The sequence below is a fragment of the Strix aluco genome, chromosome 4, assembly GCF_031877795.1.
Source record: "Strix aluco isolate bStrAlu1 chromosome 4, bStrAlu1.hap1, whole genome shotgun sequence".
Taxonomy (NCBI): Eukaryota; Metazoa; Chordata; class Aves; order Strigiformes; family Strigidae; genus Strix; species Strix aluco.
This window is the reverse complement of record NC_133934.1, coordinates 98,742,043-98,886,221: the sequence shown is the minus strand read 5'-3', so window position 1 is coordinate 98,886,221 and position 144,179 is coordinate 98,742,043. Positions and strand designations below refer to the sequence as shown.

The 144,179-nt window shown below is 38.2% G+C and overlaps 3 protein-coding genes across 4 annotated transcripts; all 3 read right to left on the bottom strand.

Moving 5' to 3' along the window:
* Nucleotides 1-21,106: 21,106 nt before the first annotated feature.
* GJD2 (gap junction protein delta 2) lies at nucleotides 21,107-28,005 on the bottom strand. 2 transcript variants are annotated; one of them, XM_074821546.1, is made up of 4 exons: nucleotides 27,209-28,005; nucleotides 26,337-26,647; nucleotides 24,334-24,375; nucleotides 21,107-21,191 (listed from the first exon to the last, which is right to left on the bottom strand). In XM_074821546.1, the coding sequence occupies exons 1-4, from the start codon at nucleotides 27,277-27,279 to the stop codon at nucleotides 21,187-21,189; spliced, it is 429 nt and encodes a 142-aa protein (XP_074677647.1). In that variant the 5' UTR covers nucleotides 27,280-28,005; the 3' UTR covers nucleotides 21,107-21,186. The 2 variants fall into 2 exon arrangements, with proteins under 2 accessions (XP_074677647.1, XP_074677646.1); XM_074821545.1 differs by lacking the exons at nucleotides 21,107-21,191; nucleotides 24,334-24,375 and having other exon boundaries at nucleotides 24,739-26,647.
* Nucleotides 28,006-47,599: 19,594 nt separating this feature from the next.
* Nucleotides 47,600-53,122, bottom strand: ACTC1 (actin alpha cardiac muscle 1). The gene is made up of 7 exons (XM_074824529.1): nucleotides 52,964-53,122; nucleotides 52,242-52,390; nucleotides 50,818-51,142; nucleotides 49,992-50,153; nucleotides 49,687-49,878; nucleotides 48,298-48,479; nucleotides 47,600-47,928 (listed from the first exon to the last, which is right to left on the bottom strand). Exons 2-7 carry the CDS (start codon nucleotides 52,368-52,370, stop codon nucleotides 47,785-47,787), a joined length of 1,134 nt encoding a protein of 377 aa, XP_074680630.1. The 5' UTR covers nucleotides 52,371-52,390; nucleotides 52,964-53,122; the 3' UTR covers nucleotides 47,600-47,784.
* Nucleotides 53,123-83,044: 29,922 nt separating this feature from the next.
* On the bottom strand, nucleotides 83,045-139,189 carry AQR (aquarius intron-binding spliceosomal factor). The gene is made up of 35 exons (XM_074824528.1): nucleotides 138,992-139,189; nucleotides 138,112-138,168; nucleotides 136,955-136,995; nucleotides 136,409-136,444; nucleotides 133,922-134,042; nucleotides 132,470-132,610; nucleotides 130,258-130,326; nucleotides 129,746-129,846; nucleotides 128,991-129,067; nucleotides 127,706-127,770; nucleotides 125,677-125,793; nucleotides 124,959-125,072; nucleotides 124,045-124,148; nucleotides 123,142-123,244; nucleotides 122,054-122,174; nucleotides 119,010-119,151; nucleotides 118,112-118,290; nucleotides 116,073-116,240; nucleotides 115,477-115,646; nucleotides 109,481-109,722; nucleotides 107,662-107,808; nucleotides 107,021-107,090; nucleotides 104,307-104,417; nucleotides 102,643-102,752; nucleotides 99,349-99,484; nucleotides 98,428-98,637; nucleotides 97,463-97,600; nucleotides 96,503-96,574; nucleotides 92,477-92,664; nucleotides 91,663-91,834; nucleotides 89,614-89,784; nucleotides 88,799-88,884; nucleotides 87,863-88,037; nucleotides 86,625-86,738; nucleotides 83,045-83,564 (listed from the first exon to the last, which is right to left on the bottom strand). Exons 1-35 carry the CDS (start codon nucleotides 139,073-139,075, stop codon nucleotides 83,316-83,318), a joined length of 4,401 nt encoding a protein of 1,466 aa, XP_074680629.1. The 5' UTR covers nucleotides 139,076-139,189; the 3' UTR covers nucleotides 83,045-83,315.
* Between the last annotated feature and the right edge of the window lie 4,990 nt (nucleotides 139,190-144,179).

Here is a 144,179-nt window from a genome sequence, read left to right as displayed (position 1 = left end):
AACAAAGCAGAAATAAATTATTATAGTCCATATAATTTACTGCAAACCAACTTAGATATTACATTCAGAGCTCTGTTTTTCCTATTGGTTGTCATAAATTTGAACTAAGAACAGATAGTCCTTAGTTCATCTATACTTCAGAATCACAGAATCATCTAGGTTGGAAAATACCTTGAAGATCATCCAGTCCAACCATTAACCTAACACTGACAGTTCCCAACTACACCATATCCCTCAGCGCTATGTCAACCCGACTCTTAAACACTTCCAGGGATGGGCACTCCACCACCTCCCTGGGCAGCCCATTCCAACACCTAACAACTTGTTCTGTAAAGGAATGCTTCCTAATATCCAGTCTGAACCTTCCCTGGTGCAGCTTGAGGCCATTACCTCTTGTCCTATCACTTGTTACTTGGTTCAAGAGACTCATCCCCAGTTCTCTGCAACCTCCTTTCTGGTAGCTGTAGAGGTCAATGAAGTCTCCCCTCAGCCTCCTCTTCTCCAGACTAAACAACCCCAGTTCCTCAGCTGCTCCTCGTACAACATGTGCTCCAGACCCTTCACCAGCTTCGTTGCCCTTCTTTGGACACGCTCAAGTGATTCAATGTCCTTTTTTGTAGTGAGGGGCCCAAAACTGAACACAGTCATCGAGGTGCAGCCTCACCAGTGCCAAGTACAGGGGTAAGATCACTTCCCTGTCCCTGCTGGCCACGCTATTGCTGATACAAGCCAGGATGCCATTGGCCTTCTTGGCCACCTGGGCACACTGCTGGCTCATGTTCAGCCGCCTGTCAATCAACACCCCCAGGTCCCTCTGACTGGCAGCTCTCCAGCCACTCCTCCCCAGGCCTGTAGCGCTGCTGGGGGTTGTTGTGGCCAAAGCGCAGAACCCGGCACTTGGCCTTATTGAAACTCCTACAGTTGGCCTTAGCCCATCGCTCCAGCCTGTCCAGATCTCTCTGCAGAGCCTCCCTACCCTCGAGCAGATCAACACTCCCACCCAACTTGGTGTCGTCTGCAAACTTACTGAGGGTGCACTCGATCCCCTCATCTAGACCATCAATGAAGATGTTAAACAGGAGTGGCCCCAAAACCGAGCCCTGGGGGACACCACTCATGACCGGCCACCAACTGGATTTAACTCCATTCACCACAATCCAGCCAGTTTTTTACCCAGCGAAGCATGTGCCCATTCAAGCCACAAGCAGCCAGTTTTGCCAGGAGAATGCTGTGGGAAACGGTGTCAAAGGCCTTACTGAAGTCAAGGTAAACAACATCCACAGCCTTTCCCTCATCCAATAAGCAGGTCGCCCTGTCATAGAAGGAGATCAGGTTTGTCAAGCAGAACAAGTTATGTCATGGATTTCATGTACACACAGGAATTCTAGAGATATTTCATGTCTCTTTATGAAGAAAATAAAAGATGTAAACTCATGAGATTTTGAATTCTAGCATATTATGTCCCATCTTTTTGCAAAAGGAGCACTCAGGCTTTTTTTAACTGCAGATCCAGGTTTCAACTCCCTCTCATTCTTCAGTTCCATATCATTTTGACTGTAGCCACACACAATTATTGTTTATGTTCACATACCAACAGAAATTATTGTGCTCCTCACTTTTTGAGCTGTTCTGCAGTGGGCAAGAAGTTTTCTTTTGAGCAGCAGGCAAGCTGTTTCATGAATAGATCCAGCATACTGCACATCCTTATGAGACTTTCTAGGTTTTACCCCACACGCTACATAAATTGCACACTCAACAGAGTTTGGCAAGCCAAAGACAAGCAGCATCTCTTTTTCCTTGATGATTCCTGGTGAGTGTAATGTGTATGAACAGCACTGAGGCCCCTATCCAATCTTAGCAAGTTTCCTTCACTTGTTAACGAGGTACTCAAATCCTACAGTACAATTCACTAGAGCTTGTCATTAATACCTTACTGTGAACTCAGGGAAGTTTCCACAGCACTCATTTGAATGCTTTTACAAGTAGAGGTTCTTACACTATTACCTGGTCCAGAGTGTGCATTGAAAAGCGTAGACAAGTGTTGAAAAGCACTGAAGGAAACAGAGGAAGTTCCTATGTAATACCTTTGATGAACACTGTACACACACTACTTGACAGGTCCTTAGATGATTTCATATTCAATCCTAGATGTAAATTAAATCTTTGTCATGAGTTCTCACCATTTAGAGGTTGTCATTTATTGTTAACGAAATGAGCTTGCATTCCCTCACTGTCATTATTTTCTCAGCAAAATATAATGTTACTGAGATTCTTTGCATGGCATTCATGTTCAGACATCAGATGTCTCTAGGCAGGTTACCTAGAGAAAGTATCACATTAAAAGATCAGAGTGATAAGTACTGGGAATAATTTCAGTGCAAATGTCAGATACAATAGTTCTTAAACTATCAGTTTGTGCTTTTAAAAATGCAGCAAGATACATATCCTACTGTTCCATTTTGGCTCTGACACTGCATAAGCAAGGTCATTTCAGGTGATCTATATTTAGAGAAAGATCTTAGTCTCTTGAATACTATACTGAAAAAAAAAACTGTATAATTGACTGCTACAGGGAGAGGATCCAGCTCATTATTTGAATTACACATCCATCTGTTTCAGTCAGAATGGTTTATAAAGAGGTTGCAAGCGCTAGTTGAAAATGTCAAATAGCACATAAGATAATTTTAAACTATAGAAAAGATTTAATACACTCTTGCTTTTGTGAATCAGCATTTTTTTAAAGGAGAAAGAAAAAAAAAAAAAAAGTGTATTGTGTAATCCAGGGGTTTTAAGAAGCTTATATCGTTCTCTTTTGGGCCCTGGACTATCCGTTATGCTGAGCCTGGATCTTATGTATTCCTTGCCCCTTTGCTTTCTGATTAATTTACTGTATTTATTTTGGCCTCTCATGTTATTTCTCAGTGTGAAATACTAAAATAGAAATATTAAACTACAACTAACACAGCAAATATATTAAAAATATGTAACTTTTGTTATTTCCTTCCTCTAAAATATTCTGGAAAGGAAGAATGAAAATATCTCTCTCTACAGACTCTTGTTGTATTTCATCAGCTTTCAATTTCCTCATGTTTTGGCTACTAAGAGATTAAGCAGATTTTGATTATGTGATTTTATGCAATCTGTTAATGTGGCTCACATGCAGAAACACCTATTTTCTGTCTTCTTTTCCTTGCTCTTTGTATTAGTTGCTCTGAACTGAGGCCCCCAGTGTGCCTGCTGCTGAGGTGAAATCCATTGTCCCTTGCCCCCAGTCATTCATGAAATCACAATTGGAAACTGATTTTCATGATCTGGAGTTTCTTATGATCTCAACAAGAATCATGAGTAGCAATTTATTTTCTGCTTTATTCTTTATTATGTACATATTCTCTTTCAAACCTCTGGAAGCCACTGATATCCTTAAGCTCTGGATCCCTATAAACAGCTTGCTTTTATGGCTTTTAGTCTAGATGCTAAATTCAGAATGCTGACAGATGTATTGCTTTGAAAATTTTCCATATGGTCTGGGAAAATACCTCAACTTCTTCTACACAGTTCTACACAGAAATATATAAATTCAAAATGTTTTAAGTTATTTGAACCTTCAATGTTTCAGATATTTGACTTCTGCTACTCTGAGAAGGAAACTCCTTTCACAGAAAATAATTTCTTCAGTTGTCAGTGTACTTCCTGTTTTCTCTGTGATCAGAGGAATGTCTTCAGTTGAAGTACTTCATAACTCCAGCTTTGGGTTGTTGTGGGAAAATAAATAGATTCATGGAGGTGCTATCAAGAAACTAATTCAGTGATTCAAGGTCTCCTTATTGATTTCAGGTACTAGCATGGAGAAAGAAGCAAAAGCCATTACCAAACAAGGCAAAATTTATTCTATGTTAAATAAGGTTTCTGAGAGATTTATAGATATTGAATTGCATATTCTGATATAGTTCAGTTGCCCACAGTTAAGGAAAAGATGGTCAGGAAAAGGAATTGGAAAATAGAGGAAAATTGCCACAAATCTACAAAGATCTGAGAGAAACAATACCTCCTTCAACAAAAGAACATGGTAAAGTGTGGAGAGAATGAAAATGTGTGTGTTTGCTCACACTAGAGTTCAAAATAAGTTCTTCAAGCTTCAGTATATGGCTTTTCTTCTTCCATATGAAGAATAACTTGAATAAAAGGGAAGTCGAGTTATTATTTTCAGTTGAGCTTTCAGGATTACAGGAGGAAAGTTGATAAACCCAGAAAAGTCCAGATACCCTTCCCATATCTACAATTCAAACAGAGCTATTCAATTGATAAAGTAATTCTTCGTATGTGAAACCATTAATTGTCAAGTGTTCTTCCAGTTCTGCTTTCACTATGATACTTGTGGTAGAATTTATCTTCCAATCCAACTCATTAGAAAGGGTGTCTTAAAATAGGTTGAGAGAGTACCTCTTCTTATAAGGACCACTAAACCCATACCTCTGCACTTGGCCTGGTTATTTTTATTACAAAGAAACAGAATTTCCCCAGACCTACATTAGTGTACTCTTATTTGGGGACTTTTTTGTGTCTTTTTGATAATGGATGAGGTGGGAATTTCCCAGTAAATATGCACTCATGTCATCAATTATTAACAATTCACAGATGCACCAGTTTATTTCTGTCCAGAATAATGGATCAAGATAACAATTAAGAATTTCTCTTTTTTTTAACTACAGAAGATGTGGAAAGCCTAACCAACCAAATATGCCTGTCACGCCTTCATTCTTTGACCTACTATGAGCACAGTAGCTCAATAATTAAGTATGGCATCCTTGTTGTTTATACTGAGATGAAGTGCAAGGATAGAGATTCTGTTGTCCTCAAAAACTAGGCCAGGAATTTCTTTTTTTTCCCCACTGCATTTCAGGCTTAGAATATTGCCAGGCTTAGAATATTGCTTCTGAGGGTCCAATTTAGATCATACCAAAAAAGCAGCTCACCTGGGTAGGCAAGCACCAGTCTCTCCCTGAGACAGAAGGAAGATATGAGGCTCCACAATGGAACACAGAAGAGTCAGACTGCCTCTCTGTGTCCCACTGGGCTGTTACTGACTATCAAGAAAGCAAAATGACTCAGTCTACTGACCAGCCCATGCCCTTTTTTTGTTAATTATTTACATAACTTGCTTGAATAAGTAATGTTTTAAACCAGAGCCTTTAAAATGGTTCACAGAGAACTAATGTACATGATTCAGCAAGCCAGCGTTCTGGCCCCCAAGTCCACCTGCCCCCAAGAAGCCCCCAAGAAACAGCAACGTTAGACCAACCATAAACTTTTTTCTCAGCAAAATGGCAGGTTTCCAGATTGTCAGTGTGCTACAGTTGACAATGCCTATTCTCCCAGCAGTGGTGAAAGACAGAAAATGCTCGTGTCACTCCCTCTGCTTTTACATTAAACTGAAATAAGACTGGAATTTAAATAACTGCACTCAGCAGAACTATGCTCCAGACTGAACAGCCTTGATTTTAACAATAAAAATGTCATAACTGCTACAGACTATTCTGTAGACTGGATTTGGAAGAATGTACAAAGACTGGAGGTGTTTGACTGAATTCCTGATATCCAATTTTACCTATTGAAATAAAGGAAAATGAAAGACTGCTGTTTCATTTAAAGTCTGAAAAAGGACAGTGGTTTTGAGTGCAACTTGTATTCCCATATTCATTATGTTCTGTACTGAACTAAACTATTGTGATTCATTTGTGAGTGGCACGTCATTTATTTATTGCAAATGTTGGATGGTCATTCTTAGAAACACAGATATTGTTATAATATCTGGAACAGGTGCTGTCAACAAAACTGCTCAAGAAGTGTCAGTCCCTGAGAAGGAAGAGGGAAAAACCTTCTGCAATATAGTTTTGTTTCTCATCAAATATAATTTCAAACACTGGTGATAGAGAAGTGAAAGTCAACTAGTCTGAGTAGTATTTAGGGTTCTGAGAAATGCATACCTAAATCTGAGATTGTTTTCAGGCTTTTGATTTTCAGATTGAACATAGGAAAAATGTTGTTGCAAAGCAGTAATTCCTGTAAATATAACATTGCTGAAAAAATTTACATTGAACAAAATTGACAGATGAAACACACTGTAGCCTTTAGTTCTTATTAAGCTTAATAAAACCAAATAAATATCCAAACTCAAAGACCACAGTTATGCAAAATATGTAACCATACTCTGTCTTTTAAGTGTTTGATTAACCTGAGATAGTTGATAGTCTGGTAATTTTCCTTCAGAATTTTCCCACGTTATTTTCAATGCCTGAAAACATTACATTATCTCAGCAAGTTTCATTAGAACACCCAAGACACTTTTATATGATAAAGGCAGCAGCTATCCTGGCTGAATATCTCTGCTAGGCCCTGTCAGGCTCTTCTGTGGGTATTCAAACTACAACACACCACCAGAGCACAAGCTATCTGAATGGTGGTTGGAATGCATGTTAAACACCAGTTGCAAGAGGACATTCCACTAGTTTCTCCAGGCTGATCAGCATGGCATCAGAACTACTACTGCCTTCTGTCCCTGAAGCCTTAGCTTCAGGCTCCTCAGCTGTTCACTTGAAAATGGGAGTCAGAGTCAAAATCAGCCCAGCGTGGATATCAGCCTGCTTACTCCTCTCATACTTCTGGCTACAGACTAATTAACCAGGCAATCCAATACACCGGCTCAGGTACAATAGAAGAAAAGTGTATTTTTCCTGTACTCTTTATTCAGAGGAAGTGTTTTACCCAATTTAACAGAAAAAAAGAAAATACATATTTCAGGCAACTGTTAGATATGAAAAATGTCAACTCACATGATCACATGATCATACCTTATTATATATGCCATAGAATTTGGATTTTCTAGGAACTTTAAAGCAGGTACTCAATATTCTGTGGAATTGACCAGTTTGGAAATAAAAGATTCACAGCACTCTGAAGTGCTCTGAGGAGACACTTGAGCTATCTTGAGGTTAAAGGTGAAGGCTACCTATGTTAAAAACCCTGAGTAGCCCAAGGATAAAGTTAGGCTTATAGTCACTACAGTATTCCCTATTACTACATTGTGCACTGTAAACATAACCTCCCCAGGAATCCAAACACAACTTTATGTATACATATGGTTCCATAAGATAACTCTATTGAGTTACTGATGCATATAGATTTATGCAAATCCTTTGTTGGACTGGAACAATGGTGTTGTACATGTCAACCCTACTGAAAAAGAAAAGATATCATAGGTTGTTGGACTTTTTCCCTGACAGCTCCCTTAGGAGATAGTACAAAAGTATTTATTATTTATATATAAACCAACATGTCAACACATTTTTAGATAACTCTCAGTGTACTTTTTTCTGTCTAGCAAAAGAAACCACAGAATAAATTATATATGACATTTTTAGCTATTCTAAGAATGTTGGTATTGCACAGCCAGCAATCTACAAATTAGATATAAAAAGCTGCATGGAAGTGATATTTTTTGGTATGCTGTTTCCTAACTATCTCATGCCACTATCTATATAAAATTCAGATTAGATCTACTCAACATAGCCTACTTTAATCTGGTAATATCTGTCCACTATGTGCACTTTCAGATGTCCTGAGGTGGTGTGCCAGATGTTAGGAAGGTTGTATTTTCCTTCAAAACCCACAGGTGTAGAGCAAACGCATTTTGCTGTGCATTCCATCTGGTACCCGTTTTTTACTAGAAAACAGAGTTCAATCATTAAATCCCATCCTGCAGTATTTAAATCAAATTAATTCATACAGGTATATGCATTTTTCTCCCTGTGGATTCTCCTGTCAGAATAATCTGGTTACTTTATGTGACAACAGATGAAGTCACTGGACCAGTTTCTACTCCAAGATACAACACATAACAACAGGAAGTCAATAGGTTTGTACAGGTGTAAATGTTCACAGAATAATCAGATATAAACAATAGCTACATTTAATATTATAATTATCTAATATACATGGTAAAGCATTGTCTTCTATTTTTCTATTTTTGTCCTCATATGATTAGATTAACAAATTATATTGATGTTAAGAATATGGATCAATATTCTTCACCTTTTTTCCTGCAATACAGGTCTAACAACATTTCTTCTCTGACACTAGTCAAAATTCAGACAAATGAAACTTTTATCTAGTGCTCTGGACAGTTTCCATAAACAAAGGTTTTTCCAAAGAAATTATTGTTAGAACTCTTGCTTCATAGCCTGCTCTATCTATTCTTTGCTGGTTTCTGCCCTCTTTTATTGCAGTTAATGATAGAACAGATATTTATATAACCAGGTTAGATTATCATCAAACAAGTTCCAAACAGCATTCATAGAAGTTTCTTGGTAAAGAGGATGATCTCCAGTCAGCTCAAGAAGTAAGATTTTCACAGGATTCTTTTCATGGTCTGGCCTTACATGTTCATGTCATAGAGCTGTTAATCTTTGTGAATTAGTTTGCAGCTTTCATCAGATTCTAGTTTCATATCATCCCATGGTTATTTTTTGAGCAAGACCACCTAATCTGGAAGGCTGGTAATGTTCTAATACCATTCATGTTTCTTCACAAGCAGACACAATTAGTTGTCAAAAAAAAAGTTTAAAAAATCAGTTTAATGAATGACTTGAACAGCAGTATTAAATGGCATGTACTGGTTGAGAGACCACAACAGAGGTAAGAGTAACACTGTAAACAAATAAGGATGATTACACAGACTAAATAGAATTAGAGTTAGCAAATATTACTAGAAGATATTCTGTCAGGACAACGGTCTGCCATGAATTTATATACTTGTGACACATAGACAAGCCAGAAACATTTGCTTCACAGATATAGAGTGGAAATGCAGCAGCACTAATCATACAGCTGTGCTTGTGTGCTACATCCACTATCAAGAAGGTGACAAAAAGTGGTAATTATTCGACACTGTCTTTGCTAAGTCTCAAACCATCGTAGCAAAGCTGGCCATTGAAACATAACTCATATCAGAGAATCATAGAAAGCAGGTTGGAAGGGACCTCAAGGTTCATCTGGTCCAAACTTTCTTGGTAAAAGCACAGTCTAAGCAAGATGGCCCAGCACCCTGTCCAGCTGAATCTTAAAAGTGTCCAATGTTGGGGAATCCACCACTTCCCTGGGGAGATTATTCCAATGACTGATTGTTATTGTGAAAAACTTGCCTGTTTTGTCCAATTGAATCTCCCCAGGAGTAACTTGCACCCGTTACCTCTCAACTTTCCCATGTGACTCCTTGTAAAAAGGGAGTCTCCATCTTCTTTGTAGCCAGCCTTCAAATACCGGAACATGGTGATAAGGTCTCCCCTAAGCCTTCTCTTCTGAAGGCTGAACAAACCCAGTTCTCTCAGCCTTTCCTCATATGACAGGCTTCCCAGTCCCTTGATTGTCTCTGTGGCCCTCCTCTGGACCTCTCCAGCCTGTCCACATCTTTTTTGTATAGTGGGGACCAAAACTGAACACAGGTGTGGCCTGACAAGTGCTGAGTAGAGTGGGATAACGACTTCTGTATCTCTGCTGGTGATGTCCTTGTTGATGCAACCCAGCACCCTGTCGGCTTTCTCTGTCGCAGCATCACACTGTTCACTCATATTGAGCTTGAAATTGAAATTAACCTTGCACCAAGGTGCCATTCAACAATCACTTTCAGTTAAGCGGAAGAATAAATAAGAACAGAAAAGGTACAAGGTTTACATTTTCAAAAGCAAATTGATAAGTTAAGCAAATTGGTCAATGGAATGACTTAGGCCGAAGAGGGTTTTTTACCAGTGGAAAAAGTCTGAAATTTCTTTCAAGCAGATTTGCAGAAAGTACCTGGAATTTGCATCCCAAACAAATAGAAAAAAACTTTTAAGGAAATATTCTGTATTCAGTTGAATGAATAGTCACTTTGAAAAATTAAAACTGATTTTTACACTTATTAAAAAATAAAAGTTGATTGCAGTTTTCACAATAAATCAGTACAAGTTCCTATGCACATACATTTTTTGTGGAAAAAAATGTAACAAGTTCAAGTTCAAGATTACAGTCCATTCCTCTCTAAAATGAAAACTTTATTCGGTGGTTAAAAAAAGTGGACCTGCAAAGATGGTAAATGGTAATCCACCCAAACAATTTTGCAGAAGCTAGAAGGCTGCAATTAGAGGAGTATCTCACTTTTCCCCCTGATATCAAACTCTCATCAGGTGTCACTGCACATGGAGAATATTTTTGGAATCCACAGTTCTTTCACCTTCAAGATTTTTGCATAATGAAATTCACTCCTATTCATCTGTTTTTGCTTAGGAGAGCTGATGAATTACACATTACTGTCTTATAAGCATCCTTGGATTGGATTTAAAGGATTAGAGCCAATTAATGAACTGAAACTTCTTCTCCAGGTTTTTAGATAGTGGTCAGACATGTAAACTGTCATACTTCTGACAGTTCTGGGTCCTAAATCGTAACACCTTCAACAGCACCAAGTGCTGGCTCCATGCAGAACTGCCATAGGAAATGTTACAAATTTCATCATGTGGGAAAAACATAAAAAGTTACATGCTTTTCATGGAATTTAACATATCCTTTCCCAACCCAAAGTTTCTGCTAACCTTCTGTGTGCTGATAGCAGGACTTCCAGGTGGCTGTCAGGCTTTGAACTGTGTGCAGTCCCTGACCTGAGTTGAGCTGACAGTCCTCCACTGTGGCTAACTCTACACAAGAAGCCACTCTCCCTTACCCTTTCACAGATGTACAGGCTTAATTCACTCTTAGATCTTGCTCTATTTTTCCAGGGTATTTGTACAGTCGTAAACAGCTCTGTAGGCATAAAGGGTGGAGCTCAAAATTGAAAGAACTGCCGCTATTTTGTTTCAGTTTACTCCTTCAGATGGAGGGTGGGGGAAGGATGTGTGAAATCTGTTTAACTACAGGCTTTTAACTTGAGTAAACTAATTCAGAGCAACAGTTTTTAATATAACAGTTTAACTTGATAAACAGCATTAGGGAAGCTGTTGGACTAATTAGTTAAAAATCTCAAACAGCTTTCAGCTGCTCAGAAAAGGGTACCAAGGGTAGTCTTTTGGTCATTGTGCTTCGTTACAAGGATGACAGATAGGAGAAGACTATGAATTACATTAACGTGATTTAGTAATGATTGATTTAGTAATGATGTGATTTAATAATGTAGCTGATGTATGAGCTACAAAGGTGAACAATAATGAACCTGGTAAAGTTGAGTTACTTATGTGACTAGATATGTGATATGCAATCTATGGGATATATCAGCTAACAAATTCAAATAGATGCTTGAATAGCTTCTTAATAATTAAGAACAAGGGTTCACCCAGCATTAAGAGCACAACACCAGAAATCCGAGTGAGATACTAACCTTTTAAGTTAGTTACTAGGCTTTTGGTTTTCCTGTTTTATTCTGGACTCTGACAAATAAAACTGACAATAAAACTCCTGTTTAACATCTTTATTGATGATCTAGATGAGGGGATCGAGTGCACCCTCAGTAAGTTTGCAGATGACACCAAGTTGGGTGGGAGTGTTGATCTGCTCGAGGGTAGGGAGGCTCTGCAGAGAGATCTGGACAGGCTGGAGCGATGGGTTAAGGCCAGCTGTAGGAGTTTCAGTAAGGCCAAATGCCGGGTGCTGCACTTCAGCCACAACAACCCCCAGCAGCGCTACAGGCTTGGGGAGGAGTGGCTGGAGAGCTGCCAGTCAGAGAGGGACCTGGGGGTGTTGATTGACAGGCGGCTGAACATGAGCCAGCAGTGTGCCCAGGTGGCCAAGAAGGCCAATGGTATCTTGGCTTGTATCAGCAATAGCGTGGCCAGCAGGGACAGGGAAGTGATCTTACCCCTGTACTTGGCACTGGTGAGGCTGCACCTCGATGACTGTGTTCAGTTTTGGGCCCCTCACTACAAAAAAGGACATTGAATCACTTGAGCGTGTCCAAAGAAGGGCAACGAAGCTGGTGAAGGGTCTGGAGCACATGTTGTACAAGGAGCAGCTGAGGGAACTGGGGTTGTTTAGTCTGGAGAAGAGGAGGCTGAGGGAAGAACTCATTGCCCTCTACAACTACCTGAAAGGAGGTTGCAGAGAACTGGGGATGAGTCTCTTGAACCAAGTAACAAGTGATAGGACAAGAGGTAATGGCCTCAAGCTGCACCAGGGAAGGTTCAGACTGGATATTAGGAAGCATTTCTTTACAGAACAAGTTGTTAGGTGTTGGAATGGGCTGCCCAGGGGGGTGGTGGAGTGCCCATCCCTGGAGGTGTTTAAGAGTCGGGTTGACATAGCTCTGAGGGATATGGTGTAGTTGGGAACTGTTAGTGTTAGGTTAATGGTTAGACTAGATGATCTTCAAGGTATTTTCCAACCTAGATGATTTTTGTGATTCTGTGACTCTGTAATTATTTTGCTGATGTTTAACTGTGTAAGTTATTTTTGCCAGTTTTTTTCTGGCAAAATTTTTTCTTCCACAGACTGCTACTTGTACATAAGATATCAAAAGATAGTCCATGAGAAAAGCTGTATTTAAAAAAACAAGTAACCACAGTACCATGCATTCAAGGAAGGAAGCAGAGAATAAGTCATACAGAAACAACTAAAATTTGCTACAATAAAGGAACACCCACATTTGAGCTAATTGTTATTTTAGTTTCCATTCAATATATTTTACATAAAACTTCAGTTGATACCTCTTGATTTATCACAGGCTTTTAATAAAAAAAAAAAAAAGGGCTTTGCTTCACCACTTCCCCTTTTATGATAGTGTAGATCCATCAAAATCTAAAGGTTCATAGAAAATCCAAGATCACAGAAGACACAGTCCCCAAATTCCCTGCAGTGGAGTAAAATGAAACCTGCGTTCATTTAAATCAAGGCCACTGAGCTTCAGGAGGATGACACTCAGCAGACATTAACTGTGTGGTGTGAGTTCCCTGACCCTGTGGCCATGCTCGTAACAGCATTTGAGCATACCTGTGCAACTGCAGCATGGAAATACTCCTCACAGAGAGCAAGTGACAGTAAGGAATGGAAGGAGGAGACGGCTTACAGAGATGTATACCTTTCCTCAGAGTATGGTCAGGTCAGTAGAGTAACTGTAAATAAAATAACTACTAAATTCAACACAAGTGGTTGCACGAAATAACCCTTACATAAAGGTGATTGCATGTTCTCTCACTAAGATATTCTGCTGTGCCATGGGGCTGAGCCACTCTTCTTAACAAGTGTTTCTGTCATTAGCTTTTAAAGTCACCTGGGCTAAGTCAAAATAAGCCCATGGCTAAGCAGCTGTTAAAGAACAGTCCACATGGAAGGGAAGGTCTAAGAGCCTGCACAATGAACAGGATCTTTCACATTGTTTCCTTTTGTAAGGATTGAAAGGACAGCTTAAACACAGAGTGAGTCAATACAACCTCAGATCTTCACAATACATGCAAACATTTTGACGCATATGTGAGTTTAATGGGGAACTAGCAAGCTGATCAAAAATGTGACCAGAATAAAAAAGACAGCTGTCATATTTATTTTGAAGTGTCATACAGTTCATATTGACATAAAGCTGTGACAATTGCATAACAGAATAAATTTAATCTGAATTATGTTTTTGACATTGCCTAGTTGTAAAAACAGTGCCAGACTTGTTTCTCACTTGACATGGTGAAAATATGAGTCTGCACAGAGTCTGCAAATCTCCATGGAGTTATTCCTTCTATATGCTGGAGAAAGGTGTCCCAACCACAACAGACAACTTATACTGCAAACATTTCTACACATTCTTTTTCATTCAGTTGTTTATGTCCTCATATTTGTTCTGTGCATGCTGCACTTATTGCACTGCCTTTGCAAGAGGGCAGGCAGTGAGCTGCTGTCTGATTCACAGTAAACTCAGACCTGCCATCTGTAATAAAACAGTGCAAAATTATTCAAGTAGACGATTGCTGGGATTCTAGCAGAACATTTATAAGAGGCATTTTATATGCTCTGAAATACTTTCTTCTGTACTTGTCAACAGCCATTGGGCTGAAAAATAGGGACTGAGTTACAAGTGTAAGGGCTGAGATACAGTCTATCATTTGAACTAACCCAAACAAAAGCAGCAAGACAGGCCTATCTATCCCTTCATGTTTTTAAAATGGTGTAAATCGGATGGTCAAAATTCTCCAGATTTTAAGTTTTTGGTACATAAAATCAATAAAACAGTTGTCAATAAGAATAAAATCATGGAAACTACACTAAGGATAAAAGTGTAATTTTTTCATCTTTAAGATGAAAATTTAGATGCAAATAACCCTAAATGCTCAGAAACCCTGCTGTCTTTACAGGAGCCATGGAATTCTTCCTGTTGATTTGGCCAGAGAGTTTAATGTCTCAATCCAGGAAACCAATTTAGCACATGCCATTGAAGGACAGAGCTGTTTTGCTGACTGAGAATTGAATCAAGGGTGCTGACAGGTACTGCAAAAGAACCAGCTGGGATGGTTTAAGAAGTCACTGGCCCCAGCTCTCAGTTCCTCTTCTCTGCAGGAGACTCATCAGGACTGAATTCCTTAACAAATGTGAAGCCAACTTTCACTCAAGTTACTGTAAAATACTTTCACTCAGTTGAGGAAAGAAATGACAAAAGGTGATTGACTACCCTTGCAAAATAAGAAAAAAACCCTTCCATATTTGCACAGCTCAGCTTCTTCTTTATAAAACTTACCATGTTAGTAAAAACTCCTTTTTCAGCAGTTTGAAATGAGTTTCAGGATCTCACATAGATACAGCTGAGGCAATTTTAGAGTTTGTTCTATCATGCATTTCTGATATAAGCTCTAACAGAAGAATAATAGCTTTTAAAAGCCACATCTATGTCTGATAAAAGATTTGTATGTTGTCAAAGCTCATCTGCATACCCACAAAAGAAGACATATAATGGCAAGGGAGGGGGCCTAAATAATACCCTGCCCAATTACTGTCACACCCATCACAGGAACCATCAGCCCATAAAAGGCCCACCTCCACAAGCCTAGAGGAGTACAAAAGCAAGGAGGAAACATAAATTAAGGACTTAAAGTTAGGGTTATTCTGTCTAGGTCTCTTCCAGGCTTGCCCCAGGAGAACTTCAGCACCAGAGTCTGAGTGTTAAGCCCATCAAGATGAGCTAAACCTAGAACATCTTTCAATGGTTTTGCCCCAACTAGGGGCCAGGGGTGGGGGGCTGCCTAGGGATATGGGACATATCATGGGATGTAGGGGAATTGCATTTCAAGATTTTTTCTGGGATGTTTAGGGGACAAACCGAAGGTGGGGAAAGGGAGGGATGTACACAATTTGGAGAGCAACAAGTGTGGGGATAAGGGGAGCTAAAGAGGCCAGTCGGGTATAGTTTGCTGGTTGGTATGCTTGTCTGGCCATACCCTGTACCTGGCCAGCTCAATCTGTCCTATCTTCTTTTTAAGTTCCCCTCTAACTCTTTCCTGGGTGAGGGACTCTACTGAATGTGTCTGTACAAGGCTCTGGGTGCCATCAGCTGGAGTCAGACCACAGGTCAGGGGGGCCCACGTGCCTGGGTGGTGGTAACTGGAGAGACCTGAGGGAGTGAAACCCAGTGCCAGCCACAGGACTTGGATCAGGGCTGCGACTGGAGGGTGTGTGGTGACTCTGTATCTGAAGATCAAGCCAGACTAGTTGGAGAGTGGGTGAAGCAGCTGAGGAGCTGGAGGGGGGAGGCAGGAGGGTATGTGTCTCTAAGGCTTAGATCACACCAGGAGCTGGCTATCGGAGGGGCCAGGGAGTCCCAGCCTGCTGCTGGAGAGGCTTTCGGGTCTGGGGGTTTTTTTAGGGGTGACACCTGCCAGTGTGTATTTGTCTCTAAGGACAGGACTATAGTGGGGTTGGCTACTGGGGATCAGGGGAGTCCTGGCCAGCTTTGGGTGTGTGTACATGTGCATGTGTGTATCTGTGTGAGTGCGGGGTCTGCACCAGCAACTGGAGAGGGGCTGCAGCCTTGGAGGCTCGTATGTCCATTTGGCAGCAACTGGGGAGACTGGGATCTAGGGGCAGCTGCTGGGCACACTGAGTGTCTGAGCCAGGCTGCTGGAGGAATCCGAGTTGTATGTGTGTATACATATTTTTGCACTAGTGCACCTCGATCCTGCACAGCCAGAGAGGGGAGCAGGATGAGGGCCATATGAGTGCTCTGTGTGTCTGTCTGATCAGCATGGCCAGCTATGTGTCTATGTGATGTACAACTGTGTGCTCTGTGTGCATGTGCCTACTGGGAATACATGCTCAATCTCCCTACTGTTTGGACCTGGGGCATGGAGCTGCAGCAGCCTCACCACTCTCAGGGCTATCAGATCCAGCAAAATATATGTTTACCTAACAATACGTTAAATAGTTTCTAGTGAATATCCTAAATCACTCCCCCAATTCTTTAAAAAAATTTAGTCTCTCCTGGCATTTGTTTAAAATGTTTCTTTATAAACTGTTTTAAAAAACAGTTCAAAGTATTTCTAGAGAGTATAGTCAACTATATATTTCTTCTTTGAAAGACTTTCTGAACTTTTCACTTGAGGATATTTTTGTATTTAAGTAAGTTCATCCTCAGTGAACTGTCCTGGAGCTCTGAGTATGCTGAGTGCCAGAAGAAGGTGTTATAAAAAGTATTAAAAAAAAATTAAGGGAACAATTGCATATTATGCTCATCAGAAGTAAAGAAGGAAGATCTTTTCCATATGTAGTGTTTTATTTTAAAATTCAAAGGAACTTTTTAGAATATGTTCCCTTATTATTTTAACTCTTCACTCTAATTTACATGTGACCTTATGTTCTTTTTTCAGATAAGTCTAAGGATTTCTAATTGGCATTGACAGAAGTACCCTCACACTTTCTTAGGTAGAATTCAACTTGAAATATGCATTAATTCTGTAACGAGTCAGCATTTCTGGATGAATGATCCAACGTAAGGAATTCTGTTGTGTATATCTCTTAGCAACTGAGAAATTAAAGCCTTAATCTTATAAAACAACTCTTGTGATTTTTAAACCCCTTTTTTGCACTACGGATTGAATGCATGAATTATAAAGAGTTGCCTTGGCCATGATATTGCAGGCAGCCGTCTTGCACAAGAAAAATGCTTGATGCCTTGCTGAAGAACAATGAAGCTATCCTTGGACAACGAAGAGCTACCAATTGGCAGGGTCTTTCCATTGTTAGGCCCATTACAGTCCCTGCAAAGATACAACCACAGAGCTCACCACAGCTGCTGGGTCCAGGGAACTGCTCCATATGCGAGGTGACAGTCGCCTCAGAAGTGAGGACGGGGTGAAGGCAAGGACAAGCAGTGATCACAGATTTCCTTCCCCACTTCTCCTTAGCAGCAGAAAACTGGCAAAGCCAGCTCTTCCTGTTCTCTCTCTCCCTCTCCCCCGTGGTTTTGCTTATGCTGCTGAACAGACTGGAGCCAGTTTTGTGGTTTTTTAGTTCCTGTGAGAATATGATCCACTGTCCTGGGATAAACTTAGAGAAAGCAGTTGCTTGAATGGGAGTGATGCTGGCCAAAAAAAAATTAGGGGGTTTAGAGCTCTTTTTAACAGGTATGAAAACCATACGGTATCTTCAAGACAGGCACTTGACCTATGGCCACTCAGGTGCTAATTACATTTAAATATTCGCACACAGGAGTGCAGGAGACTTAGGTAGCTGTCACAGCCCTATATTATCATTCATAGTCTTATAGTAGAGTAGCAGGGAAAGTTTCTGAGCAAAAGTCCTGTTTGACTGGAACTGACAGTCTAAACACAGTTCCATTTTTATATTTTCATTTTAGAAGCTCACATATTTGCTAAGGAGACAGCATGGTCAGGGACCTTAGTATAGTCAAACCTCCTAACCATGATTCCTTTTTTCTCTTTTATTCAAAACAAAAAGTCATTGAAAGAAATGGAAAAGGAATTCCCAGGCTTTTCAGTACTGAGAGGAACCAAATATCCAATGCTGCATAGCTCTTTGGCACAGTGTATCACTATAAACCCTGTAATACTGCAAAGTGTAAGCTGCTATTCCAATGGTGTGACAGTTTCAATGTATCAAATTTGACACCTTTTCAATAAAATAGGCTAAATTTAGATAACCATATGCTCATGCTGACAAGTTAGCTTCTCCCTGACATGTGTTTTCATGAAAGAGTACAGGAGGGCCTCGAAGTTTAATTAAAGTGAACTAAAAATATTGTGTTAATTTACAGTAGGAAGGTCAAGTTGTTGAGCAAACATCAGGGATTAATATTTTCTACTTAACACACTAAGATTCAGCTGTACAACCTCCATTAATGTCAATAGGAGTCATGCTGCCAAATTCAAAAAACATACTAGAAGTATTATATCTGTATACGCTCTTAATGCAGTCTAATAAACATTGTACAATTGAAGCTCCTTCTCTCTTGACTGCCAGCTAGGCAAAGTTGAAGATGCATGCAGCGCAGTCTTTTCTCAACAGAGATGTATTTATTACTTATACTTCAGTAATTTAAGAAGATGGGCCAATTTCATAGTTATAGTCCGTTCTTTATATCATGTTCAGGGATTTTTAAACAACCATTTGAGAAATTCCAAAATTAATGATTTTAAAACAAAAATCTCTCAGTAGTAACTAACACTGCCTTTTTGTTAGTAAGACTGCGGCTCATATACAATGATACCTAGTCACTTATGTGGGATTAAACCATAAAGACTGATTTCATTTAGTAAATGTTATTTATATGATCAGCATCACTCTAAAATTTGCTTACTTTTTTGATGTGTCCCACTAAGCATTATGATTCCCTTGGTTGCACATATACTGTGGTCTTACTGATCTAAAAGTAAGCTAAAATTTAAAAGATGCACACCGCATACCTGAAGGCAGAGAAAATCTTCAGTCTCCACTTACATACAAATTACGTGAGTAAATGCAGGAGAAAATTTCTTAAAATGGAGTAATAAAGTGATCAATAAAAATATTCTGTTTTTTTTTTTTAACCAAACCCCATAATTCCAATGATATATAATTGTCTGCCTCATGCAAGTTCAGCAAAAAAACCCTGACTATATTTGCTGACACTTTTTAAGAATTACAATACTTTAAAATATGTGCAGAATCTCATTTAATTATGATAATTAAAAAAGAAAAAGAGAAAAATTACACATCTTCAGAGACAAAATCCAAATTATAACCAGAATATTACATTGAAGAATACATCAAGAAAAAAGCAAAGAAGCTGTGAAATTAATGTAAAAATTTTAACTCTTTTTTAGAAATGTGTTTCCACCCCTTTTGGAAGAAATATGAAGTGTTTCACTTTGGGGAAATTACTACAAATATATAGCAGATACAACAAATTTTTTTCCTTGCTCTTACAAATTATATTCCCACCTGTATGTGAGAAAGTGGTGGTAAGGAGTTGATTGCATCATCTGTATATATATGTAAACTAAATATAGCTCAAATACACTTGCTTGTGGGCATTTAACAATGGCAGATGTGGACTCTCCCTCTGAGAAGCTGTACATATATAGAATTATACACATTCTTACACAAAGGTCACTGCTAGAGCAGGTTTTGTTTTCTTTTTTTCAAAGGAGAAAGTAAAGAAGTTCCTGTGGATGTTATCTTTCTTCAAAACACCTGAATCTCTAATACATCACATGAAGTGCAGAAGTGAAAGCCCCTTTATATTTAAGTCCTTCTGACCACGCATTCATAATGCATGTTTATCACAAGTCACCCTTTAACATGAAGCTTTAGGTCTGATGGCTCCATCTAAGTCTGTCAAGTACCGTCTGCTTTTGATGGGCAAATTTTCTGATGGCAAAATAGTTTTCATTCCAGACCAGTGACAAAGAATGTGGTGCATTTCAAAAAACCTCCAGATATGTCAAATTCACTAAAGCTAAGGGGGAAGCTAGAGACATTAGTATTCGTGATGGCTTTGGACAGCGTAATGTACCATTTAGATTCTTCAAAGAAAAGCTGGAAAATATTTGTAAATAATTTCTAGAATTGTTTGGCTTACAAAAGAGATAATTAAAGGAATCTTGTACATTTGTTTATTAATGTGTTCTGAACATGTTTCTGTCCCTAAACTGCATAACTCCATAGTTCACCTGTTTTCCTTAATAGCTACAAATCCTTATTTTTCTTCCCAATTTTGCTGCTATATACGCTTCCTTAATCTTATCTCCTCACAACCTGTAATTCTGATATCTTATAAAATCCTTGATCAATGTTAAAAAAAAAAAAAAAAAACCAAAAACTTATATATTTGACAAATAAAGCTTGTCATTGAAAAGGAAACCATCTCTTCTAGAGGCAATACTGCTTTGCTAGTGCAAATACTTATTTACTTTAGTGCTCCTCCAAAAAAAATATTTTGTTAACAGATTTAAAATATAAGATTAACTGTTAATAACACTTTTCAAAAATAGACACTGAGTCAATTTCAACCAGTAATCTTTTGACCTTTCTCTGGGAAAAAATATGAAAACATTGATCATGATTGAATCAAAAACTTTATATAATGTTTCAGAAATGAAAGTTACATTTAATTATGCACCATGAAATATAATTATAGGGAAATCATATGCAGCAAATGCTGCTTTCAATAAGAGAAACTAAAAGTCCAGAATTGTTTAATCACTTTAGGATGTATTAATTATTCTCCAGGTACTGATAACCTCTTTCTGTCTTTTCTAGCCACACCACATACACAAAAAGAGATAGATCAGTAGAAAATTACCTTACTTTCACATTCTGTTGAATACAGGAGAGATTCTCACTTTGAGGGGACATCAGAGAGTCATTGTGTATGTGGGTTTCCACAAGCTAAAGATCTGATTTATCCTGTATTTCAGCCACCACTAGGAAAAAACTGATAGTTTTTAATTCAATGAAGGCAAGCCTCTTTTTAGCTATAACTTAGATACACACCTGATCAGTTAAACTTGCTAAAGCAACTAGTGTAGCCCATAGCCCCAGAATTTCACAGGAAAAGGGTGATTGTTGAGGTTTTTTGCAAGTTAAATATCTGGTCAGGTCATTGCACATAGTTGTAAGAATACATGCCTATTTATTACTTGCACAGTTTTTAACTGTCTTCAGATATGTGACTTCTTCTGTAGTCATCTCTGAAATTCAATCTGTAACACAGTAATATAATTTAGGTAAAATTCTTTTAACAATTTTGCGTATATTTAGATATATATATGTCCACACATATATAAGTTATTATTAATACAGTGCTATGGAATTCTACATATCTGCACTTATTTCACAGGCTGTTGACTCCTGAATGACTTCTTTAGTACCTTTTAATAGACATAACATGAAGCACTTCCTAGTGCAATTTTTATTCACAGAGATATTATCAGAGTTTCATTGAGAGGATGGTGGAGTTTAGAATCTGGTATTAGTAGTGGATACTAACATAGTATGTTTTCTGAAAGCTTACAGTAAAATAGAATTTCTGGAAAAAGTATCCCAAAAATGTCCAGGGATGGGTGTGCAATACAGAAATAGTGTCATCTCTCCTGTTAATCTCATGAAATAGTGGAACTGAGTTTTCCCCCATCTGGGAATTGACTTGGACTCACAGAAAACAAAGTCTTATCATTGAATTCATGAAAAACAAGACCAGACCCTAAATGAGGAAAATCTATGCTTGTTTTTACCTCATATGTCTTAATTTTTAAATTCCTGTTTCTATACTTGTACACCAAACAAAAACCTCTGACCTGTTTTACTCAAAGAGTAAGGCGGAACATTTATATTCAAACAAAATGAAGCCAGAAGGATGGAGGGACAATGTCCATCTGGTCCATCCTCTTGTCCTACAAGAAATGTATTCTTTCAGATGTGGATGAAAATGGTTCTTCCTCACATTGAACCTTAACATTTCATGTACATCTTTTCCTATGGTTCTAGATAGCAGCAGCTCTGTCCTACCCTATTAGATATAATGCAGGACAAGCGCTGAGCCCACTTTGGAGCTTCTGAGTGTTTCTGACTTCTCTACATAAAATAAACTAAAATCCATTTCACTTCTGTGGTTCGTTCATCTCAGCTATCTCTTTGCTCTTCAGATTTCCCTTAAGAAAGATGAAAACCCTTATATTTCTCCAAAGTCAATGGTCTCTAAGACTGAACTATTTATGGGAACAGCGTATTCAGCTACCCCATGTAGCTAGTTTTCATTATTTAACAAAAAAAAAAAAAATCCTATTTTAAAAAAAAAAAGCTTTTTATAGAATCTCATTGCCACTTATACATACCTAGTGAAATGGTTCAAAACCACTATGTAAATAGTTTTTGAAATTCACACAGGTTTGAGAAGCACAAGATCAAACCTATGTAAAAATGAAATAATATCATTATTTTATGTAAATTTTAAGATTCCACAGAACAAATAGTGTATTAACTTCTATTGCAGTTTTCCATAAGCGCTTACTGAACATAATTTTTATGTTTGTACGTATGATGACATACAATACTGTCCACCAGTACAAAACAGGGTATACAATGAATAAAACAAATGTGAACTCAATTTTCATATTTAATATCTGATTCTTCCATAGATGTCAACCACAAGACTAATTTATTTCACTGAGGCAGGAGCAACACCTAAGTGGCCAGTAATGTGCCCTTCAGCTTCATGTTCACTCAATTCTGTTCAGTTAACACACTTTTCCATTGCTGTGACAATTTTAAAGTGTGTTTTCTGTAAATGAATAGTGAGCTTTCATGCAAACGGTCTATTAGTATTAATCATATGACTCTCACTTGATACATTGACAGAAAAAGAGTTTGCAATATTTCTCTTGTCCATGACAAATAAGTAGCTGGTAAGAAATGAAAAGGAACAATTGAAAAGGAAAATTAGAACAACAGATCTCCTTGCACCATTTCATTTCTTTTCTGAAATATGAAAAGTCATATTCTATTTAGTGTAAATATGGAGGATGGCATTTCTGTTGATCAAAATATGAGTCTTTGTCTACTTTATCACTGCTCCTGTTGCATAAATTAACATTTGCATTTCCTGATATATTTCTCTTAGGAAAATTATCTGAAGAATCCCAAATTCCTGGAGCACAAAATGTGCAACTGCATCAAAATAATTTAATGAACTGAGTCATTGGCATTGACTATTATAAACAGATACTTTCTTGGTCTTACCTAAAGAATTTGAAGGTATTAAAACCTTACAGCTTTCAAGTCATGCACTGCAGTAGAGTTTGACCGAACACTGCTATGCAGCCACTGGAAATAACTTGCATTAGGACTTCTGCATAACAGGAAATTATGCTGAACCTGAACCAAAGCCCAGTGAATTCAGGATGAGGTTTTTTCCTTCAACTTTAATTGGCACCGGATCAAGCCCTTTGCACACAATATCCCATTTCTTCAACATTAAAGCAACACTTATGACTGTCAAACAACATTTTTTCCTTTCAATATCTATTCAAAAGGAGATATTGAAAACCATCCCAAGACTCTGTAAAATGAAACTCAGCCTTAGATTTCTGTGTCAAATAATAATCTTCAGAAGCTTGTTATATCGCAGATGGAGATTTTAGCTGCCATGTTGTCCTTCTAAAAATAACGCGGTTTCCAGTGAGCATGCAGTAAACTAGCAATATCAGTGTGCATTTATATCTCAAAGAATCATTTTAGAAATCTATCTTTATAGGTTTCTATAATCAAGTTGGAAAAACTGTTCATTTTATACATAAGGAAAAATATTTTTAAAATATTTAAACACATGGCACATCTCAAAGTCCTTTTATGTTTCACAGTGGAAGAAAAAAAGACCACAGATGAAAGTAATAATGAATAGACTATCTAAGAATTAATTGACATTTTTTTGTGACAATGCTGACAAACCATAAGAATGGAACGTTAAGGTATTTACTGTAAGCCAAATGGAAAAGATTTATATGCATTATCTCCAAGCCAAAATTCAATAAAATCTGTTTTCAGGCTTGAAATAAAATACAATCAAAAGGTCATTTGTGACTCTGAGCCCCTGTCTCCTTCTTATGTTATAAAGTATCCCCAAAATTTCCAGCACCATTTTGGCCCTTTTCTTTAAAGGGCAGATACTATTTAATTATAAATGCACTTGTATCATTTTTTAGTCCTGATCCAACTCCTACTGTTTCCAGTAGGATATTTTCTGTTTAATTCGGTGAGAATAAGAAAAAAGGTCCTTAAGTAAAACTTAGTATCCTATATTAAAATGGTTGCTGTTAAGATTTATTTGTGACTGCCCCAGTGGCTTACCAGTAAGTTGATGGGACATGGACAGTGTATTTCTTGAACCAGCTGTAAGGCAGAAAAGCTGAGGTTATTTGGATTCCCTGATGAAAAGCTGCAATTGTTTCATTTATAGGTAAATGTATTCTGGCTATTCCCAAAGTGACCTTGGCGGCCAACTGTGTCGCCCTTAGTGTCAGCAGAAAGCAAGCTGTTGGTGTCAGTGGGCTTTGGATCAGGCTTTAAAGACAGAGAAAGCTTGCTTAAGGAGGAAAACAGACATAACGAGTAGTCCTGATTTCCCAGGTTTTGTCACTTGGAGTTTAGACTATCAAGAAGACACTTTAAACCCTGAAGAATAATTGTTGTAAGTCAATTATTTTGACCCTGTACATTTCTACAATTGTATACAATAATAAAGAAGAACAAATCTCTCTGTCTTACAAAAAAAAGGCAAGTACTTTATTTATCAATAGAGATTTTAGATGCTTTTTACACCATTGCAATGACTAAACAAATAGCATAAAATAAACAGAGGAGAGTATAAAATCACTTTATTCCAGCTGGTATCCCAAGACAACCTTTTGACTAAGTACAGAGTTAGATGTTTCAAGTATGGCACTTATACAAATAAGAGCAGAGAGAAGGTGATATATTCACAGTTAAAAGCAATGAACTCTGTTCCTTTGGTATGCGTGTCATCATAGTTGACTGTAGGTAAATACATAACTTGGCTGGCATGAACCAACTCCATTTTATTCATGCACATATTAGGGAATGAACTGAAATGTACTGATATATTTTGCAGATCACAACTGATGTAAGATGATTAAGGTCTCTGGTGTGTGTGTGTGTGGACAGGCAAACAAAAAAAACTATATTCAGCATTTATTGTTTAGCACAACTAATTGATGCACAAACTAGGATAGAAAATAGCTAGTAATACATACCAGGAATAAACTCTGTGATTTAGACAAGCGAAATAATATAAGACATCTGTGAGATAGGTGAATGCAGATATCCTGATTGAGCTGTGGTCAGGTTCCTTACGGTGCAATTACCCTCCTTTTAAAACATGCTTACATCTGCACATTGCAACAGTTTCCCCCACCCCGTCCCACCCCATATAGAGTATCCTTGCAGATTTTTAATATGAACGTTCTACATGTTTACAACAATTAGTCAGACAATCCAAACTGTAAACTTATCCTAATGACGACCAAAAAGCCGCTCCACCGACAGATAACACCCGATCATTAGAAAGAAAAGTAGGAATAGTAGTAGCTGTGCTGTAAGGCTAGATCAAGCATGGTTTTATAGCTGGTTTTTCAGTCTTTTACATAGCACTGCATTTTGCAGCTAGTTCAGTGAGTGCAGATCCGATACCTTAATGGCTTTCTTGGTGGTTTGATAAAATGCTTGCCTAAGCAATGTACCTTTCCCTAATGGTATCTGGGTCTGTTCCACCTGGCACAGTGTTTCAGTTCTGTCACAGCCTCACACATAAGCTGAGTCACTTGACTGAGTCCTGCCAAAGTTAGGCATGCTCATTCTTGGCAGGTCCTTATTTCTGATTTCATATATGGATTTCCTTTTTGCCTGTACTCCTCTCACTGCCATTTTGATCTTTCTCCAGCCCAAGTGGTTCAGTTCTGCCAAATTGAGCACCACACAAATCCCACTGACAGCAAACATGAATACCAGGAATACAGTCTTCTCAGTGGGTCTAGAGACATAGCACTCTACTTCTTTAATGCAAGGGTATCTGTCACATTCATACATGGAAGGGACATTGAATCCGTACAGAAAATACTGTCCCACTAAGAATCCAATCTCTAGGGCATTTCGAAAGACCACTTGGATGATATAAAATCGAGAAATGCCTTCTTGCCTCCTCATCTTTGACTTTGTAGTTCTGATAGCAGGGTTGGGGATTTCCTTCACTTCTAGGCAGTCTGGTTCTGCCTCTTTGGTGGAGTTCTCAGTGTTCTGCAGCACCCCATTGACAATCGTGTTCTTGATTTTCTTACCGTCCTCACGCTTCATTGAATCCTGGTCCCTCTCCAAGGTGAGGAAGACAGTGGAGTACCTCCGTTCCCTCTGCTTAGCAGACTGGTGGACGGAGTACGTTATGAAGCAAAGGCTGGGAGTGCACACCATGATGATCTGGAACACCCAGTACCTTATATGAGAAATGGGGAAAGCCTGGTCGTAACAAGCCTGGTTGCAGCCTGGCTGCAGCGTGTTACAGACAAACATCGTTTGCTCGTCATCGTACACCGTCTCCCCTACAATGGCCACGATGAGTATCCTGAAGATCACCACCACGGTCAGCAGGATCCTGGAACAGAGGAGCCCGTCAGAGCGCGCCGCCGCCGCGCGCCCGGGCGCTGTCCAGTGCTGACCGGGCCCCCGCGCCGCGCGCCCCAGCCTCGCGCCCGCGCAGCAGGCTCGCAGCCTGCGCGGCATCGCCTCGGCCCCGCCGTCTGCGGCCCCGCCAAGCCGCCGCTGTCAAAAGTGCCGGGCGGCGGCCAGCGCTCTCCCCCCTCCCCGCCCCCCTCCCCCGTCCACTCTGTGGAGAGAAAGAGAAAGCCGCCGCACGGGCCGCCGGGGCCCCCCATGCGCGGGAGGCGCCGGCCCGCGGTCGCCTCGGCCGCGGGACCCCGGTGGCGGCGGGGTCTCCCCGACGGCCGCCCGCTGCCCCGTGGCTGCTGGGGGACAAGGACGGCGGCGCCCGCGGCGCCCCGCGGCGCCCCCCCTCCCCTCCCCCCCCACGCACCCCAGGCGCACACCGCAAGGGCCCCGCGCGGAGGGAGCCCCACGGCCCGGACCCGCCTTGCGCCTCCGGCCCGCGCGCAGCAGGGGATCCCCCGCGCCCCCCGGGGCTGCCCGCAGCCCTTACCTCCCTATCATCGTAGAGTGCTGCTGCACGGCAGCTTCCAGTAGCCTCTCTAGAATAGTCCATTCCCCCATCGCTGTTCATCCGGAGACAAAGACTTTGGCAGGCGGAGAGGATCTCTTCACTTCTTCCTGCCTTTCTTCCGCCCTCTTTCTGTCTTTTTTTCTTTTTTTTTTTTTTTTTTTTTTTTTCGCGGGGGGAGGTAAAACACACAGAAGAGCAACCCCTCTGTATTGCCCGCAGTCCGGTGGCGGGAAGGGGGCTGGAGGCGGCAGCTCTGCCGAGGACTCCCTGATGGGCTGGGCTGGGCTGGGCTGGACTGGGCTGGGCTGGGCTGGGCTGGGCTGGGCTGGGCTCGGCTCGGCTGGGCTGGGCTCGGGGCTCCGCAGCGGCACCGGCCCGGCCCGTTCGGGTCGTGGCGCGGCGCGGCGGACCCGCGGCGTGAAGGGAGGAAGGTTGGCTTTTAATGTCTTGCTGCCTCTAATCTGCCTTTAAGTAGTCTCCGCTTGCGTCACTGACAGGTTGGTGGAGAGCAGCCAAAAGCAGCGCTCGGATTTTCTCATTTTTATTATTCCGGTGAATATAAATAAAAAAAAAGCAATAAAATAAATGAAATAACGGAGGAGGAGGAGGAGGAGAAGGAGGAAGGAGGGCGCAGGAAGAGCTGCTCCAGCCGGCACGAGGGTCGCTGTGCAGCCGAGCGCCTCCTTGACAGAGCACCCCGGCCGGGCACCCGCGGCCCCTGCCCGCCGGCACACACACAGACACACACACACAGACACACACAGACACAGACACACATACACAGACACACACACACACACACACACACGACCCTGCACACCCCCCACACCCCCCGGCCGGGAGAGCCGCCTGCCAGGGAAGGGGCGCTGCCCCTCGGCTGCTGGTTTGAAAAGCTGCCCTTGGGCGCGACTGTGACACCGCGGCCCCTCCGGTCACCGGCGCCCGGCTGCCGGGAGCATTCATTCCCAGGGCTTGCTGGGCTTTGCTTCTCTCCCGCTCACAAAACAGCAGTGTCATACAGCAATAACCTTACCTGTTAGAATTGCTTACCCTTGGAAGATACAGGACTTAAAATTGCATCTTTATTCTCTGCTGATTACAGATATAAGGATCACCAGGGAGAAGTCAAATGTATATGTTATAGCCATTACAATAAATTCTGAGACTGCTTGGATTTATGCTAGGAAAGGCTCCAAACCTTCACACAAAGCATCTCTAAACAGCACAAGAATAAAGTATCTTGAGTAATCCCTGCATTATAATCAGTCCACATATTTTACTCACATAAACTACTATATTGTGTTTAAAATACTTTTTATTTTACAGATACCCTTAGAGACTGCAACCAAGACACCACCAAACAATTTCACACAAAACATTGACACCAATTGGAACTGACTGTTCTCTGGTGGAGAAGCGTAAAATGTGTTCTGTATATTTCCATAAAGATCAAGTATGGCTTCATACCTGCTGTTCTTTTTGCTCAACTAATCTCACTTAAAAAGCAACGTAAGAAAAATTCTAGTCAGTCTAACCATAATGCTCCTACTGCCAAACTTAGTAAAATCAGTCTATTTCAAAAACAGAACTGCTCAGGCCATTGTAAACAGTGTAGTCCTTTGTTTTCTTTGCAGGTCTCTCATGATCCAATTCTATGTTGTATTAATGATGTTAAGTGTTTTCTGAATAGATGGGACCATGCTTCATCTGTGCAGAGGACATCTGTGAGTTTCAGACACCCCAAGGTTTGTTGCATTTTCATTTGGAGTGTGCAGATGTTCTCTGATTCACATCATATTGAGTCAGTTGCCTGACTGGATGACCAAATCTTTGAATTAGGAAAGTATCAAAAAAGAGAAGATCAATAAATACCTCTGCACAGAAATTGGTAGATTTTTCTCTCTCCCAATCAAGAGTCTGTAAAGAAGCATTCAATAATCTGGATTGTTTCTTTCCCACACTGTTGGGAATTACTGGGAAGACTGAATAATCACTTTTTTTTTTTTTCTTAAAATCTGGCTGCATTCTTCTTGAAAGCTGGTTCTCACAATTCCTGCACTTGTTTTTTGCATGTAGTTTGCAAAACCTGCTGCTGCAGCAACACCATAAGGAAAAAGAGGAGGTTGTTTCTTATAAGAGGACTGTAGTATCTATCCAACTACCCTGACGAGTGTCTCATACAGACCCCAAAGTATCTGCTTGAAGATGGATCTGAGAATGAGAGAAATCAAAGCAGTAAAGGAAGCAGTAATGCATGTGTAGGAGAGAGGACAGGGAATATGCTAAGAAGCTAATGATGATAATCCTATTAAGCAAACCAAACAGAGAGGGAAAGCCCATGATTGAAATTACTGAAGAGAGGAGAGGAGATTTTGGTTCATAGACAAATAGAAGAATTTCTACAAAGGAAATCTGTTCTCTAGCACTGGGATAGAAAACCCACTTATCTGAGCTTTTAGGACTGGTAAAAAAAAAAGGGAATTAAATTCTGATCATATCAAACACCGGCCTATTAATGAACAGTTAGTGTTTTCTGTGTGTGATGAGTGCTACTTACTATTGGCAGCCCAGCTGTGGAGACAGAGGGGAAATATCATAAAGGAATGCTACAAGCATGTAAGAACTGTTATGAAATTGCTTTTGATTTAAATATGGTTTAAAGTTAAATGATTTCAGGCCTGCTCTTACAGGAGTTGCATCTCATTCCAAAATAGCTGACCTCTCCCTTTTTAACAGTAACCTCTTACGCTGCCCCCCAATCATATTCACATGCAGGGTACTTGGCCTTAGACTTGAGAAAGTTTACTGAGCTTCAGACCTCAGTGAGTTCAGTGTGAGAGTCTCTTTTATGATGCTAACATACATTTTAGGTGACTGAAAAACTCACAGGAGTTTGATGCATCTCAAATTTACATGTACAATTTCTGGAACTATGAATTGCTGTCCTTAGTTTGAGCCCTGACATTGTCAAAATAGAAGAATAAGAATCAGCATGATGTTCTCTGAGTGTTTAGTGCAATAGTGAAAGGTGTATGAAGAATATAATTGTTTACATTTCCATTATCTGTTACATTTATAACAGCAACCTGTGAACTTACCTGACAAATTGTCTAAATCACAAAGTGCTCAGACTAACTATAGTCATGATTGTAAGAGAGAGTTGTAGACATAAGAAGATTTTCAGCTTCTAAAGGTTCATCTTAGGTTTTACACTATTCCCCTGAATGCTTCAGCCTATCGTAAAGCCAGGATTTGCAGAGCAGCAAGCTGCCAAGAATCCTGTGGCTATATATTGCACAGTGTATGGTATTCATGTTAGAAAACCATGCCTACATTTCATTCACAAGCATTCAGGATTATCAAAGCTTTATGCCTCCCGGCTTACAAAGAACCATTTCCTAATGAAGCAGCAATACCAGTTTGCAGCAGTGCCAAGCCTGTCTTGTTCAATATTTTTATCAGTGGCATACAAAGGAAACAAAATCAGCTTCCCACTCCACTCAAAGGCTTTTGGGTGGGAGGGTGTATTTTTGTTTTGCTTTGCATTCAGAGAGAATGAGTATTCCTCTACAGACAAAACTCAGTATAAACTCGGTTGTTCCTAATAGGAGCTCAAACAAGCTTTGCAAAAAGAAAACTTGAGAGAGAGAGAGTGTGTGTGTGTGTGTGTGTGTGTGTGTGTGTGTGTGTGTGTGTGTTTGTGTGTGTGTGTGTGTGTTCAGAGATGCCACTGCCACAATATTAATTTGGGATAAAATAATATAGGATTAGGTCTGAAGAATGAGACTGTATGTGTCCTCAGTTTGATGCCAAACTGAGGTCAATCTGTCTCTAAGAAGCTGTTGGCCAGATTCTCTCTAAGAAATCCAACCCTTTTGACCTGATCTGCTTTTGTAAAGGGTCCAGAGAGCAGTCAGATCTCAGAGGCTGCACATTCCTCAAGTATGGAGCAGATCAGCCTGCGAGCAGAGCTGACACATTTGGCTCTCCTGTCAGACCCCCTGCAGCCTGGACGTGGGTAGCATGGCTGGAGCAGCATGAAGAAGCCACGTGGCTAGTGCCATGCCTGCTGTCAGTGTGCTAAACAATGGTATTCCCCTGCTTCATTGTTTTCTATGCTGAGGTTTACTAATGTAAAAACACAATCCAGATCCTACACAAGCCTTCCCCACGTACTACCTCCTTTTAAAGTTATACATTCATGCTAAGTTTATTCCAAAGATTTTATCTCAAAATAAAGCTGCAGGTTTTCAGTATTGTCCCAACAACCTTCCTCAACGATCTTTTTTGGCAGTTGTTCGCAATGGATCTATAATTGCAGGAAATTTAGATTTATAATTTATAATTTGGAATAATTTAGGTTCCAAAACTGCATGACAAATTACTGTATTTCATTATTATATTTCAAATCATTGTTTCCACCAAAACTGAGTGCAAATGAAGAGCTTTTAATTAAAAATTGTAAGCTATTACTAAAGAAAATAATGGGGTTTTCTTTTAGAAGTTTTTATGAAATATCTGCTTTGTGACTGCATTTTTTAGCTAGTGTCACAAAAGAGAGATTTTTCATCATTACTTTCATGAATCAGAACTTTCTTTGGAAGACTGATATAATAAGTGCATCCCTTCTGATAGTATTTAGTGTAGTCCATGAAATCTAAGTCATTAGCTACTAAACTGAAAATGCCTTTTTAAGACCTCTCATAGCCATCTGCTATGCTCTGTTTTCATTTGGTGCCATGTGTGTATTAATGAAATGATTGCATCAGATTATATCTTTTATTCATAAAATCATCTAGGTCATCTGCTTCCACCTACACTTTCTCTCTCATTAAAATGAGCATTTGTGTGTACGTTTTCCCCTCACTGTATGAGTACAATCCTAGCTGCAGTCAGCTGCTATGTGCATCTTAATAAGAAATCTCTCTCTGTGTTTTTTTCTCAAATGAATTTCTTCAAAAGACAACTCTAGTGTTTCACACTACAGAAAGTGCCTTTTTCCTAGAGTTTGAAAAGTGAAGACTTCCCAAAAGATATGAGATCTGGATGCGCTAATGACCTCAGTCTTGCACAAGAGAAAATGACATTTCAAGAACACTGTCATTTTGCTGCCAAGAAATAGGTAGCACAATTTCACATCTAGTCAACAGTGTTTGTGTCAAAGCTGTCAATAGCAGGGCAAGCACTTGTGTTCCTTGCGGTGAGGATGGAATACAGCCTGCATTTATACACTCCACACTTGAGAATAGGAAGGTGTCGGCTGCACAGAATTCGGGGCTTTCTGCAATGCATGAAGAGACAAAATACTCCAGTATCCTAATAATCCTGTGAAGACTTTATTGGGATCAGAGGTCTATATCTACAACTGAAGATTGTTATAAATGGAAAGTTTTTTGGAAAAATCAATAAAGAAGGAATAAATCTATGAATATTCATGAGTTTTAAAGTAATGGCTAATAAATCATGTTGAATTTCCGTAAATGTTCTTGCCAAGGGGGTTAGTACAAGAAATTATTCATTGAGGGGGGCAGGTATTAAGTAAATATTCCAAATATTAAGTAAATATTTGGTTCTGAACCAAAAGAATTTAAAATATCTAAATGTGACTGCTTTAATTAGAAAACAAATTTTAAGTATTGTCCTTTTCTAGTTACAGAATATTTTATTCCTTGACAGACAAAATCACTCAAGTTTCATGGGGGTCGTGTCAGCTGTCCACAAGGACCTTCTCATGCACAAATTAACCACTCAAATCCATTTGCTTAGAAATAATTTGGACCTATATACTGAATCACTATTGCATATACTTCTGGCATATATACAGCTCCCAATGCAGCAGAGTCTGCACTTCTTGCAAACTCATGAGAGTAAACTCCAATTTATTTGCAGACAGGCTGCAGCTAGAAGGAAAACTGCATTGAACCAAATCCTTATGAATTGACAGGCTCTGGACAGAAGTACAAAAGAAAATATTCCAGCGGCCAGATCATCTGCTGCCAGTCTCTTGATTTTCCCTTCTGTCTTTCACCAGTCTCAAAAGAGCACTCACATTGTGCTAAAGCATCCATTAACGCAGCTTCAGGGACTATGATGGCTTAAGTGTAAATTTGTGAGCAAATCTTATGTGAATTCCCATTATAGTCTACTTTAAGGTTCCATACTCACTAAAGAAAGAACCTTTCAAAAATACCGGAAGAGTATGAAGGATTCCACACAATCAGATTTAGTACACATTGTAAGTATGGAAAGAATTATGCACATACTAACATAATAATAAATTCAATATGGGAATGAAAATGATCTTTCACTGATGAACAATTGATTTTTTTTTCCCTATTCTTTCAAAGATATATATTACAAAAGATATGCAGCCCTATATAACTGATTAGGGCGTTAAGGTAAAATACCAGCCAATTATATAGCCACTATGTCAGAACAAATACAGGTGAGACTCAGTTTGGCAAACCTTATTTTTCTCTTTTCCTTACAAATCAAAAGGAGCTACAAATTGTAATCAGAAGAAACCTATTTAAATTTAATGACAATAATACATTTTAAAAAAAAAATGATCGTAATATGTCCATCCTATGGTAGTCAATTTTCATGGTACTAGTGGCAATTCCCACTGACTTTAGTCGAACCAGAATTAAAAAACCCTTAAGATCTTATTTACACTAAAACATTTTTAAATCTCTAATGGCAGAATGCAAATTATGAAAAAGTGCTTCATAATAGAGAGAACAGCAAAAAACAAGATCAAATAATAAGAAAAGAGTCCTCTATATTGGAAGTCTAAGCAGCATTTTGATGCTTCTCATATTCCATAGGAAAAAAAAAATTGTTTATGAGAAATCATGCTTCAGTATTTCAGTATGAATGCATTACACCAAGAATTTGTTTTCAGACCTACTGCTTTGCTTTGCCTTATCTACATTTGTCTTCATCCAAATGCTGAATCTCTATACTCCCAGCTGCTTTCAGTTCTGTGACATGATTTATGGCAGAGTTTCCTTCCTTTCTTTTGATTGTTACACCACCATATGTCTTCAGTATTCCTGGTGCCCCTCACTCTTGTCCTTTCCCTCCCCATCTCAGCAGTCTCAGAAGGGAATTCACATTACATTAAAGCATCTCTTCAGAGGCCAGGCTGAAAGGATCTCTTGAAATAACTAGGGCAGTCAACCGATTGATTTGAAAGTAAACTATGTCAGTGAACAGGAGTGAAAATCAGGACCTCAGTAAGAAATGCAGAGGCTTTTTATCCTTCTGTCATTCAAAGATTCTACAGTTATAATAAAAATGTGTGAAATATATTTGATATTAAATCTATTACAGATATATAAGGTATAAATGCATACACACACATGTATGTGTGCAAATGCATGTATTTCTGCATGTGTTTTATAATTAGTGTCTATTTGCATGACAGACTTCAAAAAGAAATATGAAATAATATTTAATAGAGAATTCCATGGGAACTCCTATTCTCTAGGGATCCTCTTCTATAAGATTATTGGGCTGATTTAAATGGCCTGTTTGGGGAGAATATATTTAAATTCCATGTGATTTTAGACTTTGTGCCAGGTAAGGCCCTAGGTAAAAGCTATTGAGTTATCTTTTCAGTGGCATTAATACGTGTGGATCAGGAATATACAATCATGGGTCTGAGAGAAGAATCTGACATATTTTGTAGAGTTCATGGAATATCACTTCAGGTAAATGTAAGTTTTATAAACATTCAAGATTGTCAATTTTTTATTCTAGAATCTTTAGTCTAGTCTATAGATCTACATATCTTCACTGGAAAATACAGTTTCTAGACCCAGAGTAGTTTCCCAGACCCATTCCAATCATGCACATCTGGAGTTTCACAGGTGGTGATTTAAACTGGCATTTTTGTGAGTTCCACAACTGTTATTGATAAATGGCATCTGCTCAGTGCTGTGGAGCATGTTTTGTTTTCAGAACACCATTTGTTAATCTTTCCTAAACAAAAAGTTTTCCAGGATGAGCATTTCATTAAATATTTGTAATGTTTCTGTTCTAAAATGAAATAAAATCAAATTTGGAATACAAACATTTTCTATTAATCAAAAGCCATGAGTTTTGCAAAGCTGTGCTTATGGTACTAATTTTTTTTTTTTATCCCACAGAAAATTGTTGTCATTACCTATAGATTTTGCAAAAATGTTCATGTTCTGAATTATTAGATTTATAACTCTATATTCCATAATCTATTAGAGATGGTGTACTTTTGACTGTGCTACAGGAATTTCTGACACAGCAAGAGAAAAATTCAATCATTCATAAAATGCTGTAGAACACCTACAATTGTGTATGATTTATTTCTGTACTTTTAAGAAAAAGACAAATCAGCATTATCTGCAATGTTGCTATGGTACTGGAAGTTACAGTTTCTTTTTCTAGATAACAGTGAAACCCACATAATTTCTCGCATAGGTCAGAGTTGCTCAAGGGCTGCATTGATTTACACATACCCTATGCAAATCTGTCCTCATTTTAATCAGATATTTATTTTGCATTTTAGATTTAGAAATTCTGCTTTGTAGCTGTTTGCAACCTCTTTCACACTTTCCTGTAAGAAGTGAGGACTGTTTCCCTGTGAGAAACATAACCAAGCTATCAGTGATTTATAGAAAAAAAAAAAAAAGACAAAAATTCTTCATGCTACCTTGCTCCACGATTTCCTTAATCTAAAGCTGTGTCTGTCCTACTGAGTGGAAAACAGTGTGGAAAGATGTACTTTCCCTTGCCCTATCCACATCTGCTGTATGACACTCCCAGGAGTCTCAGGGGCTGGCGTGCGCAGGCTGGTTTACACCAACAGCAGCACCAAGCAACTGTTTGTGTCATCCCCAGGGACCTCTCCTGATGGTGCCTGCCCAGCTCTACACCTAACTGAGGATCAAGGGAAACCGAAAGGCTCCATCAACCACCTCTTACCAGGCTGAACACCTAAAACAGACCCTGAACTGTAGAATCTGCCATTAAAATGTTTGTCAGCTGAACTTCTGTGGTGGTTTGACCTTGGCTAAATGCCAGGTACCCATCAAGTCACCCTATCACTTCCCCCTCCCCCCCCCTTTTTTTTTTTCTCAACAGGATAAAAAGGGGGTAAAAATAAGATAGGAAAAAACCCAACCCTTGTGGGTAAAACAAAAGCAGTTTTAATATAAGCAAAGCAAAGCAAAGGTCCACGCACAGAAGCAAAAAAGAAAACAGATTTATTCTCTACTTCCCATTAACAGGCGATGTCGGGCCTTCTCAGGAAGCAGGGCTCCCATACATGTAGTGGTTGCCTTGGAGGACCAAGGGTGACACCCCCCACCCCCCCACCCCCCCTCCACCCACCCCCTTCCTCCTTCCACCCCCTTCCTCCTTTCTCCCAGCTTTATACTTGAGCAGACATCATATGGTCTGGAATATCCCTTTGGTCAGTTCGGGTCAGCTGTCCTGGTTGTGTCCCCTCCCAAGATCTTGCCCTCCCCGTCCCACTGAGGGGGGGAAATGTCGGAAAGAGCCTTGGTGCTGTGTAAGCACTACTCAGCAGTAGCCACAACACCAGTGTGCTATCAACACCCTGCCAGCTCCCAACATAAAACACAGCACCATGAGGGCTGCTATAGGGGAAAACCAATTCCAGCTCAGCCAGACCCAGTACAACTTTAAAGGCTACAGCAGAGTGAGAAGAGTGTCATATATTTATACTTATATGCAAATGGGTAAATATTTTATATGTACATTTTTATCAACTATTACTTTGTATCAATTACTAAGATTTATTGCAAATACTACATTGGATTTTATCTACATTTTCTGGTTTTTCAGGTTTTGAAACATTTGTACATGTTTGTACCTGCCAGGAACACAATAAAAGAAATACATAATTTTATTTTCTTCAGTCACGCCCTCCAGAATATCTCCATTTTTCACACAAATTCTTCAGGGCAGACTCACTCATGCTGTGTTCAAACCAGTAAGGAGGTCATACCTCCTGACACAGGACAGTAAGCTTCCCTTTCCCCATCCAGAATTACTGTCATTTTCCTTCTTCAGCACAGAGCCATGATGAAACACAGACGTGCTGGTGGAAATTTCTAAGAAGTAGTCTATGGAGGACTTGTCTCATCCCAGAGATGTCACACTGCCTAAAAAAGAAAAGACGGATTACAGTGAATCAACAAAACAAGGACTGGGACTGCTAAGCTTTAGATATAATAAAGATTTTCACATGGTTAAAACAGATTAAAATAACCCACAGAGCATTTTCAGACAGGTGTTCCAAGGCCTCATGGTGAGATGCAGCTATCCAGTGTTTTCTCAAAACCAGACCTCTTCTGATGTTGAGGAATAGAAATCAGTAGACTTCCAGCCCTGATTTCACCATGTAAGTGTATCCATCCTATAGTTTCTGTAGACAAAAAACAGGCAAGCGGCTTCAAATATTTGCTGATAAGCACCTAAAGACTTGACCTGTTTAAAAAAACATGTCAATAAGTAATATGTCAACAACACATGGATAAATTATTGATCTGATTTGTTTCATTAGTGTTGTTTGATATATTTTATTTCATGTATTTCCTCGGAATGAAGGATCTGCCTTGGGGCAGAAATTATATTATAAAGAGAAAAAGCTTATAGGAAAGCTAGTGCAGTGTGGGAGAGAAACAAAATGACAGTCAAGTCCCCACAGGGCTTTAATAAATATTTGTGAAGCATATTTAGTTTAATTACACCAACTAGTTATCAAAGTCCAGTGTCATGCTGCCTGAAATGTCAGTGCAAAGTGTTCTTTGGGCTTGAAGGCACTATCTGCGACAAAAATGAATGTGTGAAATCCAAATATGACTGTCACAGAGACAAACAAGGCATGAGAGAAAACATGAGCTCCAAGATAGATCAATTAATCTGAAGAACACCAACTAGACAGGTGGATGAGTCATACACACCATGCAGGCAGAGTTCCTGTTGAATGGAAAATACACTTAATACAGCATGTTTCACTGTGAAAGATAATGTGGCCAACAAGCTAATCTAAATTGGGTGGCAAGTCTCCTACCTGTGCCACGATGACAGAAACATCCTCAAGCAGAGAGCAGGGACTGAGTTTCACCGTTTATAAAGTCATGATTAGCCCTTCCCAATAATGTGGTTTTCTTCAGTTTTTAAGAAGACTTTGAAAAAAAAAAAAAAAGTATAGTGTAAAGTAAGACATTGGTTTTGACATGATAAATAAGAGCTATCATTTCTTCTCACTGGGAGGCTTGTCAGAGAAATATATCAAGTGAATGTGTCAAAATAATTAATTAAAAGATATTTAATTGTTCTTTTCTCTGGCAGCAGAGAAAAAACAATCTTTCCAGAATTAAGAAGTGCCAATATACTTGCATCACAGGGCCGTGATGATTGTCCTGCAGAGGTGGTATGACCTATCACAGCTGCCTCTAGAACAAATCAAGTGCACTGCTACAATGGCTATGAATAACTTGTTAAAATATTTTTATTTTAAATTAAGTGAACGTGTAAATAGGAAAGTCAAATCACAATACACATAGAAAGGGCAAAGTTAAAGTAGTACCTGACTCAAATTCTAAGTGCTCTTCTGTGACTGCATAGCATTGCATTCTTAAGAGAACACAGAAGTGTTTCTTATGTTTGATATTTATTATGACAATCATCTCAGAAGTCAAAAAGTGTATTCAGAGTATATAAAGCATACAGCTGCTTTTAACACATAAAACCTCCAGCATTTTGGTGGGCATAATAAACAATTCAAAAGTTACACACACCAGCATTTGAGTTAACTCTCAGCACCTGCAGCAGGTTGCACTAAAATCTAGACCAAGAGACACTAAGTGTCCCTTCACAAAGACAAACTTAAAGAGTGTCTCCACTTGACTCTCTTCAGCCACTATATTCAATGGTTAATTAGAAGCATGCACTGGAGATTTACAGCATGGGAAGAAAGAAAAAAACCACAACTGTTTAGGAAAATAGCCATACCCTCACCTACTTTAGACTTCAAAACAAGAGCAGTGTTCCAATTTATCTGACCTGAGAATTTGGCCCTTACTTTTGTTTTTATGGACCTAAGAATACAGTGCATCGGTTTTTGTTCTACATTTAAGTTATATCTGAAGTTCTAGTCAAAATAATAGTCATTGAAGCAAAACACATTCCACTCTTCAAGAAATTTTTAAAGAGGTTAACTTACCTATGATTTGGGTAAATTTTAAATGATTATAGAAATGACTGAAGTTGGATACAGTACCCTCTTTCCCTAGCATACTTCCCTCCATTGCTTTCACCAGGCAAACTGTGTTTGTGGAAAGAGCAGAGAATTTGGGGGAGAATGACAAATGAATGTGAAGAGTTCATGTCAAGGACTGACAGCAGGACTGACTTGTAATACACAGGATTTGTCAATAGCCCAGGAATTTCATCATATACTCTTCAGTGCCATCTGCTGTAACCAGATGCATTCAAAAACTTCAGAGATAATCAAATAGCCATTCTCAAGAGCTCTATGGCAGTGAAATTATCTAACTCTAGGCTTAGCTCTGTCCTACAAGTGTAGAATCCCGTTAAGGAATCAAGTGCACATCATCACCAAACATGAACAACTTGATCACAGCTACAGCCACATTCTTTCAACTTTTTGCTACACTTTCTTAAGCTGTAGCAAAATACCCTTTACACAACTTAATACCTTTGAGAATTGCTTTAGCACAACAGTTCCTTCAGACAAGAAGGGACAGAACTGGACCTGCAGATAAGACTTGAGAGCAGCAGTTCACCCTGTGAAGCTGGAGAAAAGAAGTCAAGAAACAATATTTTCCAAGGTACAAGTGGGATCTGGGTGTCTGGACTCCAAAAACCCAACACTGTAAGACGACGGCAAAGCCTTTATCTCCTCTACAACCATTAAAGTTATTTTATCAGGTGAAGAAAAAATAGTTCCATTATGCCCTTTGTTATCTTAATGCCTTTTCTGCAGTTATTGCAAAGAAGATAATGATTTTTCTGTGTCTCTTAGAGTAAGTGTACAATGTGATTGATTATATATCCATTCTGTCCTTCAGGATTTAAACAGGGCTCTAGAGCTCTTAAATTATGTCCTAGAGAACATCTTTCTGCTTGGAAAGCCATTTTTTCCAACAAGACTTGCACGGTGGGTTGTTTGTCACAAGATACATGGCATATTTTCCCGTGGAACATTTCCTAAAGTTCATGTAGTAGACAGACTCCATTTTGTCTGTGTGAACAATATACCATGATCTGTTTTTCATTAGCTTTAGGACACAAACTCTGATAGGGTCTCCATTGCTCTGGGGGCTACAGACAGACACACAGAAATATTTCCTATACAAAAGGCCTTTTCATCTAAATAGGCAAGATAAAGAAACAGAAAAACATAACAAACTTTTTTTCCTTTTCCACACTGCAAAATTGCTAGCTAGTAGCACCTGCAATGCATTTTGAGAACATAGAGCGCTGTACGTTTAGTAAAGCACCACCAGCAGTTTGTTGGTTTTTGCACAGCAGTATTTATCTGTTCTGTGGTATTTGTGGCATTCTCTATACTTAGATTGGCAAATGCCACAAATACCATGATAAATTTAACCACTGTGAGTGATAAATGTCAAGCTTTTAATAGCACCCACTGTCTCTCTGTCACCACACAACCCTATTTGGAGATTGCACAATCACCATCTCTGTATTATTACGTATAAAAGAAATAGTCTTTTTAGCATTTTAAATGGCAATATATTAGCTTTGTATAAAATATATGGACAGAATGAGCAAAGGAACCCTTTGTATGTCTTTTGGCAGAAAGATGAGCCTGCAGGATACTATTCCTAATAATTTCATATGCTGTTTGCTTACAAAAATAAGGTCAGAAGGTAGTTTCCTATTTCTGTTAGGTGCCAGTAGATCTCACTAGATTTCAGTTAGGTGCCAGTAGACCTCAGTTGAAATGAAAGGGCAAAATCAAATTTGTCCACCCAGTTGATGACAAAAGCTGAAGTTATGTTTGATCAGAAAAGAAAATTCTACAAAACTATTGCTGCAACCATTAAAATACAGAACGTGACACCAGACATTGCAAACTTTTTCTGTATATGACTTTTGGCTTTTTTTCCACTTACAGTACTATATGATGCATTCAGGCTACACCTGAAGAACATAATTCTGTGGCACTTTGCCTAGAGGTTGTAAGAAAAAGAATATTTCACATTATCACTAAAAAGACTTCAGTTCTGATCTCTCAGAATTCCAAAGTTCTAAAGTTTTCCCTTGAGCAGAAAACTAAATCAGGAATTAAATTCTGTCTCAGGAACCAGGCTACAAAATACCCACAGTTTTTAATTCGTCATATATCTGTGTGATGCTTCTCACATGAAATATTTGTCCTTCCAATTTCAGCTATGCTAATTTTCTAGGGGGGGGTACTCATATGTTATGTCTTACAGACATTATCCCTGAAACTCATTACCAAGTCAGGGATGCTCTTCCATTGCAAAGTTAAAAAGAAGAGTTAGGGAAAATATTTGCATGCATATATATGTATACATATGTGTAAATATATTTATATAAGTATATACACACATATGAATTAGTATATGTATATATATGTTATTACAGCAAACACTTTGGAGAACCCAGAACCAAATGCAAGAGAGACTCTCACTAGCAATAGCACAATCACTCATTTTCCTATGTACAGTGAACATATCAGTTCCATGTAAGTTTCTTTCAAAGCCCATTCAATTTATTTGTCAAAATATATGGGTAAAAGATCAAAAACTACTGCATTATTGTGGTTTGTCTGGTTGCCGTACAGCGCTGAGCTGCACAAGAGAGCTCTAATTCAATTAAAAATAAATCTAAAATCATTTCCACACTAGTAAGGCCTAAGACCATTTTTGTAAACCTGTGCATCACATATTAAAGGTTTTGTCACATATTAGAGGTTTTGGTTTTTACAGTACACTACATTACAAGTTAAAAGTATATCTGGGCATTTTGTAGTATCTTGTAATGGATTGTGATATTTGGTAAGCGATAATATGCATTAAATACCTGTACATTCCTGCAAATATATATATGGCTTTTAAAATATGGAAGAAAGAAATCATCAAACATTTGTAAGAATAAAACCACAGACTATATTTTTCACAACTCACATTTCTATGTATACAAATAGGCTGTCTGTTATGAGTTCAGTGGTTTAATTACTAATGAAACCATACGGTAATAAAGTTGAATTCACAACCAATGCTGAATTAGTAACTCAGCTGGTTAATGATATTCATTTCGACAATCAGGTACTCAAATTATCAAACTAATACATCAGTAATGAAGTCTGAAGTTTAGCACATTAAAGGTGTTTTCTGTTCAGCCTGTAATAGAAGTCTGAGGAGGAGATGATTCCCTTTAATCATTTACCCAAAGTAAAGTTACAGCCACAGAATGGCCCTGATTTAACTGATGGAAAGCAATGTTGTCTTGTAGGTGGTGTTCCTTGACAAGGAAGGATCTCCCAGTTTCGGTGCTAAATTCAAGACATAATTCACGCTAAAGAAGTAAAGTGCTTTTATCTTATGTCTTGTCAATGGTTTGTCTTTAAAATCTGCTGAGATTTCTATTTCTGCAAGAATTCTTCTCCCCTCCAGCTTATCAGAGAATAAGAGCATTGGTAACACACACACACACACACACACACACACACAGACCTAACTTTAAAACATTTTTAACAACCTAAAATATTCAGTTTAAACAAAGACCCGAGGTAGAAAATTTTTTTGGTTAAGATTAATGTTTTTTATTCTGTTTGGGTTTGTTTGGGTTCTTTGATAAAATAGAGACAGCTTTTGAAGACTGAAGCCTATGTCCTGAAAACAACTTATACAATCAAAATAAAAAATTAAGAAGAAATAGCACAAAGTTCAGTGTCAAAACTCAGCTATTACATAAACATGAGGATATGGCTTAAATTCCCTAAACTTATCTTTTTTCCTTGATAGCAGCTACCGTAAAATCTCTGTGCTTCTGGATGCTGTGGAAGCTCTCCCCACCCCGACTGACCCAGCAATATGTGCCTCACAGACTCTTTCCTCCCCAGAAGAAAATGAACTAGATTTTTCACCTGCTTGCTTCCTCATCTCAGCTGAGGCAGACACAGCCAGCTACAGAAAGCTGGGGGAGAGGGAAGAATATGTAGCAGGAGTTGCTGTGCTGCTACAGCTACCCATTTCCACTTGCCCTAGAAGAGCTAGAGTTGCAGACCCTCTCTAACACCCAGGAGCTCCCCGATTTCCCTTTGAGCATCTCCTTTTTGCAAAAGCATGTCCAGAAGCCACAGTGTAGCTCATAAGGCATTTGGGACCCTTTGGAAAGAAAGCTCATGTAGTGCTCATTATCATTGACAATACCCTTTCTGGTGATCTAAACCTGAGGGGCTTAGAGACTCAGAACTAATCTTTAAGCTCTTTCTTACTGCCTTGCTGGATTTTATTGGGTACCTTCCCAGACTTACTATATCATTCACGTGTGTTATGTAAATCTGTCAATAAAGTGGATGTTATTCCACATCCACTTTTTCCTCTGCATATATATATATCACCTGGTTAAAATATGTTTCTAAAGTAAAATTCACGTACTCTAAGAGAGCATACTACCCTTTATTTGGTAGACCTCCGATATACTATATTTTGTGGATTATTTCGTTATGATAAAAAATGAAAGATTGCTACCAGGTATATTAACTTTTGCTAATGCCCACTAAATTCATTTCATCCAACATTATTCACACAGGATAGCTTAATCACAAATTAAATCCATACTTTAATTATATATCAGCATAATAAAATTTTTCCAATAATTTACATTTCTGCAAACTGAGTTTGCAAGTTTCAGCAACCGTAGCCATTCTCAGGAGAAAGAGCAAAGGTAATTGGTAGTACATTAACTTCCTGAATTGCTTCTTTGTTGAGTGTAATGAATGAAATTTACTGATCACTCAATTTTATAGTTTTTTTTTCTTTTTCTTGTCTTGGTTATGACAGAGGCTTCTGTCACAGGATGCTTCAAGATGGGACTGGGTTCAGCTGTTACTGGAAGAAAGCATCAATCTCTGCCTGGGCCTCATATTCAGTTTATCCAACAATCAAAGAAGAGGTTTTTCTGTATTTTTTTCTATTGTTATTGTTGTAGATTAATCTGTCACATATATTTAGAGTCATCTAATGTTTTAAAGTATAAAACCCTCTTATTCTACATTAAAAAAATTATCATTCTGCGGAATTCAAGCTATTATTCGAGCTAAAAAATTTCGTATTAGTGCTTTGCCTCAGGCTTTTTTAAAGCTTTAGCTAAAACAGCCTTTTTAGAGGAGATTAGTGCAAAGTAGACAACTATCAAATTTATAATGACTGTCCTGCCAATTTTTTTGAAGGACCCTTGAAGCACTAACAAGTGACTTCTGAAACATCACCCTATTTCCTGTCAAAAAATCCATCTTTAAAGCAGAATCACAGGATTTTGAAATTCTTAGCACATACGTCAGATAGATATTACAAGCTTTCTGTTCATAATCATAATCCTATCTCTCAATACTCATTAAATGCCAACATGCTTGTTGAGCTACAAGGAAAATTATCTGTAAGACCTGTGCGTCAGGCAGCACTGGTAATACCCCAACACCCTTCACTCAAAAGCAGAAGTACTGGGTTGTGTTGTTCTGGCTGTTTTTTAATTTGCCTTTTTCAAGGAAGTATCTGCAACAGTTTTACTGGTTATCATATAGATAGATGATCTTCAGTTAATTTCTGCATCCCATGCCACCACCTTCATTTGAGATACAAAATGTATACCACTGTAATTAAGGCTTGTTGTAAAATACAAACAGAGGGTAAACTTTAACAGTGGCATCTCTTACTGGTGTTTTGAATCCTAGTTTATGTGACTTAATATTCAAATTCCTCTCAATCAAATTGATCAGTTGATTATCCATATTTAAAATATCTAGTTGTGCTCCCATAACTAGTTATCATAATTCCCATCCCACTGAATTATTAGTTTTCACTGCACTGAGTGTGAATAAATATTTTTCCATGGAAAAATAGGGGATTATTACATTAAAATGGAATACATCTGGAAAGACACTATAAGAAGACAAAAAAGGTAAGGCATTGCTACCTTTTATCATATCCTATATATATGCAAGTAGATCACTGTTTTGAACAATCCTTGTTGCTCATATCCATTTCTATGAACTGTGAATTACAAACCCCAAAATGCCTATGGAAGGAATTTTTCCATCAGTCATGCAGTCAGTGGCTTCCTTTCGTTCCCTCCTCATGTCCACAGGCGCAAGGGTGACCTCCTGATCACAGCCGTGAATGTGGTGCCAGCTGTATGCCTGCCTTTCCCGACCTATCAGTCAGAGCCAGGCAGGCAGACATCCACTGGGTCTGACTTAGCATGCCCTTTGCATACTTGCTTAACATTTTAAGCTCCAATTAGTTGCAATTTATGTCCAGTATCACCCTATTAATTCACACTAATACCTGAGATGACCTTTCCAACCAGCTGAATCTTTCCAATCAGCAAGCAAGACCAAGCAAGAAAAGTGCAATGGTTCTGAACAATAATATGCAAATGTCATTGGCAAATGTCTTAAGTTTGAGTAATTAAATTTGTGTTGGTCAGAAATCTGGAAGAGTTCCCATGTTTTCAAAACATACAAAACTTCTCCATGGTGTGAACTTCAGATTGATTCCCTACTCTGGAAACCTTGAGTAGTGGAGGCTGCTGACTTTGCCTTAACAAATTCACAGGTTAATTAATTTGTATTGCATTGTGAAAAGGCCTATTTACAGCAGCATTTCAGTAGTACTGTGTGCAGTGTGAGAAGTATTTCATATTTACGTTTAAATTTTCATACTTATGTTAATATTTCATGTTTGACTAAAATGTTTACATGTATATTTAAATTGTAAAATATGTTTAAAATTTCATATTTATGTTTAGATTTTATTTATACTTTACAGCTCCATCCACTTCCTCTGCCCAAAAGCAAAAACATCTAGAAATATTTGAATATTTCAATTGCAAGTCAATGGTAAGCAATTACAGTGCTACCTCACTAAATGGTCTTCTAATGATGAGTAAATTGGAGACAGACAATAAATATATCTTCATATATTCAAAGAGTAAAATCAGTTCTACTTAACTGCAGATCACATCAAATGGCCAGTTTTAATGCCTTTCACGAAAATAAGAGTTGAGAGAAACAGAAAGTTTCCCTGTAACTGTTTAAACTTGTTTTTTTCAATTAGCATTTGGGTATAAAATTAGCATGAAATCTAATCTTTTCAAACACCTGCAATCACACTTGTGTAACTAACTACATGCACAGTTTGATAAATGCTTTAATTGATTTCCTAAATCAACCTTAGGTGAACTCCAGTCTGTACATAGTTCAAACTATGACACTGACTGGTTCCATTATTTTAATGAGAATGTCCCAGATCATTCTGTACTTCACGTTTTAGATATTACTTTTGTAAAAAATCAAAAAGCACAGTTATAAAAAGTCATGGTGAGGAACACAAAAGCCCGTGGAAAGTATGCAATTTATGATTGTAGTATCTGGGTCAAATAGGAACAAAGGATAGCAAAGATTAAGGATTAAGAATTGTCTAAAACATATGAATGATAATGTGAAATTAATCATGATTATAACAATTGTATGTTTATACAGCAAAAGTTTGATTCTTGTGCATTAGTACAATAAAGGTTTCACTTCTTTATCTCTGGCTTTGAAGAGATAGGGGAAGATGAGTAAACTGTCAGTTTGAATTAATGTTTTGTCATAAATATTTATAGCCCACAAAAAACAACTGTATGACTCTTTAGGATTGAGCTAATTAGTTATAAATGGCATTCTAAATGTATTAACATAATTCTTTTACAGAAGTTTTGGCTTTCAATAAATTAACATTAAAATACTTAGGTTATAATAAATGCAATAGAAGAAACATTTCTAAAATCAGTGAGCGAATATGAGAGGTTTCCTTTCACTTGTTCCACTTACTGGGTCTACCCTCAAGGCTATTTCTTTGTAAACCTTGATATATAATGCTTCTTTTGTTTCAAGTTTCAAAATTAAAACTATAAAGTATAAATTCTTGCTAATAGAATACCATGACCTATCACGCCTACATCAATTAGGACATGCATGCAGTGAAGGCTTTGACAGGTTTGATGGGAGTTTCCAAATCCCAGGGTGTTTAGTCTCATTTTTTGATCAAAGAATACTTATAATAAAACAAAAGACAATCATTTGTAGGTTGCAAGTCCCAGATCTTGTTTATTTATAAAGCAATAAATATTAGAAGCACAAATAAATTGCACGGGTGTGTAAACAAACTGTACAATGACTGAAGAGTTCAGGAAGGGTTGCCAGAAGACTCCAAGAAGCATATTGTCGTCATCCTGAGTGGGAAGTAAATTGAGGGAAAAAGTGCTTAGAAGCACTTGCGGTGGACAATGGATGGACCAGCTTCATCATACTCCTGTTTACTGATCCACATTTGCTGGAAGGTGGACAGAGATGCTAGAATGGAGCCACCAATCCAGACAGAGTACTTGCGCTCCGGTGGGGCAATGATCTAGGATTAAGAAAAGCAACAAAATCCTCATTTAACAGTTACATTTCTGAACAACCAACCCGTATCACCAATGTAACAAAGCACTAGATATTTCCTTAAGTAAATAAAGAACTTTTCTATAATAACAGTATTGATCTTCAGCAGCTGGCACAATACATGTAATATTCCTTAAGAAAATCTATAACCATATTTTCCTCTTTTCTAACATGTGCTTCTAATCAATATAATTATTCTGATTAAATGGAATTTCTCCTCATTTGTTCATCAGCTGTTGATCTTACTTTTGAGTTGTTCCTATATCCCAATCTAATGATGCAGACATTTTGTCATCTATATCCACATTTTATAGTACAGAGTCAAATTCCTTACCTTGATCTTCATAGTGCTAGGAGCAAGTGCAGTGATTTCTTTCTGCATGCGATCAGCAATGCCAGGGTACATCGTCGTACCACCTGAGAGGACGTTGTTAGCATACAGGTCCTTACGAATGTCAATATCACACTTCATGATACTGTTGTAGGTAGTTTCGTGAATACCAGCAGATTCCATACCTTGAGAAGAAGACAGTAAGTCAGTAAATTACAGAAGAGGTCTTAATGAAAAGAACTCATCATTAATATGAACTTCCATGATTTTTTGTTGTAAAATTACTGATTATTAAATGTTACAGAAAAGCATAAAAAATAGAATTACAGAACTAGTTTAGAAAATGAAAATTATTTGTTAGAGAAGGTAAGAATCACAATGCATGTGCAAAGGAAAGATACTCAAAATACACAGTAAGAGAAGACATACACGTACAAGATAGACTCATTTAGTATATGGCGTTGGGAGAAAGTTATATAGAACAGAAAACATGAGTATCAGTTATGTCAGTCTCACAAAAAGCATTAGTTGAATATGGTAAAGACAGCGATAAAGACAATGAAAAGAGCTGAAGTCAAGCTAAAAAGGACAATAGTAACTTCATTTCTTTTTCAGCCTACCCAAAATACAGTCTATACTGTTTATAAACATCAAGGCAAGACATAACCAAGTCATGAACCAAGATATTAGTCCTTGGTAAGGAAAAAGAATCCAGAGGCAAGTGTTTGTAGGTTGCATTCCAATTTATTAATTTTAACAGGTGCTTCCTGAAAGGGCTGACACTAGATCCACAGTAAGATGTCAGCTGATGAACAACTGCATTTATTGCTCAGGACTTAGAGTATAAGCATCTGCTGTATCTGTCAGCTGCACTCACAAATAGCTAAGCTTACCATCTTGACCATGGCAATGTTTAATTACAGTGCATATAAATATACACACACCTCCATTCCATTTTTTCCCCCTTCCAGACATTTTACTTCTTCATGGAGTCAGACACTGTTTTAAGTGTAAGCCTCACAAATACAGCACTGAAAGCTATTCTTGCCATCAGTGACACAGAATCATAGAATGTCTCGAGTTGGAAGGGACCCATAAGGATCATTGAGTCCAACTCCCTAATGATGGTATTCTAACTGTACGTCTTATCACTAAAAAACTGAGACCCTAAAACCCGATCTAAAACTTGCAACAAGAGCCCAGAGCTCAGCTAATTACCAGTTGAGCTCACATCAAGCACAGCTTACAGGGACCAGAGGATCTAACTCATTATTTATTTATGTTTGATTTCATGCCAAATTTAGATAAGCAGGAAGAGGAGTGGGACACCTTCTAGATCTTCTGATTCATTCATACCTCCTACAGAAAGAAGAATTTCCTGGGAATACTTACCAATAAAGGATGGCTGGAATAAGGTTTCAGGGCAGCGGAAACGTTCATTACCGATTGTGATCACTTGACCATCAGGCAATTCATAGCTCTTTTCCAGAGAGGAGGAAGAGGCAGCAGTGGCCATTTCATTCTCAAAGTCCAGTGCAACATAGCACAATTTCTCTTTGATATCACGAACAATCTCACGTTCAGCTGCAGATATATGGGAATTAAATCAAGGTTTGGATAAGCAAAATACTAGAGGAAGAAGATGGGCCAAAAGGGACATGAGGGTTTTCACAGGAGGGCAAAGCTGAAGGACTGACCTGTTGTCACAAAGGAATAGCCACGCTCTGTGAGGATCTTCATGAGGTAGTCAGTCAGATCCCTGCCAGCCAGATCCAGACGCATGATAGCATGAGGCAAAGCATAACCTTCATAAATAGGTACGTTGTGGGTGACGCCATCACCAGAGTCAAGAACAATACCTGGGAGAAAAATGTCAGAGAGCAGCTGGAATCACCTACCAAATGTTTAGAGCCCTTAGGCATAGCAAGCAGCATCAAACACAACAAAATAACAGGATTTTTCAGGCAGTATAAAGTAGCATCATTCTGTTTTAGCCATAAAGATCTTGCCTATTCCTTCTGCCTTTGCTTGCCTGGACATTCCTGTTTGGTGTGAACCAAACCATAAAACAGTTGTTCCATACATATTTTAAGCTAATCCATATGAGCAGCTTTCCACTGCTACTACAGTGAGCATTAAGTGTATTTGCAATAGTGATTGTCTTGATGCCTTGATCCGATAATGGGCATCTTTTGGGCCCAGTTTAAACCCTTAAAGTGGTGCAATACTTGTGTAACTGCAGTATCTTCACAGGAACGTCTCCTCGTTTGCATCACAAGTGGCAGGAGAGGCAGTTCCACAGTGCCCCTCCAAAAGCAATGCAGACAGGTCCGCATTGTTCCTTCCATAGACTGCTGTGTCCTGGCTTTTCTGCTACTGTTATCATCGATTGCTACAAACTAAATATATCTAGTTTTCTGTAAATCTGAATGAGTTACGGTGGATTTTCCTCCTATCTGGAGTGGGAAGGAAGGAGAGTTCCTGAACAGAAATATCTAAACAGTGTTTATTTGTTTATTTTACCTGTTGTACGACCAGAGGCATACAGGGACAGGACAGCCTGGATCGCCACGTACATAGCAGGTACGTTGAAGGTCTCAAACATTATCTGGGTCATCTTTTCACGATTAGCTTTAGGGTTCAAGGGAGCTTCTGTGAGCAAGGTAGGGTGTTCCTCAGGGGCCACACGGAGTTCATTGTAGAAAGTGTGGTGCCAGATCTTTTCCATATCATCCCAGTTGGTGATGATGCCATGTTCAATAGGATATTTCAAAGTAAGGATACCTCTTTTGCTCTGAGCTTCATCACCCACATAGGAATCTTTTTGACCCATACCAACCATAACACCCTAAGAGAAGAAAATACAGAAGAGCATTATTTGAGGAATACAATGTCACAGAGCTCAAACAACTACATCACAGAAAACAATGCTCTTTTCAAGAAAGGTACAAGCAGTCACACCACTGAAAGGTTGTTTAGGAAAAGAAATGAACATTATTAAAATATTAAGTCAACAGAATTTGAAGTTTTCTCCTAAAATCCTTTTTCCTTCAGTCAGAGGAAAGGATTTCCCCTCCTTTTTTTAATGCACCTCTTAGTTTCAGTTACTTCCTTCTGGTCCAAAAGTTTGACTGAAAGCAAACGGCACAATACCATCAGCAGGAAAAGATACAGAGAACATAAATGAGACTTTATAAACAAGATACAGAGGGAAATTAGCCTTCTAGTGAAGGAAGACACTCCATATTACTATGGAGCCTCGGCAGTAATTTATTCACGATAAAAAAATACAAATTGCAAGCACTTCAGTTTAAAAAAAAAAGGCAACAAACTTTTTACAAAGGAAATTGTAGGAGAAAAAGTACTGTATTTTTTGTGTACTGATTTAACTGTGACAAAAGAGAAGGAGAATGACATGGGAACACAGAAAAGGAGGCTTAGAGATCAGTGAGAAGGTAAGATCAGAGACAGACAAAAGGAGTAGAGGAAATTGAAAGATCGTGTTTGGTACGTGCAACATTGGACAGGACGGGTGGGAAGGCCCTTAATCAAACTGCACCATGCGCAACCGCACCCAACGGAGCTGCCTTTGAACTAGCACGAGCAGCAGGTCTGGCCTAGGGGGTGAAGTGGGCTGCAACTTCGCAGGAAGCTGGGTTTGGGCTCATTAGGAGAGAAAACAGGGAGAGAGTCAAGAGGAAAGTTGGTGAGTTAGAAATAGCAGGGGGAAAGGCAGAAAGTGATAGAAAGGAGGTAAGGGACAGCCAAACAGGGGAGTGAAAGACCGGGAAATGTGTCGCTAGTGCTGCCGCAAGAAGGGAGCAGAGGGAAGGGCAGGGTATTTGGGACGGGACAGAAGAACTAAGGAGGGAAGGGGCAAGTGCAGGCGACTCGTGGAGAGAGGGGGAAGGCCCTGTCCTGCCCCGGTCCTGCCTCCGTCTCTTTACCTGGTGCCTCGGGCGGCCGACGATGGACGGGAAAACGGCCCTGGGGGCATCGTCTCCGGCAAAGCCCGCCTTGACCAGCCCCGAGCCGTTGTCGCACACCAGTGCGGTGGTCTCCTCGTCGTCACACATCTTCGGAGGGAGGCACGGACCTGAAAAACAGCGCGGCGGCGCGTCCAGACCCCCGCGGGCAGCGCGGCCGGGCCCCGCCGAGCCCCCCGGGCGGCCCCTCCGCGCCGGCCCGCCCGGAGCGCAGGGGCGGCGGCGGCGGCGCACGGACAGCTCCGGCGGGAGCGGGAAATTTGACTCGTCCCGGGAGGATGCTCGATGGCTCAGCCACGCTCGCGGGCAGGACTTTAAACGGCATCCGCCAGCCGCTTTCTCCAAAAGACGCCCCAGCTTGCAGGGCGCTCATTAGGGCGTCCATCGGCCGTACGGACGGGCCGCGGGTTGAAACGGAAGGGAAAAAAAGTTTGAAATGGGAGAGATCGGCCCTGCCCAGAGCACTTCACCGGGCCGCGGCGGCTGGCGCTGCGCGGGGGGCGGCCGGGGCGGGAACAAGGCTGAACCGGGAGGGGCACAGGTACAGCAGTGGCTGTACCTGCACGACCGGCGTCCGCCGCCCGCCGGTGCCTCCCACCCCACCCCATCCCAATCCCATCCCATCCCATGTCATCCCAAGCCATCCCATCCCTCCCTGCCCGCCCCGAGCCGGTCCTACTCACCAGACCAGCACCAGCGGCGGGGGGGGCTGCGGAGGAGAGCCTGGGTGCCGGCTCGGCAGAGACGCCCCAATTTATACCCCCCCCGAGGGGCAGCGCCGGCCAGGGCCGCCGCGGGACGGGGCAGCCACCTTCTCCTTATTTGGTCGGCTCCGCGCCATTGAGCGGCCGCGCAGCCATGAATGGAGCCCGGCCAGCCCCGGCGCGGCCCGGCCGCCCGGCCCATGTAAGGCAGGCGCGGGGCAGCGCGCCCCCGGCCCGCCGCATGGCCAAATAGGGAGCCCCGCGCAGCCCCTCGGGGCCAGCGCCTCGGGGCGCCGGCTGGCGCGGTGGCCTCCGGGGCCGCCCCCCCGGGGCCGCCCGCCCGGAGCCCGGCTCAGCCCCGCAGCCCCGGGGGCTCCGGCCACGCCGGCGCCGGCCCAGGTGGACCCGGAAACGCGACGCGTTGCACGGGAGATGCTCGGGGTCGGCCGCGGGCGCGGGGGGAGCTGCACGCCGTTTTCTCCCCCGCCGAAAAAACCGCCAGCCGAGCTCTCGTCTAAGCAACGACCCGTGAGGTTACTTCGGTGCCAACGACGGAAGCTCTTCTGCTGCGCGGAGGCAGCATCTGCTGCCTGTGCTGCCTTAGCAAGGAGCAGCGCACACTCAATTTCTTTGAAACTTTGATGAGCACATGCAGCAAAAATCGTGCTTTTCTCCTGCTTTTGGCTGACATCTATAGCACAAAATAGGATCTGCTCTTTTACGTTAATACGCATATACTTAAACTCGCCATTTTTGCTCTTTTAATGCACACTGCATCAGTAACATATAGTGATAGAGATGTATAGGACAGAGAATGAGAGATGGGAGCAGCTTGGACAAAAACTAGCTATGGTATTAATGTAATGTGACAGTTGTTTTTCTGCTCCACACTGATAATTTGTTCCAGCGGTGGAACCTAGAAAATCCATGTATCTTCAAGATTGCTTTTTAGTTAAAAATAGACAGAGTGGAGAGGCATCCTTTGAGTGGGTTTGGCCTGGTATGCAAAGGCAGAGATTGTCAACATGTGTCCCAGAGGAACTGCGTATAACGCAGTGTTCTTCAGGAGCTCAGCTCAACGTCTGCCTGTGTGAGACACAGCATAGGGGAGAAAGAATTGAGGTTTGGAACAGAAGGGAAGGGTGGGATGTAAAGGTCAAGAGGGGAATTCTCAGTAAACTGGATCAACACCTTAAACATGGGTCTAGTTTATTAGATGCCGTGCAAGGGCTGACAGCCATCACGTGGTTATGTACCTTATATCTTAAATGAGGTGGAAGGAAAGAGCTTGTGAATGCAAACCAACCTGCGATGTGGGGGCTTTGGGGGGTGTTGGTCTATGAGTTATCTTTGCACTGTGGTTTGGCTCTGTCAAAGGGTACAAGAACTGGAAATCGCCAGCTAATCGTTTCTAAACTGTATCCGAAGGGGGCGTCAGACACCCTTAGACTTTAATTTCTTCTGAAATCTGAGATAGTGGAATCGGTTTCCACGTTTCTAGCACAATTAATGAGGTGGTTAGCTCCACCCCAACCCCAGTTTATCTTGGGGTTGTGCCCAATTATGAGCACAACTCTGAAGCAGATGTAGCAACAAACTTCTTGGCCATTGATAGCTCCTGCTTTTCTTTAAACGCCTTGAGGAGACACAATCTGTTTCAGGTGAGGCACTATTTGTGTACAAAGGTGTGTGTATGTATATTTCATATATCTGTATATATAAATATATATGCACATATATATTACATATGCATGCATGTATCTGTGTGTATATATAGGTATATATTATTTTTTTTTTTTCTTAGCTACCTAAGAAAGGAAGGTGAAAGACTGTAAAATACAGTGACCTCAAAAGGTTAAAGTAGGGAAAGACTGTGCTTCAGTGCCTCTGCTCTGGACAAACTTTAGCTCTTAGTTTTCCTGGTATTGATGAAAAATCAACCCAAATCAATACTGGTGGGATAAGGACCCCAAGTGAGTATATATTTATCTAAACTGATTAGGCACAGGTAACAGAGAGCTGAAAATATTTTGTTGATAGCAATGCCTATTTATATAAGAATTCATATATATGCAAGGATATATAAGCATATACACCCTGGCACAGAGTACCATTTCAGAGAAAAAATACCATATGCTACTTTCAATTTTAAAAAGTCAGCATATTTTACTCTATGGTAAGTTGCCGTATATAATTTAGATCTGCTGCTTTTTTTCCCTAGCACATCTTTTCTACAGAAGCCATATAATGTGAGGGATTGGCCAGCTTCTCTGGCACTAGAGATTAGTTTACAGTGTTATCTCAGCTGTTCCTCCTTTCAGAGGTGTTACAGTATTTACATAGAAGCCCGCTGCTGATAGCTGCATTGAATTCTTTCCCAATCAGACCCTCCCTGTCACATCCTACATTCCATTTGGCTAGAAAGAGAAACTCAGATGAAATGGAGATAGAGCCAGATCTTGCTGCAAAATCTACACAAAACAGTCTGTATTTTGTTGTTTACTTTATAACTAAATATTGACTTTCTCTACTCTTTCCTCAAGTTTTAAATTTCTAATCCAGCAGGACTCACATCTAGGATCATGATGCACTTGAGAGCTCATCAATCCCCGCCCCGTCTATTGCAAGGTCAAATGAAAAGGGCACCACACAATGTACATAAATCCAAAATCGCAACTGCTTCCTCAGGGCCATTCGAAAAGTACACAGCTAAAGTTATTCCTTTAGCCAAAATCATTCTGCTTTCTGCAATAAAGCAATATTACAGCCTCAAATAAAGCAAAGAAGCAAACAAAAAAGCAAAAACCTACTGAAGTATGTTATGCAATGTCATCTAGAGGAAAAATACACTAGTGTCTGACTGACCAGGGTCCCCACATGCTGTGTACATTTCTCATGGCTTAGCTATTGGGAGTGACTGCAGAGACAAAAGAAACACAGGCAGATCTGCAGCGGACATGATCTGCATGCACCCTAAACCAGCCTGAACACCCAGGAGCATGAAGCCTCAATGTGTACACAATATTCATGGGGTAGAAAATTAGTATATATATATATGGCATATGGACACGGGCAAAACTGGGTGTGTTATTCAACCAAGACACTGTCATGACTGCAGCCAAAATCAGAACATGAGTTCTTATGTCCTTGTGTTAAAAATGGAATAAAAAAATCACATTGCGGTCTTACAATGCCCAGAAATCCTCATAACTGCTATTCAGCTTTTGAATGAAGAAATCATTTAGCTTAAAAATAAAGCCTTCATTCTTCAGAAACTTTAAAGCATAGAACACTTATTACCACAGACTTCAAATTATTTACAGTAGTTAACATTGCATTCAGAAATGGAAAATATGTAGGGTCAGGCCCTCTTTGTATTTTTTTTTCAACCTTTCAGATTATTCTTTTATTATCTGTACATGTTCCAATAAAAAAAATAAATTTTTTATAATACACCAAACCACTGCATGTACAGTATACCTTGACCTAGCAGGTCTTAGAGCAGATGACTTCTCACTTAAAATCTGTTATTTCTAAATCCAATGAGTGATGACATATAAAATCTGTCCTAGCACAGAGCCAAATGTTACCTCTCTTAAACCTCAGGCCAGCAAAATCTTCGGAAGAAATTTTACTTTTTCAAGAATAAGAAGCAAATGCCACACTGACAACGTTTTCTTTTGTCCCATGACAGCTGTTTAGAGCTATATGGGCTTTAGAAATACAAGAAGCATTGCTGCAGAGTCTTATTGATGGGCAGGAGTCCTGATGAGATGGGAATGCCAAACATACAATGTATGATGAATATCGCTGTCACGAACAAGTCACTGTCACGAAGGAGTCATACGTGGTTATCTACATCTGTGTAGTTATGAATCTGTTTCTGTGCATATGCAGACATACAAAGAGAAGCCAGAAGAGACAATTCTGCAGTCACCACCAACCCGAAGTTAACTCCCCATGAAAAGCTCTATTACACTTTTCAAATTAGATTTTGAACCTTCCCAGTGAGAAGCCTTTCTCCAGTTCTGCTAGAGGAGAATCTCCCAGTTTAATAATCACACTGTCAGGCAAACTCCTCCAGAGAATTCATCAGGTATTTCCCTTTCTTAGTTATGTCTCATTCACCCTAGTAATAGCCCATGTTTCATACTTAATACATTCCCTGTCTTCTCAGCATTTAAACTCTTCGCATAGTTGCAGGCTGTTATCATCTCTCTGTGTCTTTCTCTCACTCACTTATGTACTGCTGCACATCTATAATTAACCTAAAACATCTGAAGTGTGCATTGAAATGGTAGAATCATGAGGTGGGCACTGGGAGCTAGAGATGCAGCTAAAACATCTTGTTATGAAGCTGAGAGAATTAGGCACAGGCAATGTAAGTGGAGGTGAGTGACAGTGGAAGAAGTTTGTGCTTCTGAGTCTCTGACTCTCCAGAATCATTATTTGCTCTACGACACAAAGAAAGGATGGGACTCTTCCTCCCATTATACCCCCTTTGCAGTGGAAAGAGGGCTCCAGGGAGCACCAGGAGATCCTGAGAACACTGTGCCTGCACAGGAGGAATGTCTTGCTTCCAGAAGTGCTGTGCATCTCTTGCAAGTCAGATCATGGCAGGGTAGGACTCCAGCATTTCATACCGTGAAGACTGCAGTCTGCTCTGAAATAAAACACAGCCCAGGGAAACTGCTACAATTTAGGCTCCTCAGGCTGTCTAATGCACTAAGGGACATGGAGTAGTTCAAGAGGACAGATAAATATCCTAGACACTTCAGCTGTTGCCAGCATGTTGGTTGCCAGTCCTGTGTGGTGTCTCCCAGAGATACCTGCCCTACATTAGAAAGCTGATGGGCAGTATTTCTAACAGTATTTCTAAGTCTCATTGCTACTGTTGGTGTTTTTTCCAGTTAGAAAACTGACCTAAACACCAGAAAAGATGGAACATGAAAAATGCCTTTGTGTATGTTTGTTCAGTATCACACAATCATCATTTGATACTTGATGAGTCTCTGGCTGCTAGTACAGTATCAATAAATAACAATTCCAAAGGCAACAGGTAATGGCTAGATGCACCAAAGACGGTTTGACAATATCTCATATTATGAATATTTCCAAAAACTACCAATGCTCAAGGCTAAATTCTGCCCAGTTAACTGAAATTTGTGATTATTTTATTTAAAGTATATTTCCTTCTTATATGTGGACTGTAAAAAGATCAGATTTCAGAATGATCACCCAGGAAGCATAATGAAACAGCATGGGACTTTAGCAGATGTTTTGTTAGTACATAAACTATGTAGACTAATACCTAGGTACTTAAAGATGGCAAAAGAGAACAGTGTGAGAGAGAGAGAAAGAATGCAAGACACGGACTCAGAAATTTGCAGCCAAAGGCACTTCCTCACCCTGATTTATGTCTTGCTCCACCTTCAGTCTCCTCCAAGCTCACTGCACTCTTGTTTCTTTGCCATAGATTCTGCACCTGTCATGTTCTATAGAAAGTGATCAGGACTTCACAGCCTACGTTTTGCTTTTCAAATTTAGCATCACAACTGCTACCAGACTAGTGCCATGAGCAAATGCAAATCTACTACCAGTGGTGGTGTTTCTAACACACTGCTGTAACCTTTCAATTTAGTCTAGTTCTCTACTGTAAGTCCTTCTGCAGGGTCTCTGGGTCACAGACGCCTGTGGTAATTCATGTCAAAGCCAGTTTCTAAGAACTATTCAGAATGTTTCATACTAGGAATTGATCTTTTCCTTTCTTCAGTGCTTCTAATGTCCTCCTCTTCATCAAGTTCCCTTACTTCTATTTTTGATTTTATCACTTTCCCACCATCCTCTATTTCATCACCTTCCTTCTCTTGTAATGTCCATCTTTGTTTTCTTCACTACATATCTGTAAGCTCTCCAGCTCTATACTCTCCAGTATGCATAGATTGTTGTGTGCAGCCACCTATACGCAAAATGAGCAGACACCAACTCTGTGAAGATGAGAGGAATCAAATTGCCAAGGAAAAGTTTTCCAGGGAAACAATAAACATACCCATTTTCTTCCCCAGCTACCATACAGTTGTAGGAAGATGAAAACTAGTACATGTATCTTGTCTTTACTGGCATATCACACAGGCTGGTCTGCTTATTTATAGCCTGCCACATTACTTTCCTCTCACCGATCTGCACAAACAGATTTGAAGTCCACCGCAATAAGTAGGGTTCAATAATCTGAAACAAAAGGAACCTGAATCTACCAGATGCTGCAAAGCACTGTGCGACGTTTCCAGATTGTTTCTCAGCTGCCTTTTATTTTTCAGAATCAGAGACAAATCTCTCATAATTACAAGAGAAGCAACAATGAAGCAGTCCATTCTAATTGCATTCTAGCTAAGGAATTAACTTCTAATAAAAGAAAACATCAAATAGTGACTTCTCTGTTAACCTCTCTACATGGGTTCTCTTGTATTGCCTGTTAAAGGAGGAGGACCTACATTTCTTAATTTGTATAGATTAAGGAGAGAAGGAAGTATTACTTTACAGATTAAAAGCTAGCGGTTCAGTAGGATGAACTGACTTGACTAAAGTCACACTGGAAATTAGCAGTTTGTGTGAGAATTGAATCTTACTTCTGAAGACCAATTCCAGCTGTTGAATAAGAAGTGTGCCGTTGTTCACAAATAGGAGTACGTAAGGTTCTCTGAATCTGTGGTGTACACAGAAACAGTTTGCTTTGCCACAATTGATAGATACATCCTTCCCAAGAAATATCATTTTACAAGACCAATGGATTCTACTGCTGCTATGAGGAACATTTGATGAGTCTCTTAAAAATGTGATGATTCCAACCTACAATTTTGTAAAGTTGTAAGATGATTTAGATAAAAGCATCTCAGTTATTAACAAAGGATGTAGTTGGACCATGATATAGGGAGAAAATATTGCAGTAAAGGAATTCAAGAGTAGGAGGGTGATGAGACTGGCTCAGAACTTTCTGGCAAAATTATTTCTCTTGATAAAAAAACAGAGGTTTGTCAAAATACATTTCACCCCAAAAGTTTTGTACTCCATATTTCAAAGAATGCTCTCAAGTCAGCTCATTTCATTTTCTTATAAAAAATCAAAATATAAAAAATAAAAACTTCCACAAACCTAGAGATTTATTTTGCAGAAAAGTCCTATCTGAATTATGAACAAAATATTTTAATTGACAAAAATCAATTTTTTTCCAAATTTTGTTTCTTAGTATTTTCAGGATTTTTACCTCCTAGCCAAATTCAGTAGAAAAATATTTTTATCTCACCTTTTTCAAAAGATGAAAAAATTACCTCGGACATAACAGTTTATTAATCAAAGCTAAAACTTTGGTAATCAAATTAAAGTTTCTCTGGAATCTTGTTGACCATTAGAATTCCTTGAAAATGAAGCAATTAGCAACTAAGCAATTAGCTAGAAGATTGCAGAAGCTTCCACAAAGCTACCTTGTAAAGAGACTTTATGTAAGATAAAAAACATACTACAAGTTGATATATTCTGACTACATATCATGTTGCAAATGCAAATTTTATCCACTTTTTGCCATTCATTTCTCCTTACGTCCAGTTGGAACTGATCAGAGAGAGACATAAAGCATCATTCAGAAATCTAGACTTGCCAGTAAAGAAAATAGGTATGTAATATGGGTTCAATTTTTTGGACTTCTAGTCAGCCACTGGACCATAAATTTTACTTTTGTGGTGAATTCATAATATGAGTACATTTTTTTGTGCAGGTATGGCCTACATACGTTTTTACTAGTTTTTATGAATAGTTAATTACATAGTGTGGTTTATAAAGAATATCCAAATATTTACAAAATCAATACCCTACAATGAGTTCTCATCAGTAATGTAGTCTTCATTTCAACCCAGTATTCCCATATGTCCAGTACAATTGAAAAGAATCCGTACCAGACTGACATTTTTCATTTTAACAATAAAACATGTGTAACACAATAACAGTGAGATTTTTCAGATCTCAGAGAGCATTTACTAAACTACTCCTACTATGTACACACAGGGTAAAAAAGATACCACAGCAAAGAAACAGAGTTCAACTGAAATTAATATAGCAGAACCACATTTTGAGCCATTCTGAAATGCTTGGTGATGGAAACAATTTCAGGGGACTGAAAGGGGATTATTTCTAGGGTTTAATAATTTTCTAAATAGTATTCTAGAATGACAGTGGGAAATGTTTTCTACCAGTACTTATTTTGTCACTTATTTATCCAAAGTCCTAACCACAGAAAAAATAAATCAGGGTCTACCTCCATTTTCTTGTAAAAAGGCTCTGTTTTAGACAAAACCAAGCATTTATGAAGGCTTTAGTAAGAAGTTCATACTGTCTCTTCCGTACATATTCTGTAAATAATCACTGCATTTCAGACTTCGCTTAACATGCTTCATTAATATCACAGAAAAATGTCATAGGGGCATTTCTGAGTTACCTGTAGAACAGAATTCTTGATTATCAACGTACTGGAATATTTTATTCTAGTTTCTGTCATCCTTAACATAGGAAGCCCTGTTATTGGCTCAACCAACTTAGTAATTACTTATGCTTGATACAAAGATGTTTAAAAGTCAAATTTAAATTAGTATTTTGTATAAAGCTGTTCAACATGCTGTGCAGATAAATAAAGAGTTGTGGACAGAAGCAATGTGCTCTTCCATTTAAAATATCTCTGAGACATAACTAAAATTTCTGTTTATTGTCATTCTTCCTGTAAAGAATGGCCACACAGAAACTGTCCTGAACTTGGGAACAATGATCCATCAGAGGTGGGAGTTTGAACCATTACAAAAACCTGGAAAACTTCTGAAAAAGAGGGTTAAAATTGGAGGGTTAAATGTTAAGGTTAAGGAACAGGTAATCTACCTAAAATCTCAGTGTTTCAAGATCAGAGAAAGTACCAGATGGCATCAGTAAAATGTCATTGACAGAAGTTCATCATTTAAGTCAACTTGGGAAAATGTTGCTAAAAATACAATTTTAATCTGTTGCCTTAAGCATAGTAGATGTTCAGGATAAAAAAGGTCAATTTGATGGTTCATAAAGCAATTACTTTCCCATAAAACCTCTTCTAAAATAATACACAAAATACAACCAAAGGCAGTCACCACAAAGTAAAATCTAGATGTTCTCCTACTTTGCAAAACTGTATCAAAACTACCAGGCCACATGGTTGCCCTCAGAAGAATGACTCTCATGATAAGCAATTGTTCCCCAGTGCAAAATGTCTTGGATAGACAAAGGTATTGGATAGACATTTGACAAACCTTGACACGTAGAAAAATTCAAATATAGCATACTGCCCTTCAAAATGAGAAAAAATGACCCTAAACAAGGAACTTAGTAAAAAACAGTAAAAAAGAAAAGTTACTTGCTGAGTGAGGTTTCCAAGTCTCGGATCAGCCATACTCTACAGAGAATAGGGGCACACAGATGGGCTGGCGTTGACATTATTCTCCAATAGAGATAGTGAGGATCAAGGTCTCTAAGGATTCAGACTAAATTCAGGCTGACTGACAGCATAAGGGGGAAAAAAGCATGTTTATTTAACTTTGTTTAACCACATGACATTTGGAGACTGTATCTGCCGTGTCCCTGAGGGCACCCACAGCCCTGACTGTCCCTGCCCAGCCTCCCCCAGGGCTCCCCCCAACCTGCCCAGCCCAGGACCCCGTGTCAGCCCCCATGGCCGTCAGCCCCTGCCCCACTGACACTGCAGTAGGGTTGGTCTCCAGCTCTCCACGGGCTGAGGTCAGCCTGTCCCCATCCTCACAGCCCTGCCCAGCCATCTTGGGGCCATGTTTGAGCCTGTTTGCCCCTCACCGGCCCTGTTCCTGATCCCCATCTGAACCTTGATGCCCACATCTCAGCAGAATACTCTGACCTCTACTCTGTAATAAAAGGGAGAAGGAATAGCTTCCTCTCTACCTCCAACTCCTTTTTCATGCCCAGGCGGTATATAAAAAGGAACCTGACAAAAGAAACAATAAAGAATAAGTCCTATGAAGCTTCTCAGGAAGAAAAGATGCTGACAATTTCTACAAGGATTTCAGGTTCTGGCTCCCAAGCAAACAGAGTATCTACCTGCTGGCTTCTCCAGTTCAAGCACACTAACTCCAGAAAGGAAGGTGGTTTCAGGTGCATTCCAGGATTTAGTGCTTCCAATATATTAGCTCTAAGCATCTTATCATTCCTTTAGCTTTTTCTGGCATGTTCCAGTGCCTAAATCATGTCACATATTTTAGGTGGAACCTACACACCTATGCCAATTCTCTAGATTCCTGTCTGAGTGACAGGCAACTAACAATTAGGTACTACAGCAGCTCCAGCCTTCCTTACACTTAGCACACTACATATATTTTTTGAAAGTAACAATTAAAATCCATGGTGCTTTCAAAAAATACACCATTTTAAAGGTGAAGGCCTTTAATACAGAATCTCTTGTGAAACATAAATTGTGTCAAAGCTTTTGGAAACTGAAAAGAAATACTTTATCTTCTGTAAGTCTCATCTGCACTGTTTCCTTTTTCTGTCATTGATGGTCAGGCTGCTTCCCAGTGAAGGCCTTATGACAACGCAAGTCAAAATTATCTAAATGGCTGCTGTAAGAATTAAACTGTTGCACCTAGAATACTGCAGTGAATTCTACGTACCCAAGTGCAAGAAAAATGGGAATTATCTATAGCAAGTTCAGAAAGATTATTATATGTTTGAGAGAAAATCCTTAGAAGAAAGCTTAAGGGGTTGATACAAACTGCACCAAAATTCTTAATAAATTCTTATTGACTTTATAGGCTTTGGCATAAGTCCAGGAAGAGTTGTCTAGGTATATTGCTTTCCTATCAAATTAAGGAGGACACAACAACTATTTATAGTTAAATAAAAGGCATAAATACCCAAGGATAAAGAAATATTTATTTAGTAGAACTCTAACTAGCAAATTTACTCTGACTATTAATTATGAATCATTGTGTACCCTACAAACCTGTTAATTTAGGTTGTCATCTTCAAAGGATACTGCAGAAGTTCAAACCCCAGCAGGAACTCAACTACTCATATTAAACTAAGTGGTTGAGATCTTATTTTGTTGATTCAATATCTATAGCACCAGGAAGAAGGTGAAACTCCATACAAGCATAAAATAAATTCATGATTAAAAAAATAATAGGATGAATGCTGAAAATACCATGTTTAAGCATATTCTGAAAATTAGGTCAGTTGGGCTGGAAGCATATAAACTAAGTAAGCCCTTAAAGCTTGAGGCATTAAGAGAAGAAGCTAAAATATGCACTGTAATTACAGTCTTGTGCTAGCTAACAACCTGCATCTATCCTAAGGTCAGTAGTTTTCTAGCTCTCTAGAGGCCTTCCAGTTTGGTATAACTATGTTGTTTGTATTTATTAATGAATTTTAAACTCCCAAAATTCCTGTGAGGTTTTTATACATAAGGCAATGAGGTACAGATTAATTGACTTAATGATAAACAGGAAATTGTTGATCAATCTGAAAAAGAAAAATGAATCTTAGAAGTACCACTCCAGCATTTTAAGCATCAGTCCAGTAGTCCTCAAATTTTCCACTTATCCGCCATTCCTACTGGTGTTTTGGAGCATGCAATTTTACAGATGACTATAACAAGATTAAACTGATGTCATGACGAAAAAATTGCTTTGCTCAGCCAGATTCTCCAAGCTGATCTGCTTGAAAGCCAGAGAAAGTTCTGCTTGTTTCAGCAAAGTTATACCCAGCTGAAGCCACAGAGGAGTGAGATTCTGAATTCAATTATTAACAATAAGGAAATGAAATACTGAAGGGCTTACATTTAGGAAAAATATCTCTGCAGTATTCAAATGCAAAGAAAAAAAGATAATCTTGGAATTCAAATGAGCACAGAAACATGAGTTGAAAATTATAACTTTACATAAATTCTTGTTTTGCCTCCTGCTTCTGGAGCTGTTAGGAAAATGCAGTTGGATATAAAAATGTCACCACTGCCAAAACCACTAATATGAGGTCACAAGCAGATTAATTACTTAACCTGGGAAAAAGTCATGTGGGATAGGTGAACTCTAAAAGGAAAAGTAAAGGAAGAAAAGATCCTGGTTCTACATAGTACCATAGAAATCTGAGTCTGCAAGTAGAATTTTAATAAAGTTAAAGACGAGGTTATTGTTTTTGAATATTCATGAGTTTGAATGGCCTTTTATTTGTAATGCATATTCATTTAAATGATCATATATAGCACATTTATACATCAGGCTTCATCAATTCTTATCTATTTCTCATGCATCATTACTCTTACAGGAAATGAAAGAAAATAAATTTTAAAGGATTACAAAAAGACAGCTTGTTTAGTAAAGATCTCTAGATTCACTGTGGGAGATTTTAGTTATTTTTTCTGTTCCTAACAGTAAAGAACAGAACAAAATTTGTAAAGCAATAAGAGCAGCAATGCTACTCATCCTAAACTACCTTGCATCATTCATAATCAAGCCCTACTATAACCAAGGGGAGATAATTTCTTGCTGTAGAATTTTACACACTAATAATGCAGACCTAAATAGTTTCTGATACTAGCACAGAACTGCATAAGAAGTTCTATTAGAATGAAGTTGAAAGAAGTTTTGTTACACCATCAATAATGAAGTGTGGACTGGTTTAGAACATAGCAGGAATTCTTTCTAACCTAGCAGCAGGATCACATACGGCCTTGTGTAAAAGGGTGACCAGTTTGTAAATGTCTTTCCTTGTTTACTTTAAAAGGATGGGCAAAAAATACACAAGTAAAGGTAAGAAAATGGAGAAGAGGAAGATGAATGTGAGGAATTATTGTTTCAACTCTACAGCTGTGCTAGCTATTTTTGACCTGCTACAAAATCTGCTTCCTTTATCAGATATGCAAAAAATAATAACAAACTAGCACTTATAGAACTCAGGTGCTCTTTGGAAGCAGTGTGTTTGGGGGTACCAATGCTTGATTGGGGAATATCTAAAACAGTGGTTTCCAAGTGGGGTGCATGAACCCCAGGGGGTGCGGTGCGCAAGACAATCCATTGGTGTGCAGGAGGAAAATATTTTTTGTACCATTAATAAATAAAATTTTAAAATATTTTAAAATAGTGTTTATTTCATGTTTATCTCATTCTCTCTTCAACTGCTATTTTTCTGTATGTTTTATAACATACAGAATCTGTTAATACAGCAGTACCCATACATAATGTATACATTAATAAACATATATATATTGGGGGTGTATGTTCAAATATTTTTTACTGATAGGGGTGCATGATCAAAAAAGTTTGGAGGCCACCAGTCTAGGACACTTACTGCTGAAGGTCCATTCCCACAAGGAAATAATAAACACTAGGATGCAGTCCAAAATCTGGTCAAGAGTGGCGGAACAAGTAAACAGTAACATCAGGTTAACAGGCTGAGATCCAAACACAGAACACAACAGCCTCTTAAGACATACTCAGCACAAGGAATTCTACAGCAGTTATGTCAGGCATAAAAGCAATTTATAAATATAAAAGGAAATTTAACAAAGTACAGTAGATAAAGGGGAAGGTTAAAAACATAATGAAGGAAAACAAAATCAGTTAATGAAATCCTAAATCAAAAAATGTTCAAAAATCTTACAGGAAAAAATAAGAGGTTACAAATTAATTAAATAAAAAGCAACAAAACTCAGAAAAAATAGATGAAAGATGGAAGGAGAATAAAGATGGACAATTAGATTAGGATTGAAATAAAAGAGAAGAATGGAGGCTCTTCTGGCAAGCATTCACATCTCGCTTGCTTGCTGGACTCCAAAACCCACTGCACTCCAAAAGGATTTGAGCAATCACTTACTAATTTCTAATTTGAGAAAGGTGGGGAGGGAAGAGCAACTTAAAGTGATGTTCCTAGAGATCGCTTGGCATTCAAGCTCCCAGTGTCTCTCTCACAAATCCTTCTGGGACTGATCAGCATCGTAGACGCAGCCTTGACACAACAGGTCCTCTGTTGTACCACCCAGATATGTAACAGAAACAAAATGAAGAGCAGAACAACTAATGCTCCAGTACTTCCAGAACGTAGCTGCTAGGCTTAAGCAGTAACTTAAAAATGTTTGTACATTTCAGGGTCCATTTTACCAGCTAGTACAATTGCTGTTGGAAGTCACACAGTAACATTTATGACTGAGAAGGTAATTTAATTACAACATTGATTTCAGAAAACTTATTTCTATGCAGAAGAAAAAGTTACCACAGAAAGATATTTCAAAAGTAGCTTTCAACAAAAATCTGATTTTTCAGAAGTTTGTTTCAATTCTGTGTGATTATTGTGGAGCTATAAAAGAGGGAGAAAAAAGAATTCTTTCATTCCAGCACTTAGAAGGCTCCCTACAGGGAGTCCATCACAGGAACCACATACTAGTCCAAGGGTTTGAATTTGAGTGCATTTATTTATCCCATTTTCCATATCCAGAAGACATACTGTAGTCAATCTAAATCTCATATTTCCACCTTTTATATTCACATGAATGTTAGATGAATGTTTAATGCCTAAGTTTTAGCTGTCTGCTCTGCCCTAGCAGAATTCACATCTCCTGAGTTCAGTGTTAATACACAGGGGAAGTTAAATGCTTCAGAGAACAGAATCAGAAAAAATAAAACCCCAACAGTGTATCGCCTCAGTCAGCATTGAGTTTTCTCTGATCCTATCCTCTAAAATATTAAACTTCTCCTATGTATTATCACCTAATTCAGCATAAGATGACACTTGATGGTTGAGGCTAAATGAGGACAAGGGTCTTTCTGAAATACCATTTGTCTCCAAAGCTTAGATGCTCTTTCTTACCAGTCCAGATTCATACCCTGAAATCACTTTCTAAGGGCTCAAGCCCCTTGCTATTCTCATTGAAAGAAACAAAAAATACTTCAGTTATGGCCAACTTTATTTTACAATGGCTTTTTAATTGCAGTAGCTTATTGATAAATAGCATATGCAATCCTCTTATGTTCCTACTGGAGTTAAAAGCACATATCCCTACCTCCTAGAACCAAGTTACTGGTAATTCTAGGCAGGAGCTATTACAAGAATTATGGTTAGATATACACAAGATTGAATCTCTCGCTATACCTTAATGATTAAGTGCTTACTCATAAAGAGGAAATGAGAGATATTTGGGGGCTGCTTCTGTACCTGTTCTTCTCTTTCAGTACTTTGTCAAGTAACTGTTGTATATAAATTCTGTAAACTGGCCTTGGAGCTGGTTCTCTAAGCCATAGGCTAGAGAAAATGGACTCATCAATTTCCTCAGGGATTTTGCCGTACCCTTCTTTATCACAGAGTTTCCCAAGGGTCCTGCAGAACAAGATGATACATTAATATCCATGTATGAGAAGCTCTGGAATAGATCTGATACTAAGGTCCAAAGCATCACACCCAGTGGACATTCCCACAACGATGCCAAGACCCCTGCTGAAGAAAACATGTGCAGTCATTTCATTTCTATTTAATCAGTAGCTGTAAGAGGACCATTCCTGACTGTGGGTGCTTGACTTTGCAAGCATGATATACTTCCACTGAACTGCCTTTGTACAAAGGTATGGGGGAGATTAAAAAAAGAAAGCTGGAACTCAGAAGTGACATTGTATAGCATCATAATGCCAATCTATCTCCCCAGCAAGGCTGGTGTCTTTACATTCACTGATATTACTGTCACAGAAGTAACAGTTTTCTACAACCATGTTGGAGATAAGTATGTTTTCCTCCAACTCTTCCAACAATGTCTTTTCAACCCTACAACCTCATTCTTACTTACTTGTATGCAAACCCAGCTCCTCATTATAATCTTGTCTGGCTTCTCTAGTCTCCCATGTTCTATCCTCTTCCAGAAGTCTATGACTGCTGAAAATAGGGGCCAACCCCTACTGCCGCATCTCTGAACCCAAACATTTTCATTCCTAGTCCCAGTTTCACTCAGTTTTACCTTCTACAGTTAAGTCAAGAACCTTCTTCATTTACATTGGGAAGACTACTGCAAACAAAGGGGAAAAAACTCTCTCTTCTGAGATCTGATATCTGACCCCACTGTAGCCCACAGTTGCAGGGAAAACCACTGAGTTCCCTGTGCATGGATGGGCAAATACTGCAAGCTCACCTGTTCTATAGGAATGGTGTGGACATAACCCAGTCTCATGCAACAGATGAGCACGGCTGACTACAGACAGAGAAGACAGACTCTTCAGAGATTTCAGCTGCTCAACACATACACATGGCTTTTCTAAGAGCTTGTGAAGCAGTTGAAATTCAGCAGATTTTCTCAAAAATAGCTAAAAAGTCATCCATCACACTTACACTTCCCTATGTCAAATTTCAAATGTGTAAATACTGGGGTGATTAGAACCTCTCAACGAAATGTCTGTACTATTTTTACATAATATGTACATAGTTTTCCCCAGCTTTGCTTTCAAAAATGTCTAAGTAATTTTGCGACAAACTTTCCAAAAATATCCAACCTGAGGTAGACTTTTTACATGAAAAGATTCTGAAGAAATGGTTACAGTTTTGACAAGATAGTGGAGGTCTCTTAAACTATCGAGTCCAATCTCTGGCTGCCAGAGAGACCATATCACATTAATTACCCCTTCCATGAGGTAATGAAAGTCCTACTCGAAAATAGTTAGGCATTTGATCCCACTGTGTCAGGTCTGTTCTAGTCTATCACAGCTGAATTGGGGGAAACTTTCTTTTATTTTTTAGCCAAAATACATCCTCTCAGTGACAACCGGATGAAATAATAAACAAATGAAAATGATTAACAAAGGCAAGTAAGTCTCCTCTGTCTGCAGTGAGTTCACTTGTATCATTGGGTATAACTCTGAACTTACTAGGCAGCCACTATAGACCCCTTTGAAGGTTTTCTGATTTTCAGAGGGCAACTTCTTTCTTTTCTTGGTACACTGACATGGCATTGAAACACTGTTTCATCTAATCGTACCCTCCTCTGGATCAATTAAACCTCTTTAAACTGCCTTCTAGACTTGATAATTTCTAAAAAATTTCTGGAAATACACAGGCAATTGTAGTTATTGTCACTCTGTCAGCTGGTAACTAAGATATGCAATGTCTTTTGAAGCAAGAAAATAAGATCCATTTTCTAAAAGCTTATTTTTTACATAAATACTCATTAAAATAAAAATATGAGATGACAGAACCAGCAAACACAGGCTGTAAAAAGCAAAATAAAAAATATTTTCTCTAAAGACCTACTAAAATTCTTAGAAATCCAAAGTATTACAAGTAAATGGTTGGACAATGCTTAGTGTTCAATGGATCATAAAAATATAAAATACAACAAACAAAGGACAAAGGAGGAGACATTTCAATGAGGGTGTTTACAGAAATTGTTTATTAATTTAATATACTGGAAATCAGTGCAGTAAACCCACAAGAGCAAAGTTGTTCCATTGAAAAACAGGAAATTAACACAAAATGAGATGCTAACATTCAAGATTTCTGATATCTATTGTAAAGGAACTGAAGAAGCACTGAAATGTATATATGAAAAATACACACTGTAAAGACATCAGATTAGAATTTAACTTTTCTTATTACTGAGCAACGTATACTGTAGATTAAAATATTCACAAAAGTAAATTCCCAATTCAGTATCCACTCTTCGCAAGTGTCTTAATCAGAACCAGTAGGTGCATTCCACCTTTTAGGCAGTATTTTCATCTATTTAATTAGATTTTGACACTGAGCTGAAAACCTGAGAGATGCATACATAGTTATCTTCTCCAAGTACACGGTACCATTACATATTACAATATCTACAACTTTTATTGTATATTTTAGAAGACAAACATCCAGATTATTAAGGTTTCTTAGACACACTCTAGAGAAATGTACACAGTTAAAAACTAAGAAAAGTTTGTTTAGAACTGAAAAATTAAGATTAGCAGAATAAACTATGAAATCCAACAGCATACCATTGAATGTTGACTCCACTGCTTAACACAGACACTTGCCATTTTACACATTCTGAGCAGGCTAACTCTCCAAACATGCACCCTTCAGCAACACTTCACTTAATTCATCTAGTCCTATTAAAGTGGCAAGAGGAGAAACGAATCCATAGAGGGCACATAAGGCTGTGCCTATGGGCCAGCCAAGAAATGCCAGCACAATGAGCCAAAAGAATTCCCACACTACATGTTGCAGTCTGCCATCTGCAACCTGGTGACATGGAAAAGAAGGGTAAACTTTGACTGCAAGTGTATACAGACATAAATAGGTAGAACTCTCTTTTGTTTGAAAAGTTTATTTTTGGGGAAAAAAGATATTTTCTTCCAAGAAAAATCTGTTTCCTATACTTAACAAAAGTTTAGTGTAATGAATACCAAGCCACACATGCCTCCTGGGAAACTTCCTAAGGGAAGGGGAAATAGCAGATTCATTTTAATGAGTAATTTTCTAGACTAGAATGACTTGGATGCAAATTTTTAACATAGCTCTACAGAGATAAGTTGCAATGTTCCTTCAACACATGAGAAAATATGGCTATATGGCTATATATGGAATATAATATGTTTGGAATATAATACATTAAGAAGATCCCGAGGTCCAGACTATGGCTAGCCCATAAAGCTGCAGAACTTCTCAGATTGTCAACAGGCAGCCTAAGGACACCTCCCATTGATTATTCTCTGGTTTAATGAGAAACAGGTTGCACACACTAGTACCAGGTTAGCTGAGTTTACATATCTGCTGCTCCTTTTCATTATCACCTAGTCCCTGTGCTGAGCTTTGAGATGATGTGCTTTATTTAACAGATCCATCAAGCCTGTTATACACCAAGGCTGTTAACAGTTATTTCCCCAATGACTGAGATGTGTTGTGAGCTGTCAGAGCATTTTATTTCTGCCTTGTTCATTCTTTCAGCAGTCCGGAAAATTGCAGATACATTTAAATGTATGAAAATGCTACACAATTCAAAACACAACCTGGAATTTTCTGCTAGTCTTGTGAGATGCCCAGCAGCTAAATAAACCAAGAAAAATCAAACAATGGAAAAATAAATTGATCATACCTAAAATACCAAAACATTTCTCAGTATTTCATTTTTAATAATTCATAATTGAGATTTCATGGTAAAATTGCAAACTGCTCAGGAAATTCTTTTAAAAATAAAACCCAAGCATTTACTATGTGCACCTTGGTTATCAAACACCTGCTGTTAACCAGTTACATATACAAGGTGATAAAGTGGTTAAACATCAAGGAGAAGGAAAGATAATCGAAACTTAAGGTAGTAAAAAGCAGTATTACTCAGCCTAATGAGCGATCACTGTGGGTGGCACAGTATTATTGAGTTAAACAGATTGCTCTAGTTCAGATGCTAATAAAATATGTGAACAACATGGCAGCAGGCACTGCTTTGAAATCATGACTGAGTAAACAATGTCATGAAAATAACAGTACCTCTGGATCTATGGGCAGCATGAACAGTTCCACTTCTTCAGTCAAGTTCTGTTTACAAAATATTTAAAATATGAGCAGAAAGAAGATTTTCTTGAACAATATAACTCTACCTAGAGTTGCTCATAGGATAATTCCATACCAATCACACTAATATTTCATACTAAGGTTGCTTTCACTGTTCCGGTGAAAGGGCTCAGGGAAAGAATGGTGTGGATTTATTAGCTGAATTTATGCTGCTTTATGGTATCATACTGAAAAGTACACAAATTACTCTATTATCAGTAAAAGCAGAAAAAAACATATGAAAAACAGCCTTACCTTTACAGTACAACTCTATAGCTTTTTAAACTATCAGACTTTGTCTGCCAGGCATTCTCCAAAACAGGAAAGCAAGGTGAATAGGTTGTTTGACAAAATCCCTTGTCTCCACTTGAACGTGACCAACCGCACTGTACCAAAACACAGACATGCCCACAGTGACAGACATGGCCTCAGCAAGTGGCTCAGGTCTTGGGTGGGCTGCAAGGAATGGAGGAACCACTGCAAACAGCAAATATCTCTCAGGAATTGAGGAGCCCCTAAGCCTGGCATTCCGTGACATTCACACCCATAAACATGCAACCTTGGGAGAAACTATCTTTGCGCTGGCTCATGTAAGCTCAACAGGGTGGCTGGGCTGCCTGGAGCTGCCAGGCAAGGACAGAAGTGTGTTGAAGTCACCAACATCAGCCAGAGACTGCACATCCCAGGTGGAACAGCCGGTTGCCCTGCTAAAGCTGTGGTATGTCACCCGTGCCAAGGGCTGAAGATGCCGCTTCCAGCCTTATAGCCATGGTTTTGGCAGCTGCATTTCAGTTGATATGGAAAATATCTTCTGACCCCAACCACAAAAAACATGAGGCAGGGAAACTACAGAGAGTCAGTGATGCATGTGCATGTCACCTTTTGATTAGTGAAAACTTTTGGAGGAGAGACCTGGCATATCCTAGAGATATTAAAAATGTGTGTCCCCCTTCCTTCCATGACAGGGATAGAGAAATAAGGACGGCTAAAAACCATTTTGCAGCGATCTTACAGAAAATTCTACTGTTTTGGAACAGACATACAATAGAAACAGCAAAGCACTAAACAGGAGGAAAACCTGTGTCCCACAATCCCTATGGGAAGGTTTCTGTTTGTATCAGTCACACAAGCACTTCAGATATTCCTCAAATCCTCCAATTTCCTTCATTTTGTCTTTTCCATCTTTTTGTTAGATAACAAGAACATTCTATAATTTCCAAGGGATATTCGGTGTGTATTTGTGTTACCACATTTGGTAATTTCTTAAAAGACAGCTTGCAAACGCTGTTGTACAGGCAGCTTTTTATAATTCAACTATGTTTATGCTTCAGAAAATTCTGGTAAAATCCACTTAGGCTATATTAAATCACTTCAGAGTGAAACCCTGTAAGATATTCTAAGCAATTTTGTTGTTACCTGGATATCTCAAAGAAAGTCTTAGCCACAAATGTATTTGGCCATTTAGTTTAAGAAAACATCTTATAGTCAACATAAATACATGGTGATCTGAATTATAGCAAAATCATGTCTGAATTATGTCAACATTTTTTTCACAGTTCATATGAAGTGACGTTTTTTCATAAATTTCTTCAGCACTGAAATTGCTAAACAAATATTGTGGTTGAAAATGTAAGTATATGGATGTCATGATACTCACAGTTATAATGCTGGTGGCAAGCCTGACGGTTTGCCAGCTGAAATTTTAAACACACAGTCAACTTAAGCAGAAGAATGAATTCAAATAAAGAAGCTGCACAGGACATAGCAAAACAGTGGCACTATTTTCTTCAGCCTTGTCTTTGCTGCACAGGCCCTTAAAATTCAGTTGCAGATGGTTATTTCTTTTTCTTTCATTAGAAAACACAGGCTAATTTTCACTCTGAGCATGTACTCACTGAAATAATATCGCAAATTAGTGCTCAATTTCTGATTTCCTTTCATAAACAAACTAGTTAAATAGCTAATTAAAACTGTCTTCAAACATCTCAGTTGCCAATATATTCAAGATGTCCTAAATCTGGCTTCAAGCTAGAACAAGACAAGAAAGTACAGTCTTTGCTGTTCTATTGAATGACTTCCCTATTTTAAGGAGATTTTACTAGGGTATCTGAAATGTTGATAGTCCACAAAATTTAATGAAAACACTATGAATATGTTCAAGTCTCCAAGATTGCTGATTTGAAAAGAGTGTTGCAAGACTCACTGTTTTTCCTCCATCTATTGGTATCTATACAGCCTAAAAACTAGATCTCAAAAAAACCCCAAAACTTTTGTGACTACAACAGCATGTAAACACCAAAATCTCATAGCATAACCTGAAAATCTGCCCATAGCTCCTACCTAATCCCAAAGGGTTGTATGGCTCAGGAGAAACCTTGATGTACGTGGCCTACATTCAGAGTCGGGCAGTGGCTAATTAGATTACTGCCAGTTTGGCAATTTAGGCCAATTACCCTAATACAAATTTCTACTTCTGAGCACATTCATTCTTTCTCACATTACATCTTTCAGAGGTATACTGTAACAGTCCAAAATGCAAGCAGGGCTTACGTCTTTCCCCTCAACTGTGTGTTTAATGTGGCCATACCCAGACCACAAAAAGCTGTAGCAAAAAGCAGCAAAACTCATCCAGCAAGTTACCAAGGAGAGGAAAAAAAGTCCAATCACCAGCAAACTGAGACAGCGAAGCCATATCAGAAGGTGGAGGGCAGGGGAAGATTCCCACTAAGGCTTTTCTGGTTGACTTGAGGAAGAGAGCTTTGCTCTGCAGGCATGAGCATGAGAAGAGTCATGAACACAGTCGCTTCCCTCCCTTCTCAAAGCAGAAAGGTAGCCTAACGTGGAGACAGGTGCCCACTGGGAAAATATTTGATCAAAGCAGATGTATCTATAGCTCCCTTAAAGGAACTTGCTAGAAGAAACATAGAACTATTGTCATATTCATAAATTAAAGCTAAACCACTGAGATATACATTTAGCTTACTCCTACATGTTACTGGACATCTCCAGTTCCTACCTATTGCCTTCCAGGTCCCAGTTACCCAGAGTCATGAAATCCCTTATACAGAAGTTTGGATAGCAATTTTCAGGGCAGCTTTATACTTGTATGTATGTAAATTTAGCATCTTTAGCTAAAGTCTAGGTAGATTAAGAGAAAAATTCTTGACACAAACCCTCGTTAGCTTAGGTGGCACGTGCTTTTCTCTAGCACTCTCCTTTGCTGGCAGAATTCAGAAACTTAGAAGGAGTATTGTCTTCTCCACTCCACCTCCCCCATGGTAAAGGAACATTAGCAATAATTTACATTGGCTCTTTATTCCACTGTATTCATCTTGGAACACTGTAAGGCATCATTTCTAAATATAATAAAATAAATCCAAATAGAGTAACTTTAAATTTGTAGCACAAATCCTTTATGGGAAAATGAGATGCCAAAACACCACTTAAAAGGGCATTACATTGTTTAAATTGAAAGGCTTTTCATATATTCCCACAGGCAAAAAGTATGGGTATATAGTCATTCATAGGTCTGTGTACTGAAATAATACCAAAACCATTTTAAGTCCTGGTTTAAGCTAATAGTTAGATTTACCTTCTATCCGGTAAAATATCAGGTTTCATGCTGACAAAGTTAAGCCTATCACATTTGTAATTATAGTAAGACATTCTCTTAAGAATCAACTTTCTCTATATAAATTTACTGCTACACAAAATGTGCACGTGTATTTCCACTGATATTTGTGTTTCAATAAATAACATTTAAAACACTAAACCCACTGCGTTTACTCACTTTTTCTTTCCAATTTATAATGATTGTTTCAGGTTAGAGTTAGAGGAAGGTACTGTGCCTAGGACTGAGCACCGAGATGCGTCAGGAGCAGCAGCTGTCCTCAGTGCCTCAGCTCATGACGCAGCCCAGGCTGACAGAACGCCAGTGGGTGAGCACTGCAGGAGCAGGGAGCAACCTAGGACAACTGCCCCATCACTGAAGTATCTGTGTATGCAGGAGCAAGATTAGTTCATAGTACATTAGAGATCAAATGAGATAAAGAACAGAGCCTGTGAAAGTGATGAGCTACTCAGGAGCATTTATTAGCTCTGAGTAAAACTAGCAGGTGCCTGAAACATGGTCAGTCCGAACAAGGAGAGAAATAGTATGTTACTACATCCTGCACCAGGATAGGAAAGCAGGGCGTTGAGGACAACTCTAATAGCTTGAACTTCATGAAGATTATAGTGAATCATTCACTTCTGTGCCTAGGCTGATTGATCAGTTTTTAAAACTGGAACTCAAGTGGTACCACAGGAAGGGTTCAATATTCAAACATATTTGATCAGAGCCGGACAGAGTTTCAAGTTTTCATTTTGTGTGAAAATCAAAATTTTAAAATTTCCTTTCAGTGCTAATTGGAAGAAAAAAAAAAATCAGAAGTTTTAAACACACAGAAATATTTTGGGTTTTTTGGTGTGGGTCTTGTGATTTTTTTTTAATTTGGAATACTGTATCTTTTACTTTCTATTTTATCAATTGATTTTCTAATAACGTATGATTCATTTAAGGGAAAAGTGCATTACTAAAGCCAAGTACTTGAGCAGTTTTTGTTTGTTTGTTTTTAAATAGGATACCAACAAATTGCAACATTTAACTAACATTTTTGGAAAAGCATTGCTTTGTCATCAACTCTACAACTGCATTATTTCCTAAAACAATACCCCACAAAAGTTTCCTAATTCCTTAACATGTTTTCTGTTCTAAAAATCCTTAGTTTATCACTTAAAGTTTATGTAAGTCACATTCATTACAACAGTTTAGATAAAATATTATAATCAACTCAGAACTGTCCAGGATGCCATGTGTTCTGGCCTTCCACTCCACATGATTTTCCTCTACTACACTTACAGATATGAGAAAATCCAGACCAATACACAGTAGGGTATCAGTAAAAGCCAGTCTGCAAAATAAGAACTCAGCGTTTTCTAGAAGGTAAATGTGTAATTTTCTCCTCTTGGATCTGTATGAAACCACAAAACTGCTAATAGAGACTTCAGTTTCAGTAAAGATTTCTATCAACCAAAGAATAATTTTCAGTTTATCTTTGCAATAAGCAAAATCATTATCTCTTCTTAACTTTGGTCATTATTAGGTTTTAATTTAGAGCCATACAGAGGCAATATTTGGATATGCATGAGCTCTGTTCAAACTTAGGTCATGTTTACATACACTGCAATACAGTAGTTAGTTATTTAACTCTGCTGATGTTTCTGGAGGTGGTCAGTGAGAGACAGCAAGGCAACTCTTCTGCAATTGGGCTTTTATTTTTCCCAGTCTTGTTTGTGTGCTTGCATGTGTCCTCAGCACAAAAGGACTCAGCACGCACAACATGTAGCATATCTCGTTTTAGAAAGCATTGCCCAATAGGACAATGGCTGCTGCTGCCAAAAATCACTCCAAAACAATAGAGCAAGTCTATACTGCTGTGCATTAAGGTCAGAAACAGAATCTTAGTGCCTCTATACTGAGTTCCTCCCTATCCACTTCTGCTGCCCTCGAACTACTTCTTTTACAGTAGTTAAGATACATTATGTCCCTAATGACTGTCCCATCTAAAAATAAGTGCTCTTGACACACAAGAGATGTCAGGCTAGCACAGCAGGATGCTGAAGCGTCTCTAGATGCGTAGCAGGGCTGCTCTTACACTGGGCTGCAGCAATTCTGGAATTCACACTTGATAAATGCAGTAAGGGCGGCTTCTTTTTATCTCTTGCAAACGGTGCCAGGACAATTATATCCCTGACCCTTATTTGGTTCTCCAAGATTATTCTTTCATACTCTTCTCTGGGATCATAAAATTCTCATGTTTCATTAGGCAAACATATAGTTGTATATGCTTTTTCACTGACATCTATAGACAAACTATGTAACTGACAGCAGCTGGCTCAACTTTTTTCTTGGGTCTACAGTTTCTGGAGATACTCATACAGAAACATACTCTGCTTTGATAGCATTTCTCAAGCAGACAGATAGTGCCTGAACTCTGGAAAGTTTCTTACCTATAGCTTTTATTTTCATCTTGTTTTCCAGCTACAACAGTACAGCAACAGGCTTCTCTGCATTACGCTGAGGTAATGCTATTACTTAATTCAAAGGTTCTTGTCCTTGCTCTTTTTTTCAAGGCGAGTGAAAACGGTAACAGAAGCTAAATGAAATGTACTATTTTTCTTAGTAGCAACACATTACATTATCCCTGATATGGGCTACATGAAGCTGAATAGTGCCCTGCCAGAGCAAGGCACAGAGAAATAATCTGTCCCTCTTACTTACCACAGGAGTGGGGAAAGATCGCTTTCTCATTACAGTAGTAGCATTTAGTCTTCTGAACTATTACTATTTACAAACTGAGAGGGAGTAGTACTGCAGGTACTGTTTCTCTTTTCTTATATTCTCTTCACTAGTAATTTTGTAGATGCCTGTGTTGGTAGGGAGGAATTTTATTTTGGAAGTTTTGAGTACCATGCTTTTTCAGAAACCTCCCAAAAGTTAGGAAAATATATGGACTTACAGAGGAGGCTTAGCTGAAAATCTTTTAAGAAAGTTCTTTTTCAATTTGCAATGGAAACAGCATTCTTCTAAAATGTGTTTGTTAGTACTATAGCACAAAAACATTACACAGTTATTGGGCTTTTTTGACAGGTACCTAAGCAACCAATCCTCTGAAAAAAATGGATTGCAAGAGAACTACACTTGAGAAACCACATAGCAAAGGAAGCACTAAGGGCCATAAAAACAGCCTCCAAAACTCCCCCCAAAACATTTATTTTCTATTGTTTCTACTGGGAGGATTACCATGTTTGGCAAAGGAAACTACACTGCCATATGTCTTAATGGCATTCACAGCTTCTTGACTGCTGTGGGTTGTGATTCATTTGTTGGCGAGGATGTCCGCTTTTGTCTGCTTGCTCTACAAGATTTCAAGGGTTACCTAATTCTTGTTTCAATAGAATTGTATGTCATCATGTTTATCCAGTATGTGATCAACATTGCCTCTAGGTCCTCTTTTTTAAAAGGATTCTGTGATTTCAGAGAATAAAACTGGTCTCTTTTGTCCTGTCAGCAAAGCCATTCTGTCAGGAAAACTTAACTTCTACTCCTCATGAGAATACTTTTCTTCAGGATTCATATCCTTTCACGTCCCAGGAAACTGCAGAGATCCATTCCAAGAGGGAAGAGAAGGGGCCAGATGTTTTCTTCCTTTTTGAAAGAAGTTAGAACCTACCTTATTGAACACGTAGAGCAGCATTTGGCACACTATTAAAGCAAATGCAAGGTAGGCTAGGAAAAAGCAATGGCCTTATCTTTAGGAGTGTGTGGACATACTCATTATTATAAACTTCCTATGGAGACCTCCAGCTCGTCTCTTCTTTTCCACTTGGCAAACTTTGTCCTGAGCTTTTTAGAACTAACTTATCCACTGTCTTTGCCACATTGCCAAGCTGTTTCAAAGTCCCCTACAGACTAAGGCAAAAGCAAGCCATGCTCTGAGAGTGTTACTAAAGCATTTTCTTTGACCACACCTAAACCTGCACTTACTGCATTATTTTAGAGTCACAGATGGAAAGGAGCCTGTATTTATATAGTGCTACCTCAGCTATGGATGGATGACAGAACCCTAAGTAAATTCCTCTTTGCCCTTGTTTTTTTGGCTATTACAGAAGTGAACAGTACATTGAATTACAGTATCATTTTTATATCAGCACAATATTAGAATTCAAGGGTTGTTTCTAAACTAGTCTCTATTTAAATAATCTGGAAAGCAGCTCCTGTTTTACAGGCTCAGTGTAACAGAGGAAAATTAAGCAATTCATGGAAGCATTGGCTAAATAAATATGAAGAAAAAACACTAGTAGTTCTTTAGTTTCACTCAAAAAGTCCTTAGTTGTTTTTTGTTTGGTGGGTGTTTTTTTTTTTTATTACATGGCTTTAGAACAATAAAAGAAAGTAATTTTATCTCTTTTCCTCCGGTTTATACTCTTAAAGGATCGTGTCTTCACAAAGATTTTGTTCACTATGTTTTGATGCAGTGCTATAATAATTCTTTGCAATAATGCTCGAATAGAATTTTTTAAAAGCTATTTTGGTTTTGTTCACTTACTTACAAATTCTGTCTTAAAAATAATTAAATTTGTATGTCTTTTTAAAAAAATTTCAAAACATTTAGTTTTACAACTGGATCTTGCTGTTCTCTAAAATAAAGATAGGGACATCTGAAGGGGATGCTAAATCCCAAGTAAATATTGCCATTGAAAAATGAACCATGTAGATCAAAATTACAGTTTTAGACTGCTTCACTTCTCCCACCTACTCTTATAAGAAAATGTAAATAGAACCTAAAAGCTATTTTAGTGGAAAAGACAAAGTTCATCCTTTACCAAAAATGAAACACAGAACTGAAAAGCTTTGGGGGAAAAAAGCCCTAAATCCCTAACCTCATACTCCAAATCAAAGCTTCAAGAACTTTCCAACCACTGCTACAAGAAAAACAATTTTCCAGACTTTTGAAAATCTACTCTCCTATTATGTCCCTGAAAAAAAGTGAAGTTCAACATATGGAAGGTGGCAGCAAGGATAATGAACCACTTGCTCAGCTCAAGACACCTCAACAAAATCTTCCATCTCTCTTACAGGTGGTGCTTGGTCCCTCAGAAAACCGCATATCAAGGCTGTTCAAGCTTTTGCAATTGTTTGCAGTTCCATTGCCTCTTCCTGCACCTTAGCCAGAAACAACCTCCATTACAACTCCACTCACCATTTTAGAACAACACTGAGGTCTAGGACAACTCTATACTTCGCTGTTCTCCAAGGACTGAGCCAGAAGTGACCGCGTACACCTGGGGCCTGCACACAGAACACAGCATCGCACAGGCAGGTGTGGTCACAACTCATTGCAGACTGTGCACAACTCAAAAGGTCTTCGCAGCTCCCTTCACCTTTGGGTGCTTGCTAATAGTCATTCTGTCCTAATTACCGATTAAATCTCTGTCAGTTAAATTTTAGAAAAAATCCCCTCCAGAATCCTCTTCCAATTCCTAAAATACTAAAGCACAATAAATGATTGTCAAACTCAAGTATTTATAGAAAATAGTCTGGAAAGCAAAGATGACAACCCGCAGCTGAGTTAGTCACTTGTGGCCTGAAGGCCCTGTATTATTTGACCCTGCAGGAAAATGTGAATGTTGCTGCATGAAACTTAACACCTAAATGTTCAACATCAGCATTTGTTCTCCCAAGGCAGACAATTTGGTAATAAACAGTACACTCCCTTCCAATCAAAACAAGCAACAAAAGAACACACATTCTGCTCAAATGATTAGTTTTCTTGTTTGAGAAAACTTCATTTCAGCGAATGAAAAACATAAGAGAACAGTGTGTACCAACAGCAAGTATTGGGACTTGTTATTCCTAAACTCCCCTCTAACTGCTGGGGAGAGAATGATTTCAGGGGGAGGGGCAGATGAGATCTCAGCATGCAGGCACAAGTATGCAACAGATGTGTTTCATGGAGCTTGGCTTACGTTTAACTTTATACTGGTTTTTTTCCTTATTATACTACAAAAATATTAAGAAAAATAAAGAACTTCAATACTATTAATAAAAGCTTGTAAGTTAATTATTCTCTAGTCAATTTCGTGAGGAAGTAATTCTGGCAGCTTCACAACTGCAACACTTGAAAACCAAACATTTTCCCTTTGCCAGCAATAAAAGGTGTTCCTATGGCTATTGCTTTGTCTGAAAATCTGCTTGGAAATTCCTAAATCTCATTGAACCATTGAATAATTTGCCAAGTTGGCAGGTATCCTTAATGCACCAGGGCAAAACCTTTCTCTGATCACTATAAATGATGTACACTTGGAAGTTACCCTAGAAAAACCACTCAACCATTATGTCATTAATATCAATATTGTATGTTTTGCAAATCCTGCATTCAGGGAACTACTTTCATTTTTCTTCCTCATGTAGCTCTAGCATGGACAATTACTGTGCCCTCTTAAATCAAAAGAAATTTATTTCAAAACACTAATTTAAAAATCAGGGCTGTTGAAAAGCTGCATCCTTACTTCTTCCATAAATAACGATCAATTAAAACCAGCATCAGAAGTCAACAGTGAGAAATTGTTACAACTATGTGGGCCTTATGAAATTCTGAGAACCTGCTAAGGTCCCAGTTCAGTAAAGCTTTTAAACATTTCAGATTCGCATGGTAATTCACAGTTCTCAGACATACAATTAAATATCTTCCTGAACTTGAGCCTACGCCTAAAATACCATCCCAGTGTACACAGGCACAGCTATGTGTAAGGAATTCTCCATTGCAAAATATTAGGGAAACTATAGTGTCTGACCAATATTGAATATATTTAATTAGTGAGGTTTAATGGATAACTCATTGACTGAATTAAAGGTCAAATATTCAAAACTGGTACAAAAAGCATCTTTACTGAACAACTTATGAAAAGGAAATTGTTTCATTTGAGGCCATTAAACAAATACATTACTAACAAGAACTCAGTAAAATGTTTGCCAAACATCTTGCTCGTCCACAAAGTATTCAGTGAAAAATATATCAAACAGGTCATGTTACACATCCAACCATTTAAAAAAGTCAGTGTAAAAATAGCAATTATATTTCTAACTGCTTTTATTCCCTGTCCGTTTTCCAAAACGTGTAGAGGACAAACATCCCGTCGATCACTTTTCAGTCTCATTCTCAGGTTCACTGTCTCCACTATCACTGTCTCTTCCGGGGTGTTCTGGCATTGTTCGATGTTCATCCACTTCAGCCGCTTTCAATTCTCCTTCCTTTACCATTTCTTCCCCTACCTTATTTTCTTCTTCTTTGGCATCTTCCTGCATGCCTTGCACTTCATCTTCTGCTTCAGTCTCTTCTGTTTGAGTAGTTTCTGGTTCTTCAATCATGGCAGGTGGGGGCAGTAAACGCTAGATGATTAAAAAATAAAGGATTTTCAGTTTTTACAACAAATACATCTATTTGGGCATCTATTCCTATTTGAGCTTGAACTGTTCACCTTATATTTAGGATTTTGCATTAGATAACAAGTTAACAACAAAGACTTAAAATTCAGAAGCCCTAATCATTTGTAGGCACTTAACACTTACAAAAAAAAAAAAAATTAAGAATAATCTTGGCTCACACAATGGTCTTATTAGACACATTTTTTGCCTGAAAAGAGAGTGTTAAAAACTCAGTACTTCCAACTTAAGGATATCAAACACTTTTCTTTATCCCAAACAGCCAGACAAGTAATGGGCTATGGAAAATCCCTACTTGGAATAACAAGCACATTAGTAGTAATCTCATTTATTACCATTTCAAACTCCTAGATACATTTAACTTTAGGGTCGTTTAGATGAGATGCTGGGGGATACAGTGTAGGGGAGAACTTTGTAGAGTAGGGCTGGTGGTTGGACTCGATGATCCCAAGGGTCTTTCCAACCTGAATGATTCTATGATTCTATGAACTTGCTTTTTGAGGCCTTTAACAGGCCTGTCTTTAACAATTCATTCCAGTAATTTCCTCTTGAAACATCTTATAAAATGCTATGTGAACATCATCTGTACTTATACAAGTTTCATCCACAGCTACAAATGTAGAACCCAAGTTCCAGGCTGTACAGAAATACTCATACTTCTTGCAGCCTGACATTATTTAATGACATAATGGATATTTCCTTGGAATATTGTGAAGCATTTCAATGAAATGAAAGCTTGATAAAACCTCACATGAGTGACTGTTTAGTTTTGTTTTGCTTAAAGGCAACTTGGCTTCACATGATAAATGAAGTGTTTCGTTATGGTGAAGTCTTATCTTCAGTTAGATGACACTAATATTACACATTTCTGACAAGCATAGGCAAATCTATGAAGCAATTATGACTACCAGCAGAGATATGAAAAGCGGTTTTTATAGACTTTGAAGTTATTGTATCGGTCTCTACAATCCATCTGTTCACTGAAAAAGTATTTCAAAACCAGAGATCCTTTAATTATAAATATATATTATTGATGCGTAAGACAAACTCAGACTTCTTCCGTGATTTAGTTAGATGCGTGTTGTGCTTTGTGACTACTACTGTTAAGACTAGTGTAAAAGAAAAGCAAAAATACCACGTTGTACTAAATAGGGTAAAAGAAATTTAATGCCTGGTGGGGTTTTTTTGTAGTTCACTTTTTGACTTCTCCTGCAAGGACAATATGATTCATTGCCACAGTAGGAAAACAGCAGTTTTGTAACTTATTTTGGCTACCAATGGATAAGATTAGGATGCTAAAAAGAATAACTGGTATTAGCAGAAGGATTGGGTCCATATTTGATTAAGGTGTCAAGCAAACCCATCTTTTGGTAAAATTTAGATGCTACCATCTGCTTTTCAGGACACGTATACACTTCTGTTTTGACAGGGCTATTCATTTGCACAGTCCACTGAGTCTTCATCACATATGATCTGCATGGTTGAGAGATCTCCAACTATATTAGATGAACTGGCTCCAAATCAAGTCTCATCATGTGCTTATAGGACTGAGTTTCTAACAAAACAGTGTGAGCTTTCACTACTTCAGAAAAAATAGTTACAAGAAGAGATTTTAGTAGTGTCACTCCTCCTTCTCTATCCCCTTTTCTTTACAGCAGACAGATAATTAGAGCACTTCCCCAAAATAGTGAGAAAATATCCTGTCCACCTGGCAAAGGCTTTTTCTGGGTAGCAAAATGCTTTGGATTTGGCTGAAGCTATGCCTCCCAGAAGGAAATAAAAATCCAAGATTCACTGGATGAGAAACGCAGAGAAAAAGAAATTTTCTATCTGAAAGTCTGACATTCAGTTAAAGGAGAAGTTCTGGGTTCTGATCTCTACTGATTACACTGTTCCATATTAGATGAAATAGTCAGTGGAAGAAGTAAGAAAGAGGAGGTGATAAAGAAACATCCTTGCATTAAAGAACAGAACCTAGATCTCACAGACAAGTATCTTGGACTAGGTTCAAGGATACAGAGCCATGCTCACACTCTCTGCCCACAGCCAGCCAATACAGAGTGAGTAGTGTTCTTTTACATCAATTTTTTCCACTTTTAGAAATCCTTCAGAGGAGCAAAAACCAACAATGGAACTTCAGAGTACCATGAAAGAGTAAATTATAGGTAATATAATCATGATACACTCCAGACATTAAGTGAAAGCTGATGCAGTTGAGGGGCAGCATTTTAAGACCTCTCCCTTTCTGTTTACTACCAACTACCTCAAAGCTTCTACAGATCCAAGTATGCTGAGTAAAGGCAGCTTTCTGCTCAGTAGACTATTTAAGCTACCTTAAAGCTCTGCTCACATACATAAGACAAGGTGTCGCTGTCAGGTTCTGAATTTGCTTCAGGGATTAAACATTGACAAAACTAGGTACAGAAGTGAGAAAGCATCTACAATTGCTTCTAAACCCATACTATTTTGCTTGGTGATGAACTAGTGCTGAAAAAAATTGCTCCAGAATAAAAATGCTACAGCTACTAACTAGCCTGGATAACAGTGAGCTAACACAGTTAAAAAGGTTCCAAGACATGACCCGGTCTTTCTATACACTGCACGCTTGTCATGAAAAACTCTTATTACAAAACATTATTATACCATGCAGTGGTGCTATAATACCACTAGCTGCACTTACCTGAAACACAACACACAAGTTTACTTCAAGTAAATACTGGACAGGCTAGATCTTCAGTATTAATGAAGAATTCCTGGGCCCAGATGGAGTCATGTTTAGCACTCAGCATCAATTATTGCTGGTTTGGGGGGCTTAAATTACTAAAATATACAGCTCTTGCTACTGCAAGATTTTAAAGACCTCAGTATTCTCACTCCCAGTCATAAAACCTTCTTGAATTTTAAACATAACAGGAACAGTCTCAAACCTCAACAGCATCTCTTGTCACTTCCTAAAAATCAATTTTATTTTAAATGCCCACCTTCCAAAAGTTAGAAGGTCCTTACCTGTTGATAGTGGCGTGTACTCTGTATCATGTGCATGTACATATTGTACACAAAGTTAGCCATTTGAGGCATGTTCTTAATAACATGTATCTGGTGAGATGGTCTTTCTCCATTCTAAGGAAGGGGAAAAAAAGTAGACATTCAGCAAGCAAAGCAAAACAACCATTATTCAAAGGTTATTTAATTATATTAGAAATCATAAATCCCAAGAAATTAAATAATGCTTTTTAAAGAAAAAAAAATAGCTGAATTCTTTGCAAAGATAGGAAGTGTAGGTCTTACACTTTAGGGAACTGGATTAATCATGGTACTGCAGCCCAACGAAGAAATTTCAAGAGGAAGGGCTGGGTTCTGATGTTTACTCCATAAAGTACATTTTGGACTTGAGTCATTTAACATATTAAAGGCACAAATAGTTTATGATTGGATTAGGGCTTAGCCTAGTTGTGCAACACAGTCCAGCTCCTTCTTGCTCACACTTGCTGATCATGCACACTGCATCCTTTGTTGCACAGTGGACCTGAAAGTTTCAGCTGCAGGGCTGCCTCACAAACATGTCAACAGCACTTAAGACCAGGGAAACAGGTTTTCGGGTTCATGTAGGCACCCCTTCTCACAGCTACCAGAAGCAAAGCAGGTATGCTCCTCTGTTTCTTCATTTAGCATCCTACTCTGTGTCCTGTGGTTAGATGCTTAATACAAACCTTCCCCTAAAGATCAAGTGCAATATTACAAGTTATGTTTTCATACTTATGAACCTAGCTCAGCAATAAAACTCTTTTGTGACTCTGGACCAAATTTTTTTATTAAAAAAAGTTAATTGGTTATCCTGAATTACTCAGTCAAATGTAATTTTACCTTTTTTAATGAGAAGCAATTAGCTTTGTGTGGCTTTTTTTTTGAGAAACAATATTATTTTGTTTCATAACAAGACCAAAAATAGGTAACACACTAAAAACTTACCTATTTATCACAAAAGAAAAGTATTGAATCACTTACAGAAGCAGAACTTAGGAAAAAGCAGGCACAACAGAGTTCTACTGATAACTAAGTTCTGTGGAAAAATCAATTAATACCAGGTAGTGTGTATCGTGCTAAAAGTTAATTCTAGGGACATTATTATCCAATAGGCACTGGTTTAGCAGAGAAGACACTCGAACTCTTATAGACCATTCAGAAAAAGTGGTCAAACACACACACCCATTACAGACAGCAAAATTCAGAACAGCTGTTCCTACCTGTCTTGCCGTTGGAAAACATTCTGTGGGAACGATATGGAGGTGAAGCGGTCGAGCTGTGAGTTGGCTGAAAGCTGGAGTTAGCTCAAAACAGTTCTGAAACAGTGATACCCTCGCAAAGATATAAAGCCCGAGCCTGGCTCTTGACATGGCAACAACCAATCGTCGGACATCCCTTCAGAGAACAAACAAAGTCATTCATGTTGTTCTTCACTGATGAATGACACAGTTGCAATAAAAATAACTAGAAGTATACAGAAGTCTTAATAAAAGAAAATATAAAATCATCTGCTAAAATACTATTTTGTCTTTAGGTTTTTTTTTCCTACATACTGTTTCAGTAACTACCAAATCCTAGAACCATTACATAAAAGAGGGTTCACTCTGATAATGATATGAAAAATCACCCTTTACTATTTTCCTAGACTTCACAGGTAAAGATTTACATTGAAAATGAATCACAATAGCATTTTTGTATCCCTGAATGAGTAAGCATGAGTTTGATAACTCATATAACTACCGCTGCTTAGACAAGTCTTCCTCCACCACAAACATTTTAAACTACACATCCTAGTGCAATTTATGCAGTGATCAAACACTTGATACAGGAAAGAATCTATGAGAAAATTTAAGCCTGCATTTGTTCAACAAGTATTACATTCCTATCATTCTACTAGGGTGAAACCAAGTTCAGCCTATCTGCAGTAATCTAAACTAATTATAGTGTAAGAGCCATTGCTATAAAGTGATTGTGAAGACGGTACCAGACAGTTATAAAAGGAAGTATGTCTGAACTTCATTCAATACATAGCATTTAAACTTCATTTCTACTAGATACTCAAATTATCCAACATTTTTGTATAATGTAATATAAACACCTTTCTGATACAGAAAACATGTAGGTTAATGACACTACCAGAGTATCTTCTTACATACCTAAGGTGGCCTACAGCTTTGGTACGCACTAGTGAAAGGAGAATATAATCATTTTGTTGACCTTGAAATCTGTCCACAGTTGTTACCTAGAGAATCAAAATACAAGAAGAAAAACTCCATAGATTAGTCTTTGCCATTTTAATTAAAACATGACACCAGAATTTTGACATCAACTTTGGACTGAGATTGCAGTAAATGGGAAGAGAAAAGATGCTTTAACTCTGTTTTAGTTGGTCTCTAACCAAAAATCATCACCCTGTTCTTTTTGGGAGATGCTGGGAGGAGCTTTTGACCGACTGTATACCATTTCTTTTACATTTTTATTCAATTCAGACAGCTAACAGTGGGGTGGTTATACCAAAAGATTGTAAAAAGCCATCAGTTTTATAATACAGAGTTTTAACCTGAAGAATTAGCACCCAACTTTTATAACTATGGTTTTTATTTGTTTCATCAGATTTGTCATCATATGTTTTATCAAATCATTTCCACTCTGGGTGGATCTTCCTAAAGTGTGGGGTTTTTTGTTTTGTTTTTTGCGGACAAAATAAATGACAAAGAAAAGAGTTATTCTGTCCCATGTAGCCTGTAGCCTTTCCAACTTCACCAACTTCAGTTTGTTTGTATGTCAAATTACAAACAGGCAGAAACAAGGGCACTTTTCTTCAAAATTTCATAGAATGTAGGTTAATAAATGTGTAGTTAACCAGAGAACACTTGTGCGGAAAGCTGTCAATGTATTAGTCTGTTATAGAATCTGACCATTTAAAAACAAACCAGAAGCACTCCGGTGACTGATAGATTTTCGAAATCACCTTGTTTGGTCGTCCAATCAGTGGATTATTCCCACACCGCTGATTAATGACATCACGGATCAGGTGTTTCTGTCCATTGTATGTTGTCAGGATACTTATCTTGTCTGCAGGATAACCAAGCAGGCACATATACATGAAGAGTGCCACAACATACTCTGCTTCACCAAGATTCTTAAGTTTAAAAAAGGAGAGGGGAAAAAAAAGTGTAAAAAAGGGGTTATTCAACTTGTAAGATTGAAAAGAATAACACCTGTGACATTATCATGAATTCAGACAAAAATCTCAATGCGGAGAGATATGTCTCTAGATCTGATGTTTCTTTGCTCATTTAATAAAAGCCATTTTGAAAGAATAAAAGAATCAGAAGTAGGTTTAATAACTTCATTCTGATTCCTCCTCAGAGAACTGCTGAAAATATTTACATCAATATTATTGTTAGTAATTGATTGACGCTTGCCAACATTTATTCAGAAGCTCCCAGTTTTATTTCAACAAATATTTACACATTTGTATCTAAGTGTATCTAAATGCATTTATATGCTTATAGCTGTCTGCCCAAAGGAATTGCCACCTTATCTGTATTGTTACAACCAATTTCATTCTTTCCTTCTTAAATGTCACATGCCAAAAAAACCACCTGTTATGTAAAACTGTGGAATTATTATTTGTTAAAAAGTATTAGAAGCTGATAATATACAGATACCTGTATTGAAATAAAAGGGTTTAAAAAACACTTAGCACCAATGCAACATGGTTCCAAATAAGCACACAAAAATGTTGCAGTGACTCACTCTCCAGTAAGGTGAAAGTAAGAACAGGTTGAACTAGAATAACTAAACTCCTTTCAGCTATTAGGAGATAGACTATTAATCTAGATTATCAAATCCAGTTACTTCTACTGCAGGCCGTACCTATTTATTTTCAAATGACCAGCTGTTATTTTGTATTTCCTAAGTTTTTTTTCTCTGCTATTACTTATAATAAATGTCTGTCCCAAAGCATCACTCTTCCGGCTCTAGGAAGTTTTGTCCTATTTCCAGACTGAAGTTATTCATAGCCTGTTTAAATCTATTTTTGGTCAACAAAAGTTATCTTTCAGGTTAAAAAATTGTTCTTAATTGCTGACATTTATTCCTGTTCTATTTATACTGGCAATCTTATACCCACTCGGCGTATGTTTGACTAGGCTGCACATACCAGCCTCAATTACTTTTTCTTAAGTGGACCCTGCATTACTTGGAAAATGCAGTTGCCCGACATATCAAACACCTGTGGGTGTAAAGCTATTCTACAAATTTTAATCCCCTTTAAGTCTGGAAAGAAATGCCCAAATTCACAAAGAGAAATAATACATGGCATCAATCTATTATCTCATGAAAAACCATGCAATGCCACCAAGATATTCTGCTAACATCTCAATCCTCAAGATCATGAAAACACCCCCAAACTGTTGCAATGGTAAAGGTGTTCTGTGTCCTTGCATGAGTGTTCTTACTTTTCTTTGGCCCAGGAGCGGTCTAAGGCAGTGCTCAAATTCTCAATTATCAGAATCCCATTTTAAGGCACTAATTTCAGCTGTTCCTGTTCTGCAGGGCAACTTTCTACTACTTGTACGTTGCAGTGTAACAGCTTGAAAAACAAAATCAAAAGAAACTCTCCCCTCAATCTAGAAGTGAGATAAAGTGGATTATGACTCACCATTGCTTCCTTCACTAACCACTGAACTACAGTGGACTTTAATTTGTCATAGGCCAAAACAATGTTTCATAATAAATTATACACCAAATCTCATCCCTCCCATAACACTGCGAAAACATAGATATCAAGCAAAGTTATTCACTTTGAGCAAAAAGCACAACACAATATGTTATCATTTTCAACACTCAAAACTCATTAAAAGGAGAAAAAAAAATTATGCATACGCATGAATGAATTATCTGAGAACATGAATTAAACATCAGTTTACTATATTTTGAGATTCTGTCTTCACTGCAGATTTAATAACCCATATCCAGATTAAATAAAGTATACATGTAATATTTCTCCTACCTGATAGAAGTAAGGATTGGGTTCAGACTCTCCTACACCATTGAAGTCTTCTACATTTACAAGCTGGAAGTCATACAAAAACCCAGCATTGGCTGTTCTGAACTCTGGCAGAAGCTGCACGTGAGGAAGGTTCCCAAGATTCTTGTAACGCCAATTGTAGAGGTTACATAAACTGTTCAAAAACACACAAAGACAAACCCCAAATAGTTAAAGCAGATTCTTGAACTCATTCAAAATAGTTCAGATGCACACAACCCCCCGCTTTCAAGATTAATGCTTCTGTAGGTTTTTAATGAAAAAAAATTTTGCTGGATAGCCTGTACATATATAAATGAACATACTTGTACAAGCTATCCAACAAAATTAGTTTCTAAGTTTTGATTCTGTTTGCTACTCTCTCAGAGAAAACTTCAGATTTCACTTCAATCCAGCACACTTAGCCTTAAGCCTGTCCACCTGATCAGCTTTACATTGAAGGGTACAAATTTTGCAAAGAAATCTAGCAGAAATCTTCATGGGTAAAAAAACCCCTAACACTTAAGACTATTAAAATTCCTTTAAATATCGTTTTCATTAAATTACTCATACAATAGTGGAGTACTACTATATAAAAAAAGTAAATCTGATTGCACTTCAGCCAAACAAAATCTGTCTTAGTCTAAGCTGAAACAAACAGACCAGAACAACTAAACTATAGTTTTGCAAACTCCTGTCTTAACAATAAAAACGTGGTTTCCAAAACTATATGTGCACTTTTACAAGTTTTAACCTGGTATTTTCTTACAGGCTAGACATGCCATTTTCTCTGTCTCACCTTGCTCTTGCTCTTCCTTGTGCATCCAAATCAACAGTTGGCACTCCAACACGAACAAACCGTGTAAAAAGAGACTGCTCCATGTTGGAGTATTTTTGAAAAGCCATGTTCTTAATGACTGGTGGCAACTGATGATGGTCACCAATCATAATCCAGCGCTTCAAACGACTAAATCCATCTTGGGGGTTCTAGAATTAAACAATTACACAACTGTAACTATTACAATATAATCAAGGCACTTAATTACAACACATTAAAAAGCCAACTGTATCCTGTGCTGCATCAAAAGAAGTAGCTGACAGGCAGGTTGAGGGAGGTGATTCTCACCCTCTACTCCGCTCTGGTGAGACCCCACCTGCAGTGCTGTGTCCAGCTCTGCAGCTCCCAACATAAGGGCATGGACCTGCTCGAACAGGTCCAGAGAAGGCCATGAAGATGATCAGGGGCTGAAGGACCTCCCCTGTGAGGACAGGCTGAGAGAGTTGGGGTTGTTCAGCCTGGAGAAGAGAAGGCTCCAGGGAGACCTTATAGCGGCCTTTCAGTACTTAAAGGGGGCCTACAGGAAAGATGGGGAGGGGCTCTTCATCAGGGAGTGTAGTGGTAGGACATGGGGTAATGGTTTTAAACTGCAAGAGGGTAGATTTAAATTAGATATTAGGAAGAAATCTTTAACATGAGGATGGTGAGACACTGGAACAGGTTGCCCAGAGAAGCTGTGGCCCCCTCCCTGCCAGTGTTCAAGGCCAGGTTGGACGGGGCTTTGAGCAACCTGGTCTAGTGGAAGATGTCCCTGTCTATGGCAGGGGGAGTTGGAACTAGATGATTTTTAAGGTCCCTTCCAACCCAAACCATTCTATGATTCTATGATTAACAGTCGAATTGGATGTCTTAGTATAAGCCCTAAATGTCAACATTTGTTCTTAAGCTACACTGAACTGCAGTCATTTTAAAGACCATTAGCTTCTTTCCAATCTAGTACCAGAAAAAAAGGAGTAGTAATTTAAATTAAGTCTTGTTTCTTATAAAGCAACAGGTAAATTTACCTATTAAAATGAGTAGAAAAACATCAGGATAAATATCGTATTACATTGTTGTAAAGGCCAAAAGTAACATATTATCAGAGAACAAAAGGAAGAACCACAATTATAGAAGTTACAGTAGAGAAAAAAATAATTTCTATGCAGCAGCATTACTCTAGAACAGAAATTTATTTTTTGGAGACAGTGAATATGAACTGCCTGAAGCATCTGAAAGTTCTAGTGCTCACATGTCTGACACATAAACTGAACCTGCCTTTCAAGTGCTTTGTAGTTCATGTGCTTCACCTGTTTACCTCTGGAATTTGCACATGGCCTCTTCGATTACCAGGATGTGCTTCTAATTAATCCTCACCCTGGCTCCTGGACTGAATGCTCTTCAGTATCTTTGGTATATCTCTTTCCAGTTCCTCATCATCCTTTGTGTACCTATGTTACACACTGACAGAGCTCATGAAAGAACATTGTAACATAGGGACAAAAAAAAGGACCAGATGTGTGGGTAACATTATCTAGCAATTAGAATCCTGAAGATTTGCACCTGCCAGTTTTACAATTCAGACCCTCATTTCTTACATACTCCTGTGATATTTCCATTTTCTCATAGGAGCACTATTCAAAACAGAGCCTAAAGTTCCTTTTCTTGCCATTTGAAGTGGAAGAGCTCTGAAGCCCTCTCTGATCAGAGAGCAAGGAAGGAAAACTGAACTCTGGACTGTCCAGCTCATCAAGCCTGAAGATGCCTTAAAGTAAGAAAGTAAGAGGATGGAAATTATTTTCAGTGGCATGGAAAAAGATTTAATTTTTTTTACCCTCTCAAAAGGTTATTGCTTTGAAGAAGACCAAGCATTCCATATAATCATTCTGCTCTTATCAGCAATTTCAGTCTTGGACAGAGCCCTCCAAAGAACTCTTGTTTTTAAAAATTTCTTACACTGAATTCCAAGTGCAAGAAGTCAAGTACTACTACTCTGTAAGCCTAGTTCTTTAGGTTTTATTACAAAACCCCCTCAATTTTCAAGGACTATTTGGATGGCTGTTGTGAATAAGGTCATGGAATATCCCCTAGAATATTGCTCTGTGGTGAAATGGTCTGCTTTAGTTACACAAAACTCTTCAGCTTCTGCACGGCTCATATACATTTATTTCCCCTCACCAGCTTGATGCATCTTGTTATTCACTGCTCATTCAAACATTTGAAAAACACTATGTTTATTTCACTAAATATAATTTTATAATCAATTCAAACCATGGTAAAAGCCATGCAGGTTTTATTCATTACACTGCACTGCAGCACAACATTGTGTTATGATTTGTGAGAAGCCTCACCCAACAGAGGTTTGCTCTCCAAACACGATGGAGAAATATGTGCTCCTGTTCAGAGTTCAGGCAGTATTTGGGTTTAGAGAGTGAATTAGTTGCCTACGTGCTCAGAATTATCAAAACTCAGTAGTCTTTAACACAGTGAGAAGGTGTTAAAGACCTACAATAATATCACTAAAACTTAAAAACCTACAGAGTTAAACGGCAACTAAGAACAGGACTTGGGCTTTAACAGCAATATGGTTAACTTGGACATGCACATTCTTTTGTACACTAGGCCCATACTGAGTTACTTTCCTGCAATTGTATTGTACTCTCCATTGTTAAAGGGCAAAGTGAAAAATTATGAGCTGCAATTACAAGTATATCAAATATTTCATGGAGTTTCTATCACGCCTTTTTCATTTTCTCTCAGAATGAAAATCCAAAAGCTTGGATGTGGTTATCTAGAAGACTTAAAATTATTGCTTTTCAATGAAAATATCTGCTCCAGGCAAAACTTTTGAAAGAAAACTTAATTTTAGAATATGAACAAATACAGACCGTGTATTTTTCAGAAAGCCACCAGAGTAAGAATCAAATCAACAGTACAGACTGTCTTCAGTTTTACTGACTTCCTACACATCAGTTTCTGATTTGTAGCTGAAGAGTTTGTACAGAGTTCCTGAGGGAGCCCATACTGCACTGGATTCCAGGGGTGAAATTTTATCTCATGATAATCTGGGATTATAGTCTGAGTGAATGTGTTGAGTTTAGAATGATCAGAGTAAACGTTTTTAGGGAAAGATACTCAACTTTAAAAGTTGTTGGCCTTCTATTACACAGCCCCTTACATTACAGAGCGATTGCTACCTGGCTTCTTAAAGACTGTGCCATAAATATCCCTTGTGCCATATTAGCTTCAGTTTCCTTCTTTCCTTCCTTGTGTTAGCAGTCCAGCTGCAAGACTTCATTCCATTGCATCACATCTGCATTCCTTTATCTACCAATTGTTGGTTTGCCAAACACAATACAAACTGTAGCTGATTCCAGGCTAAACATTTACCAGTTTGCTAGACAAAAGGTGCATAATTATTGGGCAAAAGTAGAAGCAGAACCAGTAACCATTTCTCTTCCTTCTGTGGAGTTGTAACATCAGTTAGAATGTCCCCTAACTACTAGGCTCATTTTCCTCAAAGTTGTAGGTGCTAGGTATCTCTCTCTCTCTCTCGTTAATCTTGTCTGAAGCTGACCAAATACCACAAGCAACGTAAGCCTTACATTCTTGGGAAACAAACCTGTTATTTAATAAGTAGTAATAATTTCAACCATTTTTAAAATTAGCAATAGTAACTATTAAATGAGAAGAATAAAAGTAACAAAGCCAGGACCTAGTCCACATAAGTATCTCTGCTTTTTTATTTTCAAAATTAAAGCCTGCTAATCCTGCTATTTAGTCAATAAAAGCAACATATTTAGAACCTATTAGCTTACTCCATAATATTAAAAACCAAGGATAAACAAGTAACGTAGAACAGCGTGAAAGTTCTTACTGCCCACTCAAATGGCAGTTATCAGTTCTAGGTTACTTTCTGCACAAGGTATTTTCCTTTTAATATTCTATATTGTTCAAGAACACTGACTTTCATCTATCATTTTTTGCAACATTTTATAATTCAGATCTAACCTGTAATAGGAGAGGTATAAAGGTTTCTATCTCCAGAATCTGAGCAGACTCTTCCATTAAGATGTTGTCATACTGAGAAAGAAAACGTAGAGAGATGTCCATCAACCAAACAATACAAATTAATGCTGTTATTCAGCCTACCAAAAGAAAGCATCAATCACTCATTAATTTTTTGATGGGTTAAACAGGTACAGCCAGATTTTACCATAAAGGCAAAATATCAGTATTACCAAAAAGCAATGTCAGAGGGTGAAATCCTACTACATCAATGGCAGATCTATCTGTACCCATCAGTGCTTACATCTAGAAAGAATCCATGACTAAACTACATAACATACTTCCCATATGCCATAACCCATCTGCAAGAGAAAAAGCTTTCTGCAATGAGCAAACTAATTTGGTATCTTTGCATTGAAGCAGAAACAGAGCACTTCTGTGATTCAAAGCAGTGCATTATTGGAGAAAATAATACTGAACGAATTATTGGTGGTGGGCTATTTTTTTTCTTTTTGTCAGATAAAACTGTACTATAAATTAATACCTATGGTTAACACTGCAGAATGAAAACAGCATTCCATCATAGCTCTTTTTTCTCAAATTGCTAATTTTTTAGATAAACAAAGTTATAAAGGCCATGGGTTTTTTCTTCCCAATTCTGCCTTTATTACTCAATCATATCACTGCTGTTCATCATCCAATATGGCAAAACTATCTTTTTTTTAATAGACATGCACTATTAAGCATTATTGTATATACAATAACTTAAAAGCAATCTCATCTTTCACTTACAGAAGTTAAATTCTTCTTCAGTAAAAGTACAAATTGAAACATACTAGTAAAAAAATGCAACTCAGAATAACCTAGTTGCCTAGATTTAGGACAGATAAAAAGGTTTATACAAGGGGGAGAAAAACCAAACCCAAAAAGCAATTAGTGTAGTAACACTAGTATAATCATTACTTTGAAACCTAATTCAACCAGGTCATGTCGTTTCAGAGCAGCATGAGTACAAGTCATGGCAATGATTTTTGCTTCTTTCACCAACAGGTATTTGGATCTATCCAGGCCACTGCGGAGAAGTTCAAATGCTCTGAATTCCTATAGAGGAGAAAAGAAAATCTTGAAAGTCAGAATACAAAAAATTGTTGCTTATAAGATGTATTCACTCAAGCTATCTGGCCACCTTCTTAATACATTCAGGCAAGCAAGTTATGAAAATATCTACTGTTAACAATCCCATCTGAATGATTCTTTTATGCTAAACCCAGAAACAACAGTATGTCAAAAACCAATTTTTTAAAAACACATCAAATAATTCTGCAACTTGTGTGCATATATAAATTTGCAGACAATTAATCAATTAATTCTGAGGAACCCTCTCAGAATCCCCAAAGATTTTGTTTTACTGTATCTTCTTGTTTCCTACTTTACTGCACTATACCATCATATCAGATTCAGTATCAGAAAGACCAATATAGTTAATATAACCAAATGATACACAAATCATCTTTACCCTAACTTTTAAAAGCTTCTCAAGCAATTCTGGGAAAAATAGAAGATAATCTGTTTAAGTTACTTCTAGGTTATCTGATTAAAGGCAATTCTCTGTAAACACAAAGACCCTGCGAGGATGAGGAGCAGTGATAGGCGCACCAACCTTAGTAACCTAATCAGTGAAAATGGAACACAAAGAATGTCTGCTTCCTAAAATCAGAATGTAACAGATTAGACCCCTGTCCCTATTGTGAAACATCCCTATATTATTCAAAGGTGGAAATTCTCACCTGAATGCCTTGCAAGCTAATGAAGCTGCCTAGAGGTATATACTCCTTTTAGGATGTAGGGCAAAGGAGAATTTTGGAATTGTATAAAGTTTTTTATAGGATTAGCCAGATCCACTTACCTTTAATAGTTACATGTCTTACCTCAAGCTGAGTGAATATTTTCTTAACATGTCTAAAACACCCTTCAGCAATTTCCATATCTTCTTCATAGGATTTGCCTTTGAAAATTGGTTGAGGAGCATTTGCAAAATACTGGTGAAAAGGAAAGAAACTGGAGACATCCGTAACATCTGGCAATTTTCCACCTTTAACTTTCACTTTGCTGATATACTCCTCCCAACGAGACATTACCTATGACAAAATGAAAGTGCCATATTGACATGCTTTTATATCAAAGTCCATCGGCAAGGTGTAGTCTTGCACATGTAGTATTAAAAAAAATTATCACAAAAGCAAGGTATGTTGAAATTAGCATCTGACACTGTTATCACGACAACATTTTCGAAGCTGTGGTGGGTTGACCTTGGCCGGCTGCCAGAGTCACACCCAGCATCTCTCACTCCCCCCTGCCCCGAACAGGACAGGGGGAGAAAATAAGATAGAAAAGTTTATGGGTTGAGATAAAGACAGGGAGATCAATGAGGGATACACAATACACAGAAAATCATTGTTTTGTATACTGTGCATCTGATTTCACACTGGCATTTAACACCATAAAAGCTTTCTAGCAGGACCATCAAGTAGTGCTCTAGCGCTTGTCCAAAATGGAAAACAGCCCACAGATTTTCCTATCTGAAGGAGAAACTTCAGGTTAGAACCTCTGCCAGCAGTCAGAGAGCAGCAATGCTAGCCTTTCAATTGGTGAGTCATCAGGCAGGATTTAAAACAATAGCAATACAAGCAACGTTGCAATTATAGCTTTAGCTGTTATTGTATTTTGAACCACCAAAGAAAATGTGGTTTTTTTTAGACTCAATTCTGAAATATTCACTCCAATTTTTACAAAGTGTTTCATAACATACTGAGATCATACAGTCTCTGTAGAGGTATTTCAATCCTTACTTGGTATAAGAAAAAGTGGCCAGCTGTTTCACAAGTGTAAGAAACATCTCCTGGGACTCCAAGACTCTCTTGCAAGCGCCCAACTTCTCGTAGAAGTTCAAGTCTTCGAGCCAGCACATAATTAACTCTTCCATACCTACAAAATGGATTAAATAGAACATATTTTGTATTTCACTGTTCTAACTCAAAATTGTTTTATCTAAGTATCACAATAAGAGATCACAAAGAAACCCAGCACCACCACAGAAAACTTCCCACAACTACTACCCAGTTCCAAAACAAAGTTGTTTTGTGCTATTTGTCAGTCGAGCCCTAATAATTTAAAGCCATGCGAGAGCCATTACTGTAGAAAAAGCTCCTTTTATCCTATCACTTCAACAAAAGCTTCATAAGTGTTAGTAAAACATTCTCACAATGCACCTGTAAAGTAGAAAAGCATTCCAATATAGTGTTTAGGAACTGTGGTACACCACACGTTACACAAACACAAATAATACAAGTCTATGGACCATCATAAATAGAACCTATACCCAAAGTTTCATACAATAAGGCTGACTTCCTTTAGCAATATACAAAATGTCTTGCAATAAATGCTTAGCCCACCGTAACAGACAGGTCTGCATCCACACATATGTACTCATAGCTGCCTGTTGAATAACTTAGGGCTTTTATGATTAGTTTGTAACCTACTCCTTCCATTCTTCCTCCTCTTACACAATTCAAGATCGATTTTTTTCCTTTATAAATCAATTTCCTTATTCCATGCACTCCCACCCTCCCAGAAGCAGTACAAGAAGAACAAAAATCAATGAATCCTATTTTCTAAAAAAGAAAACAGATCAAAAAGTGGTATAAAAGAGTGGAATTAAAGAAACGAAACAGGACACTTTCTTTTAAAAATGCATACACAGTTAAAAGCTCAACTATGAATAAATGCTAACTTTCAAGTTCTTATTAAACTTACTATTCATAAAATATGTTTTCTGCACAGAAAAAAAGATTACACAACCCCTGGTAATCACAATGGGTTCCATTGTCTTATTTAAAAGGGTGAGAGTAGTTAAAGATGGACATTTGAATTTACTAAGACACAACTGAATATGATATTGTTCACAACTGGAAAAAACAAGTTCCTCAGGAACTATGACAGTTAAGATCCTTGGAATACTAACTAGCTTTTTCTTCAGCAAAACTAATCCATTATAATTACAAGCCACTGCAACCAGTTGTGTTTTTCTTTCCTCACACTTCCAGTGTCCTCTTTTATGTATTCTTTCATTGCTACAAGAAGTTTCTTTAGCCATGATTCCCTTTGTGTTTAAGTGACAGCACCAGTTTAATCAGCTCCTCTCCACCTTATGTTCTTATACCCCCTGCCCTGCTTTGCTGTGCCTACAGAGGGAGCAAAAAATGAACGCTAAGCTTGCAAGCAGTAGTAATACCTTAAGCAATGTTGTGCCCTCTAAAGCAGCCTGACACAGAAAAACCACAAAGTCAGAAGCAACCTAAAAACAAACAAAAAGGTATATAGGAAATAAACTTCTCTTCTCACCATAGTGCAGACCAACTTCAAATATATCTGTACTGGGTCTGGCTGAGCTGGAATTGGTTTTCCCCTACAGCAGCCCTCATGGTGCTGTGTTTTATGTCAGGAGCTGGCAGGGTGTTGATAGCACACTGGTGTTGTGGCTACTGCTGAGTAGTGCTTACACAGCACCAAGGCTCTTTCCGACATTTCCCCCCCGCAGTGGGACGGGGTGGGCAAGATCTTGGGAGGGGACACAACCAGGACAGCTGACCCGAACTGACCAAAGGGATATTCCAGACCATATGACGTCTGCTCAGTATAAAGCTGGGAGAAAGGAGGAAGGGGGTGGGGTCACCCTTGGTCCTCCAAGGCAACCACTATGCGTATGGGAGCCCTGCTTCCTGAGAAGGCCCGACATTGCCTGTTAATGGGAAGTAGAGAATAAATCTCTTTTCTTTTTGCTTCCACGTGCGGACCTTTTCTTCGCTTTGTTTACATTAAAACTGCTTTTGTTTTACCCACAAGGGTTGTTTTTTTTCCTATCTTATCTTCTTTCCCCTTTTTGCCCTGTTGAGAAAAAAAAGGGGTAAGGGGGGAAGTGGTAGAGCGACTTGGTGGGTACCTGGCATTTAGCCAAAGTCAAACCACCACAATATCCCTCAACCCTTACCCCTCCCTCTCAAACTGCCAAAACCCATAGGACTTGCAGTAACATCACATAGGCCTGGTGTCACCTTGAAAAAGAATTAAAAGAGTCAATGCAGCGTGTCTCAGAGAAAACTCCTTTTAATGATGAGCACTACTGTTCAAGGAATATACCAAACCATGGACATTACTAAATAAATATGTGCCATGGCATCACTTCACTAAGAAATTTTGGCTATTAAATTCCGGAATAATTTGCCTATGTCAAAGCATTAAAATTTAAAAAAAATAAATAATAAAAATCACAAGGTATTTATTTTGCTACATGAAACTAAACTATGCATATGTGGGTAGCTTCTAGTGACTATATATAATTTTTACTACAGCTTTTGAAGTCTAAGCATTGCTATAATAATCCAGTACTGGACAGTTCAGTTATTTCCAGCACACAAACCTTATACTCCCCACTTACATTTATGAATGTGTGTAATCCTACTGAGGTCAGCTGGACTCACATGTAACAAACGTACAAATATTTACAAAAACAGGTTCTTAAGTCTTTGTACTGATACAGAGTTGACAACTTTCCTTATATATGCATTCTTCAAAATGTATTATTTACCAGTGAAATAAGCAACTTCGTAGTTAAGCAATATTCTGAAGAATTAAAAGAAGAAAGTTTTAATTTCATGTTTACATTTATTGATGCAATATTCACCATGTCAGTAGAAGTGACAAATTTTTTATGCAAATATGATATAACTGCAAAAACCTACCTTTATTATTCAACTTTCTCTCACAAAACAGATCAATTCTATAAAGTGTATATGGGCCCACAATATTCTATTCAAGCTGTTGAATTTCTGAACAAGCAACCGCTTGATTCTGCCTTTGGATTCTCAAGAGAACACAGTTTCGCTACTGAATAAGAAACAAAATTACTTAAGCCTGTACTGAAAACAAGTGTGCTCTGAGTTACTGGGATTCAATAATATGAGAAAGGTAAAACTTGTCAAGCACATCTCTTTGCTCGTTTACAAGGGCAGTAAAATGGTTTCAACACATACAACTTGCTATGATATTTATGCAAGTGAGTTTATCATCAGCACCTCCTTTCTCACCTGCTGAAATCTTTCTCTGTCTCTAATTCCTCTTCTCCATGACCCAGACGCAGGAGGTGGCGCTCATCAATGTCTAGAGCCATGATTTTTTCAAACAGCTGGTTCAAGGCCTAAAGATTGAGAAGAACAGAAGAAAAGGTAGTTTTTAGAAGTTCAGCAGCTCTTGCAGGGAAAAACTGATGAATTACTGGTAAACCAGATAGGAAATTAGGCCTATTTTGGTATAAATGGAAGCCAAAGCAAACATGAAGTTAATGCAGAAACTAGAGCTCTTAATCTTGACAACAGGGAAATTAGCCTACTAAACATCTTATATTTGCATGCTCTATACAACAATTAAATTTGATTTTACAATTTTAAAACAATTAAAAAATTTTATTCTATCACCTAGTTAATTTAGTTGATAAAGCTATCATTTTATAAAACTGTCTCAAGAAGCACACTTTGCAAACATTGATTTTGTTAGATGACTTCAAACCATTTAACTTTTACTGTACATTAGAAGAGTGTGATCTGGTACTGACTGGCAGGTGCTGTGACTCTATTCCATATGGATAAATAAATTTTGCTGACCTGAACTTCAAGGTGTGCTACATCCACTGCCTTAAACTCTTCAATTCTCTAACAGCTTAATATCAACTGTCCAATTCAGTGGACTTACTCAAAGGAGTAAGTTTGTAAGCACTGGATCATCAAGTTATGAAATTAAGAACAAACATGAGCAAGCAAGTACTTCAAGTCATCCGGAAGTCATGCAAACACATTAATGTACAGCATCAAGGCACAGGGAACGAACCCTGCTGAGATACAGTTTACTTCCTGAAGTACAATTCCAAGTTTATGTTCTCATGTAAGTCTTGACCGGTAAGAAGAGTCTCCTACCTGCCTCAAATTATTTCCTTCCTTTTCTCCCCAGAGAAAAGTTGCTCTCAACTTCATCACCTGTTATTCTCCCTCAACCCACTGTAGACTGGCCTATATTATTCCAGGTTGTAACTCCTCACCAAAATGAAGCCCCATCCACCATTCTTTGATCAGAAGCGTAAATGTCTGATCTTGCTTTGACAGAAAAAGATGAAACGTTTTTGAAGTGGTATGTTCACTTAAAATATCTCATACCTGAGATAGGATAGGCTAATTAGGGAGACCAGGAAATAGATGAACTTGGTTTCCAAACCAGATGCAGATTTACAGTAAGAATCCTTAAGACTTTTATCATTATTATTCTTATTTCATATATGCTTGAGAATTAGCAGCTAAACTCCATCTCTTGTGAATGGAAAGCAAGCATTCTCAGCTGAGGAGGCCTTCCCTTAGAAGCACGAAGCATAGAGCAAACCCGTATTCAAGAAAGATATTAGCAAAATCTGGCATGCATGCAGTGAATGTGCAACTATAAGAACTGCGCAGACAGTTTTTAAAAATACTTCCTAATTTCTACCTCCAACCTGTTAAAGATATTGAAAACTTCTGATAAATAGCTCAGAACTACAAACCCGAAATTCAAAATTTAATTTTACATTATGAAACTGGCAACACTGCACACAAACCAACTCAAGTTTTCATTGTTGAGACAACTGTAATTCCAAATCTACCGATCTCAATACCTGCTGTTGTTCTTGGTTTTAATTACAGGAGAATTTCATACATGTCTGATACTTTACCTGATTAGAGTGGGTAACTATAAGAGTTCGTTGTTCTGGGAAATTATGATAAAGATTGGATATTATCTGGACTGCTACATCTGTTTTTCCAGTACCAGGTGGACCCACTACCTAAAAAGAAACAAAAAAATTAAAAACAAAAATCAACACACAATTTATCAGAATATTGCACAATACAGAAATGTAGCCAGTTGGGGGGGGACGGGGGGGTGGGGGGTGGAGAGAACAATCCCACAAGACACTAACATCACACATTAACGACAACTAATCTTCTGTTTCATGTACAATTGCTTGCTGGCTTCTGTGGACTTCAAGAACATGTACATACACCTGGAAAGACTTAGCCCAATGCTAATGCAGATTCCTGCCCAAGAGGAATATGGTAATCCAGCAATTACTTGCTGGCTTTTGTGAACTTCAAAGAACAAATAAAATACATCATAAAAGATTAATTCAGATTAGTTAGACAGATCCCTGCCTAAAAGGAATATGGTAATCCAGCGTGTGAAGTACTATTCTGTTTTGCAACCCATGAAAACAGACCTCCTCAGAGGAAAAAAACACTGTTTAGCCTCAGGACAGGCTAAACTTTAGGGAAACAGTGCAAAAAGCATCAAAACACACAATTGAAAAAGAATAAGGTGAGACAGATAAAAAGAATTGACTCCCTTTTCTTCTGTTCTTTATATTTACTCAAGAGTCTACAACCGATGATATAGAAATAATACTGACAGTTTTTATAGGCTCAATTATACCAACGTTGAAAAATTGACACTTGAGACATTTTAAAGGTATTCAAGTATTATAAAGCATCTCAAAGTAATTTGTTCTTTGTTCAGTATTAAGATTCACAGAATAGCAGGTTTCATATATATCTACACACAAAATTACATACTGCTATGAAATCGTGCTTGCTTTATTTAAAGAATCTCATTGATCACTGCATTCAAAACCAAGTAGGACTGTACAAGTATTAGACAGAAATACACAACAATGACAGAAAATAAAACATAGGCCTGTATTACATAACTGTTTTCTCAGTCTGCCTTCTCTCCCTGCAAAAAAAATGCATGATGTAGTAAAAAAATCAGAAGTATGTCCTCAAAAAAAAAAAAAAGCTGACTTTGTCATTGTTCTTCCCTTTTGACCTAACAGACTCTCATTCTCTAACCTCTTAAAACATCAACAAATGTGGTGTTAGTAGAAAAGTGCAAATTATATAATGATCATCTTCTCAAATATTTATGAAAGCTGATGGATTACCAGGCACAGAAAGTTACTTTTCTTCTTTAAAGCCCTCCAGAAGTGAGGTACATGGTAGTTTATAATGCATTATACATTTGCATCTGAAGGTCATTAATAGTTCAACAAATATTATACTATCAAACAGTAGGCAATGTTAATTAAAAGATGACAATAAAACCTAGGTGACTTAAGAGGTGCCCTCCCCATTATTTTATCTGTTTATTATATACTACAAAATGGTAATAAAATTTTTAATTTCCCAACCTTCTTTCCTGTTGACAATACTACTGATAGAAAACAATACTCCTATACACTGTGGGGGTATTCTTAGACAAACACTCTAATCATTTAAAACCCAGCAGTTCAAATCATTCAAAAAAAACCCTTCCAACATTGTTTAATAACCAAATTTAAAGACTCTATCACTGTGGCATTTTCACAGCATTCAAAAAAAGAGCTTTCACTTCTAAATAAACCTTAAAGTTGATATTCTATCAACCACCAGAAAGTTCTGCTGAATTCTACTAGAAAACATATCATACTCAAAAACAGTGCCAAGAACTCAGGTAACTTTTAGACACATTTATAACACTACTAATTTCAGCACACTTAGGCAGGCAGGGACAAAAAGGCAGACAATTCTACTGAGGTTTATTTTTTTCCTTTGCCTTGCATCTTTTGTGTGCTAGCTACAGAGTGTACAGGGAGTGGTAAAACATAAGGAGGAAGGAGAGGAGGAAGAGTATGGTAGTAATGAATATCAATACAAAACCCTAAAAATTAGCATTATTGCCTATACAGGCCAAGAAGAAGTTAAGAGTATCACAGAAAAGTCATTCAAATATTCCATCCAGTCACTACCAGGATAGACTGTATGTCACTGGGAGAAAGGTACTTGTAGTCGAAGTCTAATTGAGAGTGGTAAACCTTAAAGACCTTTGCAGAAATTCACTGATCAAAAATTATTTTCATAACAAATCTACAGCTTTAGTTTGGTTTGTAACTTCTTAGTTCTAGAATTCAGTAGCATATAAAGCACACTACATTTCACAAGACAGCAGAAAAAAGCTCCCTGAAGACAACTCAATGACTTTCATTTCCTTTAATGGAGTTAGATCAAACTGAAAATGATGCAAGTAATTTAAAACAGCCAGAAATGACAGACATGGCAAAAGTTTTACAGTCTAAAACTAGCAACCCAATTACTGAAAAAGTAAATTCAGTTGTTGTGGAAAGTCTTCAGCCACTGACACACAGGACACAGTTATACAGAGATCAAATGTGTTTCTGTATGATTTTGTGAAGATAGGAAGATGTTGAACCTTTGTATGTTAATTTTTCATATTTTTAAACTATTAATAGAAGTGACCTCAGCAAGGCTACAGAAATGGTCATTACTGCTATTTCACTGAATGTACCTAAAGCCAGAATCAAATGTAAGAGTATAAAATCCTTAAAAATATTTTTACCATAGTTAGCCCAGGCTGCATTCCCGCACGTATAGCTTCAATCTGAGTATGGGTAAATTGAATAGTATTGCTGTAACAAAGCAAAACAAGATCAGAAAATTGACAGATTTTGCCAACAGTTTTGATAAAAGCAACTGTTTTAACAAGTTTGATTTAAATTAATTGGCTATATATTTCTTCAGAACTACACGCTTGCAAACTTTTATCTAAATTAAACCAACATTACAACTATCTTCTTTACAGAAATGACAATCTTGCAATTTCTAAACAAGACAGTAAATATGTTGTCCATATGACAACAAAATCATCCCATCTAGAAGACTGCCCCTGTCTTTAGTTATTATTTGCTGAAAATGCTGTAAAATTATCTAGATATGATTGTTCTAATATTCAAAGTCCTGACACAATACTAAAAGACAGTATTTCTCATTGTTCTTCAAGGGATTTTTTTTTTTTTAACAGAGAGGGCAAAACAGAATAGTCTGATTTAAATATAAAGCAAAATATTCTCATACTCAAATCTTCCTTCGGTACTGAAAACACTTGATTTATAATCAGCAATACTATTTCTTACATATTTCTGAAAATGAACTGCTATGCAAGTATTACCATTTGTAAATAAATTCTCATCCATTTATTACCGTTTTGGTTGATTATATGGATACGGTCCCCTGTTTGGAATTATATGAGGCTCTACAATCAGTGTTTTAGCTTCTGCAGATTTTTCTTCGTTCCCATCCTCTTCTTTTCTTTTCTTCCCTTTACCTCCCTTTATTGGGAAAGTTATCCTGCAACATATAGTTTAAGACTACACTTCAACACTTTCACTATGATACCAGACTGTCTTAGAAGCTTATACGGAAAGATTTTTTTGTCACTATTAAGATAAATTTTCACACAATAGGGAAACAAGAGCTGCAAATGACAAAGTGTTAATGAGGATAAGGAAAAGGAATGACAAATAAATTGATGAAGCTGATTTTAAGAAATCATATCTGACAAAGTATGTCAAAAGTGCTCTTTACATAGCTTGAAAAGCCAGGAGCAGTGCTGAGAGCCATCTGGAAAAACACTGAAGGTGAAGAGTTCATAAATGAAAATGGAAGGGACAGGAATAAAGTTATAACAGAAAGCCACCAGCACCGTTTGTTCAGCAGTAATAACTTGATTTTGTTCTAGAACTCATGCACTTTTTTTTTCTTTAAACAAGATATGTCAATGATCTAAACTGCTCCAATACATAAAGCCTTCTATCCTCCCATTTCAATCTCTTTTTATAGCTCTATCATATGTTAGCAAGCTTCTCAGCTTTAATTCATAAACAAATCACGGTGAAGGAATTCCAGTGGCTATCCAATTAGCTTGAGACAACAATGCAGACATCTTTAACAGCAATAATTGCTTAGTGTCTTTACAGGACAAATGCAGCAGTAGGAAGAGCAAGAGCTCTTCATAAAAAGGAATATCTGTATTTCAATCTGTGGACTGAAAATGAACACTACTTCATCAAGGGAAATCATGCATGGTATCTCATCTTGATAGTTTCAGACTATTTTTATATCGTTATATAGTGTTAGTGCCTCCTCCACATATATTCTACCTGCAGTGTTTCAAAAAACCAAAAAAAAAACCCAAACCACAAACCATGGAAGATTATTTCCCTGCTTTTCAAGATTCTATTTAGCCATGGTAAGAGCAGACTGGTGTGGGTGGAAAGCCATCTTTTCCCTCCCCAGTCAAATCCATTCCTTCAAAAGGAAACATATTTCAATTCTCATTAATTTGTACGAGAAAAAAGATAATAGTTTCTTCAGTCCAGCTCAGGAAACTGTTCTCCAACGCACTGTGACACCCAGTTGCCAAAGTCCACCAGGAGGGACAGAACTCTCAAGTCTAAAAATGCTGGACAACAGCACCACTGAAACAAAACATACAAGTCTCATTTAACGGTCACAAAGGTAGCCATCCTACTTCAGAAACCATTTCTAAAATAAAATAAGCAATATAGGATTTCAGACTTAATTCTTTATTTTGATTGAATGGTGTTTCCAAAAGCTCCAATTTTAACTGGTGTTGAAATTGCTGTTCTCAGTTTGCTTTAATGAGACATGTAAAGAAACTATGTAATTAAAAACCTTTAGGCTGAACTTGAGGAGGCTAGATACCATAATGCAGAAGTGAATACTACGTGTCTTGATCTAATCTCATACTGCTGCTTTTCCCATATATTCAACAGGCTCATCTACAAGCAATGCTCTCATGCATTTTTGTACAGCAGAAGCTGGTCCTGAGCCTAACTGTAGTACAGTTAACTCTGTTATATAACTATTTAAATCTTAACTTATTAACATCTTTTCTTAAAAGAAACAGAACCTCCCTTCAACCACTGAACTCAGCTCCACCTGACAATGCACTTCAGCAAGAATACCAGACCAGGAGTACTTGAAATTTTGAGATCACCTGAAGGGGGGTATTTGCAGAACTGGATTGTCAACAGTCACTTTAATATTGTACCCAGGAAAGCTAGCTTTTAGGTGATCAATGGACAGGAAAGTGTCATTAAAATCCAGAGTTGCAATCTGATTTGGCATTTTCGAATAGTGTGCACTACTTGGGTCTCCATATCCGAGAATGATGTCATGCAGCCAGTCAGGAACCACACAATCTGTGTTCATTAAATTCCTAATAGTCTCCAGAACAGCCTGCAAATTAGAAAAATAGAAAAAATATGGTTGGAGAGATTGAATTTTTACCAAGAAAATGTGACATACTGAAGGCTAATCAAGCCTATTCTAAGATGCTAGCATATAACAGTCTTTAATTGACAGGTGTTTGGTTAGATTGAGTCAATACATATACTGTGTATGTATGCAACAAAATGCCAGTGTCAAACCATGTAATTCTTAAAACTATCCTGTTAGTAAAGAGGTAGTAAAGAGGACCATAATCATCAGCAAAGTTTTCATTCCAAAACACTGAGAGGGAGGAAAAAAAAGGTATAGAAGACTCTCATGCAGCTTAAGGCTTCTCTTTCAACCCTACAAATTTCATCCCTGAAGACAGTTTAAGTTTCCCTCCAAAGCTTGCTCTTCAACCCCAGATTAATTTATCTACTCATCTATGATTATGTCAGTATTTTATTTTCTTTCCCCCTCCTATGAAAACACCAATGCTCCAGACCCTGGACTTGCACACACCCTGTGTGCATTTTAACTAAGAGGTACCTGAATTTTAGTCTTCTTGTTAAAGGGCTACTTCAGCGGCAAGTCTTCAACAATCACCCTACTTGAAACCTGGTATTAGGACATCATGCATCTGCTGTTCAGCAGAAGAAACACAGGATATGAAACCTGTACTGATTTCCAGATCCTCCAACTTGTCATGCCATCAAACATGGACACAAATGGATGGCAAACATAGTGCATCAGCACCAGGATATGACACCAGGATATAATATGGACCTTCCAAATGCCGATCTTGTAAAGAATAGTCAGCCAAAACAAAGAATGGAATTTTATTCTGATAGCCTAAATTTACATATCCAGCTCCAAAGGGCAGGATTTTCTGCTCTTTTCCTACTTGCATTGTATCATTCAAGGAATCAAAACAATGTGATCACCATTCCTGCTTTAACAGTTAACCTCTATAAAGATTCTGATCCTTCCACTCTACTCAGCATGGGTGAGACCATATCTGGAGTGCTGTGTCCAGTGCTGGGCTCCTCAGGACAAGACACACAGACACACTGGAATGAGTCCAGCAAAGAGCCTCTAAAATGATTAAAGGATTGGAGAATCTGTTATATGAGAGGCTGAGAGAGCTGGGATTGTTTAGCCTCAGGAAGAGAAGACTCAAGGGGTGGTGTGGTGGTGAACTTTTGTCAGTTTGTATAAAAAAAACATAATGGGAGGAAGTAAGGACAATGGAACCATGTTCCTCTCAGTAGTACCCTGTGAAAGGACAAGAGGCAATGGCCACAAATTGAGATACAGGAAATTCCACTTAAATACATGAAAAAGTTTTTACTGTACAGGCAACTGAACACTGGAACAGGTTGTCTAGACAGGTTATGCAGTCTCCATTGCTGGAGATACCCAATTCCAACTGTACAAAGTCACAAGATCTTGAGCAACCTGCTCTATTTGACTCTACTTTAAGCAGGGCTCAGACTAGATCATCTCAAGAGGTCCCTCCAACTTCAACCATTCTGTGAATCTATGATTCTGTTCCTTCCAATCTCAACCATGCTGTGGATTCTGTGATAGCTCTGTAAAGTTATTAACTCAAAGGGAACTTAGCAGTATAAAATTTAAGACTGACCTTAAAGCATATGCTGCATCCTTTCCCTATCTAAAAAATTTTTTGATTGTCTACCAGCAGAATGGCTCCTACTATTTCAGATTTAATTCTCATACCAAGGAAACATGTCATAGCAGGTCTCTCCTTGTACAGGAACCTCTGGAGAGTCAAATTCCTAGCTGTTGGAAGAAGTGAACCTGCATGGGATAATACAGCTGCCATCAAATATCACTGTGACACAAAGTATACTCTAAAGCTCAGCCCTATTTTATAATAATGGGGATGGCTCAAAGAATCTCACCTGATGCCTACAAACCACTCCAGAAACCTCCTCTCCTTTTGGCTCTCCAAGGTACGTAGCGTATTTCTTCTTGCTCTTGGTCTTACAAACATTACGTGACCTGCATGACCAGAGATGTCCTGCACCTAACTTCTGAAGCCTGAAGGTCCTGCAATTACTTCAAAGGCCCAAGACATATTGATGGGCAAATCCCATATTAACAAAGAATATTTATATTTTTGTTGCAAATGTAAAACAAGTGTCTGGCTTTAATGTAAATTAAGCATAGCTTAATATATTTGTGCTTTTCTTAGCACAAATAAATCTGAAAACATGGCTTCTTCAGGTAGTATTTCTAAATCTAGATGATCAATTTCTAAGATGAAAATTTAAGAAATAGGTCCCTAACAGCTAATACGCTGTTTTTACATCACTAAAACTTGGCTTCAGCTTTTCAAAAGTAACTTCTATACATGTGAAAATAGATTACTTCTTGTGAGAACTAACACTGCTGATTAATTATAGCAACGTAGCGGTGTGACCTTCAGCAAACACACTGTATTTGCACTTCCACTGCTGTCTCATTTGCTTAATTAAGATTGCACAAGAGCTCTCTTCTCTCCTACAAGCTCAGCTTAAAACTTCAAGCTGCCTACTATCTGCTCAATACAGTATCAAAACTAACCACAGTGATACCTCATTTTCTTTTATCCAGATGAAGTTAGAAAAGTTTGCAAGTGACATGGAATGCTTGCACCCAAACTGACAGCGATGTTATGAATCTGAAATATCTTTGTCTTGACAAATGAATGTGTGAGACTTAAGTAAAAACAAGCATAGAATGGTTTGTATTGTGATTTGCCTCTAAGTTAGCTGCAAGCACACAATACAAATTTGAAAGCTACATTCACATCTAACAGCAATTCTGAGCAAACTTAAGTATTCACTGTAGCACTTTCCTTCTGACTACACAGAAGTGCATACGTAAGTGAACAAAAAACACTTCTACAGTGCTGCACACAACACATCTATATTGCCGGGACACCAACAAGCTTTGGCAGAGAGTGCTTGTGTTTATAATGTAAAATCAACCTGCCACAGGCACACAACATCAAGAATCAATTTTGTTTTGTTTTTGGGTTTTTTTAATCTAAAGTTATAAAGAACTCTGTGAAGTACTTCCAGTATACCAGTCCACAGCTGGATGGCACCAGAATGCTCTGTGCAGACTGCAAGCTACTGTTTCACACCAGAGGCATCTTTCCAGATAAAAAAAAGAAAAAGTCAAAGTCTTCCTGCCTCCTCTATCCATCTGAACTTGTTGCAGAATCCTTTACAATAAAAATCACTTCAATTATGCAATCCAGGATTTAAAGGCACCAAAAAAGGCAATTTTTCGTTCATGTTGCATTTTCATAATGGAAAGCTCAAGGAACGTTAAAGATTCAAAGATCTAAATGATCTAATAGCAAAGAAACTGAGCACCCATACAAGAAATATTTTCAGATATACAAAATTATGCACTCTCACAGCAAAAAAGGCCAACAGAATCTTGGGCTGCATTAGGAAGCTGCCAGCAGGTCCAGGGAGCTGCTCCTTCCTCTCTACTCAGCGCTGTTGAGGCTGAATCATAGAATAGTTGAGTTGGAAGGGACCTTTAAAAGTCATCTAGTCCAACCCACCCTGCAATGAACAGGGACATCTTCAACTAGATCAGGTTGCTCAGAGCTCCATCCAACCTGACCTTGAAAGTTTCCAGGGATGGGGCATCTACCCTGTTCAGGTGTTTCACCACCCTCATCATGAAAAATTTCCTCCTTGTATCTGGTCTGCGTGTACCCTCTTTTAGTTTAAATCATTACCCCTTGTCCCATCACTACAGGCCCTGTTAAACAATCCATCTCCATCTTTCTTGTAAGTCCCCCTTAAGTACTGAAAGGCAGCAAGAAGGTGCTCCCCAGAGCCTTCTCTTCCCCAGGCTGAACAACCCCAACTCTCAGACTTTCCTCACAGGAAAGGTGTTCCACCCATTTTTGTGGTCCTCCTCTGGACCTGCTGCAACAGGTCCATTCCCTTCTTGTACTGAGGACCCCAGAGCTGGACACAGTACTCCAGGTGGGGACTCACCAGAGCAGAAGAGAGGGGCAGAATCATCTCCCCCAACCTGCTGACCACACTTTTTATGCAGCCCAGGATACAGTTGGCTTTCTGGGCTGTGAAAGCACATTATCAGCTAATGTCCGGCTTTTCACCCATCAGTACCCTCAAGTCCTTCCCTGTAGGGCTGCTCTCAATCCCTCTATCCCCCAGCCTGTATTGATACTGGGCGCTGCCTCAACCCAGGTGCAGGACCCTGGCACTTGGCCTTGTTGAACCTAATGAGGTTCGCATGGGCCCATGCCCCAAGCTTGTCCAGGTCCCTCTGGATGGCTTCCCATTCCTGAATCTGAAGCACTGTGTTCAGTTCTGGGCTCCTCAGTAACAAAGAGAGACATGCAGTTATTGGAGTGAGTCCACTGCAGGGCCATGAAGATGATTAAGAGACTGCAACATCTTTCACATGAGGAGAGGCCAAGAGAGCTGGAACTGTTCAGCCTGGAAAAGAAATGGCTCAGGGGGTATCATATGAATGTGATAAATAGCTGATAGGAGGAAATGAAGATGAGGGAGCCAGAGTCTTCTTGGTAGTGTCCCGTGACAGGACAACAGACAATGGGCACAAATTTAAACACATTAAATTCCATCTGAACACAGGAAAACACTTTTTTTACTATTCAGCACTAGAAGAGCTTGCCCAGAGAAGTTTTGTATTCTTAATTCTTGGAGATACTCAAAACCCAACTAGACATGGTCCTGGACAGTCTGCTGCAGGTGATCCTGCCTGAGCAGGGGTCTTGGACTAGATAATCTCCACAGCTGATCTGCAACCTGAATGATTCTATAATTCTGTAATTATGGCACCTGATCAAAAAAGTTTACTACAGGCAACACAGACCACTTGGTCAAAGTTAAATTTATGTCACTTCACAGTTCTAGAAACTCAAATATACATTTCAACTTTGCTGGAAAACTTTCCTCTTCCTGCTTTAACAGAGGATAAAGAAAAGCTAAGGTATTGATAAGCTTCCTGAAAAATATTTGCTGAATTTATATGCAAAACTGAATTAAAGTTGTGTGCATAATTTTAGTCTTACTTATTGGCAATATATAGTATCAAAATGCATTAGCAACAGGTTTATTTTGAACTCTGACCAAATTCCTTGAAGGCTCTCCTGACAATGAATACCCAAGGAAGCAAAACGCTAACGAATCATGCACTGCAACTGTGTGAAAACTGTTAGGGCAGGAAAAAAAGCACCATTCAATCTGCAAAGCTCCAGTTAGCATAGAATCTCTATGAGGACTATCAAATACATCAGTGTTAAATATCTCACCTGGCACCCTCCAAACCCCCATAAGAAACTGATCCAGTGATGCTCCCAAAAGCTAAAAGGTTTCTCCAACTTCACCTTTTGACTAGTTACCCCTCCTTTTCCTACAGTCCACTATCAGGTAACAAAAACATTCCACATATGCCCTTAACCCAAAAGGCCAAATACAACTAATTCATAGGCTACCAGTCAAAAGACTGAAATTACAAACTAATGTTTTATTAATATACTCAAGTGAAGTAGGAGTGTTCTGATTTTCAGTTACTTCAACATGTACCTGCAGGAGGAAGTTATCACTTCTAACTTCAGTTAGAGCTGACATGCTCTAACTTCCTGAAGTTATCCAACGCCACCTAAAAAGCCTAACTACATGCATCTAAAGTCTCAGTACTGCTGGCATATTCAGCCAAACTCTTATCCTAAGAGTCAGTGAGTAAATACCTTACCTTGAAATTGTTTTCTTTTGGTTTTCTTCTCATTATTATGTTAAATGTCTCGTAAACATCTTCTGCTCCATTTTGGATTGTGTTGGTCATGTCCTGTTGATACTGGTTTGGGTCCAGAAACACTCTGTATGTTCTGCAATCCCCTTTAAGTCTTGGTTTGGGTTCAGGTCCTGCCCGTAATGAAACAGTAACATTAGAATTTGAAGTAGTGCTAAAAGCAGATTATCATTCAAATAAGTGATCCATAATTGTTCCTGAAATGAAATTTAGACAAATTCATATGATGAATCTAATTTCTGCACAGCATTACAAACATTCGTATTTCATGTTTTCATCCCATTTCTAGCAGTTTTTGAATATAAACTATTTTATTCCTAAAACCAAAATGCCCTGGATTTCTTTAACCAATCCCAGAGGAAACTAGTTAACCTTTCTTGGGCTGCTTATGGAATTGTTTTTTTTTTTTTTTTCAAGTACGTAATGAATTCAATGAGCATTGCTTAAAAGAGAAGCAAGCCAACAATTAGGCTGTTAAAAAAAAAAAAAAAAAAAGAGAGGAAAAGACCCCCTTACAAACAAGTTTTGGTATATCATACCTTCTTCAATAACACGTCCTTTCTCATCCAACATGCCCTGGATCTCACAGCCTCTGACATACACCAGGCCAGTTTGCTCTACAAAAGGTCGTCGTCGGTCAAACTTGGTGCCATAAGGTTGCGTGGGACGTACCGTAATCAAAAAGCAGACATCATGTTTACGCAGACCTAAGTACAAAAAGTAACATTCAGTAATTTGATTGAATGCTAATTTTCCTTATCGGTTCCTTAAGATACATACACACAATAGAATACACAAAAGTTTCTTTTAAATAAAACCCTACCCGTTTAGAAAATAACGTGTTCTGTTTCAAAACAAGGTTTTAACTTAACAGGATACAGAACCACAGAATATTGTCATCCTTTCCACTATTCCTGCACACTAATATCTGCTAGGACTTCAGATATGAAAAGGAGAAATTGACTCTTTTTTTCATGACAACAAACTTATTTACTTCAAGATTATTCTTCTACCAATAATCTTACTTAGCTTACACAACCTATATATTTTCAGTCTTATCTTAAAATTAGTGTGTCATTAATCTTTTATTCTCATTGCTTTCTTCTGGACTAATCTCGGATTTTTTATTTTTTTTTTACCCAGTAATTTAAGTGCAGTGCCTAGAACTGGGCACAAAATCCTAAACAAAGTTAATTAGTTATCTAATTAACAGGGTAAAATGTCACTTAAAGTTACTTGTTTTCCATGCTACACTCCAGTTTATAAATCCCAATATGACTTGGTTGAGTGTTTTTCCCTCAGCAGTAACATGATGTTGTGGAGTCACATTTGCTTTTGAGCAATGATGGCCTCGGACTCTTTTCATTCTGCAGAGCTACCGCCTAACAAGTTATTCCCCCAGCATGCATTTCTGCAGTGACTTGTTCTTGCTTGAGTTTAGTATTTTAATATTCATCCCTGTTGAACCACACCCTACTTTTAAAATATAATTTCTCCAATTCTCTAATGTAATTTTGAACACTAGCCCTCTTCTCCAATATACCTACATATTCTCACAGATCTAAGACACCTTCAAAATTAGTAAACACATGCTGTATTCTTCATACGAGACAAATAATTTCTCATTACACACCAGATTTTATCCAACCTAAAGCAGTTTTATCAAGACCCTGTTACGTCAGGCAATGATTCATTAATTCTCCTCCTCAGTTTTGATTAAATTAACGCATTACAGCTTTTGAAGTCACAGAGGCTGTTCTAGTATTTAAAAAGCTAGGTGTACCACTGTATAGCTACCTTCAGTATAATGAAGTCTGCTGCCATCTTCCTAGCTTTTCTACTTCAATAGAAATCTACATTCCCAAACTTGTATCTGCTGATTTATCACACACTCCAGCTTTAGCATTTGTGCTATGTGACCTGTAATCACACTATGCAGCTCCAGCACATTTAGCAGGTTTCTCTAACAAAAGAAAAGGGGGTGACATTTACTGATAATCCAAGTACAAGTACATGCTTCTATGACACTTGCTAACACGGTCAACTAAAGTTCAATTCCCCAAGCAAAAGAAGTGCCACCTGTGGATACTTACAAGAAGCAGTATTCAGTACAGTCAGCACTTCCTAACAACATTCAAATATACTGAAAACTACTAAAATGCACTGGTATAACTTAAATCAAAATCTGTCCTCTCCACTTGTGTATGAGACCGATATCACATTCCCCACTATTCCAATATGACACTATTAGCACGCATATTAATTTAAAATGCTAAGTTACTTTTCCACGTTCCCTGTAAAGGGCGGAAAATTACAGTTACAAACTGAATGACATCAATCTGAAATAGCAAACATTTCACTCCCAGACATGTAAATACTTAAATAAATTCAGTCTTCATTTTAGGAAAGTATAGACTTCTTAGACTTGGAATTTGAGTAATTGTTTAAAAAACCAGTGTATTAAGATTGGCAAATCTGTATCTCGGATAAAAAAAACCCTGCTTACAAACAAAATTACATCAAATTGTATTTTGATGAGCACCTGTTTTGAGCACCTTATTTCAAAGAATGTAAGTACCTTCCCATTCATCTTTGATGTTATCTCGGACATTCAAATTAATTGTAACATCTGCTCGTACTCGCATGGGCCAGTTTTCACCAATATTGGGCTTTGCCACCTCCACCACTGTGAAAGAGACAATGGGCTGTGCCATCCTAGCCCATCCACCAAAGACCACACCTCCATATTCTGATAACCTAAAAAAAACCCAACAAAAAAATCCCAAACACCAAAGTTTTGTCAGTCATTATCTGATAACATATTCAGGGGTTTTTTTAAACTGTTAAACAATTTACCTCAGCTCTAATACAAAAGTAGAAGTCTTAATTTTACATGCTACTGAAGTAGATTCACATAATTCTGCATTTTAAAAACGAAGCATAACATGAACTGACTTATACTTCAAGAAACAAAGTCATATGTTAGCATTATAAAAATACAAACTCAGAGAACAAAAAACAACTACTGAGTATAAGAGATATCACACCAAATGATCCCTTGAAATCTAAAGAGGATCAAAATGTGACAGATGGCAAATTCAAGCATACTCAGTAACACATCTCATAAACCAGAAGAGTTGGTGGTAAGTTTCCAGATTTGTAATGTCAGCCAAGGTTTAGTACTTTTGGAACACTAACTCAATCCATCTTAACACAACAAAGGTTGGTTGTTAGCATCCAACATACTGCCTTAACACATCTACAGGGACACATATCAACACACCCTTACAGAAATCATCCCACAAGATGGCAACACCTTGTGGAAGAAGTTAGTATAAAACATGGTATCTATGTAATAAGTTAAATACATTTGTTACTATGTATTTAGTAATTACACAATATCAGTTATTCATTCTTGAACGCATTTTGATTGCAATTGAAGAACTGACTGATTTGCAGCAATTAATAAATATTACCATGGTTTCATCCTACTGACACTATCCTCAATGTCCTGTCTGATCTCGTAGGTAGACTCTAAGCGGAAAAGATTGAAGTTCCTCAGCAGGTAGTCATGAAGAGTCAGAAACTGGAGATTCAATTTGGGAAGTGCAAGACAGCCTAAGAGGGTAAGGGTGGAAGGGAAGAGAAGGGAAGAGGTATTTGATAAATAAACAAAAAGAAGATTAATTAATATATTGGTTCTACAAATTTATAAATATATACACATCTTACTCTACAACTGCCATACACATTATCCTGGGAGATTCTAAGAACGACTCCTTTTATAAATATACGCCACTAAAAGCACATATTTTTCAGGTTTTCTATAAATGAACCTGCACAAGATGAAAGGAATTTTCACCATTCTGGCAGTAAACACAGTGAACTATTTAAAGACCGAATCCTTCCCTGTATTCAGACCACAACAAAACTGATTTTATAAAAATCAAGTGTAGGATAAAGTAATGGTACTTTGCGAGTGCAACAATTAAGCCAGCATTAAATAATGATGAAAAAGGCTCATTAAGTAACAAACCACATGCATTATCTAACAATTCCACAATTCCAACACTTTATGTTTAGTAGAAGCTATAAAAATCATTAATGTAGAAAAAAGTTTTAAGCCAAGAAATCAAATTTTAATACACAACCTTCCTCAAAAATTTATGTTACTGATTATAGATTTTTTTTTTTTTTTGAGAATGAAAATATGGGAAGAATAGATCTAACTAAACAAGGAGCATCAAAACTCCTAGACAGGTCCTAAAGCTTGCATAGCTTTAGGTAGTCTCAGATGCAAATTTTCCATAATAAAAATTCTTTTATGTTACTCATTTAACATTACTGGACTATGCTCTAAGACCTGTGAAAGCATCATGTTTTTCTAACTTGCAATATTAGCCTTGAAACCTTTCACTGGTATACATACTACCTACTGGCCCTCACATGCACCAAGATACAATGGCAGTGAAGAAAGGCGGCACAACACAGTAATTTCTATTCTGGAAAGCCTCATGGTGATAAAATACTTTCACACATTTCCCAACACCAAGTAACAAACCCAGTCCTGTAAAGCTTGTTACATGCACAAAGGGCAGGGCCTGAAGTAACACCTCTTTAAGGCTGCACAGCATTTATCAGACAGATATTCTTCTTCCCTCTTTTTAAAAGGAAATAGAAATGATACTCTTATCTTTCTTGGGCTAAATTACTCTTATTTTTTAGACCAAAAGAATTTAGCCACTTTTGAGACACAAAAAGCCTCAAGACCACAAAACCAAAACTGTCTTGTTTCAAATTAGGGCTGGAAAATACATGGAGATTAAAATGAGAAAGTGTAACCTGAAACTAAGAGAAGCAAACCAGAAAAATACTTGTAACAGTCTGACAGCAACAGAAATGCTTCACAACAGTGCTATCAATATGCGGATAATAATAGCAAAAGACTTCACCACAGAAGGAGAAAATGTTTCCACTAGCAACCACTGCTATTTGCCAAAATTACATTTCACCATTAATAAAATTTCTTTAATGCATTATCAAGAAGTCACAAAACAGCACTGAAATAGGTGTGATGAGCTGCTCTTCCCCCTTGTCCCAGCAGTAACGCATATATTGTGATTAATATATTTGGCTAATAAAACACAAAATAAACACAGACTGCATGAGTAAGTTAAGTACTGCAAAGTCAGCCTTCCAATACGGTCTGAATGACAGTAAAGCTACCTTGACTTTTATTTAAGAACCTGAATGCTCCAGAGCATTAGAACAACCTATATGATGGTTCACCGAAATAAAAAATAAAATTTAAATAATCTTGGTTTATGTATAAATTTCCTAGAAATCACAGCAATCACCCCTGGTTTGGGTTTTTTTTGCTTTGGTTTTTTTTGGTTTTGTTTTGGGCAGGGGGTGGGGGTGGGGTGTCTGGTTTTTGTTGTTGTTTGTTTTAAAGGATAAACCCCATCAGGAGACCTATTACTCAGAAGAATCAATCAGCTTTTAACTATTTGCATACTAAACGTAACTACTTTATCTATTCTTTGGCTGATCTCTAGATAGCATTTGTATCATATCTGTTTTGAAAAAGGTCCTTTGTTGCCTATAACCCTGCTTAAAGGGGTCAAATTTCAAAAATCACTTTCTTCCCATTAATACGTGTTCACAGATAATTTATCAAAACCAACCCCTAATTTATTCTAAGCTTAAGGCTTACACCTACACAAAAAACCCCTCTGAATCAAAACTACACCGAGGAAGGTGCAGAATACTCACTGCTCAAACCAGAAACATACTTTATAGTAGTCTTTGAAGATATATGTTGTTATTTGGAATTTCCATGTTCCAAATTGATATTTTCACATTCCTAATGAAAATTCTCATGATCCACATTAAAATAAGTCTTTTTTAAAGTAGCTAGACAAAAATACACGTGCTGTTTATTGCAAAACTTAAAATTACATAATTCCTGGTTTGCAATACCTGCAGTTTGCTTCCTTGCCCATGAGCACATCAAGCAAGAACATTAGATTTTGAACTTAGTGCATACACTACCTTTCAGTGACTACATGTACACTTCTACCTTGAAATAAAAGAGGAAAATAATTAATTTCCTACCACCACCACACTTTTTTCATTTTTAAAAGGCTGTTTTGAACATATTTAAGAGCAAAGCACAGGCGACAGCTTTTTCTGGTGCATGTTTACAACCTGTTTCACCTCACCGTAACTGCCTGTGCCACAGCTGGTGGTATAGCACATCTGTTACCCAGATGAGAATCAAATACATGTATTTGTGTAAACACGGGCCTTTGGATTTTTAAGTCGCTGTAAATTTGCTAACAATTTCATCTCAGAGTTCTGATTCACAACTCAAAAAAAGCTGACCTTATGCTAAGATAATGGAAAATGCCAAAGTACTGCATATAAGTTCCAAAGACGGAATAAACACAGATATCAGAACTGCTTTTTTTGCAACATTTACTGTTCTGTTCAGCATTTACTGAACTACTAATCATACCTTCTCCAGAATAATATTCAGTTGGTACAATATTTTCATCCCAAATAATCTTCTCTGTGGGATAAAGAGGCATCTGGTTGAGTTGCTGAATTTGAGATATTCGTCGCTCATGACGGGAAACCTAAACAAAGGATGCATTTTAAACTTCCATAAGTCAAAAATGGACAATAAAGCTATTTTTGAAACATACACATTAATCCATAAAATTGCTGGTAGTCACTTGCCATCTTCTCTCTTTTATTAAGGTGGGTTTTTTTTTTTTTTTCAAATTAAATATAACTAAATGCATACAGTGACATCAGAAGATGAACAAACACACAGTCTGACTATCATAGTACTAGAGTCAAACTTGGCTACTCAGCAGACCAAAAATGGCCAACAGAACTGAAAATATTCAGTCAAGGCTTAGCAGAGAATCAACTTCAAATAAAATTTATTTTGCTTTCCAGTAAACATATGGCCAATAGCTAACTAACATTGCTCATTCAGCAACAGCTACCCTTAATTCCCCCTTTGGGAGAAAAAAAAAAAAAAAAAAAAAAATCCACAAAATAAGCCTATGAAAAAGATTTTAAAAAACAACTATGCCATTCCAATGCTGATATAAGATTAGAAGCCTACAGCAATGCTGTTATGCACTGAATATCCAAAAAACCCACTACATGCATCAAATAGTATTTCAAATGGGCTTGAGGAATCAAACAGATACTGAATATCTCGATCTACTTTAGCGGGTTTTTTCGAAAGGGCCAAATGGGTTACTACATAAAGAGCAACAACTTTTCCAGAAGAACTCAAAACTGTTGCTCAAAAATGTTGTTGCTCATTGACCTTTACAATTACACCACAAGCACACATACTAGTTTCTCACAGAAACTACATTTATAAATACACATTTTCAAATACTTAATTTATATAGTTTTAAACCCCATCTTAGCACCCCATTTACTACTACAACACTGTTGTGGTTCACAGGTGATTCAGCAAGAGGTCCTAAATGGCTACTTTACTACAGGGTAGTTGCTAGGTTTAGCTACGTCTTGAGTTGGCAAAACCAAAACTACAAGCAGTATGAATGGCGTTTTTACCAGCAGCTCGAGCAGAAACTCCTTGTCGTGGCCGGACTCCTGTCCCTCCGGCAGGGCGGGCAGCAGGCAGAGGTGCGACGCCACCTGGTGGAGAACGCGCGAGCTGCACAGAGGGAGGGAAAACACAGGCCTGTCACACCCCACCCTCACGGCTCTGCTCCTCTTACCGAGAGAAAATTCCCACCGTGAATTTCAGCAGAGACCAACAACTACCAAGCAGTACTTTAAGTGCCGTTGGAAATATTTAAAATATTTACTTTTGGAACCGTTACAAAGCGCTCTAGAGCACTTTCACGGGTGAGGTGTGTTCAGCCACAGGCGTACACTGAACCACTCAGACGCAATAAACAGAGTAAGGTGGGAATACTTTTTCTTGTTTCAAGACATGTACCTGAAAACAGTACAAAACAACAGAGCACACATTGCCTTTGTCAAAATACAGACTGTTATCCTTTTAATCACAGCATTTGCAATACAGTACAGTTAATACAGTGGTATACTTCTATGATTTCTGTTGTAGTTTTTGTACAGAACAGTGAAAAAAGCTAAATTAAAAGAGTTACAGGTTAACTACTGTAAGTTAATTACTGCTACTATTACTTTAAGCAGCTAGATATTTTCCAGAACATTAGTACTTTCTCACACGCATTAGAAAAAAAGAAAATTGAAAATATTTTTCTTATACTAGAATTCTAGTACTTCATTACTACTGGATGCAAACTCTCCCTGTCTCCCTGTTTCAGCAGATGTAAAGGCACCATGGCAAGACAGAAAGACCTGAGAAGTCACATGAACTGGCACGTGAGAAGTCAGAAAGAAAAAAAGTCTAGAAATTTGTTAAATTAAAACATACTGAGAACAAAGAATTTCAATTTCATGTTAAATTTCATTTTGGTAACTTACCTAAGGGGTCCAAATAACTTCACCAGTGAATCACGAGTATCTACTGCAGCTACATTTGAGAGCGCAAAGTCATATAACTCCGGGAAATGTGCAAATGCCGCTCTCTGCAAAAGACCCACACCCAAAATCTGAATGTAAGCACATTAATGAAACAATTTAATAACAATCTAAATATTTACACAAAAACATAGCTTCTTCTGATAGCACCCTTGGATGCTACCAGGATAGAAATAAAACCCAGGTGAAATATCCATTCTTCTTAGGTAACGCCACTTATTTGTTACTCCTGTGCTTTCAATACAGTATCTTTTTTATACACCTTCCTATCAGAATTTGTTCTGTCATTAAAACATAAGGGGCAGACATGTAGCCTTGCAGACACCTAAGGAAAACAAGGAACAAGTTTAATTTAACTAGGCTTCCTTGCATTTTTTTTGTTAAAACTGATAGGAAAAATTCTGAAAAGTATAAAAATATAAGTATAAAAGTATAAAAATATCTTTATATGACTACAAGTGATGTGAATTGTGTCTCTTATGTACTCTTATTGCTACCATATGTGTGTACTGATCTTGAAGAAATGGTGCCACCTACCGCATAATCATAAGTTAAGTTTCTACAGCACTTAATTTTCCCTTCTGAATAGATTTAATGGGAGTAGTTCACCTCCACAATATCGAATCAGAAGTGGTGCTTTGTTAGAACATATTATTTAGTCATAGTCACATACGTAACATTGCAGCGTTAAGTGTCTTCAAGAAGATATAGAAAGTCAAGTTAAAACTATTCCTGTAACTCAATAGGAAAAGGGGTTTCCTTTGGGAAATAACTAAATGCCTATTCCAGATGCAAACTAGACTGAAACAACGCAACCACATCGTTTTCTTCCCATAAGCACTCCACCCTCTGCCTACCTGTAGAGAAGTAATTCTGTCATAGTGAATTGTTGTCATCTCATTCTCTGTCAAAGCATTTCCAGTCTGATCATTGATTTCAAAGCCAGTGTAGAATTTAAGCATATCTAGAAGCTGAGACATCATCCATATAAATTAGTGATCAACAATAAGAGACACCATACCACCAACAAAAACACAATTTAAGAGGACAGATCTGGGCACCATGCACAAACAAGAGCTCCTCAAAGTTCTTGAAGAAATGGACTAAGGAGTGGTTATCTAAATTTTAATACTTCGCTGACACACAGAAGAATTTTGTTTAGGTATCTCATCTACAAGCCATAGAAATCACAGCACAGCCATAAAAAAAAATATACTGTCTATGACTGAGTAAACTGAAGGACAGCAGTAAAACACAGCTGCACCGTAAAACAGTCTGAGGTCAAAACAAAGCACAGAAGAAAGCATTGGTAACAGCTTCTGCTATACGCCAGAAGCTGCACGGTTTTCTAGGCTGTACTTTTAAGAACTGTTCAAAAACAAAGCCAAAAACATAAGAGCAGCCACACACATAGGTAGAGTTAAGAAAGAACTACTGTCTGAAGGATTTAAATAACCATGCAGTTTGTATCCATCAGGAAAACGTGTCTTAATGAACAAATGCAAAACAGAACAATTGCAGTATTCAGAGCCACATCAGAATGAAAAAGTTATTTTCAACAACTTTGTATCTCACCTGGCAGAAGAGATGACCCTCCTTCTCTCTTTTAGCAAGACTGGACAGGTAACAGTGAACAACAAGATGGGAGTCATCCAACACTGTATTAAACCAGCGCCGTGTAGGAAGCAAAGCCTGTAGCGAACCACCTCATGTTAATACAAGCAATTCTTCAAAATTTAAGAAATCCTGGTTTCTCAGAATTTTCCATTTCAGGAAGGCATATCAAGATAGACTGCTGCACAGTTATTTACATACCCAATACCCTAACAGAGGTTCTCATATTAAAGCAGTGTTTATGTTTGCCAAGACACTGTTTTTATGCAGGTAGGCTGCTATGAAGACAGCCTTTTATTATGACTGGGAGCACGGCACAAACTTGCCATTAGTGAGATTGCATCCTGACAGTAATAAAAGTAAATTAAATAAAGCAATTATTCTACTACTAGGTGTCTACATAAACTATGTGCTACAGAAGATATGCAAAACTGCTGCAACATTGTTTTAAAAATGTTTTTCGATACTCATTTAATTTTAAGCTTGTCTTTCCCATGACTGCAAACTGTGTTTCTTCTAAATATGGCATGATATCTTCTATTCTAAGATACTCAAATTAGATCTAAGAATTTTTCATATCCTAATTGAAAACCTATAAAAGCTTCCTGTAAACAAAACAGATCATTAATATAAATGCCTTAAGCTGCTATATGTAGCAACTGTTCAGCAGCATACAGTAGCAGACCTCAACAACTCAACAGAAAAATGAGTTGTTCTCAATAGAATCTACAGACTGAATTTAGAAAGCCAAAAAGCATCAACACAGTGTTTAGAACCAAGACAAAGAAAATAGAAGAATCTGTGGTAGAAAATGTTAATTGCCCTGCACTATAATTACAAAAAACCAATTCAGAAAACCGTAAGAACTTTCCATGGAGTCGTTCCTTTCAAATTATCAAATCAGCAAGTTTTGATGGCAGTCTGTACACTGTAATATGAAACAGTAATATTCTGAAAAAGGCCTCAACATAGGTAAGAACGCCTGTTAACACAGGACATCCTACCAAGGCAGAAAAACTTGGATTTACATCTAATTTCTCATTTGCTTGTTCCAATCACTTAAACAGTCATCATAAACTGTCTGAGTTGTAACCTTCCTGTAATACCTAGCGAGAACCAACATTAAATGTACTGCCCCTAAGTATTTTGGCTAACAGCCAGACTTAAGTTTAACTTCAATTACGTATTGTCTCTTATGAGACCATATCATATCCATAAAACAACAAGTTCTAATTTAAAGGATTATTGCAACTACAAGCACAGGCTACTTAAGCAATTTAGCAGAGGACAGTTAGCTTGCACAAGTTCAAGATCAATCCATTTTGAAGTTCCCTGTGCTTACTGTTTCAGAAAACACTGTCTTATTTCAGAATGTCTTCTAAATATGAAGTTATTTTAAATAAATTGCTACTCATGTGAGAAGTTGTAAATTAATGTCTTTTATTTTTAATTCTGGTACTGTGAAGCTTAAAATTGTCCCACTTTCTCAGTACCTGCTGAAAAATTTCACAAAACCTCGTGAGGCTTCCTTCTGTAACAAACCCAGATCACCAGAACTGTTACTTCCAAATAATGAATCCTAGTCAAACAAATAGTTTGCATTTCAGAACTAATAATGCTTTATGGGATTATATCCTACAACATGAAAGATACTTTAAGCGACCTTATTATGCATTGTGAAGAATACTTCTGGGTTATTCCTAGCAGATTAAAGCATCACACATTTTCATCAATTAATAGAGTCTTCTTCACTGAGCAGTTTAGGGTCCTAGCTTTCTCTAACAGTTCATCTGGTGTATAAACATTATTAGTCAGTTCCCAATGTGGATGCACTGCTACAAGCTCCTATTTACAGACAGAAAACCACTATTAAGCAACCATATGCACAACTGTGACATAACCACCTGCTAACTGAAATAAAGCTGTAATAATGACTTTACACATTTAAAACCTAGAAAAGTACACCTGAAAACAGGTTGAAACAACTTACCTCAAGATCTAGCATGAGTTCAATGAATCTCTCACAATAATGAACTTTGTCCATAGAAATAGGCCCTAAATACAAAAAAAAAAAATTTTTTGCAATTGATCTGCACCACAATGTATTTGTGCTTGAACTATTCTTTTAAAATGTAGTAAGTGCTACTAATATACCAGTATTAGCTTTTAACAAGATTAAAAAGTTAACTAGCACATTCTTCTCTTTCTGAAATAATCCTTTCTTTCATTGCAAACCAGAAAATTTTTGGATATAAGAAAGTAACGGAACCAGAGTTCCAGAAGTGATTTTATCCACTCTGAAAACAACCAACCTGACATATAAAAATGCACTTCCACAAGATACTAATGGCCTGCTAAGCTTTTTAAGAACTTTTAACTCTGAGTACTCAAAAATACCTATTTAAAAGCTGCAATCAAGATATGTGCAAAAGAGCTTGACAATATTCAAAGGCACTCAGTGTTGACTACTAAGGAGCCTTTAGAATCATGTCAAAACACAACTGAAGTCTGCTTTAATGAATATCTATTTCCTAAAGCCTCCAAAGAACTGCTAATGTAAATTTTCCTAAAACAGGTCCCATAACTGGAAACACAGAGGGGATAGGTATCCTTTCTGATGAAGCCACGAATACACAGGATTTCCCCTTACAGCTCAGTAAACTTCTAGCAAACTTCAGCTCTCAAGAGCAAAAGCAGAACTCTGGCAAGTGATTTAAACCAAATTGTGCTGTGCTTGGAGCATAATACGCCTTTTTTGTCAAAAGGCTAACACCTTCCTGTACAAACACTTTTCCTTTCTAAATCAGGCAAGTATATAATTTTGCTTGTCACTATGACTTATAAATCAATAGCAATCAAATCTTACAGAATTTCACTTCACTTAGGCTTTTGTTCTTACCGTAAATCGACGGTACTGACAGAATAGTCTTATGATATGCATTTATACCACCTGTTTAACAAGGCATCTAAGTATGTATGAAATCCTTTAGCGCTGTAAGAAGGCTGTAAGCACACAATAAAGAATATCGGTACCAGTCCATTCTGAACAGAAGAAGAGGTTTAAAGTAGCTTTCTGCTATTTAATTTTTAAAGCATACAGATTTGAATACTAATTTGACATGAAACCCATGCAGACAGGCATGGATTTCACTAAAACCCCATCCAGATAAGGTCTCCAACCTCAGGTTAGTATCCTAAGGAGCAGTTGCTTCAACACCAGAAAAGAATTTAAGACAGATTACCAGATAACAGAGTAACATAAGAACCACAGTTACCTGAGACAGGTATTGATTTTAGCACAGAAATGAATTTCTGAATGAGCTGTGAAAGAAATCTTCTCTCCCGATATGCTCTAAAATCAAAGGTATGACAAAAGCATTAACATTCCTTAAATGCAGACTAGAAGTACATTGTATCTTTCACTAATACAAAGTTAGCTGCTTTAAAATTTATGTAACAGTAGCAGGTTGCTTTGAAACACACCTAAACTGTTTAGATGACAACTTTTCTCTCTGCACTCAGGAAGACAGATTACCAGTCTACATTTTTAGGCACAGAACTGATTAACAACCCATGCTTCTACTGAGTCAAAGAGTATGTCACCACCTACACCTTACCACACTGCCACACAAAAGTACTGGAACATTTAACTTTGGTGAGATATGCACAAATTTATTCAAATACTTGCAGAAGCTATTTGCTTAAGAGATAAAGATGTATTTTTTCATGACCTTTAGCACAAACAACTACATGAATATTCTCTTATGCCTTTCATTCTATAGCTCTAAGGTTTAGTATCACAAATTCACTGATCAAATAAAATATTAAGTTCTGTAACAGTATTTTTGCATAAAGACTACTGGAAAACAAAACAGTTTCTGGGAGACCACATATGACCAATCTTTGTTTGCCATCTTCACATCTTTTTTAAAAAACACATTTTTTTATTGAAACTATTCATTTTAGCTGAAACACAATGAATGCATTAAGGGCTCTGGATTTAACAGGAAAGAAGGTTTCTGTAACATACCGCATTCTGGCCTCCTCATCCATTTTCTCATCATTTTTCTTAATTAGATTCCAGAATTTTCTTAGTTTTGGTGTCTTTTTCAGCTCTTGTTCCAGTCGTTTCTGAAATGTTAAAGTGTTTTTCAGTCGCCAAGAATCCTTGTTTTCATGAGAGATAAAAGTACAATCCAGTCTTCTTATTAAAAAAGAAAGAGAGAGTCTAGCCATGGCTAGATGTCAGCTCCATTCCCTAGTCCCTGTGATCTCAAAGCCTTGTCTACAGATTACAGCTTGAAGAAGCTATAAGCAACAAAGCTTAATTTGGTTTAAAATTACATAATTAATAATTACAATTGCATGGAAGTTAGCAACAAACAAGAAAGAATTTTACTAAGCCCACAAAAATATAATTCCATAGCAATGCAGGCAGCTTTAAATATTAGACTTCCATAACAGTATTCCATAAGAATTCACTTTACAGGACTTGGATAATGCCTGGAAGATTGCTTTGACAGTTTACAGTGTTATGCTTACAGGTTGTAGAGCCATCCACATTGGTAAGGAAATGAGCTGCTGCACTTGACCTCTGATCAAATCCACTTCCTGTTAGAAAGTCACAGACAGAAAACTTTTTTTAAAATTCTTATGTTTTCTGACATGCCTGTCAAACAAAAATACACCAATGTATGTTACCATCTGACAAAAATATATGTTTTTGTATTACATTTCACAATTTCCTAACAGGAAACTGCAGCACTGCCCTACCCAGTAACACTTAAAACCGTTGACAACTTTTGCATTTTAGGTTCTTTTCATGCATTCTCTCAGTTCTTAATACTTCAGCAGGGGACCCATCCTTGTAAGTATTTTCAGCATAGAAGCTGATGAGAACTGATGTTTCTTCAGTCATTTCTTGTTCTTGAACTGAGTTTTCTGACTGTGCTTTCTCTATTTATTTTTTACTCTACTCTTTCTCCCCTGAAGCCCTTAAGTTTCTCCCACTTCATCTACACTCTTCCCATTACCTGAAATAACTAATTTTCTCTATAATTCATGTAATTTCAACTGCTGTTTCAAATGTTCTCCAACTCTGCCTGTTATCTGGATCCACAGTTTTCTTTCTTTCACAGAATCATTCAGGTTGGAAAAGACCCTTGGGATCATCGAGTCCAACCATCAGCCCTACTCTACAAAGTTCTTCCCTACACCATATCCCCCAGCATCTAAACAACCCTTAAACACATCCAGAGATGGTGACTCCACCAACTCCCTGGGCAGCCTATTCCACTGTCTGACCACTCTTTCTGAAAAATTTTTTCCTAATGTCCAGTCTAAACCTCCCCTGTTGCAGTTTAAAGCCATTCCTTCTTGTTCTATCACTAATCACCTGTGAGAAGAGACCAGCACCAACCTCTCTACAATGTCCTTTCAGGTAGTTGTAGAGAGTGATGAGGTCTCCCCTCAGCCTTCTCTTCCTCAGGCTAAACAGTCCCAGCTCCTTCAATCACTCCTCATGGGATTTGTTCTCCAGGCCCTTCACCAGCTTCGTTGCCCTCCTCTGCGCTCGCTCCAGCACCTCGATATCTCCCTCATATTGAGGTGCCCAAAACTGGACACAATACTCAAGGTGTGGCCTCACCAGTGTTTCCTAAACTACTGAAAAACTTCCATTAACATCTTAAGTATGTCTTCATGGACAAATACTTCATTCTCAGTATTCTGAAACTTCACATTTCAGCGCTCCTTACTTAAAACACTACTGTGATTATCCTGTTCTGCATTTCACAAAGAAGGGCAGCTTCTAATAGCAGTACAGGTTTACAAGCACTTTTTTACAGACTGCCATATCATGTTATATGAGAAACATGCTCTGCAAGCAAGATTCCATAGAGTCACTATCAAATCCTACTTTAAAATGAAGATCCACTGTACCACAGTCACTACAGAAAAATACTACCTCAATAAACTATAAAGTCAGGATGATTACTGGCTCCCATAATCATTCCTAATTCCAAAAATCAAATAATATACTTTCTAAATTGTTTGTCTGCAAGACAATTTTCTTCTTTACTTGTGCAGACCCTGATTTTGACTGATATATCCTGTGTGCAATGTAAGTAAAGAAAAAGCAAGAGAGGTAACAGTAGTTTCATATAACAGTAAATTATAATATAACAGTTTTTCATATAACTGTAAATTATTCTCCATACTTGCTACTTAGGATCCATAACTGTGTTTTTACTATAGATCGAGACCACAACTTGATCCAATGCTTCCTTAAAACTAACACAGAAGTGCGGATAGAAATATTATCTAAACCTGGTTTCAAAAGTGAAAAAACTACTGTTCTTCTCAAGAGTTAATGGAAATAATTTTGCACAATTTCCCAAACTAAAAAGAGCACAGCAGTAAGTAATTTGCTTCTAAGTGTAAAGCACCTTTTCAAATACATATTTTTTTAAGCACCATTTCAAATATAAGTCTGAATACATGCCTTTAAATTGCAGTAAGTGCCAATTCTCCAATTTCAAGTCTCTTTTATGACCTCGTGTCAGAGAAAAGCAAACATGATGAGAGAGATAAAGCAAGAGTCAAAAAGAGGGATAAAAGCCCTCCGGTACCATCTTCTTCCTTAAATGGGAATTTTGCTTCATCTGTCTCATAAGAAAAAATTGTTCAAACTAAACTGCTATTAACACAGAACAGCATAAACACACTGGAAGTATTACAGTTACTTTTAACATACCAAACTATTGAAGCAGTGATCAAGGAAAAGCAGCAGGACTGTCTGTTCATGCAGAGAGTATTCACTGTCATTTTCAACCAGTGATGCCTCCAGTATGCATTTGAAAAAGAAGGGAAAGTGTTCTGGCTTTTTTTTGAATGTCTAGGAATAGAAGAGGAAGTTGATTTTGAGTCAGGTTGATGCAAATCATTTAAATCTTCATTCACATAACATAGCTTAGGTTCTCTAAATGCACTTAAATCTATAAAAGGAAGGATTAGTTTTTCTCTTTTTCATATATTCTGACCAAGCAGCACAAGCAGAACAGACTAATGATATCCTCCTGATCAGGGATCCTCACACTATGGGAATGCTCTTAGTGGGACTACTACCTTCTGCACAGTCTAACACAGGTGATGCACAGGACAAACTGAACAAGAAGCACAAGTAGAGTGGATTGTATTGTGGGAATGTTCAACTGGTGATCGCTCAGAACTACTGTAAAATGACACAGGTTAGAAGAGAATTGGTAGATTATGGCCAAAATCAGAGCAGCTGTTTAGTGATCTGTAAAAAGCAAGCAGGTAAAAACCACCAGAGATTAATAACAGTTGCGGAACTCCCATTCAGCTACCTCAGCAGGAAAAAGATAAACCAAATAATTGTTGAGAAAAAACGTCTTCTTTACAAGGGTAGCCATGTACCAAAGAGCAAATTTAACTAAGCTGCTTGGAAAGTAACACGCACCCATCATTTTGCATCTAGTACGTATGCCAGAACAAAAAGAGACACAGACATCATACAAGCAAGTTATTAATCCTTTGTGCCTGCCAGCACTGAAGTAATGTCACCACTATCGGAGTAATCGTGCTTCTGAAATAATGCTTGCATAGAATTTCTAACTACGCTCATGTTATTGAGATGGCCTATGAGTAGTGGACTGTTTATAGAAACACTAAATCATTTCTACACCTATTATTACAAAAAAACAGTACACACAAAAGCAGACCAAGAGATTACCTTAGTATAAAATTTCATGCAAGAAAGCTACAAAACCATATTCACAGGTTTTAAGCAAGACACTACTGGATAATATGTTAGACTTCCAGTGGTGCCTTCCTATACCCCCAGATATAAAAATCACTTTATCTTTCAAGAAAGAGCAAGAACTTCTCTGCAAATGTCTGACTTTTGTCAAGTGCCAAAAAAAGCAAATGCTGCTGATGATGTAAAGGCATCACACAGCAGAACAAAGGACTCGTGCACCAGCAGGAATCGGGTGATTTTTCATCTGTCCATTGCTTTTCCCAAAAAGGAACACACTTTAAAGCACCACACGAGACATTCCAGCTGAGGTACCATTTACTTTTAACACTACAAGCTTTGCTACCTTCTGTCAGTATAAGTGAGCACACCGCAAAAGCTGCAACTTGCGGATCAAAGTCAATTCTAGCTGCAATTGAAATTGGTTACCTCCCACGCAGGGACATTCTCTCTGAACTTCTCATTCACCATACAGCAGATTGACATTAAATATGCCTTACTGGACACCTCTTGAGAATAATTCATCCATAGGTAATTTTCAAGGTACTGGCTGTGAAGAGACAAAGAATATTTCATTAGTTGCTGCCACCCACATAATCTGTCACTCATTTAAAAGAGCAGTTATCCACAGGGGTTTTTTCCTCCTTCTCCTTAAAGCTATCTTTATAGTTTGTGAGTAGTTCCTGAAGTTACCTCTCATCTAGGTCACTGCAGCAAAACTTTTTTAGACTTGGTAACTGCTACAAGAGACAGACGAGTTTCTTATCAGGAAGACACATTCACCAGAGGGTTTTCAAGTGTAACAAGTAGCCACAGCTCAATACAAAGTCATAACATAAATTCATGTTGATTTTCCAAAAGGAGGACAAAAAAGAAAAAACTTCACTTGTCTAAAGAACGTCACACACATTCTTTGAATGTCACATGCACATTTCCTAGCATAAAATGCAAAGAACAACTACTCTACAACAGTAGTTGTATTATTAAATACTCTTTCCTGTAAAAAAATAAGGAATTTTATAGAGAGTAAACTCTCTTTATAGAGAGTTTATGCTTCTAATCATATAAAGGCAATAAAAATATTACATTACTGTGCGACTAAATTAAAGCATTAAATATTAGGGAAGTGATTAAGTGTTTCCAAGAAGGCAAAAAATTACTGGACACTGGAAAATAGCAGCTTCCCAACAATAAGCATTTCTTCTTCATTACTATGGCACATTTCTCAGAGAAGAAGGTCTTAAAATTAGATCTTAGAGCTGAGAGGCTATTTGGACAAACAACTACCTCCCTCCTTTAACTTCCTTTCGAAGCTATGCAGGATAGGTACTCCTGAGAAGGCAATCCCGAAATTCCATCATTCTCAACATTGCCCTTGCACCTCGTGCTACTTTAGTAACTGCCACCAGAAAGTAGAAAGTCTGATTTCTTCCTAAACAAGCTGCTCATCCATTCCTTACACTCAATGCCTGCTCTACCATTCATGTGGCCCCTCATGAGCCAGCTCAGTTTTACATATTTACATTTCTGAACAGCTTACTTTTCTGACATCTTACAGTAAGCTACTTCAATAGTTTCAGATAAGAAAAGTACCACAGATGGTGGTGAAAAAAGGCAGTGAGAACCTGCGTGTAATCAGGAGCAAAAGGCTCAGTAATGGTCAGACTGGGATTTACACTTTCTGGGAGCTCAGCCAGAATACACAACTTCAGATGGAGCTGAGACAACTTCACAGGCATATACAGGATGAAATACATATTTCTTCCCAAGAGCCTGGATCTGCCAACAGGAGGGGGAAAAGCTCCCCAAAATCCATAGAACTCCATATATCATTTCACCCAGGAATTCGAAGAAACTTCAATATGTTTTAGTAAAAATACTATTATGCCCCCAAGTGAGCAGGAATGAAGGACAGGAAAATCTCATGTGTGTGAAGAGAGGAGAGCTTGACAGACAGATGTGGGGGTGGGGGGAAGAAAAGTGAGAAAATGACTTACAGGACAAATGGCAGTAGATGGGGCTATAGACCAGAAAGTACTGAAGTTACATTGCAGGCTGGTAACATTAAGAATGTTCACAGAAAGGATAAAAACTTCTAACTCCATGGTATTGCTGGCATATAAATTCCAGAAGTCATGCTACCAGCGTGCCATTTGTCAAACCCCAAACCATAGCTTATATTTTCTTTTGCATATTTTCTCATAAAGAAGCAGAAAACAGCCGGAAGCTTATCCTACTTTTCTAGTTAGTAGTACTACTTAGATCCTTTGTTTCAAAAGGCTGAAATATGTATGTCAACCAAAAACGATCTATCTGCTCATAAGATGTGAAAGATAAAAAAACCCAAACAGAACACTAAATATTGTGGTTTTAAATATGTAAATATTGCAAATGTTTATTTTACATCATTTTAGACATGCTTTATATGATCTTCCAAGAAAGTCTGAAGTAGCTGTAAAAATCTTCTAAACAGATTTCCATTTCTTTTCAAGTGAGGAAAATGTTAGTGATGCTGCTGCAGCACAATTCATTTTTACCTCCACAGTAAGAGATTTAATCCAAAAACTTGCTCTGATTTCGATGAGTTCTGATTTAAGGCTTAATGGCACATTCAAATTACAGACCCAAGTTTTTCACCTATTTCACTCATACTCTTTTCTTTGGTGCTTCACTTACACAAGAAATTCAGAATCATAAACCAAGATACTCTGATATGGTTTTTATGTTTATGAAATTATTTCCTCCTTAAATTAAGCTTTCCTCACTTAATTTTCCTAGGTACACAACTGAAGGCTACAGTAAGTAGAAACAAGTGAGTGTACTACTTTCAAACTGACTTACTGCCCTGCATTTGCTTCTCATCTTTACAGGTTCCTACGAAAAAAATAACTTAAAATTTCACTCCAATTAACTTACCTGAATTCAAGAAGCATTATCTTTCTAATAGCAAACCTAAAAAGGAAAAGGTAATCAATTAGCACAGGTAATCAGCACAGAATTCTTCAATTCTTTGTCTCCCCTATCTAACATTACAGTTCATTGAAATGAGACTTACACTTTAGAAACCTGGTAACAATAATTAGGAAAAGAGCAAAAAGCTAGAGGCAGCAGACAGCACACTCAACTGGTATTTTTCTTTACATACCTTAGTGACAGAAGAAAGGATGAGCCTTCTATAACCACAACAAAACCAACATAAAACATAACAGACTACCAGATCAAGGAACCAAAAAATTTTATGTCCAGCTATCACATTTAAGGATTATGAGCTCATGAATGTTCTTTTTGCCACATTCAGATTTTGAAATACCGCAATGATTAAATGACTCAAATGCACTGGAGTCATTTTCATCTGCTTTTAACATGTTAATGCATTTTAAAATATTCTATGAAACATGAGAAACCACTTCAATACAGATAACGGAATGCTTGTCTGTAAGTGAAAGTAACTAGTGTACTTACTTGGACCTGACAATTTCTTTTATGTATACATCTTCAACAACCTATGGGAAAGAACATTTCCGAAAAATGGTTAAGAATCTGATTTACTTCATAAAGCAATTAAAAATGCATTAAGACATCTTATACACCCAAAGTTACTCTGAATTAGTTACTCTCTGCTTACTGCTAAAATGTCATTACAATTATGTCTCAGCTCTGAAGAGTCCAAAAGCTTCATGGGCATACACTCTCACAGAGAAAGTGAATCAACTTTGGGGAAAGCACACAATGATAGAGAAAATTGACAGGACCTTCATTCAAGTTATTCTGAAGGAATAACCTACAGTTCACTGAGATTTTTATATAAAAGTCAAACAGATATCCAAACTTTTTCATTGTTAATCTTCGGCTTACTGTTGAATTTAAAGAACAGTCTTCAAAAGACATCATGCAAGTCTGCATCAACTCAATCATCTGTTGTCACTGTTTCTTTTAACTGACATTTAACCGAATCCAGACTTTTACCTTGTTTTTCCAAGAGGAATGAAAGAATCTGCACTATCTGTTACAACAGGCATACTTTGACATCACATAAGACAGAGAGGCAATCCAGCTGCTTATGTACATCCTAGTTTTAACAATCACAGACAGATACTATCACAAATACTAGAAAGAGAGTGAGTAAACTGAGGCTGGAAAGGGAGATTTAGCCAAATACCCACAAGGGAAAAAAAACCTAACGTTTAAGAACCCCACACTACAGAAAACCAACACAAAACCAAACACATTATGCCAAACTTTAAATATTCAAAACACACATATCAACCACAACAGCAATAAGTTGTCTGAACAAAATGCTCTTGAGAAGCTTTCAGAGAGAAGTATACAGTTCAGTAAGAAGATGCTCAAAGATATTTTACTCTTGTAAGTGCTTGGCCAAAATAAAATGAACAAATAGCATACAAGAGAACTGCACTGCTATAGCACGCTTTCAAAACAGTGCCTGCATTTATAAACTACAAATGCATAACAAATTACTATGTGTTAAACAACTGCTGACCTTCCAAGCAGTCTCTTATACTCTTATATAAAATAAGCACCATTGGAGATTGGCACATCAGAAAAGGGGTGATCCTCATACTTTTACACACCAATACAATTCCCGTAGAAGTATTTACCTTTGAATCAAAGGACAATTTTTTCTTCACATGTGGAGCCCAGTATTTATTTGCTAACTGTAAGGAGGAAATAGTAAAAAAAAAAAAAAAAAAACAGGTTAAATACATGTATTTTCAGTTGTAGTGAAACAATAACTCTATACACATCCCATCCCCAAACTCTGTTTCACTAGTATCTTGGTTAATTTCAGCTTATGGTAACTACAGGTAACAAAATTGTTTTCCAACAGCAATGTTTTTCACCCATTTAAGGTTTTTATACCTTTTCCAACAGAGGTGTGATTCTCTGTAGAAGTTTCAGCTGCACAGAGTGCTATACAATAAATCTCTCAGAAATATACCATGATCTTTCAGGGACTGCAAACGCCAGATTGCAAATGATTACGCTCCCATTGAGGAATTTCACAAAGAACTAGAGGCTATATATAAAGGTCTAATATTTTAGGGCTATTCGCTGCAGCCATCACATCACCAAAACACCTAATCTATGGTGGCAAGAGCTTCCTAACCACCTTTACCCAACCTTCTTTATTCTGCACAAGAGGAAGGAAAGCAACGTCTCCAGCAGAAAAAAAATGAACTCTGGCATAAAACCACTTAAAATGTTCAGCTACAGGAAATCGTCAGCAAGTTTTCTGCTTTATTTTGCAGTGCTGCTCCTGTACGTCTCTCTAGTCCGGAAACGCTGGGGGCATAAACCCTTTCACACGTAACACAGACGTTAACCTCTCTTCACTCACGACAAAACAAGACCCTTCCCCTAACACCCACGGCCTGTAAAGATTATTGAAGCACCGAGGCGCCGTCACGGCGGGACGGCCTTTCCAGCACCGGGCTCCGGCCGCGAGACGCCCACGGGCCGCTCCCCCGCCGGCCCTACCTGGGTCACGTACTCCGCGTTGATCTGCGACACGGTGGGCGCCACGATCTTCTTCGGCGGGGCCGAGGACGCCGGCGCCGCCATGGTGACGCCGGCCCCAGCCGCCTGGCACAGTGCGGGCAGCGCCGCCGTGCCCCCGCCACTCTCCGCCCGGGCCCGGCCCAGCGCACCGCGGCCTGCAGCGGAGGCCAGGCGGAAGCTGCTTCCGCAGGAGGAGCAGCGGAGAGCAGGGCGCTTCCGGGGCGCGGCGCGCTAGAGCGGCCGTGGGGAAGGGCGGGGCGGCAGCAGCGCCACCTGCCGTGCCCTCCCTGCCGCTGCCGCCGGCGAGCACGCCGGGGCCGGGGCCGGGGCCGGGGCCGGGGCCGGGTTCTGGCGGGCGCTGCCAAGGCCCGTCCCGGGGCCCGTCTGCTAGGGCCGGCCGTCCCGCCCCAGCAGCGCAGGGAACACCTCAGCGAGCTGTTCAGGAGCCTGTAAAAGCCGGAGGGCTGAGAGGAAAGACGAGGGAGGCAGTTAACGCACTAGGTTGCTTCTGCAGTCACCCTTCAAACGCTCTGTAAATCCATTTAGGATGACTCCTATTTTATTTATCAGTTAGAGCAAAGGCCTCTGTCCACCTAGCGCGGGACAGACCCACTGTTATTAACATCCACCAGACGCCACCGAGATGTGAGCGCAGCTGTGGGCCCGCCCGGTCCCGGGAACTCGGAAACAGCGGGAACTCGGGAAACAGGAGAGGAGAGGAGGGGAGGGGAGGGGAGGCAACTGTAGGAGGGAAAGACCGCATGCTCACAGGAGTCAGCACTTTGGTAATGACCTAGAATGGTTTGCTATTAACTTATTCTATTTGGTAAACAGATTAATTAAGGAGGAAATTAACAGACTCCCTAGAGAAGTTACGTGCTTTGTTTCTGAGCTCATTATCCAGCACCTGCCACTTGAGTACTTTAAACTTCCAGGCAGATGCTATTGAAGTCTGTTTGAATATGACCTTCTTTGTTTTGATATCAAGGTGATCTCCATTTCATTTCTTCAAGAAGAGGTTAAACTAAATATTCTTTTTGAAGTTGAATTAGAATGTTCGATGGGAATGGAGAAAGTAATGACAGTACCTTCAGTAGGATCAGACAATGGCTGCATTCAAATAAATATGCCTACTGCATGGCTTTGCTTTAAAAGATCCAGAAAATTTAAGTTTTCTGTATGAAAACTAGTAAAATCAAAAAGTTACAAAAGTACCAGTAACAAATTCTGTAAATAACGTAGATTGAGCATTGTCTTGCCTAATGATTGAAACCTTCAGAGAGATGTGTGATGAAAAATACGCAAATGCAAAAAAAGCACTTAAAATACACCTAAACCAATGTACACCATCTGACACTTAAATTTTGATAAAAATCAATGTCTTTAGATGCTTTGATTTAAATTAATCAACCTAGAGGTTGCAGCTTTGTGATTGACTTAGGCTTATCAAACTATATGGAAATATAACTATGTCTTTTGTCTGCCCTTTCTCCATCACTTGGCACAGCTGCTAGCACTTGTATCCATGGGCAGGTGTAGAAAATACAAGTAAAATTTACCTAAGCTCTGAGCTGGCTGTCTGAGCCATATTAGCATGTTGCTGCATCATAGCTGATAATACTGCCTACAGTGTCCTCTCCAACTTACCTTCCACAATTAGCTAGTTCTGTATTTGACTACCTCATAAATCAACATACATAGTTTATGTTTGCATGTATCAGAACAAGTAGAAATGTAACAGCTTGTCAGTTTAGCAAACAAAAAAAGAGAGTACTTTCACTATCCATGAGTAGACCAGAGAGGTAAATGGCAGGAAGGAACTACTGAAGCTACAAATCAGTGATAAAAAAGGACAAAGGAAGGTAAATTCATTGCCTATAACTATAGGCTGAAAATAGGAAAGCTTCTAAAATTGCTTTCAGGTGGGAGCCAAGTTTGACTTGTGTTTAAGATGGCTCATGGGACAAGTAGGAGAGGCTATGATGATTTCTTGGCATCAGAGGTAACTATAATTGATGACCGTAGATTTCTAATCACATGTTCAAGCGTTACCCACAAGGTGACATTTTTTGAATTATTACCATGCCAAAAAGTATGCAGGGAAATACATTTTGGACTTCATAAATTTTCTAGAACAGCCTTGCAAGGCTAACTTAAACCTGACCTCTGCTTATGATAGATCATGAGGCGTGTGTCAAAATCCACAAATTTCCATACAGTATCAAAGCTATGAAAGCTCAATGAAGAATCCATGTTTACCTAACTCTTCGCATTTGGGTGTCCCAGTGAGGAGGTTAGTTGTCTTAAACCTCACTACAGTCAATGTGGCAAAGGAGGTCCTTCCAGAGGGCAAATCAGAACTAATCTAAGTGCTCTGACTCATTTTCTGAAGAAGTTTCTGATATCAGAAACTAATATTAGATGCCTCATGTTAGGCAATATGATTATATCCCTCAGTGGCAATGTCAAATAAAGTGATAAAAGATCTCCTCCCTATAAACAATGCATTAAATATTTCTCTGTAAGGGGTATTGTTTAGTTACAGAGTGCTGAGACAGTAGGACTACAAATGAATAGCAAAAGTATAAATTAGTGCTTTGGCAAAATACATTGCTTTCAAGCCTCAAGAGCAGCTGAACCTTTAAAGAGGAGTTGTGGTGAGACCAGGTATAATGACACCCAGTGCTGTATTATGTCCCCATCTGCGACTCTCACCCCAGCTCGCAACTGTCTGTTAAGACTGGTCTCTTGAACACTACGCTCAGTTTTCCCCATGTGGAGGCACGTCTGTCACTTTCCACCCCAAACTGCTTTGTAGTCAGGGGAAAAATAAAACCCGCACCCTGCCGTCCCCACAGCCTTCTGTGAAGTTCTCCATCTTTCTGTACTCATTGACTTAACACGTCAAGAAAATCAAATATTCTTTCTCTTCAAAAATCTGTTAATTCATTCATGAAGACATGTATTATTTAAAGAGTCACACATTTGAGTAGATGCAGTTTTCAAGACTATTATTCATTTCTAGGCTGCATACAGTTCTGGTCAATTTATATTCAATGCTGCTTTCTTGCTTAATTAGCTCTTCTTGTTTTGGATGCTTGCCCTTCTATATTAGCCAGAAAAAATATGCTTTTCTCCTCTTTGCAAACTGTACAAGCCGAGGTCATCAATAAGCTGGTCATTGTTTGTATCTCAGTGATAGTCTCCCGAATACAGTATCAGTGGGTCAGGAAGTATCTAGTGATAACCAGCAGGTGATGATTCTATGTTCTGTCCCGTCTAGCTTTTAGATTATTTTAGGTTCTACCTAGAGTCACAGAAATTATTAATTTCTAGCAATGAAAACTCCTAACAGTTCATCTGTGAGGATTTCTAATACTAGTTGATTTTAAGGTTTGTTATTGTTTTACAAGTCACATGACCAGTGAAACAATTCAGCAGCTACACACTTCTAATATAAATGTGGTTCACTTTTTACTGTTTCTCCTTCACACAGAGATTTATCATTTGAATCTTTTATCTTTCAGCTTCTTAGACATATATAAACCCTGCACTGAGAGATGCAGACTCGGTATGGATGCCGTCTTGCACCTATATAAACTCTGGTGGGAAAGCTTTGTTCCAAAGCAGGTAACAAATACCAGCACTGCGCTCAGGGTGCAAAATGGCATTACCTTACCCATTCTAGTCATCAGGCTCCTTCAAAATTATGAACAGGCATCAGCCGACTCCTCCTCCTCCAAGCAGGCATTGTGCTTGGGACAGATGATTCTCCACATGCCTCAGCTTGGTCACTGCAGTATGGCAGCAGCAATTACTCCTGGCTCTTTGATCTGGAGTGATGAGGTGGCCTCTATCACAACTGTGCTATCACTTGAATTCCCGGTCACCAGGAGAGCAGAGGCGGCAGAGGTTCCCCAAGCGTAAGACAGAATTGAAGATATTGAAAGCTTCTTGTTGGGGCGGGGGCTCTGTCCCCTCACAGCTGAGGGCGTGCTAACGCTGCTCTGATGAAACAGAAAAGCAGCTCACTGGCAGAATTGTTGTATGCTTCACGCTCTCCCTCCCACCCAGGTGTTGTTTTCCTGCTGGTCCACCAGCAGAATTTCAAGCTAGGCCTAAAGCTCCAGTGCATGATCAAGGCTGTTGAGTATTGGCCTGCACTACTTCTTGACAGAGATGTAGGAGCCTCTTCTTCCTTCCAAAGTCATTGAATGTGGCTGTACTTCTCCTTATGACAGTAGTTTTTACTCTTTTCTACGTGCGTTCAATACCCTTAGTGTTTGTTGGACCTTGTGGTACATAACTCAGAGGCCAAGGGAAGTCTACGTTACTTTTTTCAAAAGTGAGCTGTGATTGTTTTAACAGCAATGTTCTGTATGCAGAAAGCCAAAAACACGTAAGTCCTAGGGGGAGATGGCTGAATTGTGCTTTCCCTATGAACAACTTAAAAATATCAAGGTGGTCCAGGTGATTTTTGATAGAACTATGCTTCTCAGGCTGGAGGTTTAGGTATCTGGGGTGCAGCTCACTGCTGTATGGGAATTTGTTATCTGGCCTAATATAATTGCATTATACTAAATACATAAACTTAGCTTTGGGGAAGTACCTAAGAAATTTGGACATACAGCTTTTCTTCTAACCAAAGAAGGGAAGTGACTATGAATATGCAGCATTTTGAAATACTACTTGCAAAGTTACATGAACTAAGTTTTTGAAAGGGATAGGGGGATGAATGGCATAGAAATGGAATAATATGTACATTATTCAAAGAAGACCAGAAACCTCCTGTGTCTCTTACCTGTTGAAATGATAGAAGAAACAAATTGATTTAACCTGCTTTCAGGTAAAGAAAATTTGGAAAAGCTTCTCAAAAAAAGATCAGAGGAATCTTTCAATATGTAGAAAGCTTAGGCACAATGACAGGGGTTATTCCTTTGGTTATAGCTTATCCTTCATAGCACATAAACTAAATGTTCAGCCTGTTCATTGGAGTTTTAATTCAGTCATGTCATATTGCTTTAACTATTTTATTTATGTGCATTCTTCTAGTCCAAGAGTTTGTCACTGTGTTCATCTCATTAAATATGGGTACTCACTCAGTAAATATGTGTACTTCCACTCAGTAAATATGGGTACTTTCAAAAATGATGCCTCAGTTTAGTAA

Coding starts and splice junctions, on each gene's coding strand:
- ACTC1 (XM_074824529.1), bottom strand. CDS start 52,370: ATGTGTGACGACGAGGAGACCACCGCACTGGTGTGCGACAACGGCTCG. Junction 50,154..50,817: donor TGCCTCTGGTCGTACAACAG/GTAAAATAAACA, acceptor TTTTTCTCCCAG/GTATTGTTCTTGACTCTGGT. Junction 47,929..48,297: donor CTAGCACTATGAAGATCAAG/GTAAGGAATTTG, acceptor TCTTAATCCTAG/ATCATTGCCCCACCGGAGCG.
- GJD2 (XM_074821545.1), bottom strand. CDS start 27,279: ATGGGGGAATGGACTATTCTAGAGAGGCTACTGGAAGCTGCCGTGCAG. Junction 26,648..27,208: donor CACTCTACGATGATAGGGAG/GTAAGGGCTGCG, acceptor CCTCTGTTCCAG/GATCCTGCTGACCGTGGTGG.
- AQR (XM_074824528.1), bottom strand. CDS start 139,075: ATGGCGGCGCCGGCGTCCTCGGCCCCGCCGAAGAAGATCGTGGCGCCC. Junction 129,068..129,745: donor GATGAGGAGGCCAGAATGCG/GTATGTTACAGA, acceptor CTTTGATTTTAG/AGCATATCGGGAGAGAAGAT. Junction 123,245..124,044: donor AAGTTATTTGGACCCCTTAG/GTAAGTTACCAA, acceptor CCCTCTGTGCAG/CTCGCGCGTTCTCCACCAGG.